The sequence below is a fragment of the Cryptomeria japonica genome, chromosome 10, assembly GCF_030272615.1.
Source record: "Cryptomeria japonica chromosome 10, Sugi_1.0, whole genome shotgun sequence".
NCBI classification, from domain to species: Eukaryota; Viridiplantae; Streptophyta; class Pinopsida; order Cupressales; family Cupressaceae; genus Cryptomeria; species Cryptomeria japonica.
The window spans coordinates 820,466,957-820,590,082 of record NC_081414.1 but is presented as its reverse complement, the minus strand read 5'-3'; the positions used below and the strand labels follow the sequence as shown (position 1 = coordinate 820,590,082).

At 38.3% G+C, this 123,126-nt stretch overlaps 1 protein-coding gene across 1 annotated transcript; it reads left to right on the top strand.

The window, feature by feature from the left end:
* The first annotated feature begins 1,923 nt into the window (after nucleotides 1-1,923).
* LOC131036177 (uncharacterized) lies at nucleotides 1,924-121,865 on the top strand. Its single transcript, XM_057968004.2, has 5 exons — nucleotides 1,924-2,346; nucleotides 4,441-5,787; nucleotides 82,638-82,784; nucleotides 83,053-83,227; nucleotides 121,067-121,865. Exons 1-5 carry the CDS (start codon nucleotides 2,101-2,103, stop codon nucleotides 121,228-121,230), a joined length of 2,079 nt encoding a protein of 692 aa, XP_057823987.2. The 5' UTR covers nucleotides 1,924-2,100; the 3' UTR covers nucleotides 121,231-121,865.
* Nucleotides 121,866-123,126: the final 1,261 nt, after the last annotated feature.

The window sequence follows — 123,126 nt, the reverse complement described above, 5'->3', positions numbered from 1 at the left end:
TTTGATTATACACTCAAAATTGGCTATGAATAATTAATTAAATATTTACTATTTATTTAATGTATATTTTTCTATTAATTAATTAAATTGAAACATTTTTTATTAATTAATTCATTACCCCTTTCTTCTAAGCCAATTCAATTAAATATCTAATATTTAATCATCCCCTATCCAATTCTTCTATAGTCTCATCAATTATATAATTTCTTAATTATTTAATCTCCAAATCCAACTCATCTCATCTCTACATCACTTCCTCTTTTGCCTCTACATCACTTCCTCTTTTGCCAATTCATCAATTATGTGGCTAAAGATATTAATATTTTTTAACATTAATTGATCACTTATCTTCAACTTCCAATTCATAAATAAAATAATGTGTACGAACACACATTTTCAATTCTTCTATATTCTCTCCAACCTTCCTACATCTTTGGAGGAAGTTGAGGACACTTGTCCTAATATCCCTAAATCTTCTCCAACCATCCTATATTCCCTCAAGTCTTCAACTCCAGTTAAGGTGAGCCTTCTGACACTTAGCTTCTCCTTCCACCTTTTCCTCCATCCTATAGGTGTAGGAGGAACATCTTCCTCCTTTTTCTCTCACATTCCAACCAATCTCTTCATAGCCATCAATCTTGCAAGATTTAATCTCAACCATTGATCTTTGCCACATGGGATTTTTGCTCATGAAAATCTATAAAAAGGCATTTCATAAGCATTTTTAGAGCTAATAGTCATCTAGAAGTTATCTTGTTAGCAATCAAGCATTTTAGCAAATTATAGCGTGCCTTTGGCATTTTAGCTTTGTCATTTTCATATAGTTGCATATTTAGCTTTTATCATATCAACATCTAGTTATCAGTCTATTCATCATTGTCATCTTGGAAGCAACCACAGTGCATGTCTGAGAGCAAAACATATGCAACCAAGTTTTCTTATAGCTTTTATCTTTATTGTTGTTGAAAACTAATAAGCTGTAGGTATATCCTGAAGTGAAATTCCAAGTTGAAACAATATTTATATAAATTCATTAGTGGGGAATCTTGTTAGATTGAAAAATGTTAGAATAAACACTTGGTGAATCCCACATGATTGTAAAACATTCTACATAAATGTTGAATGATTTAGATTGTGATCTAAAACATATATTATGATTTCAAGTTGATTATTGCCTTACAATTAGTATGACATTATAATAGTATTCGTGAAATTGATCCTCATAAATGGTGAAATTCTAATGTTGTTGGCAAATATGTGATTAAATTTAAACATGCCTTTGACATTCTAGGTGATTCCCCATTATAAATGCGTAGTTTATAGTGGCAAAAATATTATTTATTAATTACTCGTAAATAATTTAGTAGCAATTTAACATGCATGTGATTGACAAATTAGAAAATCTAGGTAATTTAGGTCCTTGATAGTTGCCATTATATTTCCTGAAATCAAATTGACTAATATGAACTATTTACTAATTGATAAAGATTTGCTACTAAAAAGTCACTGTGGGCAATGCCAACTTCCCTTAAAACTGACATAGACCCTAGTATTTTATAATCTAATAGTCCATATTGATAATATTGATTACCAAAAAATCACATTCATAATTATATCAATGATATTTTATCTTGTAATCTAGATATATATCCTATCTTCACATACCAAATACATATATAAAAAATAATCTATTTATTACACTATGAAAACAAAAAAAAAATCAATTACAAACATTAGTAATTAATAATAATAATTGAATAACCTAATTAAATTATGAATAAAATTATTCACCTCATTCATTTTTTAAAATTGTAATTGTATTCTATCAAATATTGCTGATCCATTAATCAATCATTTCGAAAAGACAATAAAATCCATCATTCTACACTGCAACAAAATAAATCACAATGAAATACACCTCGCTATGGGCATACTTAATTACACATAAAAGTGAGCCTGCTAGTTTTATCACCAATTAAACATTAAAACCGTTTGAGAATGCAGATCTTCACTAGGCTCAAATGAGCAAAAGAAACAAATTTACGTGCCTTCCATGAATAAATTTCAAATGTGATCAGGCCCTCTTCATTAGCAGAAGCAATGGGGATCGAAACAACTACTGTGAATATTTTATTACTTCTTCTGTTATCAGCAGCACCCGCTTTTCAACAAGCTTCGGCACACAGGCATCGGGAGCTGCCGGAAGAGGAATATATTGAAGAATTGATATTAAGGCCACTGCCAGATCGAAAAGTTTTGGCTCACTTTGATTTTACTAACAGTTTGCCTCCTACAAACATCTATGGGCGCCACCACAAGATTTTTCCTAAAGCCATCTATCAGCTGGTAAGTTTTCTTCTTTATTTCTATTGTTTTATTTTACATCTTTAGTTTCAAGAACGCCAACTGAAACATACTTTAACAATATAATAAAATAAAACGTTGCAGTGTAGCAAATATGGGGAAGTTCTATTGCCCCGAGTTCAGAATTCTCGTTTTTAGTGAAGGATTTAACCGATGGTTTTTGAAAACTGCTAAATATCGGAATGGGTACTAAGCTTCCCCATATCTAGGGTTTGTATCAAGGATTTTGCCTCACATATGAAACCGTTGTGCTGAGAAGAGGCATCGCAATCAGAGCTGAATGTGAGGCGTCATTTAATTTAGAAAGTTGATGTCATTAAACAGGAACCTTGGAAAATTTGGGGGAGAACCGGTTGTGTTCCGATAATGAAGCCTGATATTCGACTGAAATTCCGATTAGCTTAAATCTGAGTTTTTTGGGTTTACTCTTTGTTTTTTGGTAATAATTTTTTAAAAAAGAGAGTTTTGGCACATAATTGTGTATGTCGAGAATGACATTTTTGTTTCTGTTTTAGGCAATGTGTCTCCTAGATTCTTAAACCTGATTTTGCTCATTGATATATTGTGCCCTGGATTGGGTCTGGTAATTTAATCAATTTTACACACAGCATTTCTGTCAAAGATTTAAATTTAGGTATCTGCTACAAAAGTTTGTTCATTTACCACCCGAGTCTATCTCACTTGGTATCTGAGCCGGACAATCCTGATGATGTGTGGATTACACACAATCTCAAGAGGAATTACTTCAGCCCTGCAAATGGCGAAAGCCAATAGTCTTTACTCTAAATATTCAACATGATAGGCTGCCCCCACTCAAATGGGCATTGGCTTCAAGTTATTAAGGAATTCTGAGAAGGTAGATATCCAGGAATAGAAAAAAGCTTTGAAATCAGTAATTGGCTTTATATTAGAAGTCTTGGAAGTTTGTTAAAGTTACTTTTCCTCAAACTTTTTATTTCGTCACCAGATGTATTATATTTTCTTTTTTGGTTAAAAAAATGTGTCCGTTAACTTTAGTTATCATACGTTCAAAACAATACAAGCTTTGAATTTTAGACTGGTCCTCAGCTGAGAAATACATGGCATTCATGATAAACTACTCGTAGCAGCCCTAGTAAGAATATGCATAAGTTGCGACTCCCAGAGGTGTGAAAAAATTAAAGCAAGGATATTTAGTGAAGCTCCACTTTGCCATACACAGCACTGATATTATATAGAGGATTTCAAGGATAGCATGTAACAACTCACAGGACAGCCGCTTACTGTAGATTCAATTTGAATAGAAAAAAATTATCACACTTAACAGGACTTGAAGTGCTACTGGATATATAAATAAACTATGGGAATAAGCAGAGCAACTGGGACATCCCCTGCCTTAAGCCAGATACACAGGGGCATCAATGTCATCTTTGTAATTATAGAACATCTGAAGTTCTGCAGGAACATCAGTGCTAGTATTTTCAGCCAATGATCTGATAAGTCCTTTAGAAAAGTTCATCCTAATCTGTAACCTCCTCACTACATTGAACAAGGTATCTGGAATAATCTACTCCGAGCCATTACAATTGCCATAACTTTTTCACATGTTTTTCTGTTAAGTGAAATATTTAAATTTTTATAAGTATCTTGTCCTGAGAGATTCTTAGTTTTAACATATCTTAAAATATGATACATACTGCCACTAAGGGGACATTGAAATATGGAGCAAATTTGAAAGCAATAACTTTGGATGAGTTAGAGAAAAACATAAAACATTGAATGCCTAGGTTAATATATGCAGGAAACTTAAATGGATGCTCAGTCATGGTAGAAAGATGTTTTTTCAAGTGCTGTATGTTGTGCAAAATGATTCAGGATAGAATTGCTCAAGCTTTTGGATGCATTTTGCAGTGATACAAAACACAATAAAAATTTGCCTCAATAAATCATTGATTGTTGGGAAGAACATTTTCACAAACAGAAATTTGAATTTTTGATTAAAATCTGACTTATCTCTAGTTTTTTGAAAGATGACTTTATGGAAGTTTTTAATTGGCTCAAAATGGTTGTTTTTAATTTGAATTTTCTGGTAAGCAGGTTCAGAAATTCAGGATTCAGGAAATGGAATTGTCTTTTACTCAGGGGAGATGGAATTATGAACGGTGGGGAGGATATGATTCATTGTCCAGTAGTAATGCCAAGCCTCCTGGTGTTGAATTATGGGCCATTTTTGATGTTCCGCTTGATCAGGTTGATGAAACATGGAAGAAATTGACTCATGCTCTTTCTGGTTTGTTTTGTGCTTCTGTGAACTTTTTGGAGTCATCAGCAGCGTATGCTTCCCCAGAGTGGACGTTTCGTTCAGATTTGATTAACAACACTTCTGAAATGCAAGATGTAAAGCACACGACCTCTTCTGACAGCATAAAAGTATCGTCTAGCAGGTTAAGATATGGTGCATTACCACGAGAAGCAGTGTGTACTGAAAATCTTACTCCATGGTTAAAGCTTCTCCCCTGTCGGGATAAAGCTGGAATTGCTGCACTATTTGACAGACCTTCAATTTATCGAGGATTTTATCATTCACAGCGGTTGCGTGTTTTGTCTGGCGAGTTTAGTTCTGAGAAAACAAGTAAGCACCTTGAAGGGACCTTGTTGCAACAGACATTAACCCTTGTTCTTCAACCTGGAAATGCACATGATGTGGCTTATGCTAGTGGACAGCTAATTCAGCCTAGCTGGTCTATTCGTTCTTTGTTTGGACGTGAATTGGTTGGAAAATGCCTTATTGCAAAGTCAAGTAGTGTGTTTTTGGAGCTAGAGAGAACCCTAGTTCAAAATCTAGAAAGTTCAAGAGAAGATAATGGAAACCCATCTCTGCTGAGTGATACAAATTATCCAAGTTTTAACTTGAATGCCGTCCCAGACAGGGTTCTGAAAGAAACAGCTCCTTTAAAAAGCAGATCTGGAATAGGGGCCAGTTCAATTGTGTTTTTGTTCATGGTTGATAAGTATAACAAGTCCCATCCTCTGAATGTGGGACTAATTTGGAAGGTCCCAGTTAATTGGTCATCTCTCCAGGCCCCTTTCCATGCAAGCAGGTTTTTGATGGGAAGTGGGAATGCACGAGGCTCTATTGTGATTTCTTTGAAAGCTTCTGAGTCTCAGCAGGAGCTTTGGGAAGGAGATGATTCATCTGTTTCATCATCTCTACATGATTGTAGTAGAAGCCTTCTTGTTTTCCAGGTTGTACCTTGGTATGTGCGGTTATACTTTCATACACTTCAGGTTTTTATGGATGGACAACCGAAGCTAGTTTGGGATGTGGTTAAGAAGATACATATTTCTCCTGCAGAGGACAGAAAGTCACCTGGCATGATGGAGATTAAACTTGAAATTCCATGTAATACAAGCTCATCTGTTTTAATAGTAAATTTTGATAAGGTAAGCTTCTATATATGTTTTACTTTTGTTAAATGTGATTGTAACATCAGAAGTCTGGACTTTAAAGTGTGCCAGAACAGTCATGATGTCCTTCAAAAATAATTCCAACATGATTTTTACATTAAGAAGGAAGCAACATACAACAATATCACAGGTTCTAAACAAATATATCATAGGAATTGCCAAAAGGTGGCAGCTTTACTTTGTGGTGTGTGAAACTTTCATCTTGACATGAGAAGCAAAAAACTCTAAATGCATGTAAATTAGCCGTAAAAAGGATATACTGGTTTTAGGAAACAGAGCTAATGCTTCTTTCTTGTACGTGCATAAACATTCAACATGGGAGGAAACAGGCATATCCTGAGAGTTCTATGTCCAGCATGAGTTGATCTATGATCATTTTCAGAAGGACAAGAAATTGCTTGTTTAGGCTGGTCTCTGATTGCCCAATATCTTTTCTAGCTTTTGTTCCTGTTTTGCCACATCCATGAGAATTCCTAATTTCATTTTGTCTTGGAGGCTAAGATTCCAAACCTCAGATTCTCAAGCTGTTCTTCATTGGGCAACTTATTCACTGGAAATTATTGCGCATGAAACTTGTATCTTGACACAAGAAACAATGAACTCTAAAAGCATAAATCAGCCTAGAAAGTAAATGCTGTTTATAATTAACAGAGAAAATACTTCTTCCTTATATAGAATTAAAAGGTAATTCATAAACTAGCACGAACATTTTGTATGTTGGGAAGTGGTATTTCTCAAGAATTCTATGTCCAGCACAAGATGATCTATGATAACTATCAGGTGGATCAGGTTTTGTTCATTTAGGCTGGTCTCTGATTTCACAATCCCTTTGCCAGCTTTAGTTCCTGTTTTGACATGTCCATGGGAATTTGTAGTTTCATTTTGTCTCAGAGACCAAGCTTCTAAATCTCAAGCTTTTCATCATTGGGAACCTATTTTATAACTTTAGTTATCACTAGGGGAATGTCATGCATAAGTTTGTCTAATGTCTGTGATTGGCTTTCCTAAATGATGGCTTCACCTGTGAGTCATGTCTGTATATAAGCTATCTGGATTTTCAGAGTTTTGAGACATCTAGAATTTTCATTTAGTAAATTCTCACAAATGTTGTCATCAGCACTCTCTCATATGTGTACATTGTTGCTTGCTTTCATGCTATTTGTTTGCCACATTCTTCAGTCTTGTCATCAATCCTGGCTTCTAATTCTTATAGCAATTGGTTCAACAGACAATTATAAGTTTGGGTGAATCTTGGAATTTGTTCCCAGAAACTGTTTCCTGCATTAACTGCTTAGAATAGCTTCTTTTAAACCTATTAAACTCTTTCAGCTCAGTACTTGTCCAACAGGAAGAGATTATTCCCTCTTAAGCTTCCACTCTCTGGTGGATATATGCAGACCTTTTCTTGCCTCTCAATGTCTTCCTTTCATTAGAGTGAGTTTTATGTCTTTGATTCATTGGACTGCTTATTAAATTCGGAGAACATTTGTGTCTTTGTTTTTTGCTGTTTCTCAAATCATTTGACTAATTTGCTATACCTTTTTGCTTCTCTTTCCAGTATTAAAGTATTTTATGAAATTGGAATTTTTATTTTTTTAGCCATCACTGCTTTGCTTGGTAGTTACCTGATCCAAAACTTTGTTGACATTCCGTTGGATCTTCTAACTTCCATTGTGATGTATGATATAATTGATAATTTGTAAAGGGATTGTCACTTGAACCAAAACTTTGTTGACATTCTGTTGGATCTTCTAACTTCCAGTGTGATGTATGATATAATTGATAATTTGTAAAGGGATTGTCACTTGCTTGGATCCCATTAGATCCAACAGAATGTTAAGTTGCAGTTTCAAAGTCCAGAGCATTTTCTTGTGTTATTTCAGATCTGCTCAGAGTTAACAAGATGATGATCAGAATATCAAAACAATTTTTGAAGGTCTTGTCGTGACCTAATCACACATCACCCCATTCCAAATGGGGACCTGCTTTTTTTTAGGTCCTCTTGGTCTTTTGGCTTTTGGTTTGTTGGGTCTTTTCGTGGCAGTCTCTTTATTCCTCTCGGTTTGCAAGTGTTTGGAGGTCAATTTGATCAAGTTTGCAAGTCATTTGAGTAAATTTGGCCAAGTCTGGAATCTATTTTGTCCATTTTAGGGTTTTGCCCTTGAGACTCGGATTTGAGGCCTTTCCTTTAGGGTTTTGGAAAAACTGAACATTGCATTGGAATTAGGACCCTTAAAGGAACTTGCTAGTGAAATTTGAGTGAATTCTAAGCAACTCTCTATTTTTAGAAAGTTCCTATTTTTTAGGGATTTCACTACCTCTCAAATTGTCTCTATTTTGCCAAAAATCAAACTTACTATTTTTAGCAGTTTCTAGTTTTAGGAAGTGTTATCCTGTCCTGTATTGCCCTAATCTTAACATTTGAAGTACTTACTATTTATAGTAAGTCTTTTTTTGGCGGGTTCATCAACAGGCAAGGCTCCTGGCATTGAAGACTGCACATTCCTGAACATTTCTAAATTCAAAAAGTTTGAAAAAGTAGGTTGACTGATCGAAAAATGGTTGTGTGGACTCCTAGCCCAGAATTAGAAAGCATTGAAAATCCTCTAAGTCTAGTAGAGAAAATCACTTTGATCCAAAATGGCATCCTGATCCAGAAACGATTGAAAAATGGCTAAGTTAGGAAGGAAATTCGTAAGGCATAAAAAATGTATATCAAAAGGAAGTGGGTCCCAGATCATGGTCATTTGAGAAATTTCCTCCATGACACGTTTTCCTCCATCATGCCCCTTTAGCGCTCAAGTTGTTAAGGGAGCGCTAGAGTTATGGTGTGGAGGAATTTTCCTCCACACCAAATTTTCCTTCACTATGCCAAAACAACACCTAGTCTAGGGTTGGAGTGCTAGACAAGGGGGGTAAAGGAATTCTTCCCAAGAAGCAAAATTCCTCCAAGACACCAAATTGGCATCCAAGGTCAGGTATGAGTGCTAGAATGAAGGTGTCAAGGAAAAGCAAAGATTTCAAAATATTCCTCCTCATGGTGATTTTGGTGTCCAAGTGTGCATCAGGGCGCTAGATAGGGGGGTGTCAAGGAAAAAGTGAAACAAGTCAAAATTCCTCCTTATGATGATTTTCACGCCCAAGCATGAAATGGAGCACTAAAGTGATGTAGGGAAGGAATTTTCCTTCCAATGATGAATTCTTCCATAGCATCAAAATTCCATGCCCAAGGATGGATTGAAGATATTCCAAGGCAAGGAAGGAGTGGAGTCAAGGATGAAATTGAAAAGAAAATTCCCCTTGGGAAAAGAATTGAAAAATCCTTTTTCAGGGATGAAAATTCATCCGAATTTCAAGATAATGACAGATTTGGCTAAGTGAGATTTTTCTCTCTTGGACCTTGGAACTCAAATTTGAAAAAATTCCTAAAAAATAGGAATTGTGGAAAATTGATGAAAAAGCTTCCCTAGAACAAGATGAACTCAGAAGACAAAAATTTCTTCCTGGGTGAAATTTTCTCTCTCCACGAACTTTCTCTCTCCAGGGGTTTCTTGCCAAGTGGATAGATAGTTGAAATCTGAAGTAAATCTTTTGAATATCCCTTCAAAATTCAAAATGGAAAGATTGGCGAGTTAGCAACACAAAAAGATGGAATATTCCAAGTTATGACGCATGACTCAAAGGATTAATGAAAGTTTCCATTTTGAAACTCAACCATAATGGTGGGACTCGTTTGCATGGCAAGTTGAAAAGGAAAGTATGACGTATTATTAAGACAACTTGCTAAGATTAGTCTCTCGCCAAATTGGTAGCTTGGTGAAGGAATTCTATATAAACGATCAAACACAATTCATTTCTCACGTGCGGATTCGGAAAAAATTGAAGTTGGAGAGTAGCAAGGATTCAAAAGTGAAGAATTTTATTTCTTTTCAAGAAGCTCTTGATCTCGAAGGTTTTATTTTATTTTCGATAAGGAATTTTTCAGGCTGGAATTTCTTCTCTGCCATTGTATTTTTAATAATGATTGTAATGTTGATTTGTTTTTGGTTTTGCAGAAATGGTAGAATCAAGTAAGGTGGCGGCTACTTCTAGGCAAACATAGTTTAAGAGCGAGATGAAAGGATTCCTTCCGGAATCTAAAATCTTCTCCAAGTGGAGGGAAATCAGCGACACCGACTTGGGGACTTTCAACTTGGCTGCTTTCTAGATTAGAATGTTTGGAACAGCTGGACTCACCTACCACTGCCAAAATAGTTAAAAGCGGAATTGTCTCGGTAATTGATTTTCCTCCAGCCTTTCAATGTCCAGAATTGATTCTAGAATGCGCAAAGCACTACAATTCAAAAAGAAGGGCAATTCTGATGTCAGACGGAAAGCTTCTTGCCAACCTAACTCTAGAGGCTAACGGGGAGACCTTTGGAATTCCATTTTATCATTCCATGACTTACAGGACTAAGGATAGAGCGACGACAATATATACTGCGGGTCCTGATAGATGCGCTGAGAAGATCAACAAGACATGGATGAAGAAGCCAAGACCTCATATCTCCAAGATGCCTAAGCAAATGACTAGTCTCGACTTCAAGTAGGAGTACGTAGACCTAGTGATGATGCTGAATAGGATTATGGGGAGCCAACATGCTTTTACTTTTGAAACCTGGATGTTCTTCTCCGTTGGTGAAGTCATGAACGCCAATGGGATAGTGGATTGGGCGAGATTGATCTGTCATTATGTGCATGAGTAGTTAAAGGATTTGAAGGAGAGGCGTTCCCAATCTTTCTACATGAGTTCATATGTGATTTATGAGACTTATAAAGCACTGAGAGGGGGGGGGAGTGAATCAGTGATAGCAAAAACAATGACACTTTAAAACCAGACCGGTTAAATAATTAACTAGTTTACTTAAGACTTTGCATGCAATCCAAAGTGTTATAACAACATTCACCATAACACAAGTGTTTATACGTGGAAAACCCAACTGAGAAAAACCACGGTGAGATGGAACTCACAAGTTAACTATCTGTAGTAATAGGTAACTGACCGGTTAAGGTCTACAAAGTGCTCTGTTGGGAGCGAATCCTGTTAGAGATTCCAAAAGCCCTGTTAGAAGATATACCTGGTTAAAGGTAATACCCTGTTAGGAGTAACCTCGAATGAGGATTTCAAATCCAAACTAATGGATCACCTGGTTAGAGGATTTGTACAATGAAGCTTGTTAGAGCTTATCCAGTTAGGGGATTTAACTGCTGTAGTGATTAGAAAACAACAGGTGGTATGATCTAGAAATAGCACATCTTGCTTGTATAGATCCTTTTCTACTCACTCAATACTACATCACCGACATACTCTGCAACTCTTTCAATAAATCGTATCAACTCTAACTCATAACACAACTCGTATCTTGCATATGTAAATGACTCATCACAATGCCTTTTTAATAGACATTAGATTTCATGTTGGCTTCAAGAACCTCATCACAATTTCCTAGGTTCAATGTATCTGGACAATCTTTCATAACACATCACAAATCATCACCAAAAAAGTCGGTTAGAGATAACACATCATGACCGGTGATAACTCATCACACAATCAGTGAAATCGGTTTGAACACCGATACCGGTTTAGTGTTCACCGCTTCCAACTCATATACCGATTGTCTCCATGTGCCTCCTTGTCGCTCTCCGCTGCATCTCGAAATTGGTGTCAGTGGAATTGAGCAAAACCAATTATCTTACTTGTATATATCGGTTGTCAATATATACTGGTTTAGACACCTTCATATCGGTTGGACTTCTCTATACATATGATACCGGTTTGCAATATGAAGACTTAGGAGTAGTACCGGTTTGACTTAACTAAGATGACCATGACAATATGAACATATGTGCGTGTGTATATGTGTTTCATCAATGACAACACATAAAGTCATCCAATACAAAAATCATCATCAAGCCAACAATCTCCCCCTTTGGCATTGATGGCAACACTTAGAAAATTTTGAGACAACTAAGTGTGCTTACAAAAATGTACAGACTCCCCCTTAACAGTACATACAAAATTTTACATCACATACATATTTCTACTCCCCCTTTGACAACAATGCCAAATTGAAAAGTAAAATACATATATATTACATCAAAATTTGCATAAAAAACTGCATATATAAATATAAGAGTTTTTACAATGGAAGTCTTAAGAAAATGTCAATGAAATGAGACTTCATCTATGCAAAATCATTATCCTATGTTTCTAACAATGTTTCAGTGATCTCAACAGTTGTCAAAACTTGTGTAGAAAATTCTTCCATAGCATCCACTGTGCTCATCTCTGGTGTAGCCAAAATTGCTTCAGAATCCTTATATGCCCTCTGTAGAATTTCAAGTTATAGGATCAACTGGTTCTTCAGTTCTTTCAAGGATCTGACTCACTTAACCTGTTCAAAATCATAGATAGCTAACAGATGTTGCAAAGCATTAACCGATTTGCCAAAATCTAAAGCCGAATCCTATACAGGGTTATATGCAGCACTTATCCACTCTAGTTCTTTCTCTGTTTCTTCACGCTTTTGCTTTAAATCAGAATAGAAGAAAGAAACTTTAGATATATTAGCCAAAATTTTACCTCCTTTTTCTATAGGAGTTCTCAAAAGATCTTTATTCACAGATAAAGCAATCTTGCCTTTATCTATATCTGACATTAGTTGTTCTCCCCTTTTCTTCCTATAACCTTTTTCGGCTAAGGCATGTGCTACCTCTTCAAGTGATTTCATTTGGTCAGTAGCATCAGTAACTAGCTGTCCAAGCTTGGCAATAGGGGTAGACAAATTACCAGTGTCAGTCTTCGGTAGGAGACTTGACAAAATGTCAACAACAGTCTGAATTGTTTCTGCTTCTTTTCTCTGCTCTTTCAATCTTTTCTTTTAAGCCCTAGATTGCATAACAGAAGCAATCTCCATAAGTTCAGATGCGCTTAATTTGTCCACATCAATTGGACCTTGTATACTGATTGAGTCATCATCATCATCAGTTTGCTGCTTCACCTTTTCTTTTTCCTTTTCATCCTTTTTCTCTGCTATCTTCTCTTCTGTTTTCTCTTTCTCTTTCTTTAATTGATCCTCCAGAGTGGATTTAGTGACCGGTGACAGTTGTTTTTCAACAATGTGTCTCTCGATCGGTGGTGGTTGAATATCCACATTTGATTCTGTAGCCGGTGTTTAGTTTCTTTAACAGGTTCAATGTCATTGCCGGTTAGATCAACAGTATCAACAATCTCTTCAACTTCATCCACTGAGAATATGACCGGTGTGGAACTTGTGTCATCCTTATCTTTGACAGGATAGATAACATTTGGTGTAATAAACTCTTCAGCATCTAGCTCCGGTGGAGCTCCAGTGTTAGTTTGATCAGGTTTATTATCATATCCTTTCAATAGTGCATTCATCCTTTGAATATCTTGAGCTATAAGATGAGTATCATCTTCAACAGGTTGAAACTTTCCATCCAATAACCTTAGTCCCCTTGATTTAGAATGAAACTGCCCTTTGTACTTATCAAGCAATGCTAACAACTCATCTCGAGACAACTCAGGAAAATATTGAATAAAAACTCTATCAATAATTTCTTGATCCTTATCTAAGACCATTTGTCATTTATTTTCAAGTATTGAATATAAAGAATCAGAATTGTCTTTTTTAATATCTTGTGCTAATCGGTTGTATTGACATAGGTGATTGATTGCCTCTTTTACCACTTCTTGTTTCTAACCTTCATCAAATGAATCAAAAATTCTTTTACATTATCAAACCATTTCCTCCTTAATGTTTTTAAAGTCCTCTCAAAATCACTCATTGGTTTGAATGTTGAAACATTAATAGGAGTACTTTGTTTAGAAATGTCTACTATTGGTTTGGATTTCTTACCAGTCACTTTCATTTTCTGTCTCTTCTTTAGTATCAGTTTCCTTAGATTCATCTTGAAGAATGAGATGTCTTCCTCTCTTCCTTGTTGCAGTCATTTTCATTTTCTTTGTCTCTTCTTCAGTATCAGTTTCCTCAAATTCATCTTGAAGAATGAGATGTCTTCCTCTCTTCCTTGTTGCAGTCTGCTTCTTTGCATATACCTTGGGTACCGGTTCCTTTTTGGTCTGAATACTTCTGGTTACCCTTGTACCCGTGGTCACAGAAGCTGGTTGACCAACTTTCTTCTTTTTCTCCTTGGTACTATTGGGTTGAGCAGGTGCAATCCTTTCTTGATAAGTTCCCAGTCTTTTTTTCTTTGTATCCTTAGGAGAAGCCAAAAGGTTGTTGGCATAACCGATTAACAAGTCATAGTTGACTTCATAGCTCATTTCTTCCATTTCTTCTTCTTTGGTTTCAACTGGCTCCATAAGGCAAAAGTCAGTGGTTACAGTGAAACAAATGTCTTTTTGAAAGTGTTTCACCACTTCATCTGATCACCTTAATCTCATGCTCATCCTCTTTTGAAACTCATTAAAATATCTGTTCATGGCAACAGGAAATGTGTTCTTCACAGCCTTAATGCTATTCTTGATTTGGGCTGTAACCGATATGTCCTTAGACCATTGAATATCACCAATTCTTGGAATGAAATTCTGAAAGTAGAAAAATAGACCAATCAACAGTTGACCATATTTAAACTTTTGACTGTTGTCCTTCTTAATTGATTCTAAGTTCAGCATCAATTGACTTCTCATTGCCTTGCACAAGTCATAATCTGGATTTTCTATCATCATCCTGTAGGCGGCATGCACAACAACAGATGGTATACTGTTCATCCTGCTAGAATGGAATATTCGGTAGCCAATAACCATAGTTGCAAATTTGACTCCTTGATCTACAATGTTGTTGACCGATATAGCACGACTGTCAGTGGTGGTCTTTGTCAAAGCAATAACAGTCTCCTTTGAGATTGTTTTCAATTTTGGTACTTCACCGGTTTGGTAGAAACCGGTTACTGCATGAATAGCCTCCTTTGTGATTGTGTGAGACCTATCAAGATGCATATTTCCTCCATGTACACGGCTAAGGATAATCCTGACATGTTCCTCTTCAAAATCTTCTAGAAAATATACTGCGTTATGAAAACCTTTCTCATGAACCCTAATATATTTGGGTTTGATCTTCCCGTTCTTATCACACAAAGATTTAAGCTGAGAATAGATTGCTAATGACCCTAGATCCTCAATTTTGCAATCAATGTAACTAGACAAATCTTTGTTAATCAAAACACCATCAAGAACTTGAGACAATGCATTATATGATTCTATTTTATCCGATCCCATAGACTCCATAGCTTTTGCAGTGATAAAAAGACTTTCTGCCAGGGTAGATGACGATGCCATTTGAAATAATCTGACTTACGAGAGAAGATTGATCAAAATACCTTATTCCCTTCAAGCTGCTAGGGTTTTCGGTTGCTCTCTCGCTTTCACACCCGATTCGCCTTCCTTTCGCTTCAAATCCGATTCAACTTTTTAAATCATAGCACAAATCCATTCGCAATCAGCTAACAATGCTCTGTTTCGCTCTGCAAGTGCTCACAAATTCTTCTTCGAATGCAATTAGGGTAAAAATAACTTAGTCAAATTTCCTTTTATTAACTTACCCATTGCATTTATTACACTACCGATAGGGTAACAAACCCTAATTACCACTTAACAAACTCGCCTGTACCGGTAGGTATATAACCAGTTGGTAATCCTTAGAAAACCGATAGATAACAATATCAAAAATTCACATATTACAACTTGAAATGCAAAACTCTCTTACCATACACTCTTCAAGGGGTCCAGAAGTAGATTTACCGTTATGCTCCCCTTAGGCTTTTTGAAAAGCTCAGTTTACTAGTGTAGCATTCTCCACACTAGGTGAAGGGTTTGATTCTTTTGCTGGCTTGTCCTCACTTTTCTTCTTCCAAATTCTGTTCATCTCCACTCTGGTTTCTTCAACATCAACCTTCTGCTTTCCTTATTGATCTTTAGAGTAGTTTACCGGTTTATTCTTCTTGGCTCTACAGAACTTAGCCATGTGTCCCGGTTTGTGACAATGATAGCAGGCCATCCCAAATGCTCTCCAAGGTCTTGCATTACCTCTTCCAGTCCTTCTTCTGCAGTTCATAGCCACATGACCAAAGTTATTGCAAATTGTGCAAATTACATTGGTTACCTTCTCCATCTTATAGGGACTGAACCGGTTGACATAGGGTTTTTGCCAGTTCATGTTTCTCCGGTTGTCATAAGTCCTTTTCCAGTCACCGATAGGTCTTGGATTCATGTTAGGTGCCAGATTGTTCGCTCCATATCTGCAGTCAACTGATCTATGTCCATACATATTGCATGTGTAACAATGACCTTCAAATCTTCTAGACACATATCTAGTATTAGCATTATAGCTTGTGTTCTCATTAGATTTGCTTCTACACACATTAGCAGTATGTCCAGGTTTGTGACAGATAAAGCAAATAGGTTTGTAAGTTTTCTTACCAGTAGGCTTCTTAGCCTTAGGAGCAATTTTACCTTCATGCATGCTGCTCTTGGTACTAGAAGATTCTCCTTTCTCAGATGTATTGAATCCTAATCCAAATGTGTCACCTTTCATTCTCTGAGATTGGATCTGTTCATCCAACATAGAGGAGCTTTTGTTAAATTTGTCAAGCTTCCCATTAGCCTCAGTAAGCTCTTTGGTAAGATCTTTATTGTGCTTGTTTAGAGTCTCTCTAAGAGACATTGCCATTTCAAGATCTAACTGTAATGCTTATTTCTCTTCCTTCTCCTCTTGCCAATGCGCATGCAAAGCTGCATTCTCCTGCTTGATCTTAGAAATCTCATGATCTCTCTCTTTGATCAGGTCTCCAGCTGCCCTCCTTGCTTGAAGTTCTTGACTCATACTGATTGTTAGGGCTTCAAGTTCTCTCCTTAGGTTTAGCTTCTCACCATTCAGTTTCTCCACTTCTTCAGCCAGTGCATCAATATTGGCCTCATCTGAAGAACTGTTGTCAGAGATCTCCAATAATTGTTTAGTCAACTCTCTCCTCTTTACTTGTGAAGTTTTGAATCTACCTCTCAGGGTTTCAAGTTCTTCCCTGGTTGCATCAAGTATTCTAGCCATCTCTCTATAATTCATATCCCCCATAATGACTTTAGGGTTTCCTTCCAAGTGGTTAGGCCTTAAGGAAGTTAGGCTCTGATACCAATTGATAGACTTATAAAGCACTGAGAGGGGGGGGGGGGTGTTAATCGGTGATAGCAAAAACAAGAACACTTTAAAACCAGACCGGTAAAAACAATTAACCAGTTTACTTAAGACTTTGCATGCAATCCAAAGTGTTATAACAACATTCACAATAAGTAAAACATTCACCATAACACAAGTGTTTATACGTGGAAAACCCAACTGGGAAAAACCACGGTGAGATGGAACTCACAAGTTAACTATCTGCAGTAATAGGTAACTGACCGGTTAAGGTCTACAAAGTGCTTTGTTGGGAGCAAATCCTGTTAGAGATTCCAAAAGCCTTGTTAGAAGCTATACTTGGTAAAAGGTAATACCTTGTTAGGAGTAACCTCGATAGAGGATTTCAAATCCAAACTAGTGGATCACCTAGTTAGAGGATTTGTACAATGAAGCTTGTTAGAGCTTACCCAGTTAGGGGATTTAACTACTGTAGTGATTAGAAAACAACAGGTGGTATGATCGAGAAATAGCTCATCTTGCTTGTATAGATCCTTTTCTGCTAACTCAATACTGTATCACCGACATACTCTGCAACTCCTTCAATAAATCGTGTCAACTCTGACTCATAATGCAACTCGTGTCTTGCATATGTAAATGACTCATCACAATGCCTTTTTTATAGACATTAGATTTCATGTCGGCTTCAAGAACCTCATCACAATTTCCTAGGTTCAGTGTATCTGGACAATCTTTCATAACACATCACAAATCATCACCAAAAAAGTCGGTTAGAGATAACACATCACGACTGGTGATAACTCATCACACAATCAGTGAAATTGGTTTGAACACCGATACCGGTTTAGTGTTCACCGCTTCCAACTCATACCGATTGTGTCCATGTGCCTCTTTGTCGCTCTCTGCTGCATCTCGAAACTGGTGTCAGTGGAACTGACCAAAACCAATTATCTTACCTGTATATACCGGTTTAGACACCTTCATATCGGTTGGACTTCTCTATACATATGATACCGGTTTGCAATACGAAGACTTAGGAGTAGTATTGGTTTGACTTAACTAAGATGACCATGACAATATGAACATATGTGTGTGTGTGTATGTGTTCCACCAATGACAACACATAAAGTTATCCAATACAAAAATCATCATCAAGCCAACAATTTATTCAGGATAGGCAACTTTGATGGCTTACCAGGAAAAGGGGTCATGGGATGTGGGCCAGCATAGCTGAAGGTCCACAATTTTAAAATTAGAACTAGAAAGATAAAATTTCAGAATCTGAAAACACAAAACAAGAGACACAAGGACTTATCCTGAGAAAACCCTCCACCTGAGGGTGAAAAACCCAACCACACCAAAATTGAATTTTATTATCTCTATGAATCTAATACAATGCTTTTAAGCCTAACAAGCAATGATTGTTATCACTTTAACAATCAATAGTATAAGTCAAGAAGCTTCTGAAAATGATGACTTCTACCTTACATTCAGAATATGACCTTTCTACAACATGACAAGGTCACATATCAATTGAACACAAAAGGATTGTACTGGAAGATCGAAAAACTACAAGATAGCTGAAGACGATATCATTCCTTCAAATACGTCTGCAAAAGATTACTGAAAGCATATAATAAAATTGCCTTGCTTAAGAATTACTCTGCACTCCCATACAACCTGTTACAATACACGCGCAGAAGAAAGAACAGGCGCGCTTCTGAAAATGATGACTTCTACCTTACATTCAGAATATGACCTTTCTACAACATGACAAGGTCACATATCAATTGAACACAAAAGGATTATACTGGAAGATCGAAAAACTACAAGATAGCTGAAGACGATATCATTCCTTCAAATACGTCCGCAAAAGATTACTGAAAGCATATAATAAAATTGCCTTGCTTAAGAATTACTTTGCACTCCCATACAACCTATTACAATACACGTGCAGAAGAAAGAATAGGCGCACGAAACAATATATCTCGAGAGGACGGAAGATGGAAAGCTAAGACATCAAGAATTTGGCGACAGTTACAAAACAACTTGAAACTCCTCCCGCACTGACAAGAGACACCAAGGTGATGGCACACGTGAATCTTACACCAACGAAGCTTATACGGATGAAGACGAGAAATAATTTCTTCCCTTAAGAAATACAAGGAGAATACGATACGTGCAAAAATCAATGCAAGAATAGTGTTGATAAGTACAAAAAGAATTGAAACACTTCCAGTAAAGTCACAACGTATATAGAGCTCAAATTTTATGAAGTGAACAAAGATGCAACAAATTAAAGAGAATTCCACAACCACGGCAAGAAAAGATATCTACTGAAGTTACAAACATTAACACTCCCTCTTAACAAAGGAGATATCATTAACTGATTTTCAAGTCATGGAGTCTCTCAACATGACAAGCACAATATGAAAACAACAAAATTTAATCACGGATTCTCTCAACGTGATAGGCATCATGGATTCACTCAACATGATGTTTACCATGGCTACTGCCATGAGTGAAATAACACAAGCTCTCATCACAGGGTCACTCAACGTGATGTTGTCATGGAGTCTCTCAACATGATATCCACTATGGCTACTCCCATTAGTGAAAAGAGCTTGAAGGGCTTTCACCTCAAATTTCTCCGTCACAGAGAAAAATGCATTACAAGAGATTGCACCTCGAGCTTCTCCCTCACAGAGAAGAAGTCATTAACAACATGTAAAAGATTCATTAAAGTTGAGATTCTTTCTTAGCAAGAGCATCATTCTCCACAATGCCAAGCTTGTCTTGGAAATAACAAAACTTCACTCTAGGAAGTGGCTTGGTGAGAATGTCCGCTGTTTGCTCTTCAGTGCAAATGTACTTGAGCTCCACTGTTTTTCTTTGAACCATCTCTCTCAAGCAATGATATATTATTTCCACATGCTTGGTTCTATCATGGAAAACAGGATTAACCGAAAGCTTCACATAACTTTGGTTATCACAAAGAATCACTGTAGGTTCCAAAGGCTGCCCAAACAATCTTGTGAGCAATTTGCAAAGCCACATTGCTTCTCTTGCAGCCACACAATCTGCAACATATTCCGCTTCAGCTGTACTCTAAGCAACACATGATTGTTTTCTGCTGCACCGGGAAATCATAGCTGAACCTAGGCTGAAACAACATCCTGAAGTGCTCTTCATGTCAGGGACACATCCTGTCTAATTTGAATCAGAAAAACCTTGCAATTTCAGAACTTCACAAGAAGTATATTTCAGGTCATATCCCACTGTACCATGCACATATCTCAATATATGTTTAGCTGCAACAAAATGAATTTGTCTAGGCTCACACATGAACTGACTGAGAGTGCTAATAGCATAACAAATGTCAGGCCTTGTATTGATTAAATATATTAAAGATCCAATCAATTGCTTATACATAGTAGGATCAAGTAAGTCTGAACTAGCTGCAACCTCATGTAACTTTTTCAGATTTGCTTCCATGGGAGTTGCCATAGACTTGCAATCTAACATACCAAATCTTTTCAGAAGGTCAATGGCATATTTCCCTTGACTCAATATGGCTTCATTTGATGTTTGCCACACTTCTAAACCAAGAAAATAATGCATCAAACCAAGATCTTTCATCTCGAATTCAGAAGCTAACTCTTTCTTACATCTAGCTATGAGGTCATCCTCTCTAGTAAAAAATAAATCGTCAACATATAGAACTAAAATTAAGGCTTTATCATCAATTACCTTGAAGTAGATATTTGAATTTGCATCATTTTTGAGAAAACCCAAGCTCAACAAATAATGATCAATTTTTTCATGCCATGCTCGCGGAGCTTGCTTAAGGCCATACAAGGCCTTTTTCAATCTGCATACATGTGACTCTTTATCATGGATCACAAAACCATCTGACTGCTCAATAAAAACTTCTTCTTCAATTACACCATTTAAGAATGTTGTCTTTACATCCATCTGATGTAATGTTCACCCTTTAATAGTTGCAATAGCAATAATAGTTCTGATAGAAGTATATCGAGCTACAGGAGCAAAGGTCTCCTCATAGTCTATACCTTCCTTCTGAGAAAAACCTTTAGTTACAAATCTAGCTTTATACTTTTCAACACTTCCATCAGCTGCATGTTTAATTTTGAACAACTACTTAGAAAAAACAACAAATTTACTTTTGGGCCTAGGAACTATTTCCCACACATCATTCATGATTATGGTTTGGTACTCCTCCATCATGGCATCCTTCCATACTTGCTGCTTTGAAGCCTCCTCAAAACTTGAAGGCTCAGATGCTACAATATGACTCATCAAAGCAACATATCCTGCAAACTTATGAGGTCTTTTATTTTCCTTGAAAATACCACGTGGGGCTACATATTTTTCAGCCTCTTGCATAGTATGCCTTGCCCACAAAGGTCTCTTCTTATTAGCTGAAGCATTACATGGGCCAGCAGAAGTATTTGTAGGATCAACAGGATCAACAAAATCTTTTAACTCTGTAGTCTCCCTCTGAATCTCTGAAGGGGAATCCGGGACAGCCATATCCATATCTTGAGAAGGCACAAAATCTTCTCTATCAATTTCCATATTAGATTCTTTAGACCTTTTGCAAGCTACATCTTCTTCAAAAGAGACATCTTTGCTGATTTCAATTTGCTTTTGAACTAGAATGTAAATTCTATATGCTTTTGATGATTCACTATAACCAACAAAAATGCCTTTCTTTCTTGAAGGCTCTAACTTAGTTCTCTTATCTTTTGGAATATGAATATACGTTGGACATCCAAAAATTCTGAAATGACTAATATCTGGTTTAGAACCTGTGAAAGCTTCTTCAAGTGTCATATTATCTAGAATTTGATGTGGACTACGATTCTGAACAAAAACAGTTGTCTTGCAAGCTTCTGCTCAAATAAATATTTGAAGACCTTGATCGTGGATCATGGCCTTCGCTGCCTCAACAATAGACTTGTTCTTTCTTTCAACAATTCCATTTTGTTGAGGATTATAAGGGACACAAAACTCCCTCTTAATCCCAGCTTCAATACAATTTTTTTGAAATAAACCAAAAGTATATTCACCCCCATTGTCAGATCTTAAAACTTTGATCCTCTTATCAGACAAATTCTCTACTATAGCTTTGAACTCTTTAAATCTAGACAACACTTCATCAGATTCTTTAGATTTCAAAAAGTATATCCATGTCTTACAAGAGAAATCATCAATGAAAGTAACATAGTACCAAAAACCACTTAAAGGAGCAACAAACATAGGACCACACAATTCAAAATGAATCAGCTCTAGAATTTCTTTTGCTCTACTTGCACTAGAGTGAAAAGGACTTTTAATGTTCTTACTTAGAGCACATCCTTTGCAGACACCATCATGATCTTGATTGAACTTAGGAAGACCAATGACCATCTTCTCCATGGAGGAAAGAGTTATGAAATTTAGATGAGCAAATCTTTTATGTCACAACTCATTAGAAGTCATTGAATCATGAGCTAATGCATGAACAGAACGAGCTGAAAGTCTATATAGACTGTCATGATGAACACCAATCTCACAAGTTATTTTGATGCTAGAGTTCTTCTTCCATGCAAGAACTTTGCCTTAAGCAAATGCAACCTGATATTCTTTATCTTCCAAAGCTGAGATAGAAATCAGATTTCTCTTGATTCTAGGAACAAATAGCACATCACTCAGATGAAGAGGAATTCCAGAATCCAAATGAAAAGAAGTGGTACCAGCTCCTTTCACTGAATAACAAGCATCATCACCAATGATAACATGCAAGTGAGAATCCTTTTCAATCAGATTCGAGAGATGTTCACGATATCCAGTAATATGATGAGAAGCTCCACTGTCAATCAGCCAAGTATTACTATCAAAGGGAACATTACTTGAAAGGGCAGAAATAAATAAGAAACCCTTTGAATTTTCACTTGATTCTCTAAGAGGAGAAGCATGTTCAACATTTGTTGCAACAGCTTGATGCTTGGGCCTTGAAGGACATTCTCTAGCAAAGTGACCAAATTTGTCATAGCCGAAGTGTTAGGACTTCAAATATTTTGCCTAAATTTGAAGTCCTAGGCTCAAAATTTTGTAGATTGCATTCAGAATCGCCTTTCAGAGCAAGCTTGAGTAGCTCATTTTGTGAGCTTGCAGTTTTGAGCCAGAGAATTGTCAAAGGTCCAGAGGTATCTGTTGACGTGTATTTTGTACACAATCATACACAGAATAAAATACCTAAGGGTATCTTATCCTCTCTTGAGAAAATAGTCTCTAACTGCTGAAGATTCGCGTAAAGGATCAGTTAGGTAGACTCCAAGGTTCTTTTAGTGGGGTCTCCACGTGTGGACAAGCTCCAGTGGTATGATGTGATTTGCTGGAATCACAAGGGGACTTACATTGAACTTCCGATCTGCTTTGCTGGACACAGGCTCGGACTAACTTAGATTAAAAAAAATGGGAAAAGGATAAGGGCGAAGAGAGGATCTAATCTTAATACGAAGAATGTAGGAGCAATGACTTGATTTTTGGTGAAACTCTAACTAGATCTTGTTTTGACATCAATGGAACATCTACACAAGACTAGTGCGATCTTCTAAGGGAGCTTTATGATGTTCAAATCATCACCGCAGGCATAGATACCATCCAAGTTGATGCATATCAATGAAGAGGCGACAAATTGAAATTGAGCTTAAGCTGAACGATTCCAGTCGACTACACAAGGCAAATTTGCAATCAACAAACTGCTAGTAGTATGGATGTACGAATTCCACCATCAATCAATCACATTCCCTCCATTCATTTAATCATCTACCATCTAAGATTGAAGACTTCAACAAGAAACCATGCAAATTGCAAGAAAACGACATATTTCACCATTACTTCAATGAAAATGGAGTTTGTTTACAATCAATGGCAACAATTTCTTGCCTTGTCCTCCTATTCTACTCTCTAACTACTTTCAACTATTTACAACTCTCTCTAATTCTCTAAAATTCCACCTTTACAAAATGAAATGCCTGGGCTTATATAGTGCCCACAATACAATTTGATGGCTTAGATCAATTCAAGATCAATGGCCAAGATTTTACAATGAAAACCCTAATTAGGGTTTGTTACAACCATTACATAACATTTAATGCTTGACCAATGATAAAATTGTATTGCTTGGACACATGTCCCTTTTAGAAAAATCGACCAATGGATAGCCGGGGTAGGTACATCGGAGTTTGTGCCACCTTCCATGAGTTAAGTACATTGAATCTGGACATGCTGAGATGGACTTCACTGATTGGAGAAATGATGACTAGGACGCCACCTCATCTGACACTTGAAGCTTGCTAGATATTCAATTTGATGTCGTTGAGAGGCTATCTTTAATTAACTCTTGTTCTAACTCCTTTTGTCCTTGATGTGCAGGATGACGATGTACCTCGCCTTGGAATGCTGGATTGAAAGAGGTCGCCCATGTCTTGGCTTGATCGTCCTGGCGAAGACCGTCCTGGCGAAGACCGTCCTTGATCCGGCTTGATTTTCCTTGAAGAGACCTCCATTTGATGCCTACACAACATTTCAAAATTAGTACCATGATTTTGCAATACATAACATAAATTAGAGAGCAATTTTTTAGGAAACTTAATGATAAGTCCTTTATTAATCATTTCCTAAAAAAGACTGAGCTAAGGAAAAACAAAATAACAAAATTAAGGCAATGACAATCAAAATTCGAAATTAAAACAAGAGATCTTGCCATACCTTACTTGAGAGCTTAACTCTAAAATGCAAAATGAATAAAATTCGCCTAGGCGAAATTTGAAATAAGATGGTCTTGATGTGATCTTCAAAAGAACGTTCCTCTTATCAACTTCGCCACCCTTCAAGTCTTGGACATGATTTCCTCTTCAAGTTAGCAATTTCGCCATCTTTGATATGTCTTTGACGTCCTAGGCAACTTCGCTCAAATGGAAACTTCAAGTTCGCCTCTCCTTTGGATAGTAGTTTCGCACCACCTTTGATTGAATTCGCTCCTCTTCTTGAATGATAATTTCGCCCTTCCTTTGTATGAAATTCGCTCCTCTTTTGCCTTCTCCAAGTTGCATATGAGAGATGATAAATGATGATGTGAAAATGAAATAAACACCTTCCTTTATAGGCGCTCACCTTCATATTGACCTTAGGCCGACTTTTTGCAAAATATAGCAATTAAAACGATTTTTAAATAAATAATAAAGGCCGACCTTGACAAAATAAACCCAAGCGCTCCCTTTTGATTTTTATTAAATTAATAATTAATTATTAAATGCCTTTATTTTTAATTAATAAATTTCGATTTTTTACAAAGGCAAAAAATAATTAATAAATACATACCATGCGCTATTTAAATGCTTTTAATTAAATATCGATTTTTTTCTAGCATTTAAATAAATTTAAAAAATGTTTGTTTAGTGCCCAAAAATGAAAAAGTGGGAAGATACGTACCTCATCGCCCTGGTCCCTGACTGAGGGACAGGAGCGATTTTGCTCTTGTGGGCCTCATTTCACTTCATCACCTTCGAAAATTATATTCAACGGATTCGCAATGCCTCCTTTCATTCATTCATGCCTTGAGATCGGTTGAAATTTGGCGAGAAAATCATCTACAACAAAAATCGCTCTGGTCCCTTCCTGAGGGACAGGAGCGAACTTAAGCATTTTGGTCCTTTGTTGACGTTTGATAATCTTCAATTTGTCTTCAACGGGTTCGATTGACCTCCTTTCTTGCCTTCGAACATAAAATTTGCTTGATCTTTGCCCAGATCGTACCTTATGAAGAACTTCGCTCTGGTCCTTCAGTGAGGGACAGGAGCGAATTTGACCCTCTAGGCAAAACTTCATCATTTCATTGTTTTTTGATCAAGTCTGGATGTTCTATCATGCTCATTTCGTCCTTCACCATGCCTTTGATGTCTCGATTCGTCCAAACAAGGTCAGGAATGGCTCAACTAAGCATTTTCGCTCTGGTCCCTTGGTGAGGGACACGAGCGATTCGCCTTGGTCCCTTGGAGAGGGACACGAGCGCATTTCGCTCTGGACCCTTGGAGAAGGACACGAGCGAAATTTGACTTTTCGCACTCTCGATCAGGACAATTTTAATGGAATATAACATTTAAGTATAAGTGACATTTCCTTCTATGTTTCTTCTTTCTTATACTTTAAGTTATATTCCATATATACTTTCAGGATGTTTGAGAGTGGTTTCAGACCTCCAGGAGTTATATTGCAAAATCTAGTTTTTGGAGGTTTTTCAGTTTCCAGACTTAGTCAAATTTCAGGATCAGGACATTCCAGACTTAGCCAAATTTCAGGATCAGGACCTCACTCAAGCCGGACTTGCTACCCTGTTGATCTCCCCGACAGCACTTCAAGTTATATTCATTTGATAAAATGCACCTCTTTGGACCTTCTAACATCGTCAAGACGTTAAAATCTTGCAAGGACAAAGCAAAATTGGATTTGTAGCTCCGGTCCTTCACTGAGGGACAGGAGCGATTTAGGCAATTAGCACTGTTATGGACGTCCCAAAAATCTTCAATTTATATTCAACGCATTTATCTCATGTTTTTCCTTGTTTTTGAACGTAAACTTGCCTTGACCTTTGTCTGGATTTTGCATAATGAAGGAAATCGCTCTGGTCCCTGGGAGAGGGACGAGAGCTACAAGGTACCTCGCCCTGGTCCCTTGGAGAGGGACAGGAGCGATTTGGTCAATATAGGTCATTCTCCTTCGTTTTTGCATCTCAAATTATATTCATTTGGCAAAGCATCTTCCCTTGGACGTCCTCAAATCATTAAGTTGTCGAAATCTTGCAAGGACAAGACGAAATTTGAATTGTAGCTCCGGTCCTTCATTGAGGGACAGGAGCGATTTTCCTCCTTGAGGCATTTCTGTGCTCATGAAAATCTTCAATTTATATTCAATGGAAAGATCTCGCCGTTCTCCATCACTTCAAACGTAAAATTTGTCTGGACTCTGCAAGAATGATGAGATATTTGAGATTGAGCTCCTGTCCTTCACTGAGGGACAGGAGCGATTTTGCTCCTACAGGCCAAAATATCATGATTTTACACATTTTATCACTTCACAAGGCGAAAACAAATCAATTCCAATGCCCAGGATCAAACTTCAAAAAAGTCAAAATTTGGTCAAAATATTCAATCAGACAAAAATTCATATTGACGGTCAACACTTAGACAAGTTTAAGCTCTGCATGAACATTCCAATTGAAAATTAGACCATTCTGGCGAATTCATTTCATTCAAAATTTGCATTCTAGAAAAGGAAACTCAAAAGCCCTCAAAAACGACTGGATTTTGGTCCGAAAAGACGGTAATTAGAACCCTAAGGCTTGACCCTAAATCCAGACAACTAACAAACTAACAAAACCCTAGAAAAAGCAAAGCGAAAACGAACAAAACGAGCAAAAAAAACATGGGTCCCCATTTGCAATGGGGCGATGTGTGAAAACGTCACAACATCTAGCGCCACCTTGAATAAATGTTGAAAAACATTTCAGAGATAAAGACTCAATCGACACCTAGAACCTCTGGAAAATTCAACCGAGCTCATCAAGAGATTAGAAAATGCACTCAAAGTAGAAGGAGAATCTTTAACCAAATCTAGACACTTAGTCTTTGATTACCCAGGTGTGTGCAAGTGTATTTATTCCTCTCGACAAGACAACTATAACCTTCAGGTTCCCCTGTGATTAGCTACGTAGTTTATCTAAACTTCAAAAGCATCCTGGATAGAGCCTCGCTGCCAGTCAGACGTCCATAGTCCCGACGAGGTTATCGCCGCAAGCTCATGAATATTGCTCCATTGCCAGTCAGGCGTCTATAGCCCCGATGGAGTTACTCGCATATTCCCTTTAGCCAATTTTGATATTTCATTTCATCATTTTTCTCTTCATTTTTCTCTTTCATTTTCTCTTTCTTCTCATTTTTTTTTGATATTGCTTTTTCTCTTCGTCAATTCCTTTGGCTCGTAAGCAGTGAAGCTTACTAGGGTTTGAGAATTGCGGTGGCGCTGAAGCCAGATTTTAGATTTTTCACCAATCACAGCTTTGCCTGAAAACCATAATGACTCGGAGTCTTTTAATGTGTGAAGATATAGTAATCAACAGATGTCGGCATCAAGACACAGAAAATGATTCCCTTCCAAGTCAAATACAGGTCCTGATCAGATGATAAAGCTAAAGAGGAACAACCTCGGATTCCGAGCACTTCATGAATAGATATCTAAGAAATGAGTCTAACATAAGATCCAGGATGTTGCCAGTGTGTGAGCAACAACACAAACGCCTTTCTCACAAAATGGAGGCTCCCACTCAAGACACCTAAACAAAAGCAAACCGACCGACAGACCGACCCAAAGCAAACTAAACTAAAACACACACCAAAAGCAAACTAAAGAAAGCAAACAACTAAACTACCTGAGCCACACTAGATCATGAGTCAAATGACTCAAGGCAAATCAAGAACAAGGCTCAAAAGACCTCTAATCTAAAACACGAAAAGAAAACCTACTCTAAACCTATATACAAGAGTCCTAGACTCGACACGACTCAAAGAAGCAAAATATGTACATGACTTTACATGATTTCTCAGGTTGTGCAACAGGAGCATGGCAAACGTGATGGTTCTCAATCGGGCAAATTCATCCTTAAATACAGAAAGGCAAACTCTCACCATGCATCTCTCATACTCAAGCAAGTTTTCACTCAAAATGATCAACTGAGGTAATTCGTTAGGACCATGATCAATCCAAATGCAAGTTGTTTTCCCAAAATCCCCATAATCAAAATCATAATAACTTTCAAGGCTAGGATTAAGGAAAGAAACAACCTGGCATATTTCAGGCTCAGACGGAACTGTATTGTTGAAAGCGAGGTCACCAGCCGCTTCAGGAGGTCGCCATTGATGACGAATCATTCCACGAGTATCCACAACATATTGATCTTGATTAGGAAGTTCCTCTTGAAACAAGCTCAGCGCCCCCTCGAATAGCTCAAGATTCTTTGTTTTTACTGAGATATCTTGCATAAACCAAGCATCTTCATGAAACTTTGTCAGCATATCTTCAAAAATGAGAGTCTCCTTGATGGATTGAGCTTCAAACATCTCCTCTAGTGGATCAAAGATAATCTCAGGTGACCTTTCTTCTTCAAGTATAGTCTCGGGAGGTCGAAGTTGATGATGGATCATATCACTCCCAGTAACTTGCTTATCTAGAAAAAATTTTGGCAGTGATTCCATTTGTGTTTCCTCTGCAAAATCTTTCAATGCTTCCTCAAATAGCATAATGGTGATAAAATCTTCAAGCGCCCCTTTGAATTGTTCTTCATACCTGGGCTCACTTATGATAATTTGTAGCTCTTCACTCAATATCTCAACTTGATTGTCTTCTTCAATGAGGCCATTTGAAACCTCCTCCAATTCAATCTCAAGGATTTCCTTTTGTAGCATAAGTGAGAATTCTTCAAGGAATGAGTCGTCCTCTTCTTTGATTGTTTGTTCAACTCCTGGATCTTCCTTTATTACTGCTGGGGTATCTTCAACTGATTCTTCAACTTTTGTTTCATGGTATTCTTTTTCAGGTGCAAGGCATGGCGAGCTATCCATTGTAATACATTGATCATCAGGTGCATTGGTATCGTCAACGTACACTTGATCCTTCTCACATTCAGATGCTGAAGCAATGTCTTGTTCATAGGTTCTCCTAAATTCGGCTGCGAGATGTGCACCCCAAGATCCATTCATGATACATTCTTCCTCGGACAAAATTGGCATTCCAAACTGGTTTCTGACTTGATTGATAGCCATTTCACATACTGAGCAAGTAAATTCCGAGTGAGGTGAGTTGTGAATTCTACACCACAATGGTAGCAATATGTTTTCCAAACGCATTTCACCATTCAAAATGAGTTGACTCTCAATCATCCACATGAAGCTTAGAAGAGGATCCTTAGTCTCTGGGACACTGAAGTTGCCTTCTTCCGTTTCTGGCCTTGGGACATCCCAAAAGAAGATTTTTCCTTGCGCTGCCGATTCCATCCTTGATAAGTACTTCAAGCAATGCATCTCATCATGTTCCTCTGTCTCATGAACTCGACACTGCCCTTGTCTTGCAAACTCGGACAATCTGCGTGGATAAAGTTGTGTATCTAACCTCCACCAAAGTTCAGGAAAATCAACTTGTTGCTCCTCGTGAAACTGTTGTTGCTCCATTGAGAAATCTTTCTTTTTTGATTTTTTGATTTTTTGATTTTTTTTTTTTGGATTTTCTATTTTTCACTTTTTTTTTTATTTTCTATTTTTCACTTTTTTTTTTGATTTTCTATTTTTCACTTTTTTTGGATTTTCTGGAATAAGAGAGATCTTGAATATCTCAGATTCAACTTGAACGTTCAACTGGTTCCAGCTTGGTTCCTTCTTGCGTAAGTCCAACTGACGATCCAGCGATCACCTTCCTTCTTTGTTTGAGAAAAAACTTTCCACTGATCTTCCTTGGATTCAAGAGTTCGTGTTCACTGTCAGGCGCTCCTCAGGATCTGACGTTCAAATGCTCGCCCTCCTTCTAGCGCCAATTCTGTTGACGCGGGAGGAGGGACAAAAGCTCTTGAGATAACCTCCGTAAATTTGAAGTGATAGAATTTGGAGTTCACGTACAAGCCCTCCTTCTAGCGCCAATTCTGTTGACGCGGGAGGAGGGACAAAAGCTCTTGAGATAACCTCCGTAAATTTGAAGTGATAGAATTTGGAGTTCACGTACAAGCCCTCCTTCTAGCGCCAATTCTGTTGACGTGTATTTTGTACACAATCATACACAGAATAAAATACCTAAGGGTATCTTATCCTCTCTTGAGAAAATAGTCTCTAACTGCTGAAGATTCGCGTAAAGGATCAGTTAGGTAGACTCCAAGGTTCTTTTAGTGGGGTCTCCACGTGTGGACAAGCTCCAGTGGTATGATGTGATTTGCTGGAATCACAAGGGGACTTACATTGAACTTCCGATCTGCTTTGCTGGACACAGGCTCGGACTAACTTAGATTAAAAAAAATGGGAAAAGGATAAGGGCGAAGAGAGGATCTAATCTTAATACGAAGAATGTAGGAGCAATGACTTGATTTTTGGTGAAACTCTAACTAGATCTTGTTTTGACATCAATGGAACATCTACACAAGACTAGTGCGATCTTCTAAGGGAGCTTTATGATGTTCAAATCATCACCGCAGGCATAGATACCATCCAAGTTGATGCATATCAATGAAGAGGCGACAAATTGAAATTGAGCTTAAGCTGAACGATTCCAGTCGACTACACAAGGCAAATTTGCAATCAACAAACTGCTAGTAGTATGGATGTACGAATTCCACCATCAATCAATCACATTCCCTCCATTCATTTAATCATCTACCATCTAAGATTGAAGACTTCAACAAGAAACCATGCAAATTGCAAGAAAACGACATATTTCACCATTACTTCAATGAAAATGGAGTTTGTTTACAATCAATGGCAACAATTTCTTGCCTTGTCCTCCTATTCTACTCTCTAACTACTTTCAACTATTTACAACTCTCTCTAATTCTCTAAAATTCCACCTTTACAAAATGAAATGCCTGGGCTTATATAGTGCCCACAATACAATTTGATGGCTTAGATCAATTCAAGATCAATGGCCAAGATTTTACAATGAAAACCCTAATTAGGGTTTGTTACAACCATTACATAACATTTAATGCTTGACCAATGATAAAATTGTATTGCTTGGACACATGTCCCTTTTAGAAAAATCGACCAATGGATAGCCGGGGTAGGTACATCGGAGTTTGTGCCACCTTCCATGAGTTAAGTACATTGAATCTGGACATGCTGAGATGGACTTCACTGATTGGAGAAATGATGACTAGGACGCCACCTCATCTGACACTTGAAGCTTGCTAGATATTCAATTTGATGTCGTTGAGAGGCTATCTTTAATTAACTCTTGTTCTAACTCCTTTTGTCCTTGATGTGCAGGATGACGATGTACCTCGCCTTGGAATGCTGGATTGAAAGAGGTCGCCCATGTCTTGGCTTGATCGTCCTGGCGAAGACCGTCCTGGCGAAGACCGTCCTTGATCCGGCTTGATTTTCCTTGAAGAGACCTCCATTTGATGCCTACACAACATTTCAAAATTAGTACCATGATTTTGCAATACATAACATAAATTAGAGAGCAATTTTTTAGGAAACTTAATGATAAGTCCTTTATTAATCATTTCCTAAAAAAGACTGAGCTAAGGAAAAACAAAATAACAAAATTAAGGCAATGACAATCAAAATTCGAAATTAAAACAAGAGATCTTGCCATACCTTACTTGAGAGCTTAACTCTAAAATGCAAAATGAATAAAATTCGCCTAGGCGAAATTTGAAATAAGATGGTCTTGATGTGATCTTCAAAAGAACGTTCCTCTTATCAACTTCGCCACCCTTCAAGTCTTGGACATGATTTCCTCTTCAAGTTAGCAATTTCGCCATCTTTGATATGTCTTTGACGTCCTAGGCAACTTCGCTCAAATGGAAACTTCAAGTTCGCCTCTCCTTTGGATAGTAGTTTCGCACCACCTTTGATTGAATTCGCTCCTCTTCTTGAATGATAATTTCGCCCTTCCTTTGTATGAAATTCGCTCCTCTTTTGCCTTCTCCAAGTTGCATATGAGAGATGATAAATGATGATGTGAAAATGAAATAAACACCTTCCTTTATAGGCGCTCACCTTCATATTGACCTTAGGCCGACTTTTTGCAAAATATAGCAATTAAAACGATTTTTAAATAAATAATAAAGGCCGACCTTGACAAAATAAACCCAAGCGCTCCCTTTTGATTTTTATTAAATTAATAATTAATTATTAAATGCCTTTATTTTTAATTAATAAATTTCGATTTTTTACAAAGGCAAAAAATAATTAATAAATACATACCATGCGCTATTTAAATGCTTTTAATTAAATATCGATTTTTTTCTAGCATTTAAATAAATTTAAAAAATGTTTGTTTAGTGCCCAAAAATGAAAAAGTGGGAAGATACGTACCTCATCGCCCTGGTCCCTGACTGAGGGACAGGAGCGATTTTGCTCTTGTGGGCCTCATTTCACTTCATCACCTTCGAAAATTATATTCAACGGATTCGCAATGCCTCCTTTCATTCATTCATGCCTTGAGATCGGTTGAAATTTGGCGAGAAAATCATCTACAACAAAAATCGCTCTGGTCCCTTCCTGAGGGACAGGAGCGAACTTAAGCATTTTGGTCCTTTGTTGACGTTTGATAATCTTCAATTTGTCTTCAACGGGTTCGATTGACCTCCTTTCTTGCCTTCGAACATAAAATTTGCTTGATCTTTGCCCAGATCGTACCTTATGAAGAACTTCGCTCTGGTCCTTCAGTGAGGGACAGGAGCGAATTTGACCCTCTAGGCAAAACTTCATCATTTCATTGTTTTTTGATCAAGTCTGGATGTTCTATCATGCTCATTTCGTCCTTCACCATGCCTTTGATGTCTCGATTCGTCCAAACAAGGTCAGGAATGGCTCAACTAAGCATTTTCGCTCTGGTCCCTTGGTGAGGGACACGAGCGATTCGCCTTGGTCCCTTGGAGAGGGACACGAGCGCATTTCGCTCTGGACCCTTGGAGAAGGACACGAGCGAAATTTGACTTTTCGCACTCTCGATCAGGACAATTTTAATGGAATATAACATTTAAGTATAAGTGACATTTCCTTCTATGTTTCTTCTTTCTTATACTTTAAGTTATATTCCATATATACTTTCAGGATGTTTGAGAGTGGTTTCAGACCTCCAGGAGTTATATTGCAAAATCTAGTTTTTGGAGGTTTTTCAGTTTCCAGACTTAGTCAAATTTCAGGATCAGGACATTCCAGACTTAGCCAAATTTCAGGATCAGGACCTCACTCAAGCCGGACTTGCTACCCTGTTGATCTCCCCGACAGCACTTCAAGTTATATTCATTTGATAAAATGCACCTCTTTGGACCTTCTAACATCGTCAAGACGTTAAAATCTTGCAAGGACAAAGCAAAATTGGATTTGTAGCTCCGGTCCTTCACTGAGGGACAGGAGCGATTTAGGCAATTAGCACTGTTATGGACGTCCCAAAAATCTTCAATTTATATTCAACGCATTTATCTCATGTTTTTCCTTGTTTTTGAACGTAAACTTGCCTTGACCTTTGTCTGGATTTTGCATAATGAAGGAAATCGCTCTGGTCCCTGGGAGAGGGACGAGAGCTACAAGGTACCTCGCCCTGGTCCCTTGGAGAGGGACAGGAGCGATTTGGTCAATATAGGTCATTCTCCTTCGTTTTTGCATCTCAAATTATATTCATTTGGCAAAGCATCTTCCCTTGGACGTCCTCAAATCATTAAGTTGTCGAAATCTTGCAAGGACAAGACGAAATTTGAATTGTAGCTCCGGTCCTTCATTGAGGGACAGGAGCGATTTTCCTCCTTGAGGCATTTCTGTGCTCATGAAAATCTTCAATTTATATTCAATGGAAAGATCTCGCCGTTCTCCATCACTTCAAACGTAAAATTTGTCTGGACTCTGCAAGAATGATGAGATATTTGAGATTGAGCTCCTGTCCTTCACTGAGGGACAGGAGCGATTTTGCTCCTACAGGCCAAAATATCATGATTTTACACATTTTATCACTTCACAAGGCGAAAACAAATCAATTCCAATGCCCAGGATCAAACTTCAAAAAAGTCAAAATTTGGTCAAAATATTCAATCAGACAAAAATTCATATTGACGGTCAACACTTAGACAAGTTTAAGCTCTGCATGAACATTCCAATTGAAAATTAGACCATTCTGGCGAATTCATTTCATTCAAAATTTGCATTCTAGAAAAGGAAACTCAAAAGCCCTCAAAAACGACTGGATTTTGGTCCGAAAAGACGGTAATTAGAACCCTAAGGCTTGACCCTAAATCCAGACAACTAACAAACTAACAAAACCCTAGAAAAAGCAAAGCGAAAACGAACAAAACGAGCAAAAAAAACATGGGTCCCCATTTGCAATGGGGCGATGTGTGAAAACGTCACAACAGTATCATATAACATGCAGGTTATAGTAATGCAGCATGCAACAATGGGCAACATGAGGGTATTATGATGTGTCAATAACATGATATTTTATTGACCCTGTGCCTAACATCGACATCTCATGTGTGTTATTGACCGCCTTGAGTATTTGTGCTGTGTGTTATTGACCGTCGAGGCAGCAATAGGTGGCTATGTATTTTGTAACGTAGGAGGGAGTCTTTTCGAGCTCCAAAATTCTATTTTGCAGTTGGCCGGCTACTGGCAGTTCTCGGTTTTTTTTTTAAGTTGTTATGTTGGGAGGGTTCTCTGTCGTAGGTGTACCGATCCCGTGTGATATGTCTCTCTACCAGGCCGGTTACCTATAATGTATGTCACTCAAGGGTTATATTTGTCGGCCGATGACTAAAGCTTAGTCACAATTTTCCCTAGGATGGCCTCGTGCCATGGTCTTAAACCCTCAAGGTTTCCCCACGTGCTTGTTTTGGATCTTAAGTGAAATGGCTTTGCCGGTCTGTGCTTTGGGATAAAACTTCAAAGAGGCTAGACACAGAAAATTGCCCCGCAACATCATCAAGGTCATTAAAGAATCGCCTGGGATAATAAAAGCAGCGGAAACAAAGGAGAAAAGTTATCCCGGGGAGCAAATGTCAGCATTCAAAGACCGCTCGGGATAACTCCTAATGAAGAGTTGCGAAGGGATAGAGTTTTATCCTGGGATAGCTTCCGAAGAGTAAAATTAGTATAGAAAGGTTGCCCCGGGGAGGTTTTCAGTTAGCTTTGAGAGGCCTCGGGATAATTTCACAAAGAAACAGAGAAGTTTTTCTTTGCCCCGGGCGATTTATCAAGAACAAAGGTTATGTCCTGGGATAAAAATATAAGGCTATGGAAAGGGAAAATATTATCTCACGGTGGTTTGCAAAGCTTTTCTTATGGTCCCGGGATAAGAAGCAGGATGAAACAAAGACAAAGTTATCTCGGAGGAATAAAGAGCATATGTAGAGTGATACTTTGCGTTTCAATAGGAATATGCACATGGATACTTGGGCTCCGGGACAAGGAAATTAGTAAAGGAGCAATGAAATCCTTATCCCGGAGGGTCGCGAAGGTCAAAGAAAAGAGGCCCGGGATAAGAAGAGAAAAGGGAATACAATGGAAGGCTTATCCCCAGGGGCCGGGAAGTGCATCCTTCGATGCTTCGGAATAAGAAATAACAATGGAGACCAATGAAAGTTTATCCCGCCAACGTTCTTATCAATTCAAACGGGATCGCGGGATAAGAAGATGAAGTGGAGAAAGAAGGTTTTCCTTATCTCGCGTGTTCCCACGGGGATAAGGAAAATGTTGTGGGATAAGCAAGACAAAGAGAGAACGATGCAACTCGTTATCTCGCGACACTGAAGACCAAGTGATGGGACTACAGGGGCACACAACACGCGTGTTATGCGATTTGCAGAACACAGCCCGATGGTCAAATTGTCCACGTGGAGGGTTGACGAAGGTTGACCAAAGGACGGAGGAGTATTTTGAGGACGTGGCACGTGCAGATTGGCCAGATTCCACCTGTTGAAGGGGACGTTGCTGATGAATAGGATTGTGCCGACACAATGCAAGTGATGGTTTGTAGGTGGATTTTTTGCGACTAGATTAGATCGGATCACAGCGACAAAGCCCAAGTGGGGGCTCGCATTGAATGAGGATCGGACAGAAGATGGTTGAGCGGCTCTATGAAATTAGAAGATTTGTTAGAGGGATTTTGCTGCCTTCAACGCGTTAGAGGGTCACCAACCGAGAAGATGTGAGGACACAAAGCAGGTAGATTACTAAATGTGGTAATTCGGATTCAGAGATTGATCAGGTGCAGCAGGGGACGAACTTAAGGCAAATTTGGTGTGGTTTGAGACACCTCCCCTTGCTGTTGTCCTCAGGCTCGTGGTCCCACATCCCAGAGGCTATTCTCATTGCTGCTTGCATTGATTGCCTCCGGATGGATTGCGTGCAGAGTAGGAAGAGGGACACCTCATTGTGTAGTTTTTCTCATGCAATCAAATTTTGACAAGTGTGTCTCACGTGGCTTGTAGCTTGTTCTGCTCCCTTGTTCTTATAAAAGGGAATTCAGGGCCAGTGAGAGGGGGGATTCTGATTGAAATTTTTTTGGAAGCAGGGCTTCCATACATGTATAGTGCAAGTTTTTCATGACAACTTAGTTTTCTTTCAGTCTATAGTTTCTTAGTGTTTCAAATAGTTTGTAACCTGAAGACAACTAGTTTCAGAGGTTTTATTTGCAGCTGTCTCTCTTATGTATGCTCTATTTTATGAAATGAAATGATCAAGGATCTTTTGTTTTGTCCGTGCAAGTCAGGTGTATATCTTGTTGTTTGCTTTTCTTCAAGGAAGAGATTAATTTGCTTTTTCAAGGTATAGAAATAGTATTGTGTATGTCTGAGATTCTTTAGTATGGTTGTTGGTGAAACCAAAAGGGAGAATGTTGATGTAATGCATTAACATTTAAAGCTCAAAGGTTGCATGTTTCCCTATTTGAATGTTAAATCTGCATGTTGTGAGGTTAACTTTGCTGCCCATACAAGGCACTGGTCATGGTTGTTGCTTCCAGTTTTCAGAATCTTTCCTTTTATCAAAATCTCTTTATTTTCTGCATTTCCTTGGCATTAGGAGTAGGTTTAGTATAGAAAACCCCCCTTCCTCAATGAAGTGCATAGATGCTTAGAAACTAAGGTTAAAGCCATAACCAGGAGTTAATCCATCTTTCCTTGGTATATTTTCATTGAGATGATCCGTTGTAGCATGTAATGTCAAGAGTAGTTGAAGCTGAAAGTTATTAGGACATTGCATAGGTTCAGCCACCTTGGTCTTGCGGAGCCGAAAGTGTAGGAGATCTCAGTCATTGTGATTGAGTTTTGTTCATTGGTTAGATTCAATCCCAAAGTTTGTTGATGAGTTAGTGGCTATTTCTCTAGGATTGAGGATCTGTTTGGAGATAAGTTTTTAAAGCTTGTCATGTGCCCCTGAGTTTTTGGTTAAAGTCAAAGGTTTTGTAGAAGCCTTTGTGAAGAAAGACTCAAATGATTCTGCTGGTGAAGAAAGGACCTAGAATGTTAAAAGACTTTGAATAGCTCCCTGCTGTTCAAAGAATATTCCTCAGCAAGGAGGTGGTGACTCTGTATAAAAAGAACCTCACACAAAGTTGAAGACTCTACTGGAAGAACTCAGAAAAGGTGTGTGTATCTCAGAAATTTTTTCTTCATTCAAAGTTGTATCAGCTGGAGGAGAAAAGGTACACAAGTTTCTTCTTGTTCTTGTTTGTTGGTCCTAATATGTCAGTTGTAACTGCTGCTGCACTTAGGTGTGTTTGTCTATTGCTCTAGGATGATGGCTGAATGTAATGACTTTGTTCATCCCATGGGTGTTCCTTCTATTGTTTATGATTCAGACCCTAGGTATTGCCATAATAATATGTATCCTAGTAATGCTTTATTCGATTATGGTTATGCTTCTGCACCTGTTGTAAACTTAGATATGCAAATGAATGTGCATAACCATAATAGAGTGGCCAAAATGTTAGAAGCCTTGGCCAAAATGGATAACAAGATTGAGGAGCTAACTAAGCTTCAGACTTGTTGTGACCTTTTCACACATCACCCCATTGCTAATGAGGACCCCCTCTTTGCCAGCTTTCTGCGTTGTTAGGTTAGGGTTTTGGCTGCTTAGTGGGCAATTTTGTATTTCCCGTGCTCGAGTCTCGGAATTTTGATCATGCCTAGTGCCGTCTAGGGTTTTTGAAGTTATAGGATCAAGTTGCAAAAGTTGATATTTTAATGATCCTAAGGTTTTTCTAAGTGTAGACCTTTTGAGCGCTAACGTGTTTTTAAACACGCGCATCAAGTGATTTTAAAGTGCCAAGATATTCACAGACCTTTTGGAGTTGTTTTCTCGCTCCTAAGGTATTATTTAAGTTGGTTTCGCACTTTATTCCAATATTTTCCTAGCGTTTCGTTCATATTTTTTGGAAAATTAGCCTAAGTCCAGTTTAAATTTAATGTTTCTAAGTGATTTTGAGTGGTTCAAATGATAAAATCATAAGGGAAATCCTTATTCCAAGGGTTAAAGGGTCAAATTCCATGCTAGAGGTGATTTTCCCCTCACATTCTAGACTACCCAACCCATTCCCCCACTCAAAATCGATACTACACATGGGTTTCCCCTAAAATCCATACTGGCTACTAATTTCCCCCACTGTTTATCCATACCTAGGTAGAATTTCCCCTGGAAGTGCTAAAATTTGGCTAATGTCAGGATTTATCCAGATTGCCATCGAATTTCCCCTGGGAGTGCGGACTGGAGTGCGAGGATGATTCCATGCCTGGGTCGATTTTCCACCAGGATTTTTGTGACAACTAAGTGAGGATTTTTGTCTGGATTTTAATCCAGACAGGGATCGAATTTCCCCTGAGAGCATTTTGTAAGGATTTTTGTGCGGATTTTCATCCAGGCAGGGATCAATTTTCCACTAGGAATATTTATGAAGAGTTTTGAGTCCGGATTTTCATCCAGACTGAGGTCAATTTTCCACCAGGGAGGTATTTTTCCAAGTTAAGAGAGTTTTGAGTGTGGATTTTCATCCAAACTAATATCGAATTTCCCCTGGGGGGTGATTTTTGCAAATTGAGTGCATTTTTGTCTGAATTTTTGTCCAAACTCACATCAAATTTCCCTTGGGAGGTTTTTTGTGTGCATTTTGATGAATTTGAGCATGGATTTTTATCCAAGCATGGGTCGAATTTCCCTTATGGGGTAAATTTTGACACTTAAGTGATTTTTGAAGGGATTTTTCAATCCCAACCTATATCGATTTTCCCCTGGAGGCTTTATTTTGGATTTAAATTGCAATATTTTAATAAGCCCCATTTTAATTGCTTTTAAATAATTATTAATGATTATTTAAAATTTAAAAGCAAATTTAATAACTTACAATAATTATTAAATGTTTGAACCTTCTAGAAGCAAGTTAGGGTTTCACCAATCAAGTATTTATACAAGTGTTTTATCCCACATTGCTTGTGTGGTGAAAGAGAGGTGAAAACAAGTATATGAGAGGAACTTCAGCATTATTTTATTATTATTTCTGCCAGGTGTCTCCATGAAAGCGATTTTTCTTCAAGTTGGGTGAATTTTTAGCAAGGTGTTTTTGTGAAGTGTGGGATTGAGGATTTATTTTCCTCCATTTTTTCCAATTTGCTGATCTATTCCTCTTGGCTGCCATTATAGACCAGTTTCAGAATTTCGATTTTGCTAAGTTTGGCGATTTTTTCAAACTTTAGCATTTTTTGGTGAAAGTTGGCAATTTCATGTTTGGAGACTTGGGCGATTTTCCTCCACCATTTTTGCTTGCTGTTCAGACCTTCATTGCTGCAGATCAAGGCTGCCATTGACATCAATTTTCAGATTTTAAGTTAAGCACTAGACTTGGGAAAAATTCGATTTTTGCTGAGGTGATTTGGTGCCACTTTTGATGATTTTCGTGCATGCTTGTTGGCTGCCATCATTTCCAGCCTGCTGATTTGCTTCAGATCTGAGGTTTGCTTCAGATTTTGACCTCCATTAATGGCTGCCATTAATTTTCAGACTTAAGTTTTTATTGCCCAGCCAATTCCAACTTAAACGTTTAGCATTTGGAGGCATTTTATGGAGTTTTCTGTGCATTTTTCAGACCATTTTATCGCTGTTGCAGGTCTGAAACTCCATTGTTAGGCGGTTGTCCTCAGAAATTTTCATTTCCGGCCACCTAACCAATTTTGGCGAATTTGCTTGGGGCTGTTTCCTTAGCAATTTTTCATCATTTTCAGGGATTTAAACCACTTTGCAAGGTGCTGGTAAGTTTGAAGTATCCAATTTTTCAGACTTGTCCTTAGAAAACTAAATTTTATCAGCCATACTTACATTCCAAAAAATGATTGTTTTGATCATTAGAACTGATTTTTATCAAGATTATGCACATTTTGAAGATTACAACATGTTTTTAGAAGTTTGATTTTCAGGTTGTCTTCAGAAATTTTGACCTCCATTGTTGACTGCGGAAGGTGTCTTCTGACATTCATTGTGTGAAAACACAACCTTTCACACCTTTCCTTAGTCATCATCAATCCTTTATACTCCTTTGCATTCTAGCTCGCATATTTTCTAAGCATAAGGAGGTATAAATGAATTTTATGGAAGGCTTCCATGCCTTAGTGTTGTCACACTTTGAACTTAATTGCTAAAATTTACCAAGTGTATGGATTATTTTCTTGACTCCATGCTCTAAATTAGCTAAATCTTTAGAAAGTCAGGAATTTTATTACGAATATTTTCCTAAGTCTAACTTCGAGCTTCGTACAGGTGCGATGTCAAAGTCAGGATATAAGGAAAGGAAAGAACTGCTGAAGACTGGATTTTATCCAGAGTTTAAGATTTCATCCAGATGGAAGGGGATCACTGATACAAACATGCATTTCCTGGACTTCGACTAGATGCAGCGTTGGATGTTCGGAGTCAGAGATCAAGTTCCTTCCCCAGCATATGCAAATATTATGAAGAGTGGCATTTTCCATGCCGCTGGATTTCCACAGTCCATACAATGCAGTGAACTTATCCTGGAATGTGCTCGATGTTACAATCCGCTCACAAGAATGATCAAGAGTCCTAAGGGCATAGTCATCGCCTACCTTGCTGAGGATGCCATTGCTGAGGTGTTCGGAATTCCATGTGGAACAGACATGAAGAATGTGACCAAGGAGGATTATGCAGATAGATACACGAAGATGGGTGTATGTAAGAATTTAATTAACAAAGAGTGGATTATTGAGCCTAGGTCTCATCATTCCAAGGCTCCCAAGACACTTATGTGCATAGATTTTAATAAGGAGGAATATAGTGATTTGATATTCCTACTCAACAGAGTGATGGGGATGCAACAGGGAGCAATATTTCATGGATGGATGTTCTACCTCATCCAGGATTGTCTTAGAGGAACACTAGTGAATTGGTCCAAGATTATAAGTGACAATCTGGATTTTCAGCTGAGGAATGTAGAGCGGTCCAAGTCATTCGCCATGACTTCTTACCTGGTGTACCTGCTTGCATGATTTGTTTCATACAGAGGATTAATATGCAAAGGTGAAGTCAGGAATGGGCAAGGACAATTTAAGAGTTATGAATGCTACCCCCAGCTGAGCATGCATAGAATTGAAGACTATAAGAGAGTGAATGATGCATTTACTATGTACATCACACGAATGTTGCAAGGCGGAATCCACAGAAGATTGTCCAAGGAGGTGTTGATGTGTTTTTTATGCACATGCGAACACAGAATAAAATACCTAAAGGTACCTTATCCTTTCTTGAGCAAAGTTCCCCGACTGCTGAAGATCTCGCCGAAGGATCAGTCGAGGCAACTGCAAGGTTCTTGTATGTAGGTTCTCTACTCGTGGATAAGCTCTCTGTGGTATGATGTGATTTTGTTGGAATCATAAGGGGACTTACACTTGATGACTGAACGTCTGATTCGCTTCGAATATTACTGGAACACAGGATTTCACTAGTCTAGATTTTGAAAAAAAAAAGAAAAAGGATGAGGGAGAGGAAAGGATCTAACCCTGACACTAAGAATGTAGGAGCAATGAATAACCTTTGATGAAATTCTAACAAAGTCTTGTTTTGACATCCCAGGACCATCTCCACAAGGTTAGTGCGATCTTCGGAGGAAAACTTTATGATGTTCAGATCATCGCTACATGCATAGACACCATCAGGCTGATGCATATCAGTGAAGAAGCGACAATTGAAGTTAAGCTTAAACTGAATGATTCCAGTTGACTACACAAGGCAAGTCTGCAATCAACAAACTGCTAGTAGTATGGATATACGAATTTCACCATCAATCAAACACATTTCTTCCACTCATCTAATAACATGAAATCAAATCTGAGAAGTATAGAGACCATGCAAATTGTTGAATCGACCCATAGATTTCACCATTTCTTCAATGAAGTTTTACAAGTCTTTTACAACAACATCTTGGCAACAATCTTTGCCTTCTCTTTCTATTCTACTCTAATTGCTATTCTATCAACTGACTATTCACTATTTCTAACTATTCACCTTCTAACTACTGACTAACTATTAGCCTTTACTAATGAGGAGCCAGGGCTTATATAGTGCCCTCAATACAATTCGATGGCTCAAATCAACTTGAGATCAATGGCCGAGATTTTACAATGAAAACCCTAATTAGGGTTTGTTACAACAAACTCAATTCTGGCCAATGAAATAATTGCATTATTTGGACACATGTCTTTTCTAGAATATTCGACAATTGGATAAGCGGGGTAGTGTTGACGTGTATTTTGTACACAGCCAAACACAGAATAAAATACCCAAAGGGTACCTTATCCTCTCTTGAATAAAGTCTCTGAATGCTGAAGATATCGCGAAAAGGATCAATCAGGATGACTTCAAGGTTCTTCGTTGTAGGATCTCTACGTGTGGATAAGCTCTCTGTGGTATGATGTGATTTGCTGGAATCACAAGGGGACTTACACTTGATGACTAAACGTCTGATTTGCTGGAATCACAAGTCCTACTAACTAACTGGAAGACAAACAAATGGCAAAAGATACAAGGTTCAGGAAGTCTACTCTACTACCTAGAATGCGAGAAGATGGATGAATGACTAGGTGGAGTCCTACTGGGCTGGGTCTCACCATCAGGCTGAACAATTCAACACCAACTCAGTGCGATCTTCTAAGGGATGCTTCTAATATGTTTAAATCGTACACCATCTGACAATGATCACCATTCAAGAAAATGCATGAAACAATAGACGTGTAACGACTTATGATTAAGCTCATTTGTTCCAGTTGACCACGCAAGGCGCACTTACCATCAACAAGAGGCTAGTGGTTTGGATTAGACGGATTTCACACAGGTGCATTCAACAATTTCCTTCATTCGATCTAATCATCTACCATCTAGAATTGAAGATTCAATAAGAAACCATGCATATTGCAAGAAACGACACACTTAACCATTACTTCAATGAAAATGGAGTTTGTTTACAATCAATGGCAACAATTTCTTGCCTTGTCCTCCTATTCTACTCTAATTGCTATTCTATCAACTGACTAACTATTCACTAACTACCTTCTATTCACTAACTCTCCTCTATTAGCCTTTACAAATGAAGAGCCGGGGCTTATATAGTGCCCTTAATACAATTCAATGGCTAAGATCAATTTAAGATCAGTGGCCAAGATTCTACAATGAAAACCCTAATTAGGGTTTGTTACAACAAACTCAATTCTGACCAATGAAATAATTGTATTAATTGGACACATGTCTTCTTTGGAAAATTTGACCAATGGATAGCTGGGGTAGGTACATCGAAGTTTGTGCCACCTCCCATGAGTTAGGTACATTGAATCTGGACATGCTGAGGTGGACCACACCGACTGGAGAAGTGATGACTGGGATGCCACCTCGTTTGACACTTGGTTGATGCCAATTTGATGTTGCTGAGAAGCTAGCTTTAATTAACTCTTTTGAAACTATCTGCTTCTTCAACGAACCCTTGCTCTGACTTATTTTGTCTTTGATGTGCAGGATGATAATGTATCTCGTCTTGGAATGCTGGATTGGAAAAGGTCATTCCTAATGATGCTTGACCAAAGAAGGTCGTCCTTGTCGATGCTAGACTGGAGGAGGTCGTGCTTATCCTTGCTTGATCTTCTTTGATGATACTGAGCTGGAGGAGATCATCTTTGTCCTGGACCGGATCTTCTTTGATGAGAGCCTGCCGACTTGTAGATACTCCAGCCTTAGGAGTTGCCATCTTGATACCTACACAACATTTCAAAATTAGTCCCTGAGCATTAAAGGGTAGAAAATAAGACTCAAAAGGAAGATTTAAGATATTAATTAGGAAACTTCATGATAAATCTAGAGTTGTCATTTCCTAATTAATTAATCAACACTTAGACTTTTCTAAAAAAAGTGCCCAAAAATCAAGTCTTGAACAAGGATATTAGGATAATTTTGCCATACCTCCTCTTGAGTACTTAACTCTAAGACCTTCTGAAAATGATGCAAAAAAAATGGATTTTGCTAGGCAAAGTTTAAATCATAGCCCTCTCTTGGATGAATTGCGCCTCCATTAGTCTTCAAAAGAATTTCACCCTCCTTAGTCTCCACACTTAGCAAAATTTTGCCTTCAATCTTCTGGATTTCGCTCCTCAAAATGCTCCTCAATTTCGCACTTTAGAAGGGATGAATGAATGATTTGAACTTGAAACAATGCCCCCCTATTATATAGAGCGCTCACCTTCTTTCCATGAGGCCGACCTAGTTTTTTTTTAATAATAAAATAAGATAATAATTCATTAAAAAGGATGCCGACTTGCTTGCAAAAGCCAATAAATGTGCTTGAGCGCTCAATTTGTATTTTTAATTTTAAAAATTAATTTTAGTGCCTCCAAGGTGGATTTTTTAATTATTTCAAGGCCTAAAAATTAATTTATTAAAAAAAATTAATGCAAATTTATTTTAATCCTCCCAAATGTTTGGAATTTAGCAAATTTGGTGATTTTGAGGGATATCAAAGTTTGATTAAGGCCACAATGAAGATTGACAATAATTTTGCCCTGCACCCTCAGCAAGGGTCAGGAGCGATTTTTCTTCCCTGGCTCAAAATTGACATCTTTCAAAGCTCAAAATTTCTGCAAGGCATCTCAAATAGGTCCTCTTATTGAATTCCAGTCTTAGTTCTATCCATCTTAGGAGAAAAAGTGTGATTTTGGTGTTTTTCGCCCTGGACCCTCAGCAAGGGTCAGGAGCGATTTTTGCAATTTTGAATAAAAATCCTCACTTCCTCATCTAAGAACTTCTCCACCAAGCAAGATCATGTTTATGCCTCCAAACTAAGCAAGAAAATCCTCTTTCCAAGTTTTTCGCCCTGGACCCTCAGCAAGGGTCAGGAGCGATTTTGCAAATCTAGGCTCAATCCATCATCATTTTTCGTTGAAACTTCATTCATCACTAGGCAAAGGTCTTCTTCTTTCACTCCATCCAAGCTTGGTTCGTTCCTGTAAGGCAAAATAGGGAATTTTCAAATTTTCGCCTTGGACCCTCTCCAAGGTTCAGGAGCGACTTTTTGGTTTTAGACATATCCCTTCATTCTTTAGGCTTCAAATCAACTCTAAGGCATAACACATCACGTCCTTCACTTATCCAAGCAAGATTTTGTCTTAATTCCACAAAAAAAGGAGAGAACCTTGGAAATTCGCTCTGGACCCTCAACAAGGGTCAGGAGCGATTTTTAGGTTTTAGGCCAATTTTCAAATCCTTTCATCTTCAAATCACTTCCATGGCATAAAACATCACGTCCTTCTCCCATCCAAGTCATAAAAACCAAAATCCAATCTTGAAATGCAAGGAAAATAGGAGGATTTGAATTTTTCGCCCTGGACCCTCAGCAAGGGTCAAGAGCGAATTTGCCTTTGGGCATCAAAATTTGCATCTTTAGCCATCCAACCCAACTTCAAGGCAATTCAAATGTCATTTCACACCCATGTCTAAACTTGGCCTTGCTCAAATTTTGGAGGAAAAGATAGGTTTTAGGATTTTCGCCCTGGACCTTCAGCAAGGGTCAGGAGCGAATTTCCTTTTCTAGGCTTGGTTCTTCCTTTTTCAAACTCAAAATCACCTCTATTTGACCAAACAAGGCAAGAAATGCCCTCTACTAAGATTTTCACCCTGGACCCTCAGCAAGGGTCAGGAGCGAAATTTTGGTTTTAGGCAAAATTCCTTTATTCTTTTAAGTTAAAACTTCTCCGGAGGGTAAAGGGAGTTGTCCTTGTTTCATTCATGCCCAAGACTTGACTTTTTTCATTGCAAGATGAGAGCTATTGGGAATTTCGCTCTGGACCCTCTGGAAGGGTCAGGAGCGAAATTGCCTTCCTTGTCCAGAATTCATCATTTTGCATGCTTCCAAACCTTTAAATGATGTTCAACCCTCACTCCGAGAGACCCTGCACAAAACAAGTTAGCCAAAATTAGTGAAAAAATAAGCTCATATAAAATTTTCGCCCTGGACCCTCAGTAAGGGTCAGGAGCGAAATCTTCATCCCAGGCTAAACTATTCAATTTCTTAGTTTCAAACCACTTCACAGGGCGAGGTAAGATCATTTTCAAGGCCAGGAACAAGGTTTCAAGCTCAAACAAGGTGGCAAATGAAGTTTATAATGAATTTCGCTCTGGACCCTCAGCAAGGGTCAGGAGCGAAATTCCTAATCTTGGCCAAAATCCATCATTTTTTTCAAGGTTTTCAAACATTTCCAACTTTCCCTTCAAAATGCCTTGCAAGTCAAAATTTGGTCAAATAAGGCAAGAAATGAGTCCTAGATTGCTTTTCGCCCTGGACCCTCTGGAAGGGTCAGGGGCGAGATTCGCCTTGGACCTCTTGAGAGGGTCAGGAGTGAAATTCGCCTTGGACCCTCAGCAAGGGTCAAGAGCAAAATTTGACTTTTTGAACTCTCCGTCAGGATAATTTTATGGAATATAACATTTAAGTATAAGAAAGATTTCTTATACTTTAAGTTATATTCCATATATACTTTCAGGATGTTTGAGAGTGGTTTCAGACCTCCAGGAGCCATATTGCAAAATCTAGTTTTTGGAGGTTTTTTCAGTTTCCAGACTTAGTCAAATTTCAGGATCAGGACATTCCAGACTTAGCCAAATTTCAGGATCAGGACTTTCAAACTTCATCACTTACCAACTTGACCTAACTCAAGCAGAACCTGCTATCCAGGTGATCCCCTTGGCGACACTCAAAATGCAAAGGCTGACAGACAAAACCCTAAACACCTAGAAAACAAACCCTAGAAAGCAAAAAGCAGGGGTCCCCATTTGCAATGGGGCGATGTGTGAAATGGTCACAACAGGTAGGTACATCGAAGTTTGTGCCATCTCCAATGAGTCAGGGACATTGAATCTGGACACGCTGGGGTGGACCAATCCGACTGGAGGAGTGATGACTGGGATGCCACCTTGTCTGACACTTGTAACTTGGTAGATGCTCAATTTGATGATGCTGAGAAGCTAACTTTAATTAACTCTTCTGAAACTGTCTGCTTCTTCAACGAACCCTTGCTTTAACCTCCTTTGTCTTTGATGTGCAAGATGGATGGTGTATCTTTCCTTGAAATGCTGGACTGGAAGAGGTCATCCCTAATGATGCTGGACCGGAGAAGGCCGTCCTTGATGATGCTAGACTGGAGAAGGTCGTCCTTGTCTTGGCGTGGTCTTCTTTTAACTGCAAGACAAACCAAAAGATGATTAAGGACACATAATAAATTCATTTCAACATAGTATTTCACACCTTAAATCATCAACAAAAGATATTAAAATGAAGTTAGTTCAAGACTCTTTCCAGGGACAGGCCCTATCTAGGATTTCGCTCTGGACCCTCTGGAAGGGTCAGGAGCGGATTTTGCATTCCTGGCTCATTTAGACCTCCTTCAACATTACCTCACAATTAGCTCCTCGTCTGGCCCCAACAAGGTGAAAAAATAGCAGTTTTAAAGGATTTTGCCCTAGATCCTCTGGAAGGGTCAGGAGCGAATTTTGCATTTTTGGACAAATTCCATCATGTCTCTACTCCAAAATGCCTTTCAAGGGAAGCATACGCTATCCTTCTCCTCACCAAAGGCTAGGAATCAACAACCTGACCTTCCTCATGGGCAAACTAGGTGATATTGGGAATTTCGCTCTGGACCCTTTGGAAGGGTCAGGAGCGAAATCCACTCTTTAGCTCAAAATCCTTACCTCTTGGACTCAAAACCTATTGAAACACATGCCTATGGCCATCTTTAAGTCCAATTTGCCTTTATCATCGTCTTGGCTTAGCTCAATCTTGAAGGAAAAAGGACATTTTGTGAATTTCGCCCTGGACCCTTTGGAAGGGTCAGGAGCGAAATTCAAGTTTTAAGCTTGATCTTTCATCTTCTTCACTCCAATCTATCTTGCAAGGCTAAATAACATCCTTCCATCCTCAACCACGCCCTGAGAATCAAAGTCTTGGCCACATACAAAGGAAAAATAGTTGATTTGAAGAATTTCGCTCTGGACCCTTTGGAAGGGTCAGGAGTGAAATTCATTCCTAGCTTGTCTTCCCTCACTCAATTCCTTTCTTTTCACTTTGTATCCCCTTGACACCCTCAATTGGATCTATCTCTCAACTTGACAACATTTGCTTGATCCCCGGAAGGCCTAAAAGGAAAAATTCGCTCAAAATCATGGCCAAGGACAGGACCTCTCTAGGATTTCGCTCTGGACCCTTTGGAAGGGTTAGGAGCGAAATCCTTGTCTTAGCTCAAAATATACATTTTTGGTGGCCAAAACCCATTCAAGGGCAATCTTAAAGGCTTATCTTACCTAGGTCTAGGCTTAGCTTGGCACAATTTTTGGAGAAAATTATGGGTTTTAGGATTTTCGCTCTGAACCCTTTGGAAGGGTCAGGAGCGAAAATCTTGTTTTAGGCTCACTCCTCCATCATTTCAACTTGAATTCACCTCCAAGACTAAGGACACATTGCCTCACTCCTATCTAGGCCATAAAAATCAAAATTTTAACTTGTCTTGTAAAGAAAGTAGGTGATCCTAGGTTTTTCGCTCTGGACCCTTTGGAAGGGTCAGGAGCGAAATCCTTGGTTTGAGCTTACTCCTCCATCATTCGACCTCAATCAACTTCAACAGGGCAAGAACACCTCTCCTCATACTCATCCAAACTATAAAGAGTCAAAGTTGACTTGATTTTGTAAGGAAAACAAGGTGATTTTAAGATTTTCGCTCTAGACCCTATGGAAGGGTCAAGAGCGAAAATTTTGATTTGGTTCAATTCCTTTAGTTTCAATGATTTCTAGCAACTTGAAGTCACTCTTAGGGACATCTCCTTCTTGATTTTACCTTAGCCCACACTTGATCTAGCACAAAGTTGATAGCAAAGAGAGGTTTTGAGAAAATTCGCTCTGGACCCTTTGGAAGGGTCAGGAGCGAAAATCTCATCTTTGACCAAAAATCATCATTCCCTCAACTTGAAACTTCATTGCAAGGTAAAATCTCATCTCTCTTCGCCCTAGGAACAAGGTTTTAAGCTCAAGCAAGGTTAAAAATATAGGCTTGTAAGGAATTTCGCTCTGGACCCTTTGGAAGGGTCAGGAGTGAAATTTCCTTCCTTGGCTAAAACACTCATTCCTCAACTCTTTCAAACGTCCTTAAGGATTTCAATATGCCCATTCTCCCTTTCAACATGCCTTTGACATCAAAATTTGGCCAAATAAGGAAAGAAATGAGGTCTAGGAGGATTTTCGTTCTGGACCCTTTGGAAGGGTCAGGAAAGAAAATCTCATTCTTGGCTTGATCCTTCATCTTTTCCACCCCAATCTTCTCTGGAAGGGAACAAAACATCATTCTTCACCCAAGAGACAAGGTTTGTGGTCTAAGCAAGGTCAAAAAATAGGCTTGCAAGGAATTTCGCTATGGACCCTTTGGAAGGGTCAGGAGCGAAATTCACCTTCTTGGCTAGAATCCTTCATTTCTTCAAAGCTTTCAAACATTTCCAAAGTCCAAACATGTCCACTCTTCCCTTCAAAATGCCTTGCAAATCAAAATTTGGTCAAATAAGGCAAGAAATGAGTCTTAGGTTGATTTTCGCTCTGGACCCTTTGGAAGGGTCAGGAGCAAAAATCACAATTTGGGCTTGATTGTTCATTTTTCAAACTTCAATTTTCTCCTGGAGGCAAATATAGATCGTTTTCCACTTGGGGAACCAGGTTTTAAGCCCATTCGAGGTAGCACATGAGGTTTATAGTGAATTTCGCTCTGGACTCTTTGGAAGGGTCAGGAGTGAAAATCATCCTTGGGCTCAAATCCTGACTTCATTTTCACATTTCCTCATTCAAACAAGCGTTTTTACCTTCATTCAAGCCTAGGAATGCTTTAGTTCTAGGTTTTGGTCAAAGTAGAATGTCTTATGGAGAATTTTGCTCTGGACCCTTTCAAAGGGTCCAAGAAATTCGCTTTGGACCCTTTGAAAGGGTCAGGAGCGAAATTTGACATTTTGGTCTCTCCGTTAAGATCATTTAATGGAATATAACATATAAGTATAAGTGACATTTCCTTATATCTTTCTTCTTTCTTATACTTTAAGTTATATTCCATATATACTGTCAGGATGTTTGAGAGTGGTTTCGGACCTCCAGGAGTTATATTGCAAAATCTAGTTTTTGGAGGATTCTTCAGTTTTCCAGACAGTCAAATTTCAGGATCAGGACATTCCAAACTTAGCCAAATTTCAGGGCATTTGAAGATCAGGATGACATTCCAGACTTCATTACTCACCAACTTGACCTAACTCGGACCTTCAAAGAGGATATTCACTCACCAAGCTTCATTGACCTCCTCGAACTCAAACAAGACACAATTAGCAACGAGAGCAAAACCAAGCCCTAAGGAAGACTATCAAAGAAACCCTAATTATGGGGCCCCAAAGACTCAACCTAGCTCAAGCAGAGCCTGCTATCCAAGTGATCCTCCTGGCGACACTCGAAAAGCAAAGGCTAATAGACAAAACTCTAAAACCTAGAAAGCAAACCCTAGAAAGCAAAAAAAGCAGGGGTCCCCATTTGCAATGGGGCGATGTGTGAATACGTCACAACAGGAGGCAACAGAGTTAATAGAAAAATATGGATCGTGGTATATACAGTTTCCTACTTTCACATACCTCAGGATTCATGGGTTTCAATCTGAACCCTACAAACTTCCTAGGTATCCAACCGACATAATGATATTGTTGGAAGTGGTAAGACAGCTTCTAGAGTTCGATGTTATCCAGAGAGAGAAGCACAGGATATGAATGACATTCCCTATTTCAGTTGGGAAGACATCAGAGGTTTGCCAATCCACCATAGCCGCCAGCTCTGTAGGTGAGGAGATTGCATTCTATAGATTTGCTACCTATAAGAAGAGAGAAAGATTCGATCTAGACAAGGTGGTCGGAAGGATCAGAGGAGAAAAGTTCACTCATAAGATTGACATAGAAGATTATTGGGCTAACCTGATGGACGAGCAAGCAGTGAAGAGAAGAATATGGTCCAGGATGTCAGTGGATTTCATGAGGAAGTGTGGACTTTTCCTCATCCTTGATTAGGTATTAGATGATAGAGAGCATACATCCACAATATGAGAGTGAAATGAAGAAGGCAATCCTATTGCCTAATTGGTCAGAGTCAGAAGAGATTGACCTGAATATATTGATGAGAGAGGTCTTGAATTTCTCCCGCCTATGGGTGGATATACAAATGAATAAGTTAGTTGACATGGGTGTTCCCTTCACTTATGAAAGGATGAAGCCGGAAGAGTCTACTTCCGAGGATGATCAGAGGACTGTCAGTGATGTCAGGATTCATGCAGACGAAGAGAGTCAAGCTCCCAAGAGAAGGAAAAACACGTCTGGAGAAGTCAAGGCCAGAGGGAAGAAGATTGAGGATGTGAAGAAGAAACAAAAGACTATCATTCCTCCACTTATCCTACCTTCACCCCCTCCCAGTGTCTCATCAATCGAAGTGATTGAACTAACAAAACAGAATAAGGAGACTCAGCAGTGTTCCAACACAGTGATACTGCTAGAGAATAGTCAAGAATTTCATGCCACAGCGACATCTGCACCTCCTGAGGAGAACGATGACCAGCCGGGATCCCCTACTGTCCTTTTGGAAGTTAGTTTGGGAAATGATGTATATGATTGGACTAGGAATAATCCTGATGATAATGATGAAGTTATCTCGACATTGAAAGGACTTGATCACGAAATATGTCTCGATGATGGTATGGAGATGGCTGCTATTCTTGAATGGTTGAAGAAGAGTATGGAGAAAAGTAAACAGATGATAGAGGTACAACCTATTCATGATATTGATGACTACCTAGCTAGGAGTGCTAAGGAGAAGGAGCCCAAGAGAGCGGAGATTTTATCGCACATAGCTAGAGATGAGACAGGAATGCGGATTGCGCAGATTGTTGTTCCTATTGCAGGCGTGACAACGAACATTGCTATTCCTATGGATTTCCAGATCACTTCAGTCACCCTTGGTCATACATCCACAGAGCAGGAATTTCAGGAGATTGGTGACAACCTCCAAGCAATCAATGCAAGGTTAGACAGAGCGGTTGCGGAGAATGAAAGGTACAGAGAAGAAAATATTAGACTCAGAGAGTATATTGCAAGGACAAGGCGTGGAGATCCCACCCTTATTTCCCCTATTGCAGCTGACCATGGAATACATTCACACTGCAAGGTAGCAATAGGTACACACTCAGAGGTGGAAAAGTGGATTGAAAGCACAAGAGAGCAGGCAGATGATTTCCTTACTCAGTTTGTTCATGCATATGATAAGACAACATCACTCGTATTCGGAATTCAGTATTTGGAGGGAGTTTGGGAAGAAGTCTGACCTATTCAAGACAAGACTATTCCACACCTCCTGGCATTGAAGAAGGTTCCTAATTCCACCTTGGTCAGCGAGAACATTGTGCACAGTGGAGACTGATACGATTTCCATGGCTGGTATTGTGCATTAGCCTTGAAGAAATCAGCTTATGAGAACGCCCAATCAAGTTGTATGGAGATGGAAGGATTAATTCAGGACATTCAGATGAAGATCCTTGCCTCGATTGAGGAATTATTGGGTGTTGATGTTAGTGATGCTAGTGGTTTATACTTAGCCGAATTAAGAGACAAGATGAAATTTATGTATTTTTGCCAGTTGGACTCTTTGAAGAAGAGTCAGATAGATGACTTAGTCTCTTTGTTAATTCATGTTCATAGTTCGCAGAAGCTCATGCCAGAATGGGAGAACACTTTGAATGCTTGCTCGGATTCATTGGATGTGATTGATTTACAGTAGGATACCTTGCCTAGCATTTCCATGGAGGAGTTAATTCAATATTGGCTAGATCCTTGGAGTATGCTAGGAGAGAGAGAGATGCAGGAGTATATGATGACTAGGTATTTTTTCATTGGGCCATATGTTGGTGGCGCCATTTTTGATGTAACCCTAATTAGGGCAATTCTAGGGTTTTGTTGGCATGATCTCGACCATTGATCTTAGATCAATCTGGGCCATCCATTTTTGTAAGAGGCTCTATATATGCCCCCTTGTCTCTCATTTGTAAAAGAAAGTTTTTGTAGAATTGTTGGTATATGCTATAGCTATTTGAATCCTAATCATTGTTCAATTGTTGGTGATTTTGCTCTTCAAATTTTGTATTTGCATTCATGGTTCTCAATTCCTCCAAGTCAGATTAGAATTTAGATTAGAATTTATTTTCATGTATGTTAGATTGAGTGGAAGATTTGTTGAATTCATTTGTGTGGAATCCTTAATCCATACCACTAGCCTCTTGCTGCTGGTAAGTGCGCCTTGTGTGGTCAACTGGAATTCGAGTACGCATAACTTCAATTATTACGCATCCGTTGACAAACATCAACTTGGATGGTGTCTACGTTTGATGGTGATAGCCTGAAAATCTTTAAGTATACCTTAGATGATTGCACTAAGCTTGTGTCAATACCTGATTGTGAGACCTTGCCTAGTTTGATTCCACTAAATCCATTCATCATTTCCTACATTCCTAGTTTTAGAATAGATTTCCTAAACCCTATTCTTTTTCCCCCTTTTTTAGTAAGAAGTAAATCCAGAGCCATATTGATAAATCTTAAGTTGTCAGCACACCTATTTCGCATCATTCATGATAATCCAAACATTTGCGTAAGTCCCCAAGTGAAACACAACAATTCACATCAACCACTGAACTTTCCCACTCGTCAAGACCTGACATGTAGAAACCTTGGAATCATTTTAGTTGATCTCAATCTTAGCATCTGAGGTGATTTTGTTCAAGAGAGGGTAAATTACTTTGGTAATTTATTCTGTATTGTTATGTGCATAAAAAACACATCAACAAGACCTTGGGATCCCCAAATGTTATGCATCATAATGAGAGGTTGATGTCTTCACAAGCTCAGTTGAGTTTTAATCATGACATGCCTCCCATTCAAGCAGCTGCCCCCCCTATTCATTCTCTTGATCCGTTGTATGATTAGTTGGACCTATCATGGGTAGAGCATGAGTTCCAAAGCATGCCAGCTCAGATTTATAGTTAGATGCCCAGATTTGATGGTTTCAGCATATGTGAGGGGAATGCACATGTACAAAGGTTTCATAGTTTCATGAAGAAACATTTGTTTGGAGAAGAGGACATGTGCATGAGATTTTTTGTTAGATCTCTTGATGCAAGGGCTAAGGCTTTGTACTCAGGTTTCCCTCAGAGATCCTTTGCTTGTTGGGGTGAGCTAGTGGGTGCATACATGGGAAAATTTGCAAGGGAACCCACTGATCTTGTCAAAGAATTATCTCAGATTAGGAGGCAGGATGAAGAAACCAGTGTTGCTTTCAGTCACAGGTTTGCAAGTGCATTGTCACAAATTCCTGAAGGTTTTAGGCCCGATACCCCAGCTTGCATTAGTATGTATTTTGAGGCCTTTGAAGAGGGTTCTAGTGCATTGCTGGAGGATCTTAAAATAGTTGATATGCAGATGGCCTATGATTCTGTGGACATCATGGATAGAGTGAGACATGAATACATGAGAAACATGTTATTGACACGTCTCAATGATGGTGACAAGTGTGCTGAAGGTGCAAACAGCAGCATGGATGCATGTGATCGAGAACTTTCAGCCCCAAAAGATGAACAATGCATGGTTGACATGGTAGGGATCAAAGAAGAAGAAAAGTGCAACCTTGAGATTAATGGCAATGAAGTTGTTTGTGCCCAGTCTCAAGAAGAAAACCTATCAGCAGATAACATAAGTGAGTTGCAGCTTGATAACACCAACAACATCAGTGGAGAGTAAGAAGAGGAGGTAGAAGATATAGATCAAAGCAGTGATCTATTAAACAGTGATCAAATTTCAGATTTGTTGTCAGTTGAATATCAAAGACACATGGGCAAAAGTGGTTTTAAATCCTTGTGTTTTTCTCATGACAAGGATTACACTTTTGGTGAAGCCATATATGACACAAGCATCTCTGATTTTTCTTCTACCAGTGAGTGGGTCAGCATGCATAATGATGATGCACATGATGGGGACATGGTGTTTGAGTGCCATGATCAAAGTTACGATAGGCCTTGAGTGTGATGATGAATCCAATTTATCAAGTACATGCTAGACCTCAGCCCCGTGCATTGAGTGCCATGGTGATGAGTTTTCTTATGATTTGAAGCATTGTTCAGAAAATCTTCACATTAATGTGGGAGCTAATCTTAAGTTTGAACCAAAACTTTCTAGTAAGCCAAAATTATGCTCTTGTGAGTGTAAATGGGATTCGGACAGCGCTTCCACAACATGCTTGGATGATGAAGAAATGTATGAACCTATGGGTATGCTGGAGCTTCCAAGTGATCCTTTTTTCTAGAGTAGTGAGTTGCTGTCCCAGAGTAAACCAATATGTGATTCTTTGCCAGTTCATGTATTGGAGGAGTGTTTGAAGGAGCCACAAAGTTGCAAGAGTGTCCTCTTGAGTCTTTTCAGTTTGACATGCAAACTTGTGATGGAATTTTTTTAAATGATACCAGCTGCATGCTTGTGCAAGATTTTATTCATTTTCAGCTAGGTGATATTTCAATGGTGTGTGACCGAAATCATTCATGTGCCAGACCAAGTAAAGGAAGATCATGACATGATTCACCCTAAATTTGAGAAATTAAAAGATAAACCTATCCAGGTCATTGATGACTTGGATATTCTAGCCAGGCTAGTTTTGAAATTCACTAGGCACTAGGTGGAACAACAAATTAGGGCACTGAAGGATGCAAATGTTCACCTAACTTACCAATTAATGGGAAATCTGGATTCCCATAGTGAGGCCACACAAGGATCATCACAGGCCCAAGCTGAGGAAGGAGAAATCCAGTAAGGAGTTGAACTTAGTAAAAGGAGAAATGTTCCAAAGAGGCCAAGGACAATGGAAAGAAAAGAGGCTCAACCAGATGTTCAATAGGAAGCTTAGCTGGATATTTAGCAGGAAGCCTAGCCAGATGTTCAGCAAGAATTCCACTAGGAAGAACCACAACAGAAAAGAGGAAGGGTGGAAGAAGCTCAATCTCCATCCAGTTCTTCTAGTGTGCAAGAGGTGGAAATGTTTGCACTGGAAAATCGAATGAATCCACCATAGGGCAATTTCCTTGACAGTGTGCTTGCGCAAGATGTACTTAGTGTCAACGCTTCACACATGCCCATTCAGCCGAGAGTTCAAAGGCAAGAACTTTCCTCCCATCCAGAAGAGCCACGCCAGGATAGTTTCATAGAAACAATCCTTGGAGAAATGGAGGAAGTTTCACAGGAGCATATGTACATATGGAGTTTCAGGAAGAATCGACTGCTGCTCCAGAATGGTTGAAAGACAGATTGAGAAAAGAACCAGAAAAGGAAGTGGATCTAGCACAAGAGTTGGAAGAACTTCTGAGAAGAATGCATAAACTAGCGGAAAAGAAGGCTGCTCATAAGTTTTCTAGAATCACAAGGAATGAGTTTGGATCCAGAACTTTACATCTAGCCGAGCTTGCAGTGGACAAGGATAGAAATGAGATCACGACAGATGATTATGTAATCAGAGAAGTTGATTTGGGGTTTGCTTTCATGATAGAAGTGGTGGAAGAATTTGAGGGATCTTCCTTGGCCGTGAAGGAAAAGATGCAAAAGATGAAGGAAAAGTGCAAAAGGCTGAAAAGTGAAAACATAGCCTTATGCGAATATGTTAAGAGTTTCAAACATCCACTCAGGGAGGAGTATCCGTCCTTTGTTCTTCCCACCTCTCTTCCTAAGGAATCCATTCATATTGCTGAAGAAGTCAGAAAGAGGGCTCAATATTCTAAGGAGTGGGTGGAAGATATTTACATTGTAGTTGGAAAATTTATTGAGGACTTGGCTCGCCTTCATTCAAGACTCCTTGCCCTCTTGAACAGGCTAGAAGTGGCGGATAGTTCATGGGAGGATGTACACATTTATGAGGACCTGACTATTCCGCGACTCAGAGCATTGATGAAAGTTCCTAAGTAGACATTGATAGACGGGAAGGTGATTCAGGAGAGCGAAATTTATGACTTCCTGTGGTGGTTTTGTGCCGTTTGCATTGAAAGGGAAGCCTTTGAAAGATTCAACATGGAGTCTTTGACTTTGAAAGAGTCAATCGGAGGGGTACAAGAGGAAATCCTCAACGCAGTTGAGACATTATTCGTGAGAAGGCTGGATGAAGGTGGAGTGACAGTGAATTACCTGAGGGACCGGTTGCATGAATTCTTCTTTGTGGAATCATTTTCCAAAGCACATTTGGAAAATGTTTCTTTATTTTCGGGCACTATGTGGAGGACACAGGAAATGGTAGCAAATGGGAGAAATTTTTCTCCAAGAGTGAAGAAGAGATTTCCTTGATGGAATTTAGGATGTAGTGTGCCAAGTGTCTCTGTAGAAAAATTAGAGGCCGTCCCCAAATTCATTGCTTATGCCATTAATGAGTGAGATAATGGTCGTCCATTTTTTGGACGAGGATCTTTTGACCGAATGACATAGTGGCATATTTATTTCAGGAATATTTGACTGGGTGGCAGCCAGGTCAACGCATGCTAAGGTAGTGGAGCATGTTCTTGCATGTAGCCATCGCATTTATGGCATTATGGCTGATTCTTGCATGCAACTGTTGCATTTAGAAGATGATGGGCATTTATGGCAGCATGGCAATTTTGCATGGGGAACATTCATTGCATGTTGGACGAATTTGATGAAAATGGTGCATTTAATGCACAAGTGGACGCCATTTTGGGCATGTAGGAATTAATTTTATGTGGGCATAATGAGAATTTAATGAATATTCCCACCTTGTTGCATCATGTGTGGGAATCTTTTAGGGTAAACCCTAATTAAGTTTTTGTATGTAGCCAAGGCTTGAGCCTATATAAAGGGGTGACCCCCCTCATTTGTAAAGGAGGAGAGATTGTTGCGATAAGTTGTTGAAGCAGTTAACTTATTACATTGTCCAATTTGATGGTGTATACTTGTTCAGCTTTGCGAGTTGCATAGTCTCGCTCTCTTCACTTAGAGTAGATTTGTTTTCTAGTTTTTAGATGAATGAGATTGATGAGATTGTTTGTAGTGAAATCGTTGCTCATACCTTTTGTTAGTAGCTGATTGTTATTAACTTTGTAAGGTTACTCTAAGCCTTTTTACGTGGAGACTTAACTTCGATCATCAGGTGGACATTGTTCGTTGAAAGTGTTCATTGGTGTTTTGAAAATATTTTGCACAACCTTTGAAGATTGCATCGCCTTTGTGTAGTTGTACGGAGTTGGCAAAGCAAAGTGTGGTTGATTTCACTCAAGCAATCGTTGTCTCTTTGTTCTTAGATTTAGCATAGATTTTCTAAACCCTCTCCTATTTACTTTTAGCATATTTAAATCCAAAAATCCTAAAAAATAGTTTCTCATCGATAAATCATTTGTGACCGAATTCCTTGAAAGTTACAAAATTTTTTAAAACTTCTTCAAGTGTGCGTAAGTCCCCTTGGATTACTAGCATATCACATCGAGCCTACTAAGTCACATCCATTGCATATTGGAACCTTGGAGTCGATTGTTTGAACTTACTCCAATCTTAGCATACAATTGTACTTTGATCAAGAGGGAGTAAAGTGACCGTTGGGCAACTTTATTCTGTGTCAGGTGCTGTCATAAAAGAACATGTCAACAGGTCTGCAACAATGTTTGACATTAGTATGAATATCATGTTCTAAACAAATAATATATAACTATGAAAATTCCAAAAAAGTATACAACCACTGTCTGTAGCCTCCAAATCCAAAATAATTATTTTTACTCATTAAATGTAGAGACCTTGAACTATGCGTGTAAATGGTCTTTACTATTCAAACCTAATAGTAGTGTGGATCTCATGTGAAGAGCACATGATTATACAACATATGCTGTAAAGGTGAAATCTTCACTTCTTGGCTACCACAACCCAAAATCCATAGTAAGCTTTAGATATTTGAATATTCTTTTGATGATGTGCACATGAGTTTCCTTTGGAGCTGCTTGAAAGCGTGCCACCAATCCTATTGCTTGCAGAATGTCAAGTCTTGTAGCTGTCACATATAATAAACTTTCATTCATGGACTTGTATAGAGTTTGGTTAGCCTTTGAAGACTCATCTTCCTTACTTAATTTTCATCCTGTAACCATGGAAGTTCTCACTGGGTTGTAGTCTTCCATATCAAATTTCTTCAAGATCTCTTTAATATACTTGGTTTGTGAAATAAATATTCCCTTATCTGATTGGCTATTTGCATCCCAAGGAAGAAAAATAACTCACCAAGCATTGACATTTCAAATTCCTTTTGCATATTTGTGGCATATTCTTGGCACATCTTGTTATTGCTACCTCCAAAAATGAGGCACCATCTACCCAGCCCCTATGATGCACCTGCATGCAGTTATATGTCTATGTAAAATGCATTATATGCATAGGATGTGTAACATGTATTGTATGCATAGGATTCTACGATGCACCGGCATGTAGTTATATGTATATGCAACATGTATTGTATGCATAAGATGTGTAGCATGTATTGTATGCCTAGGATGTCGGTGCATCGTAGGGGCTGGGTAGACGTTGCCCAAAAATGATATCATTCACATAGATCACAACAATCAATAAATTATCTCCTTCATTCATGATATAAAGATTGCTATCCGCAATTCCCCTTTTGAAGCCTTGCTCTTGAAGGTAATTGTCTAGCCTTGTAGTAAATAACTTTGACTCATTTAACATAGCTCTAGCCATTTCTCAAACTGTTCTATTCTTTTTTTCCACAACTCCATTTTGTTGTGGAGTTTTTGCAGTAGATCATTGTCTCCCATGTTTTTCACAAAAATCTTCAAATTCATTGGAAGTGAGTTCTCCTCCTTTATTGGATCTAAAACATTTGATCTTCAAACCTGATTCATTCTCCACTAATGTTTTGAATGCCTTAAACTTGTCAAGAGCTTCAAATTTTTCCTTTTAAAAAGTAACCCAAGTCACTTGAGAGTATATGTGATGTCCCCAAACAAGACTATATCTAGTATTGTTAATATTGTTGGAAATGTTGTCATTGATGTCAAAGGAATCATTGTTAAGAGATTGTTTGAAGAAGATATTTTTGATATTGGGCTAAAGCGAAAGATCATCAATCGTATGTCTCAAGCCATTACAAAGAGTGACACATGATTAAGAATAAATTAATAAGCAAGGAGATAAACAATGTTGTTGACTACAAAAGAACCATTGACAAGGCAGCAACTTCAGGAAGAAATACAGAGTCTTAAACCAACAATCGAAGGATAAACCTTTGACAAATGACATGTGTGACTGTGATTGGAATATTCTATAGAAGTCAAAGCAATTATTGTATTATGAAGACCAGCAAATAAAAGACAATATTATCACAGAAACAGCATTTCTCAATAATCAGAATATCCACGTAAATATGAGAGAAGCATAATGACCAAGAAGAAAACTATGATTTCATATGCCCAGGACAGTGAATTTGGTACTCGACTCCAAGCACTCCAAGTATATAAATATGGACAGCGATATATATTAATGCACAATAATATGGTTTCTATGTTAGTGCACATCGATTACCATTAAATAAGTGGTGATTATACTTTATCAGGTCATGTTGAGAATGATGGCTTTTGACTAAAGATTACAATCAGACAGCACGTATTTGTTAAGAAGTCAAATACTAGTTTTAGAGTGACTTCATTAAGGAATAACAATAAATTAAAATAAATGATAGTAATTTGATAAAGAAAGTGATTTATATTAACTAAAGATAAATCAAAGAAGGCTGCGATTTGTTTAGGGAAGGTTAAATAGAGTTTAATTTGTTTTTAATGTAGATGATTCTTTGGAAAGAGTCCACACCCCTTACGAAGGGATATGATATTTAGAAGATATATATATGTAGAAAGAATTTGGAATTAAAGTGAGGTGTGTAGGTGATTAATACTGAAAGGAGAATAACATGAACGTGGGAAAAAGAAAAATATAACAGAATATTATTCAGATAGAAGAAAATATTAAGGTAACAATAGATTAATGGAAGAGGTACATATTAATGAAAACAGTACGTAAGGAATACTAGCAGAGATCTATAGAGGGATGTGTTGAACATTAGAGATTCAATATACAGACCTAAAAGAGGCATATGCATGAAGATTTACGAGCAGGGTGAATAGAGATTTATGAGTAGCATGCTGTGTATATATGATTTGTGTGTGAAGACAAACACGGATGGAGTGTGGAGGAGAATATGATGTGAGTAAAATAAAAGAGTATATATTTAGAGAGTGGAAAAGTATGTGTTGGGTGTGGAGAAATATGAGAGGGAAATTATTCAAGGATACTAAACATGAATAAAGAAAGTAAATATAATGAAATATGTGTAATATATTAATCAAATAAAGAAGCTATCAAAAGGCATGTCTAAAGGTACACAAGTAAGAAGTGAAGAGTATGAGGTAGAAAATAAATAAAATATATATACTACAACAAGAGAAAAGAATAAGTAAATGCTCGGTAAGAAATAATATTTAATCAGATCTACATGTAAGACAAGAAGTTTTAAAAAGAATATTGAGCATAGGCACCAAGGACATGGATGAAAAGTAAGATTACAGATCCAATGAAGAGAGGTGTACAAAAGACTATTTCAGATCTATGGAAGATTGTACGAACAGATCATTTAAGGAGATAGTGAAGAATTTAATGACAGGCTTATGAGGAGGTTGTAAGAAGTTCTATTGCAGATTGTAAGGAGATGGTAAACAGTTTTTGGGAGGTTTATCATCAGCATAAATCAGATAAAATTATCAAGATAAGTTCCATCTTCCAAAATTATTCTAAGCATTATGATTTAAATTTTATAGTAAAAATGTCTTTAGAATCAATGAAATTATATTTATAAATGCATTACAATTCTCACTTTAAGTTAGAATTGTTGTCTTAGGACTAAATCAAGGTGAATCCCTAATGGGGACATTACAGTAATCATCAATTAGTAACATAAAAACATAAAATACTTTTCTCCTTGCATGCTTCTTGTTTTGGTTGGACCACAAAGATCTGTATGTATGAGATCCAATGGTTTTGATGCCAAGTGTTCCTTTGATTTAAAACTCACTCTAGTCTGCTTCCCAAGTTGACATTTCTTACATGTGATATTTGTGGGCTTACATATTTGCCGGCTTTGAAATCTTTGGCATGTCTCTCACAGCTTCCTTACAACTGATCTTGACAAGATTATCAAAAGTTAAGTGCCCCAATCTTCTATGCCATAACCAACTCTCGTCTTCTTGCCCCATGTAACATCTTTGGTTGTTGATTTCATTGAGGATTCGAAGATTTTCAGATGTTCTGTATGCTTTTTCTATCAATTTTCCATCTTTCTTGATTTTGCATCCTCTAGAAAGAAATGTAACAGTGTGCCTTTGATTGCACAATTGACTTACTCTTAAGAGATTCCATTTCAACCCTTTGACATATAGGACATTTTCTGTTTTTGTTTTTTCATTGTCCAGACACAGAGTCCCTTTTCTTTTTGTATTTCTTTTTGTGTTGTCTCCAAATTTCACCATCTTTTCATCCGTTCGTTCAAGAGTAAGAAATTAACTTTTGTCACCTGTCATTGGCCTAGAGCAAATGCTATCAAGATACCATCTATCTCTTTTGTTTTGTGCATGTAGAGCTATTTGAACAAACATGGACTCTTCTTTCTCTTATTTTTCCCGCTTCTTCTTAACATTAGCTGACTCATTCATACATTTTTTAGGTACATTATCCTTCTTGTTTTGTCTCAGAGGCTCAGCAAAAATAGTTCTGCAAAAACGTGCCATGTCCAAAGTTGTTGCACTTGTAGCATATAAGGTTAAATCCATCGGAGGAGCAAATGAATTATAATTTCTTTTGGTGAAACTAGGATTATCTCTTGCACGAATACTAGAATCTACTGCTTTGTGACAAAAATGATTGTATGAAAAACACTAGTGTAATGTCCCCTTTTGGGATAACCCTGATTTCTTTACCTGTAAAACTCTTGAAATAGATGTTAGAATCATTAATGATTAACAAATCATGAGAATATTCAAAACATAGTACTATTCATATTAATTTCATACATTATAATAACATTAATAATGAGATCATCATAGCATGGACAATACTTGGTTCAATCTGTAATAACTTCATCTCCCAAGTCAATCACAATGTGAGCCTCTAGGTTAGATTGTAGGTAACAATATTGAGATCAATCCTCCCAAATATTGCCCCAGAGCTGGGAAGGGGACCTAACTTCGCCTTGCTGCCCTTGGATTGCATCATGAAGGTTTTGTTAGGAGCCGGGAAGGGGGCCTAACCCCACCTTTTCTGCTCATAAAGGCCATTTAGGGCCGGGAAGGGGGCCTAACCCCACCTTGTTGCCCATGAATCCTAGCCCCTCATGTGGACCTACCTACATCATGCCCATGACCTTGCAATGCAATTGCCAAGGAGTGATAAGATGATTAAAAATGTACCTCTTTGATATCAACAAGTAATGGGCAATCCTTATTAGGATTGAATCTCCAGATTCATTTTTTGTATTCACCTTGAATGAATTCTATATCTTAGTTCTCCTCTTATTGGGGGAGTTATCCCAATAGATAAATTGTTCCTTTGCTGAATAATATATATATATATATATATATATATATATATATATATATATATATATATATATGATATTATTCCTTGATTGATTCCTGGGTGATTTCTCCCTATTTCTGAGTGGGAGTCCTCCATAAGTATCCTTCACCTATGGTGGAAAGTTATGTCCCTTCCTTTGGTCACAGCCCTTCCAAGCGAGGTGTCTTCTCATAATACTCCTTGCCCTTTGACAAACTGTTGTAGTTAACTAATGATAGTGCTGCCTTGATTATTATCGAGAATCACATGCTTCAATAAGGTGGAGATTGCAGCCTTATAAAAGTTGGGATCGCTGGTTAATAAGATAACGAGATTGCTGTTAGTGAATCTGCTCCTTAACATGATTACTGTCTATGTTGTGTGTATACCAGCCTTGGGTCGATCACCTTCTTTTGCTGTTTGGGTTGATTTGAGTTTAAATAAAATTGTGAGGTCTTGAATCAAGACAATTTTCTTTTATAGAAGGTAGTGCAATTATGGGTATTATGGTAGGGCATGACAAATAGCTATTAAAGGAATGATGGAACCTATTTATATGCGAGTAATGAAAGGGAATTCTGATGTTGTCCTTGTTTGCCATTGGAGGTGGATTGTTCTTTTGTGGGGCTTTATTCTCCTCCTTGATTTCCTCCTTTTTGTTATCATCCTTGGTGGAATTCTTGAGGGCCTTGATGTAACTTTTTGGCTTCTCTTCATTTTCCTTCTGTGGTGGATCAACAGCCTAAGGACTTGAGGCCTCTTTTGACTTCTTTTGATCATCAGCAAAACTAAGGCCAGTCCTAATAAACGGCGACCTTTGCGAATTGATGATATCATCCATTATTTTGGTGCTTTTGTCAAACTTCAAGCATCGATTCAATTGTTTAACAAAGTTCTCCAATTCCCTCCTTAAGGAGACAATTTCAAGCTCCAGTTTTTCACAATTGGATTCCTTTGCCTCAAGATGATCTTTTATAATCCTCAATCCATTTTGCCTCTTCTAATTGAACTTTCAGATCTTCATTGTTCAATCATTTTATTTGACTTTTCTTGAGCTTCACTAACTTATTGAATTCATACCGTTTGCTTTGAAATTCTTTTCTTGAACTTCTCATTTTCTCTGTAAGCATAGTAGAGTTCTTCCTCAAGATTTTTCTCCTCTTCATCTTCATGGCATGCTTCGTTTTTTCCTTCCTCTTTGTCTTTATCATTCTCTACTTCCATTTCCATGAAAAGCATTTCTTCTCCCACAGCTTGAACTTTCTTCGTTGCTTCCTTCTGACAAGCTATCATCCCTTTTTGAATAAAGACTCTTCTTGTACCTGTGAGAGTTCTTTTTGTGGCTCTTCTTTTGATGATGCTTTCTTCCTTTCTTTATGTAATGGTCCTCTTCATCCTCATGACTTTTATTTTTATCCCGTGGACATTTAAAAGCAAAATGTCGTACTTCACCACAATTAAAACATTTGAATGGTAACTTACCTTGATATTTCTTGGGTCCTTTCTTTAGCTTTCTCATGAAATGAACTTCTTCTACATCCGTTCATTGCTCAAAGTCTTGCTTGGTTCACATACTTTGCTCTTTCCCTTTCTTGATGCTTTAAAGGCCGCCTCTCCTTTTGATGGCTTGTCTTCAATCCGCATTTCATAGTAGCAATATTTTAAAAAACTTGATCAACCACAAATGCAAGATCGAGCAAGAGGAACACAAATGAACACACAATTTACGTGGAAACCCTTGTGGGAAAAAACCATGGAAAAATATTGCTTTTGTATTAGAAACTTTGTACAAATTTTGTAGGCACCAACCCACAAGAGACACCAATACCCTCTAGATGATTTCGTAGGCACCAACCCATTGGAGACACCAATTTCCACAACTGAGCACCAACTCAGCAAGAGACTTCAATCTCTTTGAAAGCAAGGCACCAACCTCCACAAGGAATTGATAAATTTTAGATCTCCTTCTTGTATCAGATCTGAAACACCTTCAGAAATCTGCTCAACAAGCTCCTTAAATCTGCTTATGGTTTTCAAGAATCTTTGCTCATAGGTCTGCAAATATTTGCCCTTAAGTTCTGCAATAAATCACCTTCAAAGTCTGCTTATACTCTTCAAAATTTCTGCTTAAAAAGGTCTGAAATGAATTGTTCGCAAGTCTTCTCGAGTTTGTACATAAGTCTGAAAATTATCTGCTCATAAAGTCTGAAACTAATTGCTCATGAAGTCTGAAATAATCTGATCATAGTCTTCACCAATTTCTTCTCATAGATGTTCTTTTGATCTGCTCTAAGGTCTTCTAAATTCTGCCTTGAATAGATATGATATTCAATGGAATGCTTGATTGTAAAAACTCCAAACGCGCTCTTATTCATATCAACTAATGTGCACCCTTCACCAAGAAATGAACCTCTTCATGCTTGTCGGCCAAGGAAGAGTTAAGAATTTTTATTTAATTTAAATTTCCCCCGCAAATTGGGGCACAAATTTCTATAGGGTTGGCCCCCCCAAAAAGTTTTTTATTTAATTTAAATGCAGCCAACTTGGGCGCACCACATCAAGGGGTCATCCCTCATGGGTATCCAAACAAACACCCTGAAAAAAATAATTTAAATATCCTTAATAAAGGGTGGCTCCTTTGAGAGGGTCGTCCAAAATAAAATATTACTTTTGTCTTAAATAATTCTCCTTTAACATTGACACCTTAATTAAATACTTTTGCCTCTGAAAAATTAAATTGCCTCTTTCTTTGATCAACAAGATCTCAATCATCGTGATCATTGTGCCAGAAGTTTTTGGCACACGCTAAATCCCCACCCATTACACCACTGATTTGCACTTTGACATTAATGACAATAATCCAACATCATGTTGGGTTTGTCCAGCAAATATCTCATACAAATCCATCACCATAGTCACAATTGGATATGAAGCTTTCGAAGCCTATTAGAATAGCAAATACCTTTTGCTACAATATTTCAGGTCTGCTTGGTGTTAATTATGAAGCACTCAGATTGTCAAAACGATTGCTGAAGGTCTGCAACAATGTTTGACATCAATTAATCAATATCATGTCATAAACAAATAACATACAGCAACAAAAATTCTAAAAAGAATGCAATCACCATCTGCAGTTTTCAAATCCAAAATAATTGATTTAAACTTTAAAACTTTTATCTCATTAATGTAGAGGCCATGAACTGCAGTTGCGAATGGCCTTTGCTAGTTGACTCCAATGGTACTGTTAATTTCATATTTATTGATATTCCATTATGTTGGGATTGTTCATTAAATATCTTATACAAAGCCATCATAATAATTACAATTATATATGAAGCTCTCTTAAGCCTTTTAGAGGAGCAAATATCCTTTGGTATAAAACTAAAACCTTAGTGAAAATATAAATAGTGATGATAGCATTTTAAGCTACATACATATACTTCTTGATGATGGTTTTTGGTTTCAATATTTTGCCATTGGTGTGGAGATAAGTTTTTCAAAACTTATTGAATTTTATTATGTTTGTCACAGGGTTTCTTGGTATCATCTAATTCATAGGTTAAATCATCATGTAGAATAGCTCGGTAAGGCTATGTGCAGGCATGATGGTTTGATTATCATAGAAATTTGTTAGTTTCCTGATTTTGGAATAGGGCTCATATGTGAAATATGTATGACATAAGATACCTCTGCAAGGTTAGCTTATTGAAGAGACATGATGGTTTGATGGCGACAGAAATTTTTTAGACTTCTGATTCTGAATTACAGTATATGTAAAATTTCTATGATGAAGGATACCTTTTCAAGGTTAGTATACTGAAGAAATCAACAGTGTGGTTTGATTGAGGAATCAGACAAAGCTCGAGGAAGTCAACTTTCAAGCTTTCAATCTGAGTTATTGATGAATAAGAGGACATATAATTAGATAAGACATAAAAGCCAAGTACATAAAGCCAAACAACTAGGAAATTGCCAAGTGGACAGCAGGACCTAGAAGGGAATCATAACTCCTAACATTACGTATTGGACATACAGATGCAGGAAGAACCACACAGAACAACTAGATAAGAGACCTAGCTAGATCTCTTTGATTTGATTAATTGGATCACCATTTCAGTCACAAGGATTGTTCTCATTGATGAGGTGGTCCTTTGACCAACTAAACTATGCATTGGTGTTGCAGATCCCTGACATCATTGCAGATGTACAGCAGATGGTGGAGAAAAGGTTTCAGATCGTTTCCCACTTGCTGCAAATCCTTCATTACAGCAGTATGTTCATACATCTGTCTTTCACACGTTTCAATCTGTTGACAAGTATGGTATTAACTCATTGAGGATCAGTTGTTGGGCTTGGACTGTTTGCTGATCTTGTGCAGTTCGGTACTGATCTCCTGATTATTATAGTCAAGGATTACACACAATCCAATTTTATCAGTTAAGAGCAAGCTAATTTGCAGGCCTACTATCAATCAAGATTGGGTCTTGTTTGGAGACATTAGATTAAGTAGAAGAATAGTATAGATTCTTTGGGTGTCGGGGATTAAACAAACAGGATTTTTCAGAAAACAGTTCTGTTAATAGGATTTGGCTTTGAATCCAAGCATGTACAAAAGGTCTTATTTATTTATTTTTGATTGGTAAATAGGTTTTAATGGTTCCTTAGTCCATGTGACACAAACAGGGGTCCAGTTCCTGGACATGCACAACATGCACTTTTTGCTGGATGAACGTAATAGCAGCTTGCCCAATGGTTCCCAGGGGGGATTGAACTTGGGTCTTGATTGTGGTAAAGATGGACTACGTTTTATGTCTTTTTGAATATGTATTGATCTCTTCTTTTGGTGAAACAAACAATATAATCTTTTTGGGCTACTTTTTTTTGAAGAGCGTGGTGTGTTAGGTGTGATAAATCTATTAATTGATTTACAGTTGAAGTTAAAACAACAAATATTGGTCGAATTTGTTGGTAATGCATGATGGATAATTAAGCATGCCATGGGAATGTTATTGAAGAATTCAAACAATTGCATAAAAAAATAATTTCTTTCTCAAATGGGTATTTTACCTTGGAAATATTAGGAGAGATTTGGTTAGGGTTGTGTGGTGTTGTGACGTTTTCACACATCGCCCCATTGCAAATGGGGACCCATGTTTTTTGCTTTTTAGGGTTTGTTTTCTAGGTCTTTTGGGGTTTTGTTAGTTAGCCTTTGCATTTTGAGTGCTGTCGGGGAGATCAATAGGGTAGGCAAGTCCTACTTAAGTGATGGCCTGGTCCTGAAATTTGGCTAAGTCTGGAATGTCTTGAAATTTGGCTAAGTCTGAAGTCCTGATCCTGAAATTTGGCTAAGTCTGGAATGTCCTGATCCTGAATTTGACTAAGTCTGGAAACTGGAAAACCTCCAAAAACTAGATTTTGTAATATAACTCCTGGAGGCCTGAAACCACTCTCAAACATCCTGAAAGTATATATGGAATATAACTTAAAGTATAAGAAAGAAGGAAATGTCTCTTATACTTAAATGTTATATTCCATAAAAGTTATCCTGATAGAGAGTTCGAAAGTCAAATTTCGCTCCTGTCCTTCACTGAGGATCCAGAGCGAATTTCGCTCCTGTCCCTCTCAGGAGGACCAAGGCGAAGCGCTCCTGTCCCTCACCAAGGGTCCAGAGCGATAATACTTATTTGAGCCATTCCTGACCGTGTTTGGACGAATTGAGACATCAAAGGCATGGTGAAGGACGAAATGAGCATGACAGAGCATCCAGACTTGATCAAAAACAATGAAATGATGAAGTTTTTGCCTAGAAGGTCAAATTCGCTCCTGTCCCTCACTGAAGGACCAGAGCGATTTTATTCATATGCACATTTTTAGACTTTGTTTGGACATTAACTTTTATTCATAGCATTAAGTAAGATGATATCTTCCTTAGCCAAGACCTTTTTTGATGAAAATTGTAACAATTTGGCCTAGAGAGCAAATTTCGCTCCTGTCCCTCAGTGAAGGACCGGAGCTTAAAGTCAAATATTGCTTTGTCCTTGCAGGATTTTGACAACTTGACGATTTGAAGAGGTCCAAGGAGATGCATTTTATCAAATGAATATAACTTGAAGTACCGTCGTGAAGGAGAATGACCCAAGATGTAAAAATCGCTCCTGTCCCTCAGCCAGGGACCAGGGCGAAGTTCTTTGTAGCTCCCGTCCCTCTCTCAGGGACCAGAGCGAAATCCTTCATAGGGCATGTTCTGGACGAAGATCAAGCAAGTTTTTGGTTTGAAGGCAAGAAATGATGTGACTTGAGCCCGTTGAAGATAAATTGAAGATTATGAAACGTCAACAAGGGACCTAAATGCCCAAGTTCGCTCCTGTCCCTCAGGCAGGGACTAGAGCGATTTTTGTCTTAGACAAATTTTTTTGCCAAGTTTGAAAGATTTCCAAGGCATGGATGAGTGAAAAGGTACATTACGAATCCGTTGAAGATAAGCTTTGAAGGTGATAAATTGAAATGATGCCTACAGGACCAAGATCGCTCCTGTCCCTCTCCAAGGGACCAGGGCGATATAATGATAATATTGCCTCTTCTTCAAATTCAAGATACTCTAAGACGGAGAACAAGGTGGCAAGGACGTTTCGAGGTGTTTCAATCAAGCATAAAGCATCAAAGGTCGCCAACATTGAAAGATTTGCACTAAAATATCCCAGTTCGCTCCTGTCCCTCAGGAAGGGACTAGAGCGAAATTTGCATAAAGGCATAAATTTTGAAAGTTTATCACGCATCAAGCGACTAAGAAGGATCAAGGGACTTTATTTTGCACGATGAAAGTAATTGCAAGTTGGCCGAAACAAGGACAAGCTCAAAATGTTGAAGTTCGCTCCTGTCCCTCAGGAAGGGACCAGAGCGATATTGAATATATTGGCCAATTCATGCAAAAATCACGTTAAGTCAATGTTTTGCAAGGTCATACAAGGTCTAAGGTGTCTTTTGAAGATGATATGCAAGAGTTTTGAACGTCAAAATGTTATCAATTGAGCTAAGGGACTTATATCGCTCCTGTCCTTTGGACAAGGACCAAAGCGATTTTCATTAAAGTACCCATGTTCCTTCAAAATCATGACAAGGCAAGGATAGGCAAGATCAGGGACGTTATTTGGAAGGTGATGAACAAGAGGCAAAGATTAAAAGTTAGCAAATTTGAGCCAGGACACCAGGATCGCTCCTGTCCCTCTCCAAGGGACCAGGGCGATATTCCTCCTAACATCAAATATGCCTTGTAAAAATCAAGTGGAACAAGCGTGGAGTAAAGAAACAATGTTATTTTTCGCCTATGATAGAGATTGGAGGTCAAAGAATGCAAGATCAAGGAGAAAACACTAGGATCGCTCCTGTCCCTCTCCAAAGGACCAGGGCGATATTTGCCAAAGCACTTATTTTCCTTCGAAGATCATGACAAAACAAACTTGCAAAGGGTTCAAAGCGTTGTTTGAAAGAAAATAAAGGAGAAGTTGATATCAAGAACGGAGAATTTCAAGGAGAAAGCATGAAGATCGCTCCTGTCCCTCTCCAAGGGACTAGGGCGATATCATATCTAAAGGACATTCATTTGCAAGGATAAATTAATCAAGCTCGAAGGGCCCAGCAAAAATGGCAATCACAACGTAAGGATGGAGACTTTGGACGTAAAATTGCAAGAATCATGACCAAGGTGATGGATCGCTCCTGTCCCTCAGTCAGGGACCAGGGTGATGAGGTTTGTACTCTTCTCAATTCTCCAATTTTGGCGTTCAAACAAGTTTTTGAATTTATTTTAAATGTTAAATTCGATGGGTTTTCAAAATTTAATTAAATGGCATTTAAAAATAACGCATAACATTTATTAATTAATTTTGCCTATTAAAAATCGAAAAAATTAATTATAAAGGCATAAAGTTAATTAATTATAAAAACAAATTGAGCGCTTGGGTTTATTTTACAAAAGTCGGCCTTGGTTTTTATTAAAGATTGCTTTTAATTGTCTCATATTCACCAAGTCGGCCTAAGGTAATGCATGAGGAAAGTGCTTATAAAAGGAGGTGTTTATTTCATTTTTAAATCATTATTCAAGCATCCTCTTTCATATGCGATTTGGAGTATTCAAGAGGAGGAGCGAATTTCAAAGGGAAGGTGCAAGCATTATCAAAGGAGTTCGAGTTTCAAGTTAGGCGAACTTGCCAAGGACATTACAAACTACGTCAAGGATATCCCAAAAGGTGGCGAAGGTGATAACTTGAGGAAAGATCACGTTGAAGGCCATCTAATTTCAATTTTGCCTAGGCAATTCCTTGTTTTGCATTCTAGAGTTAGCTCTCAAGAGAGGTATGGCGATATGGATTTATTGTTTTGATTTTAAACGTTGATCGTCATAGCCTTCAAATTTTGAATTTTGAATTTTGAATTGTAATAGCCCAATTGTTTTTTAGGAAATAATAACTCAAGGATTTATTATGAAGTTTCCTAAATTTAATCCCTGATCTAGTTTTTCATTGCAAAATCATGTTGCTAATTTTGAAATGTTGTGTAGGCATCAAATGGAGATCTCATCAAGGAAAATCAAGCCGAATCAAGGACGATCTTCGCCGGGACGATCAAGCCAGGACAGGGGCGACCTCTTCCAATCCAGTGTTCCAAGGCGAGGTACATCATCATCCTGCACATCAAGGACACAAGGAGTTAGAACAAGGGCTCGTTGAAGAAGCAAATAATTTTAGAAGAGTTAATCAAAGATAACTTCTCAACGCTACCAAATTGAGTATCAACCAAGTGTCAGACGAGGTGGCATCCTAGTCATCACGTCTCCAATCAGTGAGGTCCACCTCAGCATGTCCAGATTCAATGTACTTAACTCATGGAAGGTGGCACAAACTCCGATGTACCTACCCCGGCTATGCATTGGTCGATTTTTCTAGAAGGGACATGTGTCCAAGCAATACAATTTTATCATTGGTCAAGCATTAAATGTTATGTAATGGTTGTAACAAACCCTAATTAGGGTTTTCATTGTAAAATCTTGGCCATTGATCTTGAATTGATCTAAGCCATCAAATTGTATTGTGGGCACTATATAAGCCCAGGCATTTCATTTGTAAAGGCTAATTAGAAATAATTAGAGAGAGAGTTAGAATATAGTTGATAGAGTAGCAATTAGAGTAGAATAGGAGGACAAGGCAAGAAATTGTTGCCATTGATTGTAAACAAACTCCATTTTCATTGAAGTAATGGTGAAGTGTGTCGTTTCTTGCAATTTGCATGGTTTCTTGTTGAGTCTTCAATCCTAGATGGTAGATGATTAGATGAATGGAGGAAATGTGATTGATTGATGATGGAATTCGTATATCCATACTACTAGCAGTTTGTTGATTGCAGACTTGCCTTGCGTAGTCAACTGGAATCATTCAGCCTAAGCTCAATTTCAATTTGTTGCTTCTTCATTGATATGCATCAACTTGATGGTGTCTATGCCTGTGGTGATGATTTGAACATCATAAAGCTTCCCTTAGAAGATCGCACTAGCCTTGTGTAGATGTTCCATTGATGTCAAAACAAGACCTAGTTAGAGTTTCATCAAAAATCAAATCATTGCTCCTACATTCTTAGTATTAGGATTAGATCTTCTCTTCACCCTCATCCTTTTTCCCATTTTTTCAAGTCTAAGCCAGTAAGAGCCTGTGTTCCAGCAAAGCAGATCGGAAGTTCAATCATCAGATGTAAGTCCCCTTGTGATTCCAGCAAATCACATCATACCACGGCGAGCTTATCCACATGTAGAGACCCTACTAAAAGGAACCTTGGAGTCATCCTAACTGATCCTTTATGCGAATCTTCAGCAGTTAGAGACTTTTTCTCAAGAGAGGATAAGATACCCTTAGGTATTTTATTCTGTGTTAGGCTGTGTACAAAATACACGTCAACATGTGGAAGCAGCATCATGCTCATGATCAAAGTGGATACGGGTCATACAAGCAAGATTTATGAGGAATAGTGTGAAGTTGCAGGTTAGATATGACGTTAGAAATGGTGGATTCATAGTCCCAAAGAGTGTCATTGAGGCCATTTTGAAATAACAAAGAAGAGATTGGTTTTGAACACAATTAAATACACTAGCTCCTCTATCCCAGGGAAAGTAGTTACAACATTTCAAACTTGGAAAACATGAGAAACTTTAAGTAAAATCAAATGATGAAGCTCACACAATTGAGTGAAAGGCATGATAATTCCTTTTATTTTTTGAAGACAAATAGTGGAAAATAGCACATTGCATTTATTCTTATTTATCTATTGGCTGAAGGCAAGTTGATAGGTGCAAAGTAACTTTTTTAGCTGCCTTATTTCTCTCAAATTGGAAGTGGACAACAAAAGAAAAGGAATAGTGGAAAATAGCACATTGCATTTATTCTTATTAATGCGGAGAGACATTCTACAATGGCAGCAAGTGGTGGAGTGAAATGGCGTGAGTGTGTTAATGTTAACTTTTACTTTTAGCTTAAAATTGACAACCAATATTAATTATAAATTTAATATTTTTAAAATAAATACCGTATAAAACAAAATTTACCCTCATCAAAATTATAAGTTTTAGATAGATATATAAATATAAAATTAAAACAAAGATATTTAAAAATTATCCACCATTTCATAATTGCAATACTTTTTTAAAAATATATACATTATAAATTTTTATTTTTAATGATTTTTATGAACAATGATAAAAATTTTAAAATTTAAATATAAAAAGCATGTCAATTATCCAATAAAAACTTTGTAAATTTAAATATAAAAAGTAGATGTCATTTATCTAATAAAAACTTTGTATAGAGAAAAAATAAATAATGTAGATACAATATAATTTAAATATTTCTGTATGTAGTAAATATTATTTAAAATGAGGATTGTTAATAGGCTTGGCCGAACTTATCCAAAAGATGGAGCAACACAAAAAATCACATGGATGGCACCACAGGAAGGATGGTTTAAAATATATTTTGATGGCGACTCCAAGGGTAATCTTGGGCCATTTGGTGCTGGGGTTGTTGTTAGAGATTGGAAGGGAAATATTTTAATGATGGGAGCAAAAAGGCTCTCAAACGGGACAAACAATGTTGCTGAGGCGCAAGCCGCATTATTAGCAGTTAATCTTAGTGTGAAGATGGGGCTTTTGAAAATTCATTTGGAAGGTGACTCTTCTATCATAGTTTATGCAATCAAAATGGGAGCGATCCATGCTTGGCACTTGAATAAATACATAATGGCAATTAAACAAATGCTAATGGAAGTGAATGATTTCCTTGTGTCACATGTGCAACACGAGGGGAATGAGGTTGCTGATGCCTTGTCTAAATGGGCAGTGTCCTTCAATGATGATGAGGAGCTACAATTTGAAGATTTTCAAAATGATTGCGATGAGACTTGGCATGTCGAAGTTGGTGCTCATTAATTATTATCCTTTAATGTTTGATGACAGATATGGCAGGGGCTTATAAGGTGGCAGAGGACACTAATTGTGGGTAGAAAGGTGTCTGGTGGTGTTTGCAGAGAGAATGGAGGCGACATTCACTCTCCAAATGACAAGGCAGCAGGTCGCTTTTTGGGGGAAGATTTCCTCAAAGAGAATTAAAGGATTGTTCAAATTTGGTGATGAGGGTTTTTTGCAGGCAATCACTATCCTATTTGGTGTGGAGTTTATGGCTTCCACCCATAGATATCGTGTGGTTGCTAATATTGTGGTGATGGTTGCCATCTGGGGTCTGGACTTGGGTGAAAGGGAGGAGGTGGTGGAGTGGGTTTTGCGTTCCTTCTTTGAGGGTGATTGGCTTTTGGGGTTTCATTTAGTTTTAGAATGGGTAGTGTCGGCGGCGGGTTTTGACTTGCAAGAAGGGGTTGAAAATGGGGATGTAGACGAATTTTGGGAGCTCTTTCCTTTTCTCCGTCGGCCAATTGGTGTGAACAAGGATGTGAGGAGGGTGGAAGCGGTGGTAGGATGGAATGCACTGTAGTCTTTTCTCCAAGGAAAAGTGGAGGAGAGCAATGCAGGGAGGGTGGAGCGGATGCAAGGGTTGGTAGAGCCGAAGCAATGGAGGCCAAAAGAGATGGCATTTGCTCCCATGGTGGCTGGTGGTGGCGAAAGTTGTGAGGGCAAAGGGTGAGATGTTCCCTAATGCGGTGGGATGGTTTTTTGTCTTTTTGAATTCCATAATGGATTTGTTGTTGTGGAAATGTCACTAGTTTATTCTTTGGTTCCTTTTTGTTGAATTGGTGACTTGGGTTTGGTGAGTCACAGACTCTTTTTGGCTTGGGTGGTTGAGAGTTGGGTAGGTGGTTAATGTCATATCCATGATATAGGCTGGGGAAGGCGAGGGTTCCATTTTTGTCAAAGGGGCTGCGTATATGCAGAATCAAATTATTATTTTGTATGGAAAGACTGTTGATAGTGAATGTATTTCTCTGGTTTGAGGCTATGATGGTTTCTAGCAGGTTGTTGGTGTTTCGTATTTAGTCTTTGGGTGTCGATAGTTGGATGGTCAGTATGAATTTTGTGGTAAGGGTGTAGAGTCTAGACACAGGTTTACTACTAAGAGGGGTGGTGAATCAATAGTAAATGAATCTTAAAACTTTTTATCCAATTAAATCCTTTTGTAAAACTGCTTTTAAACTGAAACTGCCACAATAATGCAAAACAATCACATATGGAACAACTGCACAAGATTTGATGTGGAACCCCAAGATGGGAAAAACCACGGTGAGTAACACTGCTAGGATCTACTGTCCTAATCCAGCGTCAAAGTTAAAATCAATTACAATCTTTAAGGGCACCAACCCTAAGGAGTCACCAAACCCCTTTCTTAAGAGCACCAATCCAATCAAGAGTACAATTCAATGATCTGAGCACCAAGTCAGATTTCTCAGAGCACCAACTCTAAGGCTTAATACAACTGATTACAAATGGTTACAAAATCTGTGACCAAATATTTACATTCTGTTTTATCAAATTCAATGTCTCTGCAAACTGAATGTAATCTGAAAATAATCTGCAAGTATCTTCTCTGTTATGTAAATTACTTGACTGAAATGTCAGAATATGATCACTTGATAAAATAGCATCAGACTCTTTTTATTAACATAGATATCCAAAATTAGATCACTGTTTAAACAAATCTGAGAGAAAAATATCTACGAAACCCGGGGACGCGTCCCCTACCTGAAAACCCCTGTTCCAGTCCCGGGGATGTTTCGGGGACTTGGGGACGGCCAAGGGATGTCCCCCCCCCCCCCCCCCGTCCCCAAATTGTCAGAATTTTGAGGGGACGTCCCCGAAACGGGGGGATGGCTTCCCTAGCTGTGGGGGACGTCCGTACGTCCCGGGGACGGCTGGGGACGGATTGGGGACGTCCCAGCCGTCTCGGAGATGGCTAGACATCCCCCACATCTAGGGCTAGGGAAAAATATTAAAATAAAAAAAGTCGTATTTTCAATTTTTTTTAATGATGCTTTTTGCGTAATTGAGGGAGTGAAATATCTCATGAAGGGTTTTTTGCGATGCCCCTTGACCCCAACTTGGGGGCGCTGCCCCCAAACCCCCGTTGAAAAATATAGGGGGAAACTGCGCTGATGGAAGTAGTGAAAATTTAACTTCCGAGTCTGATTAGGCTCCATTATGTATGTTATTTCTTTAATATCTATTATGATATGCATATTGACAATGTGAATGAATTGAAATTCTGAATTATGAGTGCATATTGAGTATTGAGTCTATTGATACTGTTGTATGTTTGATGTTTGCATTCTAAAATGTTTTCATAGTATCATACACATGCTATATCCATATTTTCATATGAATATAATGTATAGATGCATGCTTTATCCATGTTTTCATATGAACATTTAGAATTTTCCTATATATTTTAAATTTTCCCTATATTTTATATAGCCGTCCCGCCCCGTCCCCAAATTTGGCAAAAAAATTTGCCGTCCCGGAAACTCGTCCCCCTGTCCCGGAAACTTGGGGTAATGTAGAAAAATATCACTGTTATGCCTGCCAATCATGAGACTTTTCTTATTAACATAGATATCCAAAATTAGATCACTGTTTAAACAAATCTGAGAGAAAAATATCACTGTTATGCCTGCCAATCACCCGTAAAAATCACCTTCTCTCCTCTTAGAAGTATGTCAATCTTCAATCTTCATAGAACTGTTCTGAACACTTTATTTTGTGTACACAGTACTGATTTCTTTTCCAAGGTCATGAAAGAACGTTCGATCATCACATATGTCATACATTCACTCTAAAATATTTTCTTTGGAATCCTTTTCTATCACTGTTTTTATCTACATAACCCTCCCACATCATCAAATGAAAGTTTTGATATAGAAGATGCAACAAACTGCATATAGTTAGGAAGTTTTAAGTGGTTAGAACTAACAACTCTAACTACCAACTACTTCCAACTTCCTTTTCATCGTGGCTTTTCATTTTCCCATTGTGGTGGCTTTTTATAATTGTCTTATGTTGGTAGAAGTAATGAATGATATCCATTATCAATTCATTGATCACAAATATAATATCAGAGATTGTCTAAGTTTCGATTAAAGTCTGATTACAACATGATAAAGACAATGATATTCTTCTGTATATTGTTGACAAGAAAAAAAACAATCAAGGAATCACGCCATCTTCGTGGCCATCTGCTGTATGTGGTAATGTTTTACACAAACATATCGACCATTTGCTGTGATTATTTGAAACATTAATTATATTCTGATCTAACACTTTCTGTTTATGCAATCTGAACCTATTCACATATTTTAATCAAAGGCAAATATCTGATCACATACCACAAACGAAGTTGTGATCTTCTGTACAGCCCAATACAAGTTATTCCAAAGATTTGAATATTCAGATCATATCTCGTCAAAATTTGCAAACTCAACACTATGGTTTGAAAATCGACTATGCTATTAGCATATATCCAATCAACAAGATCAGGTTTTGCTAGCATATGTTTTCTATGACTATTCATAAACTGATTAATACATTAAACTGAATGTTCATTTGACATCAATGACAAACTTGGGTAACAAAGGGGTCCTGGGTTGACAGAGGAATGTAATCAGTTATATCTAACTTTCTATGTACTTGATTTTTCAATATTTATAAAATACATATTATCGATTAAAAAAATAAATATAATTTAAAATAAAATAGAATATTTTAAGGTAAATAAAATATTTCCAATTGATATCTCTCGGCATTTCTTTATATAGATGTATTTAAGATATCTATACTAGTTTATCTATTGGCAGAAGGCAAGTTGATAGGTGCAGAGTAACTTTTTTAGCTGCCTTATTTCTCTCAAATTGGAAGTGGACAACGATACTGTCATCTGTAAATTTGAAGCTTGAGTATATTTATCTCCTCTTGGTAATTGAGAGACCATTATCTTCCCAACTGATTTACTTTTGCAATAATCATGCTAAGGGTTTCCCCCATAATTATAAACAAATACTGACTCAACACGTCCTAATGCAGTCACTGGGTCTCCCAAACACATTCCACTTTTGATTCCAATGGTTCTCTTGTGTTATTATTCAATGAAATCACATAAGTGGATGTGGTAACAGTGCAATGCAACTGTTTACCCATTCAACCCCCTTTCTTTCTTGGTAGTGATGAGTTGCAATGCTATGCTCTTTATCAACTTAGGGATTGGGAAGGTTTTCATGTAGAAGGTAATTGTCAAAACCTATCTTCACTACATCCTTAGTGCTGTTTTTCTGGATTAGGTCATCTGTGTCCACTGTCAATATTTTTGGGAAGGGAAGTATTGACCATTAATTGAGAAAAACTACTCAAAACACTAGACAATGTAGTTTTCATATATCTTAGCATTGTCTTGAATCATGATATCCACTTCCATTGCTTTCCATAGAGTATGTTATATTTTTATTTATGGGTATCACTGTCAATATTTTTGGGAAGGGAAGTATTGACCATTAATTGAGAAAAACTACTCAAAACACTAGACAATGTAGTTTTCATATATCTTAGCATTGTCTTGATTCATGATATCCACTTCCATTGCTTTCCATAGAGTATGTTATATTTTTATTTATGGGTATCTCTTTTTCTGGAAATGTATGTTTGATTTTTTCCCTTTAAGAACGCACATAAGTCTGTTGTTTAATTTTGTATTTCCATGTTGTGAATCACTTGTTTCCATGCCTTAAAAAGTATTATAAATTTGTTTTACATACTGGTTGAGCTTGCAGGGTTTTCAATTCTTTTATATTTTGTTGCCGAATGCACTTCTCATTTTAGGATTGGAAATCCTTATCATAATGAGGATAGCTCTTAGAAATGTAGTTCTCTACATCATTAAGACTTTGTTTCCATAAAGGTACATTCTGATTTGGGTCAATATAATTGTTAACTTGGGAAGTAAAGTATTAACTAGCAGTCAAGCAAAACCACTCAAATAGAAAGAAAAAAAATAATGAAATTATAGAAATGCCCACAAATAACCAAAATAGTTCAGTGGGACTTGGAAAGTACAAAGAGACTAGATGCTGAGAATTCCAAAGTGGTTGATTACATTCATTGTTCCTCACCATTATCAAATGTTTAGAGCTTCTTGTGTGCTAAGTGGGTTCCCTTGCCTTGTAACTATTACCCATATGTATGAGAAAAAATATCATTAGTTTAAATGATTGCTCCTAAGGTCATCTTAAGATGACTTAAAAACCTGTTGGTCAAATCCTTCCAACAAAAAAATTCTAATTGAACATGCCCATGAAATATTTCAATGCTTAACATAAATACTTGATTGGGTTGTAATTGGATTAATTCCATGTTGGTTAGAATTGTGAGACAAGGGTGACCTATAAGGCATTAAGCACACCTAAAGATTTGGCAACAGGGAAAGAGGCTAGATGGTTAGCATTGGGAAACAAGGGTGACTTATCATTAGGAATGGTTTACATTCACCATTACCTACCCTACTAACAAATGCTTAGAGGTGTTAATGTGCTAAGTGGGCGTGCTTGTCTTGCAATTATTACCCACATGCATGAGGAAAAATGACATTAATGTGAATGACTAATCTTGGAGGTCGTGTTGAGATGACTTAGAAACATGGGCCAAATCCCACAAAAAATAATATTCTAATAAAAAATGTCTGAAAGATTTCAATACTTAACACAGCTACAATCAGTTTTAAAAGAGAACTACCAGCAGAAAAAAACACTAAGTTATGAAACATGAGATAGACTTTAGTCTTCATTTATCTTAGTTTTGCTACATGCTCCCTTTTCTTTTGATAAAAGATGTGTAAATTTTATGTTGGAAATTCAATGTTTTGAAAATTTGCTATGGTAATTAAAATTTGTGCTTGTGTTTTTATCACATACTTCAATTGACACAAGTACCTGGTTTCATCTTTTTGAAAAGCTTTTCTTAGAAATTTATTCTATGTACTGGTTGAGTATGCAGGGCTTTCTGCGAATTGATGAATACCCACCAGATGCTAATCAGGGTTTTGACTTGCCATCCACTCATATTAGCTTTCCAGATTTCCAAACAAATAGATGGTATTCAAAAGAAAAAGCATCTAAATCAAGCTCGTTGCTAGAATTTCTGGTAAGAATTTTATTTGCGTTGAGCTCTAGTGTCTATGTTTGTGGGAAAGTTCCAGGCCTTGGATTACAGGGCAAATGGACATTTTTGGTGTAGCAGATGCTTGAGTTTTTGAAGTTTTATCAGTGGGCTGTAATGCAAAATGGAAAATAATGCAATAATGGTTGCCTGAGAAAATTCATATTGTCCTTTTTGCATTTTAGAATGGAGAATTTAGTCTTGTCTGGATTTCTTTTCTTTCCTTTTTGATGTCACATTATGCTTTGTGCAGTATAAAAGTTCAGTTCAGCTTTATACAGAGGTGCTACTTGTCCCATTGGCAACACCTGATTTCAGCATGCCATATAATGTAATCACATTGACATGCACTGTATTGGCCTTGTATTTTGGGTCATTGCTCAATGTTCTTCGTAGACGCATTGGTGAGGAAGAAAGATATCAGAAAGGTATGTTGTTTTCCATTGCTTCTCATCTGTATTTCTCACCAAGAACATATTTTGTAGCTGCTTTCAAATCTTTGATGTGCCTTTCCTGTTACTTAGATGTAATTGGCATGAAAATATTGGTTCATGTATTTTTCTTATTTTATTATTTATACATTCGTCTGGTTTCATGTGTTGATGTAAAAAGATGAGATTTCAAAAGGATCAGAAATGAAAGGCATTTCAAAGTTGTAGCATATCTAGCTTGGGCATTATGGTCCTGAATAATCTTACTAAGTCCTGAGCTATGCAGAATTTATATACATGTAAAACTACCTCAGAAATCACAGTTGATTGTTAGAAGAGGCAATATTGGTCTTGTTGATGTGTTTTTTAATTATAGTCTAGCACAAAATAAAATACCCAAAATTATCTTATCATCTCTTGAACAAAGTTACTCAAATGCCGAAGATTAGCTTAAGGATCACTTGAGATAACTCCAAGGTTCATAAATGTCGGGTCATGACGTGTGGATAAGCTCAATGGTTTGATGTGATTATGCTAGAATCACAAGGGGACTTACGTTGATTGAATACTTGAATTGCTGTAACTTAGATTCTATCTACCCGCTTGGAGAATAAAGAAAGAGCAAAAGACATAGGGTTTAGGGAGTCTATTCTAATCCTAAGAATGCAAGAGAAGAGTGAATGATTCGAACAATTTGACACAAGCTCAGTGCAATCTTCTAAGGCGCAATTCAAAAATGTTCAAATCATTATCATCAAACATTGATTACCATTCAAGTTAATGCATAAACAATGGATATATAACAATTTGAAGTTAAGCTCATATCATTCCAGCTGACCACACAAGGCACACTTACAATCAACAAGAGGCCAGTGGTATGGACTTAATGGATTCCACACAAATGCATTCAACAAATTCTTCCATTCAATCTAATCAACATGAAAGCAAATAAGAAGCAAAAACCATGGGACTTGTTGAAATAACACATTTCACCACAACTTCATTGAAAAGAGTATATCATTTACAAGTCTTAACAACAATTCCTCCTCCTAATCTAACTTCTATTCTATCTTTTAATATATCTATCCTTGGACTACACACTATTCTATTAATCTTTACAAATGAAGAGCTTGAGCTTTATATAGAGAGCTCATTACAATGAATGGCCTGGATTGAACCCAATCAATGGCCAATATTTTACAATGAAAACCCTAATTAGGGTTTGTTACAACAAACTTTATTTTGTTAAATGAAATATTTACATTCAGGTTCAATACTAAATTTGAACCAATAGGAAACAAGGGTAGGTGCCTCGAAGTTTGTGTCTCCATATGATAAGCTTGGTTCATTGAATCCGGACGTGCTAATGTGGAACTCCTTTGATTGGTAAGTGATGACTAGGATGCCACCTCAACTTGCACTTGTAGACTTGGCAGATCATCATGAATGAATATTGAGCAATATCTCTTGATACTCAAAATTATCTAGCTTTAACAGTGATGATGATGATCTTCTAACTTTGATTAACTCTTTTGAAACTATCGTCTTGAATGTCTCGATCATGGAGGTGTAAGGTATAGACGTTGACTTCTTAGTTTTGGATCTTGTGACTACCTTGGAATGAACCCTTGATGTCACAACTGCTTTGAGATGATTGTATGACTTCTCCTTTTTACGAAATCTCTTGAATATCTTGAAGTCCTCCCTTCTTGCTGTTGGTGTTGTGGATCATGTCCTTGTATAAGTAAATGCTTCTTGTGTAATCACCTTCTGTAATGTCCCCATCATTTTGACAGGCAAATGGCAGTCAAACTCTAGCTTCTTAATTCCCTTGGCTAGAGTTAATAAATAATTAAAAGGGAATAATTATAATTGTTCATTAAGTCATTAAAAGGGGGCCATTTAAGACTTAACATTTAATGACTAGGCGATGTCTTCATGGGGTGATTTTTTATAATTAATGTAAACTTTATATTAATCGCCTAAGTATGGAAGTGTGTAGATGCAATGTATCCAAGGCTGACAAACAATTATAAAAGGAGGATTGATGCAACAAGGAGGGCATTCATGACAAACTTTTTATAATTCTCTCTACAGATTTTGTTCTCAAACCCTAGGACGGAAACCCTAGTGGTTTCGGCTGTTAGGACGAAAACCTAGATCAGCCAACCTAGATCAGCCCACTTGGTGAATTCATCTCAGAATTCACAATTGCGCTTCATTGTTCAGTTTGGATAGATTCGTAGAGTTTCAGAGTTATATCTTCGCAGGGTGTAATATCGCCAAAAGGGTTTTAAGCATCATTCTATGTCATTTTGGTATGTAGAAACCTATTGATAGGTTTGATGTGTAATGGCAGATTTCTGAGTTGTATTTGGACATGTTTGGCCTATCTATTTGATTGTAATTGCAGGTTCAAAATTTCTGATTTGTAGCAGCAGACTGAATAATCTTGATTAAGATTTGTTCCATATATATGTTTGCATTTAACTAGGGCAGAATTCAGGAAATTATTTTTAGAATTATAGTACATATCCTATTTGGGATATTACAGTGGTATCAGAGCTAGTTATCTTGCCAACCTGTTGGAGTTTCAGCGTTGCATGTCAATTTAGTGAATACCCAGATTAGTGCATGTTAGTTTAGTGAACTTGCATGTCAGTTTTGGTGACTACCCAGATCTTGCATGTCAGTTTGGCAACTACCCAGATAGTTGCATGTTAAATCTGAGCAATTCTAGTTAGAAAATTTGTGTTGCTTGTTGCTTTTAATCAGCTGCATGTCAAAATTTAAGGTTGGTTGTTACCCATAATCCGTTGCATGTCATTTTGAATTGGTTCTATACACTCTAGGGAGTCAGGATTGCATAGATATAACCTATGTTACCCGGGGACACGTCCCCGATATTTTTTTCAGCCGTCCCCATCCCGGGGACGTCTTGGGGACAGGGGACTCCTAGGGGACGTCCCCATAAATTCTGCATATAGACAATGAATTTTGACAATGAATTCTATAAACAATTTGACTTTGACTCTCAATTTAACACAAATTTGCCATAAGAACTCTACTAGTTCTTATATGTTAAGGTTCTATAATGGATATGTGCATGTTTTATCCATGTTTTCATATGAATATTTTAAATTTCCCTATTTATTTTAATTTTCCCTACTTTTATATAGCCGTCCCCAAAATTGGCAAAAAAAATCACCGTCCCGGAAACGCGTACCCCCGTCCCCTGCCGTCCCCGTCCCGGAAACTTGGGGTAACATAGGATATAACACAAGGAGTAGGTCAGGACAACAACAAGAGGCTGAAATTACCCCAGCTGAAGTAGAGATGGGTGAAAGAAGAAATGAAAGCCCACCAAGGGACTTGAATAATCAATTGAAAAACTTTTTGACAGCTCTTGCACAACAGCTCAACAAATGATGCAATAGTTCCAGGATTGTATGATCACAGCTATGGGACAAATGAGAATGGATCATTCATGATCAAGAAGATCTAGTTGTGTACCTAGGAGAGGCAATGTTGGACATGAAAATCAAGACAACAAACACACGGTCTGACAGACCTCTTTGCCCTACTTTTCTACCTAGACAAATTGAAGAAGAGGCGATTCCTGAGGAAGTAGCTGAGGAAACTCTTATCACGGATGACATGATGGCTGCATATGATGACTACATGGCACTTCCGGAACAGGTTAGAGCGTTAATGAACTTGAATCAGTTCATGGATCAGCGAAAGGAAAAAGGCTAGATATCGCATGAATAGGCAAGATGGAAGGACTAGAGGATAGGGTAGAATTGGTGCTTAGCCAGCTGAATATAAGGATGCACCGAATAAAATCCCTTTACCCACCTTTGATTGTAGTGGACAAATGAGTGCCAGATCTTGGATACACAAACTTGACATCTTCTTGTCTCTCAAATCGATGGAAGAAGATAAGGCTATTCAATTTGCCACATTGCATTTAGAAGGAGTAGCATATGACTGGTGGCATCATGGGCTAGTTTCTCAGGATCATGCACTAATTCATTCTTATGAAGAATTCATTAACAAATTGATTGCCCGGTTTGACATAAAAGATGTGGAAGTCTATTATAGGGAGCTGGCACAACTTAAGCAGTTTGGTCATGTTGAGGCACACATCAATGAATTTTAGAAAATTGCAGTTATGCTTCCTGACATGACAAAAAGGCATGTTACAATGCTATTTGTTGAGGTCCCAAGTGACAAATTGCGTGGGTTGGTGAAGGTTCACAAGCCTAACACATTACATGATGCCATAGGTCTAGCATTGGATCTAGAGACCACACCTCCCTTCCAACTGCAAAAGAAGATATTTAGTGGTTCTCAATCAAAGCAAAATAATTTTAAACCACAAAAGAACTTCCCAACAAAATCAGATTAGGAGTCCAGAAATGAACTTCGCAGGAAGAAGTTATGTTTTAATTGCAAAGAACCATGGGAAACTGGCCATCGTTGCCTTGGTAAAGGCAAGGTGCATCTGATTGAGGTGATTTCCAAGGATGAAGAACAAGAAGAATAGGATCATAGTATTGATGAGGGTTCTAATCAGGGAGATCAGCCACAAATTGAATTGGAGGACTCAACAACTAAGGAAACTCCACTCATTGTTACTCTATCTGGAGTTCCATGTAGCAGACCTTTCAGGTTGAAGGGTGTTCTTAAGGGACAAAGGATGGTGTATTTGGTTGATAGCGAAGCCACAAATAACTTCATTGACAAAGGATTAGTAATGAGGTGAGGGCTTCAGGTTGAGGAGTTTCCGAGATTCAGGATCATAGTGGCTGATGGTTTTCCGTTGACGTGCACTAAGGTAATTCCTCAACTCAGCATATAGTTTGGTGGCTACACTTTGACAAGGGACTTCTATGTGATTAATCTTAGCAACATAGATGCTATGTTGGTTTTGGAGTGGTTGGAGTCACTTGAACGTTATATTCAAGACTTCAAACAGATGCAGTTGTAGTTCATGGTAAATGGGAAAAAGACAATACTTAAGGCAATGGCAGATGGTGGACTTATGGTGGTGTTAGCTAGAAGGATGGAGGCCCTTATCAGACATGGTGATGTAGATTGGGCAGCACAATGCTTTGTTTCTTCTAAACCGGCCTCCAGTGGGAAACCAGAATACCATGTGGACATACAGACAGTGTTAGATAAGCATAGTGCAGTTTTTGGGGATATACCTCTTGGTCAGCCACCAGACAGAGGATTTGAACATGTGATCGAGTTGGAAGAGGGCTCAAAGCCCGTGATCACCACACCTTTTTGGCACCCACATCACTTTAAGGAGGAGATTGAGAAGACAATCAAAGAGCTTCTCAGTATGGGACATATTAGGCCCAGTTCGAGCCCATTTGCCTCATCGGTAGTTTTGGTTAAGAAGAAAGATGGGATGATGCGCATGTGTATAGACTATAGGGCATTAAATAAGAATATAAAAAACAAGTATCCCATACCCAGGATCGATGAACTACATGGGGCCATGTACTTTTCCAAAATAGATCTGCGCTCTGGTTATCATCAGATACGTGTCAGAGAAGATGACATTCACAAAACTGCCTTCTGTTGTCATTACGGGTATTTTGAGTTCTTGGTCATGCCATTTGGACTCAAATATGCTTCGACAACTTTCCAATCTTGTATGAATCATGTGTTTCAGGAGTAGTTGAGAAAATTTGTTTTGGTCTTCTTTGATGACACCCTAATTTACAACAGAACTTGGAGTGACCATTTGCATCACTTGGACGTGGCATTGGGTATTATGGAGGTACAATCACTTTATGCAAAGGCCTCTAAGTGTGAATTCAGTATGACAAAGATCTTATATCTGGGACATATCATTGGCGCTAATGGTGTGAAAGTGCATCAAGAGAAGATTCAAGCAATCTTAGACTGGCCACCACCCACAAACATATCTTAATTGAGAGGTTTCTTGGGGCGGTGTTCATATTACAAAACGTTTGTGCGTGGGTTCTCTCAGTTAGCTTCTCCACTAACAAACTTGACTAAGAAGGGTGCGTTCTCATGGTCAGAAAGTGCACAGATAACCTTTGACAAGCTTAAGGATGTGTTGACGTGTATTTTATACACAATCATACACAGAATAAAATACCTAAAGGCATCTTATCCTCTCTTGAGAAAATAGTCTCTAACTGCTGAAGATTCGCGTAAAGGATCAGTTAGGTAGACTCCAAGGTTCTTTGATGTAGGGTCTCTACGTGTGGACAAGCTCCAGTGGTATGATGTGATTTGCTGGAATCACAAGGGGACTTACATGTGATGATTGAACTTCCGATCTGCTTTGCTGGACACAGGCTCTGACTAACTTAGATTAAAAAAAAGGGAAAAAGGAAGGGGGTGAAGAGAGGATCTATTCCTAATACTAAGAATGTAGGAGCAATGATTTGATTTTTGATGAAACTCTAACTAGATCTTGTTTTGACATCAATGGAACATCTACACAAGACTAGTGCGATCTTCTAAGGGAGCTTTATGATGTTCAAATCATCACCGCAGGCATAGATACCATCCAAGTTGATGCATATCAATGAAGAGGCGACAAATTGAAATTGAGCTTAAGCTGAACGATTCCAGTCGACTACACAAGGCAAGTTTGCAATCAACAAACTGCTAGTAGTATGGATGTACGAATTCCACCATCAATCAATCACATTCCCTCCATTCATTTAATCATCTACCATCTAGAATTGAAGACTCAACAAGAAACCATGCAAATTGCAAGAAAACGACATATTTCACCATTACTTCAATGAAAATGGAATTTGTTTACAATCAATGGCAACAATTTCTTGCCTTGTCCTCCTATTCTACTCTAATTGCTTCCAACTATTCTCTAACTATTCTAACTATTTACAATTCTCTCTAATTGCTAATTATTAGTCTTTACAAATGAAATGCCTGGGCTTATATAGTGCCCACAATACAATTTGATGGCTTAGATCAATTCAAGATCAATGGCCAAGATTTTACAATGAAAACCCTAATTAGGGTTTGTTACAACCATTACATAACATTTAATGCTTTGACCAATGATAAAATTGTATTGCTTGGACACATGTCCCTTCTAGAAAAATCGACCAATGGATAGCCGGGGTAGGTACATCGGAGTTTGTGCCATCTTCCATGAGTTAAGTACATTGAATCTGGACATGCTGAGATGGACTTCATTGATTGGAGAAATGATGACTAGGACGCCACCTCATTTGACACTTGGAACTTGGTAGATATTCAACTTGATGTTGTTGAGAAGCTTGCTTTAATTAATTCATCTGGAACTATTTTGCTTCTTCAACGAGCCCTTGTTCTAACTCCTTGCGTCCTTGATGTGTAGGAAGATGATGTACCTCGCCTTGGAACATTGGATTGAAAGAGTTCGCCCTTGTCCTGGCTTGATCGTCCTGGCGAAGACCGTCCTTGATCCGGCTTGATTTTCCTTGAAGAGATCTCCATTTGATGCCTACACAACATTTCAAAGTTAGTAACATGATTTTGCAATACATAACATAAATTAGAGAGCAAATTTTAGGAAACTTAATGATAAGTCCTTTATTAATCATTTCCTAAAAACGACTGAGCTAAGGAAAAACAAAATTTCAAAATTCAAAAAAATTAAGGCAATGATGATCAACGTTCAAAATCAAAACAATAAATCCATATCGCCATACCTCTTTGAGAGCTTAACTCTAAAATGCAAAATAAAGGAATTCGCCTAGGCAAAATTTGAAATTCGATAGTCTTGATGTGATCTTCAAAAGAACGTTCCTCTTATCAACTTCGCCACCCTTCAAGTCTTGGACGTGATCTCCTCTTCAAGTTAGCAATTTCGCCATCTTTGATATGTCCTTGACGTCCTAGGCAACTTCACTCAAATGGAAACTTCAAGTTCGCACCACCTTGCTTTGTAAACTCCAAATCGCACTTTGAACACACTCGCACTTCTCCCTTTGATCGCATTTGAATGATAAAATGGTGATGTGAAAATGAAGATTCTCACCCTCCCTTTATAGCGCTCACCTCATACTTACCTTAAGGCCGACTTTGTGAAAATAAAGCAAATTAAACGATTTTTTAATAAATAACAAGGCCGACTTCTAAAATACCAAGCGCTCCCTTTTGATTTTTATTAAATTAATAATTAATTATTAAATGCCTTTATTTTTAATTAATAAATTTCGATTTTTTACAAAGGCAAAAATAATTAATAAATACATACCATGCGCTATTTAAATGCTTTTAATTAAATATCGATTTTTTCTAGCATTTAAATAAATTCAAAAAATGTGTTTGAGCGCCAAATTTTGAAGATGAAAGATACGTACCTCATCGCCCTGGTCCCTGACTGAGGGACAGGAGCGATCCATTACCTTGGTCATGATCCTTGCAATTTTTACGTCCAAGGTCCTCATCTCCACGTTGATTTTGCGATGTTTGTTGGGTCCTTCAAGCTTGAATTTCTTTCTTGTGCGAACAAGTGCATCTCATGACCATTATCGCCCTGGTCCCTTGGAGAGGGATAGGAGCGATCCTAAGGTTTTCGCTTGAAATTCTCCATTTTGATACGATCCTTTCCTTGTATCATCTTCCAAATGCCATTTAAAACCTTGTGCGTCCTTGTCTTAACGTGATTTTCAAAGAATATCATGTGTTTTGCCTAACATCGCCCTTGTCCCTTGGAGAGGGACAGGAGCGATCTCCATGTCTTCACGTTCATCTTGTATCTTTGACCTTCGAACTTGCATTGTAAGGCGAATAATATCATTGCTTGTCCATTCCACGCACGTCCCACTTGCTTTCATGAGGTGTTTGGATGTTATAAGGATCATCGCCCTTGTCCCTTGGAGAGGGACAGGAGCGATCCATGTCTTTTCTCCGTTTTGAGCTCAAGTTGGTAACATTTGACCATGGTTCATCGTTTATCGTCTTCGAAATAATGTCTTTTTACCTCGTCCATCCTCGCCTTGACTTGCCTTTGAAGGAGTATGAGTGTTTTTGCAATAATCGCCTTGGTCCTTGTCCAAAGGACAGGAGCGATATAGACTCCTTAGCTTGATTAATAACATTTGGACGTTAAAAACCCTTGAATATCACTTTAAAAAGATGTCTTGAACCTCGTGTGACCTTGAAAAAACTTTGACTCAACGTAATTTTGCATGAATTGATCAATACACTCAATATCGCTCTGGTCCCTTCCTGAGGGACAGGAGCGAAGTTCAACATTGTGAGCTTGTTCTTGTTTTTATCAACTTGCAATTATCTTCAATGCGTGTAATGACGTCCTTTCGATCCTCTTGGTAGCTTAACACTTGCTTGTCTTTTGAAATCGATGCCTTAATGGAAATATCGCTCTGGTCCCTTCCTGAGGGACAGGAGCGATCCTGGGTCTTAGAGTGCAAATCCCTTCAATGCAACGACCTTGATGCTTGCGTTCGATTGAAAATGCCTTGAAACGTCCTTTGCCTCCTTGTTCATTGTCTTGGAAGGTCCTGAACTTGGAGGAACGGCATCATACTTATCATATCGCCCTGGTCCCTTGGAGAGGGAGAGGAGCGATCTTGCTCTTGTAGGCTCCATCTCACTTTGTCATCTTCGAAAATTATATTCAACGGATTCGCAATGCCTCCTTTCATTCCTTCGAACATAAAATTTGCTTGATCTTTGCCCAGATCGTACCTTATGAAGAATTTCGCTCTGGTCCCTTGGTGAGGGACAGGAGCGCATCGCCTTGGTCCTCCAGTGAGGGACAGGAGCGAAATTCGCTCTGGATCCTTAGTGAAGGACGGGGGCGAAATTTGACTTTTCGCACTCTCTATCAGGATAACTTTTATGGAATATAACATTTAAGTATAAGTGTTCTTATACTTTAAGTTATATTCCATATATACTTTCAGGATGTTTGAGAGTGGTTTCAGACCTCCAGGAGTTATATTGCAAAATCTAGTTTTTGGAGGTTTTTTCAGTTTCCAGACTTAGTCAAATTTCAGGGTCAGGACATTCCAGACTTAGCCAAATTTCAGGATCAGGACCTCACTCAAGCCGGACTTGCCACCCTATTGATCTCCCCGACAGCGCTTCGAGTTATATTCATTTGATAAAATGCACCTCTTTGGACCTTTTCACATCGTCAAGACGTTAAAATCTTGCAAGGACAAAGCAAAATTGGATTTGTAGCTCCGGTCCTTCACTGAGGGACAGGAGCGATTTTTCCCCTGGAGGCATTTCTGTGCTCATGAAAATCTTCAATTTATATTCAATGGAAAGATCTCGCCTTTCTCCATCACTTCCAATTCGTAATTCATCTTGACCCTGCAGGAATAGTAAAATATTTGAAAACGAGCTCCCGTCCTTCACTGAGAGACAGGAGCGATTTTGCTCCTACAGGCCAAAATAACATGATTTTACACATTCTAACACTTCACAAGGCGAAAACAAATCATTAGAGATGCCTAGGATCAAAAATCAAAAAAGTCAAAATTTGGTCAAAATATTCAATTGGCCAAAAATTCGCATTTCATCTTCAACACTTAGACAAATTTAAGCTCTGCATCAACATTCCAATTGAAAATTAGACCATTCTGGCGAATTCATTGCATTCAAAATTTGCATCCTATGAAAGGAAGCTCAAAAAGCTCTCAAAATTGACTGGATTCTGGCCTGAAAAGACGGTAATTAAAACCCTAGGGCTTGACCCTAAATCCAGACAACTAACAAACTAACAAAATCCTAAAAAAGCAAAGCGAAAACGAACAAAACGAGCAAAAAACATGGGTCCCCATTTGCAATGGGGCGATGTGTGAAAACGTCACAACAGGATGCTATGAGTTCGTGTCTAGTGTTGGCATTACCGGACTTCATGCAACCATTTGTATTGGAGTGTGATGCATTGGGACCGGGAATTGGTGCAGTGTTAATGCAGAATCATCATCCGATCGCTTATGAGAGTAGAAAATAGAGGGACTATGAGAGACTTTATTCCACATATGATAAGGATGCTAGCAATCATGCATGTGCTAGCTAAGTTTAGGCAGTACTTGGTTGGGACTCGTTTCATAGTGTGTACAGATCATAACAGTCTCAAGTATTTGGAGCAAAAGGATTTGAATGAGCGGCAACAAAAATGGGTAAGCAAGATTCAAGCCTATGATTTTGATGTGGAGTATGTAAAAGCAAAGAAAAATGTTGTTGCAGATGCTCTCTCTACGAAACCTACCCTTTGTTCCCTCACAAAGATTGCAGTCGACTGGAAGACACAGTTATTGGTTGAGTATTCAAAGGATTCTTTTGCTTGTTATCTTATTGATGGTAAGGTGCAGGATGATAGATATGCAGTGATAGATGACATTATCTATTTTAAAAACATAATCTATCTTGTACCTGGTTCCAAATTGAAGAAGAAAATATTGGTGGCACTACATGATTCACCTTCGACAAGGCATATAGGTTTCTTCAAAACCTATCGTCAAATTCACGAGAGGTTTACCTGGAAAGGATTGAAGGATGTTGTGCTCCAACATGTTAGAGAATGTCTGACTTGCCAGCAGAACAAGTTAGAACACACATTTCCTGCAAGTCTTCTGCAACCTTTGCCGATTCCTGAGCAAAAATGGGAAGGGATATCAATGGATTTTATCACAGGGCTACCACGTGTGCAGGGGAGAGATTGTATTTTTGTATTAGTTGATCGGCTCACTAAGTATGCACACTTCTTTGCTGTTCCTACAGATTCCACAACATTGCAGATTGTAAAATTATTCTTCAAGGAGATCTTCAGATTGCACGGGTTGCCCAAAACCATTGTAAGTAATAGAGATAGTAAATTTATGAGTATGTTTTGGAAAGAATTGTTTAGATTGGTAGGAATTGATTTGATACCCAACACCAGCTACCATCATCAAACGGAAATAGTTAACAAGTGGATTGAAGGCTATTTGTGAAACTATGTTTCAGGGCAGCAACATGCTTGGGTGAGGTGGCTCTATCTTGGTGAGTATTGCTACAATACCACCTATCACATGTCCATTGGCATGTCACCCTGCAGAACTTTGTATGGCTATGAAGCTTTATCATTTATGGATTTAGCATTCGATTGTTAATGTATAGATAGCTTCGGTAAGATAAATGATTGAATGAGAGATAAATGAAGTCTCTCATTCAAATCATTTATCATATCGATTATTAAAATAAATAAACTCAAGCATTCAATTGATAAACATTCCTTTTATATTAATTGTTCATTATCATAGATTCCAAATTTGATAATCCATTCGTATTCACCGATTGACAAGTCGAATTAACCTTTGCAAATACGACTTAATGATTATCGGTTAGACTATCGATTGACATTGATATTAGTCTATGTTTGCACCGATTAAATATCGGGTGATATATTAAACTCACACTGATTATATCGGGTGTTAAGGATAGCGATAATATAACCATGCATCGTTTGACATACATTGATTATATCGGGTGTTAAGATAGTGTTAATATAACCATGTACCGTTTGGCATGCACCGATAATTATCGGGTGTTTGAATATGCACCGGTTGGTAAAATAAAACGCCATTATAGTGAGGGGGCATGATCAAGTGATGTCTTGATCGGCTATGTCCAAAAGACATGGTCGGTCAAGGCATTGCTTGACTGTACCCAGCCCACTATATATGTCAAATGAAATATGTGAGAATGGACATTGAAATTTATAAATGCTCCTACTCTCCTGCCACATAAAAGAAGACAATCAGATTTATATAATAATTCAGTAATAGAGAAAACAAAATAATAAAGTAGAATATAACTTGCATATTGAATGTAAATCGAACATCATTTACATCGATGACAACAAGGTTCCATGGGCTAAGGAGACTATGCAGAGTTACCAAGACATTCTCAAAGCACTTAGAGAAAACATACAACATGCTCAGAATCAACAAAAGATATATGCTGATAGGCATCGAGTTGAGCGGTCTTTTGAAGTGGGAGACTTAGTGTTTCTAGGTTTTTAATCATATAGACAGACCACGGTGAAGATGAGTGGGGCAGAAAAGCTGAAACCACGTTTTTATGGGCCCTACAAGATTTTGAAGAGAATAGGAGAGGTTGCATATGAATTGGAGTTACCTGAGGGCAGCAAAATACACAATGTGTTTCATGTCTCCTGTCTTAAATAGGTTTTGGGTCAGCATATAGTTGCTTCTCCTGAATTGCCACCTCTAGATGAAGAAGGAAAATTGGTCTTGGTTCCAGAAGGCATTGTAGATTGGTGAGAGAGGAAGTTGAGAAACAAAGTGGTGCTTGAATACTTGATCAAATGGAAGAATTTGCCCTTGGAGGATGCTACATGGGAAGGAGAAGAGATTTACAACATCCTAACTTGCAATTGCTGGAGGACCAGCAATTCCGGGAAGGGAGGACTGCAATGTCCCATCATTTTGACAGGGAATTGGCAGTCAAACTCTAGCTTCTTAATTCCCTTGGCTAGAGTTAATAAATAATTAAAAGGGAATAATTATAATTGTTCATTAAGTCATTAAAAGGGGGCCATTTAAGACTTAACATTTAATGACTAGGCGATGTCTTCATGGGGTGATATTTAATAATTAATGTAAACTTTATTATAATCGCCTAAGTATGGAAGTGTCTAGATGCAATGTATCTAAGGCTGGCAAACAATTATAAAAGGAGGATCGATGCAAAAAGGAGGGCATTCATGACAAACTTTTTATAATTTTCTCTCTGCAGATTTTGTTCTCAAACCCTAGGACAGAAACCTTGGTGGTTTTGGCTGTTAGGATGAAAACCTAGATCAGCCCACTTGGTGAATTCATCTCAGAATTCACAGTTGCGCTTCATTGTTCAGTTTGGATAGATTCATAGAGTTTCAGAGTTATATCTTCGCAGGTTGTAATATCGCCAAAAGGGTTTTAAGCATCATTCTATGTCATTCTGGTATGTAGAAACCTATTGATAGGTTTGATGTGTAATGGCAGATTTCTGAGTTGTATTTGGACATGTTTGGCCTATCTATTTGATTGTAATTGCAGGTTCAGAATTTCTGATTTGTAGCAGCAGACTGAATGATCTTGATTCAGATTTGTTCCATATATATGTTTGCATTTAATTAGGGCAGAATTCAGGAAATTATTTTTAGAATTATAGTGCATATCCTATTTGGGATATTACACCTTCCTTGATACCATTGTGTTTGCCTACGAAGTCCTCTTGAAGACATCTTCCTTGTATCTTGACCTTGATGTTGAAATTTTCTCGCTGAGATACTTGTTCCAATCTTCCTCCAACCTGGTTCTTTTGATTTCTTTCTTCACCTCCCGCAAAACAAAGAAATTAGCATCAAACACACATGATATATACCTTCTATATAACCTCCTAATTTGATATAATCTCTGATTTTATGTGATTTGCAGGTTTGATAAGAGGAGGTCGCTCCTAAGGGTAGGCAATGGAAGTAGGAGCAATTCCATCACCTCTTCATCAATTGATCTCTTGTACCTCATTCATTCCTTAAATTTTTTAGTCTCCTTGTGCAAAAACCATCAAATTACCCTCAATTAGTGCCTTGGAAATGAATTCGCTCTCATGAAGGAGCAATGGCAGGTGATTTCACTCCTCTCAGGGAGCAAAGGAAATTTTCCAACACTTAGCAAATTTTGGCATATGCATCTTTTTCAATGAGCAAAAGGGAAATTCCCTCCTCCAAAGTGGCAAAGGAAGTGATTACTTAGTCAAAAACTTCATTCATTATCTCCATTTCAATGACTCAAACTCAAGGTTTTAATCACCCATAGGTGAAAATAGGTCAAAATAACCTCAAGAGGAACCTTGGGATGAGCTTCACTCCTATTCATGAGCAAAGGAAGAGCATTTTTCTCTCAATGAGGAGCAAAGGAACAAGAATTCTCTCCTAGAAAGGAGCAAAGGAAATTTTATGATACTTAGCCAAATTGTTTTACCCTCCATTCATCAACTCATCTCTCCATATGCAAGCTTTGTCAAATTTCTTCCACCAAATGTCTTGAAGATGATGTCGCTCTGGGATTGGAGCAATAGAAGTGAAATTCACTCCCAATGAGGAGCAATGTAAGTGAATTTCGCTCCAATCAAGGAGCAAAGGAAGTCATTGCAATTTAGATTCTTAGCTTAATCTCATTCACTTACCTTCATTCCATTGATTCAAACCTTTAGTCTTTAGCCACCCACACATGAAAACATATCAAATTGACCTCAAAGAAGGCTTTAGGAGGAATTTCGCTCCTAAACCATGGCAATGGAAGTGAAATTCTCTCCCACTTAAATTTCGCGCTTGTCAGGGAGCAAAGGGAGTCCTCTCTCACTTAATCCAATTTCGCCCTTCATCACTTCAAGTGCATCAAATCAACCTTAAGGAAGGCTTTGAGATCAGTTTCGCTCTCAAACTTAAGCAAAGGAATACAATTTCGCTCCCAATGAGGAGCAATGGAACAAAATTTCGATCCCAATTAGGAGCAATGGAACAAAATTTCGCTCCCAATGAGGAGCAAAGGAAATAGACTTCTATTTGTAGCTTAGCTCCTTTTTACCCATTTACTCTCATTCCATCAACTTAAATACATCGAATCATGCTTAAGTGAGGCTCTAGAAGTGAATTCGCTCTCATGGGAAAGCAAAGGAAGCAAATTTCACTCTTAAATGGGAGCAATGGAAGTGAAAATCGCTCCAAAATAGGAGCAAAGGAAGTGACTTCAAAAATGCATCCTTTAGCCTAGTCTTATTAGCTCACACCTTAAGTTTAATTTTCATTCATCAAAAGACCTCAATACTTGTTTTGGATAGGATTTCGCTCTCACCCCAAGGCAATGGAAGGGAAATTCGCTCTCAAAGGAGAGCAATGGAAGTGTTCTTCGCTCCTAGAGAGGAGCAAATGAAATGATCTTCAAATTCATCCTCTAACTTGGTCTTATCACTTCATGCCTTGGGTTTCAGTCTCTATGCACCAAAGAACCTCAATGCCTACCTTGAATGTGATTTCGCTCCAAGATGAGGGCAAATGAAGTGGTTTTCGCTTCTAATGAGGAGCAATGGAAATGACCTCCACACTTAACCTTATTCAAAGTTCCTTATCAAGGATTGAATCCTTTGCTCAAACTAAGGTGTCACATGATGATTAGAGGTAGCTTTAGGTGATTTGGAAAGCCTAGAGAGTGATTTCGTTCCTAAAGGGGAGCAATGGAAGCAAAATTCGCTCCTAGACTGGAGCAAAGGAAATTTTAGCATACTTAGTCGAATTTTGTTCCCAGGTCTCACCTCTTATTGAAGTACACTCAAATCATCTGGATGATGAAGGAAACACTGTAATGTTGACTAGGCTTGATATAAAGGGCTCCTCCATTCATTCACCACTTCATTTTACCCCTCACAAAAGGGCTATTCACCTGACTACTGGCTTCTTGACCAACTATACCTCTCCAATGCAAAGGTTAATAGCAAAAGGAGTCTAACACTATCCTAGAAAGCGGAAAAAAGTGGGGTCCCCATTTGCAATGGGGCGATGTGTGAATACCTCACAACAGGTCTCCCATGCCCTAACAGTATAATTCAATTTGATTATGTTTAGAGGCACAGGTATGGCTGGGAACATATAGATTATATTCCTTAATGACCATGCTTCTTCCCTGGATATGTCTGTACTCGAGCTGCTCCAGAATCGGGCCTTCAACCAGTATGAATGTCCAGGTCTAAAAGATATATGGCTCCCTCCTTGAGTGCTGTAACTGAGCTTTTCTCTGTCGAAGACAGAAGCAAAGTGATTGTTTATCCTTCAGCTATGATCTGCACCTGAACTTTTCAACTCTCTTGGGCTGCTCCTAGCAGATTATTGCAAGATAATTGAATTATACAATGGAAACGGAATATGAAATCTGGTAAGGGCTACGTCCTACCAGCTCTTCAATACTCAGGTTGGTGGCTAAGCATTGTTTGCATTTGATTAATGCAATTCGCCATAAACTCTTCCCTCCCTCCAACACCTACAATAAACAATATATATATACAAAAGCAATGGGTCAGTTAAGAGTAAACTGCCATCAGCTTTAGAGCTGACTTATTACTGAAATTATTTATTTATTAATTAAGCAAACTCATAAACTTGTCGTAGCTCAGCCCAAAATGACATTAAAATATTCAATAATTTCATTTATTAAAATTTTAATAAGTATTAGGGCTTACTACTAAAATTCGGGGTCATAACAAGAAGCAGATTGGAAATTGTCCCATGTACCTTTCCAAAGAAAACTTCTCATTTTCAGTTGATTTTGGCTATAATGCTTTGGGGTCCAGCAACAAAGAAAAAAATAGATTGGGAGGGCTTGGAAAATAAATTTTAAGAGAAGCAACCTCCTAACTAAGGACAACCAATGGCCTCTCCAACCTTCTAGAGCCCTACTGGATCTATCTGATCTATCCACATTGGAATTCTATAAATATTACTTGTTCTTTGCTCAAGAAAGACGAAAATCGAGCTAGGAGTTTGGGGTTTTTCTTTTTTTAAAGGAGAGAAATCTACATAGGAAGTCTTGCTCCAACCTCCTAATATTGAAGTTGAAGATCCTAGATTTCTCTCTATGCACACTTGGACTTGAGGCATGTAAATAATCTGTTAAGACTTGGTTATTCTTACTTCTCAAACCAACGGTGTAGAGAAAAGCATGTTGACATGCACATATTGTTGGTGCATCATGGTTATCCTATAGAGGAAGCTCTCAACCCCTTTAAAGTGCCTCAATGCTTACACAAGACAATATATGTATCCAAATTCTCAACCATAGTAAATAATAGATAGGGTATCCCCTTGGTGGAGACCTTTAGAGGGTAAAAAGTAAAAACAAACATTCTACAAAGCCATGGACATGATAGGATCTTGGTGTTAATTTTGTGCCCTAGATCAGTAATCAGATTTATGTCTTTTAATTATGCCCTAGTTTGTTAATCAGATTTGTAATATTTTAGTAAGCCATAATTCAATAAACTCAGAAATGAAACAAGTAAACAAGAGACAAACACAAATACCTTGGGAAAACCTCCAAGGAGGAAAAACCCAGCATTAAAGACCCACAGGTCAGATTATGTATTCACTCTTATTGCACAAATACAATACTTAGCTTGCTTTTCTGAATCTGATCTTTATATATCAGATCTGCCCTTTTGCATGTTTCAAGACTGCACCAAAATGCCCTATATCCTCTTGAATAAGTTCACCCAATCCTTGGACAAGTTCGCACAGTCCTTGGATAAGTTCGCACAGCCTTACAGTCCTTCGATAAGTTCACACAACCTGCTTTAGTGATTTCACACTTCTTGTTGCAGAGCTAATTTGCTGATTTCATGGATGTTAAATTGTGTTTGCACTTTAACTTTATTTATATGGATCTTTTGACCAAGGTCGGCCTCAATCCTTTTTGGTGCCAATTTATATTTTGTGGCGTGAGGCCTTTTTGGTGTAGCGTGGAGGATGGCGCTGGACTTGTCTTGGGGCCACGCTACCCCTTAAAGATAGGACACAGTCCTGTATGGGGTTCGGATGTTGCCTTAAGGCAATCCGAACCCATCTTACCTGGTTACAAACAACACTTGGAACAAACTTAGCATCTCCCTCCTCTCTCTCTCTCTCTCTCTCTCTCTCTCTCAACATGTGAGTCCAAAAGGAAACTAGAGAAGTCTTGATTACATCCGAGTGTTTTTGTAGTGTGGCTCTCCTCAATTCCAGGTTCGGAGATATAGTTCCTTTGCCTTCTCATTTTGCAAGTTAAATGAAAAAGCTTAATGTTAGGGTTGCGATGTACCTCTTTAATCCATTTGATTGTATATTTTAGCTTCTAGAAAAGGTCCTGCTGACATGTTTTTTATGACTACGTCTAACACAAAATAAAGCTGACCATCTGTCACTTTACTCTCTCTTGATCAAAGTTCAATTGTATGCTAAGATTGCAATAAGTTCAAACAACTGACTCCAAGGTTCCGATTATGCAATGGATGTGACTCAATTGGCTTGATGTGATATGCTGGTAATCCAAGGGGATTTACGTTTGAATCATTCTTTCACTTCTTTGCTATGGTTGGAACTTCATCATGATGCTTCTACTTTGAATCAATTGAAATTAAAGGGGAAAGGGTTAGAAGGATCTAAATCTACTCCTAAGGACAGTGATATCAACAGATAGTGCTCTAATGGATGAATTTCAAATAAACCAAATCCTGCTTCGCCAAGATTAACTACAACTTTACAAGAGCTGGTGCAATCTTCCAAGGATGTTGAAGGATTTTCACATCGAGAAAGTGCATTTGAATACCCAAAACAGTGCAATCCAAACAACTATCCACAATTGAACTTAGCACAAATTTAGTGGCTTAGGCTAACTTTACACTGCAACTTATAATCAACAAGATGCAAAAAGTATGAGCCGTGGAAATTCATTGAACACCATTACATTCTCCTTTGAAATCAAAGCACTACTCTACTTCTACTTGTTGTGACGTATTCACACATTGCCCCATTGCAAATGGGGACCCCTGCTTTTTTGCTTTCTAGGGTTAGTCTTTCTGGCTTAGTCTTTTAGGTTTTTGGCTATTAATCTTTGCATTGAAGGGTCGCCAGAGGGCTCGTTAGGATAGGATGGTTTGCTTAGGCTCAAATTGGTCAGTTTGTGGTTCCAGGTCAGGGTCTCTGTTAAAAGCTTCCTCTTGGTTAGGCCTGGGTCTTGCTTCGAGGGTCGAGTCTTGATTGAGTTTAAGGAAGTCTTTGTGTCATGTTAGGAGTCTTGCCTTTTGAGACCTTTGTCTTTGAGTTAAGGAAGTGAATGAAGGTTTGTGAGTGAGTATCATCAAGGATTTTCCCTTTGAAGGTTTGAGTTGGTCAAGTCAATGGATGATAAATGCAAAAGATCACCCATTGTATAATAAATGCAACATCACCTTCAAATTCGCCCATTGTGCAATGAATGCACCATCACTTTCAGGAATATGGTAGCCGCCATGCATTAAGTATGCCACTACTCAGTCAAGATGCCCACTAGCAATAAATGCACCATCATGCTGCCATGTACTCAATAGATTCTCGTCATGCAAATGGACCCCGCCATTATAGGAACTTTTATAAGTTTCTGAGTTGTGCTTCTTTAATATAGAATATTCTCTTTGCATGTCACCAACTCATCCTTTATAAGAATCTTTCCATTTCGGGCTCACAAAAGACATTTTAGAAGATTTTCCTGCCTTGGAAGAATTTTATCAATCTTTTCCACTTCCGAAGGATTCCTGTATACCTAGATTTTGGAGACAGAAAATTCCTGGAGAGAGAAAATTTATTCGGGAAGAATTTTTGTGGCCTTTGAGTTCATCTTGTTCCAAGGAAGCTTTTTCATCAATTTGTTGCATTTCCTATTTTTTAGGATTTGAGTTCCGACATTCAGGATAGATAAAATTCTTTATTTTGACCAATTCTATCTATCTCGAAATTTCTTCAACTTTTGGCCGAATTTTCTTCCTGAGAAGGATATTTTGAACTTCTTTCCTAGTGGGATTTTCGTTTCTTCTCTATTCTGGACTTGATCTCCATGCCCTTCTTTCAATGTCATTTCATGCTGTGGAGGAATTTACCTTGGAAGGAAATTTCTAACTTACTCTCGCCTAGCGCCGTCCACCTTAGTTGGGCATTGATTTGACCTCATGGAGGAATTCCTTGCCTTTGAAATATTCCTCCATACCCCTTGTCTAGCACTCTATTCCTGGTTTGGGCGCTGAAAACCCATGCAACAGGGTTTTTGGTCATGGAGGAAAATTCCTCCAAACCCTCAGTTTGGTGCCCATTCCTTGACCAGAGCACCAAAAGCATGTGGTGAAAGAATTTTGGGTTGGGAGGAAAATTCCTCCACAACCCCAATCTAGCGCCCATATGCATGCTTGGGCTCCGTTTCCATGGTGTGAAGGATTTGACCTTTTTGTTGACTTTCCATGATGCCTTGGGTTTAGCGCTCCTCATCTTGACTTGGGCATTGGAATCACCTTGTGAAGGAATGTTGCCCGGCGAGGAAAAATCCTCCATAGCCTTGTTTTGGCACTCCACCTCCATACCTGCGTGCTAAATTGACATAATGAAGGAATTTGGGTGTGGAGGAAAATTCCTCCACAACCCCATTTTGGTGCCCAACTCCCAAACATGAGTGCCATTAAGACCATCTGTAGGAATTTGGTCTTGGAAGGAAAATTCCCCCAAGACCCTATTTTGGCGCCCACCTTTCTTTAGATGCATTTCTTTGGTGAAGGGTTCTTGCTTGGCTTTCCTCCAAACTTAAAGCCATTTTTGCACTTTCCAGATCATGATATAATCTTGGATTGGAGTGGATTTTCGTGCCTTAAGAGATTTTTTAATGCCTTTCCACTTCTAGAATGAATTCACATTTAGCCATTCTTGATCAACTGTCTTCTTTTTCAAACTTTCCGGATTTAGACAAATATTCAGGAATGTTCAGTCTTCAGTGTCGGGACCCCTGCCTGTGAAGAACCTGCCAAAAATAGACTTACTGAAAATAGTAAGTACTTCAAAATGTCAAAATTACAACAAACCGAGGCAAGATGACCCTAAAAATAGAAACTGCTGATAATAGTAAGTTCGATTTTCGACAAAATAAAGACAATCCGGGAGATAGTGAAATCCCTAAAAAATAGGGACTTTCTAAAAATAGAAAGTTGCTCAGGATACGCTCAAATTTCATTGGTAGTTTCCTTGAAGGGTCTTGATTCCAATGCAATGTTCAATTTTTCCAAAACCCTAAGGAAAAGTCCTCAAATCTAAGTCTGAAGGGCAAAACCCTAAAATGGACCAAACGAGTTCCAAACTTTAGCCAAATTTGCTCAAACGACTTGCAAACTTGATCAAATTCACCCCAAAACACCTAAAAACTGAGGGGATTGAAGAGACTGCCACAAAAAGACCCAATGAACCAAAACCAAAAGACCAAGAGGACTTAAAAAGTAGGGGGTCCCCATTTGCAACGAGGCAATGTGTGAAAACGTTACAACAGGTCCTCACATCTATAAATATCATCTATTTAATTAAACCACCTCTTCCATCTTATCCTTTAGAGAATTTGGGATTACATTGGGTTGGAGATACTTTTGAATTTCCGCCATCCTGTTCTCAAGGTCATTTGATCTTTGAAATAGGGTTTTGAAATCACAATGGTCTCACTCCTTTAGATGACATTTGAATATTTTAGCTTTCTACTAGAAACATACATATTTGTCTCAAAAAAAGTGTTGGCCTTTCTAGAAGTTAGAAGCAACTGTATCCAAGTTCTTATGTTCTAACCACATCTTTTTCAAACCAAAAGGGCACTCTTTTGGGGAACGCATCTTGAAATAGGCCAGTAATCAGAACCTGCTTATATGAGGAATTTCAAGTAGAAGGTATCTATATAAAGCAATAGGGAAGATGCCAAGAATCTATCGATCCTTGCAAGAATGTTGACCTTTTTTCTTCATTTTGACCAAGTGAACCAACCACTCTGAGGTTTGATGTTCCACAAATCTGAATCTTGAAGGAAAGAGATAAAACTAATTGATTATCACTTGTGTTCAGACCTCGCTCTCTTCTTAGAGGAGTCAATTTCGGCATAAAAATCCCTTGTCACAATCCAATGGGAACAAACATCTTCATCAACTCTCATGATCATCTTGATTTGAGACCAACAAGTCTCCTTTTCTTGTTTTGAGGTCCATAGACATTAATAAGAGAAAACAAATAGCTTAGTAGAGAAACCACTTATGTAACAAGCCTATCGAGAATATGAAGAGAGAATCTCTTGAATTGAGACCTCTTTAAGGCTGTAAACATTAACTAGCCCTCTTGAAGATCCCCTAGCTGCTTTAGTAATAATTTCTCATTTTATTAAGAAAGCAAGGGAAGTCATAGTCCTCATGCTTACTAACCAACTTGTTTTCTTGTAATAAGACTATCATTGGATTTTATTTCTCTAAGATTCTTTGAAGCATGTCTCTTGGAGGGGGAGTTTAATCCTCTATTGTTCCATGTTAATATCTTCATTGACTAACCTTAGATATCTTGGTGCCCACCAAGGCATTCTAGTTGGGATTGGTGCCTCGCGGCCAAATCTGCTAGGGTATTTGTTTGTAAAGATGTGTACCTATTTGGCCTTCTTGCCTTATTACTTGCAAAATCTCCCCTTCTTTTCTCTAAGTGTTTGCGGTAGATAGGTTTCCCGTTGACTTCTCAAAACTTGATCTGTTGAGGATCTCTTGTTGCTTCTTGTTTTTATCATGTTCCATCTCCATAGAAATTGACAAATGGGGGGTGATTCTACCCTTACCTCATTTCCTTGCGTTTTGGGTTGTTTGAGATTCCATTGGCTCCTCAATGGGTTTTTCCAGATCTCCTTTGAAGTTGTAGTCCTCCAGAATTCCTTTATTCTTCTCCCCTTTAATTGAGACTGGGTTTCTTTAGCTCTATGCTCACTTTCTTGGGTTGTATTCACTCTCTCCATGCTCTTGTCGCCTGTTACTTTTGGGTTCTTGTTCCTTATTGTGTACTTCTTAGGCTAATGAAACCATCTACATCTTTTCTCATCCTTTGTTCCTTTTTGTCCTTCTAGACCTTTTGAAAGTTGGACATTTTTGGATAAGTGACCATATTTGTGGCAACCTCTACATCTGAAGGGTAGACTTTCAAGTTTAGAGCTTGGGTCCATACTTAATCTCCTACTATTAGGGTAATACGTTTTTTGGTTAGATCTGGTTCTATGCAGATCCTGGCATATATAGATAGGCCTCTTCAATGATATATCAATTGCCAATGCCAAAGATTAAGAAGTCATCTCAAAGACATAAGGGGGCAAAACCATTGGGGGAGGGCATACTTGTGGATCCAAATAGGTACTTGTGGGGTTTTCTTTTGAGGAGTTGAAGTCTACATGCTAATGTTTCCTGAAAAGACCTGTATTTTGAATCATGAAAATGGTTGATCCAGATCCAACCACTGAATAATATAATAATTAATAATAAATAGCCATATATAAACAAAAAATAATTTATATATTAAGTAATAATTAATTTATAATTATATAAGCAATATATTATACTGATATCTCTTAGTGTCTTTTGGATAGATATATTATAGTCTCAACTCAAAAAGGGGACATCACAATCTTCAAAATAGAGACTTCTTTTACACAATCATTATAATTATATTTAGTAGAAGTGATGCAGCTAATGTATTTAAACAAAGTTACTGGTATGGTGATTTGGAATTTTGAGCCCAGCCCATATCAGTGGAGGCCACAAGGAGGACTTCCTACCTTAACACAATGTCCACTCTTTTCAACATATCAAACTTTTAATTGACTTAAAAGCCGCAATAGAAGTCCAAGAGTTGTCACTTGGAATTCCACCTTTAGTTGTCACCATGAGGATTTGAACAATCTTGAGTAGAACATAGGTGTCACTATGGCATGGCCATTCAAGCATGATATAAATAAAAACCTAAAAACAATAATTAAGTTTAGATAACCACACAACATGCATAAAATGAACAAAAGTCATAAATATTAAAATACTACTCAATTGATGTCAATATATAAAACTCAAATGTCATGATAGATATTTATTATTCAATTTTAAAATAATAAAATCATAACTCATCCTCATATTACTCTTCATAAAGAGCATCGTCATCATCTTTGACAATGGATGATTGAAGTACGTTAGAAAAACCACGACGAGTGCCGCCATTGGCATTGGCAATAAAACTATGCTTGCTATTTGGCTCCTCTAAAAAAAATTATTGTGTAGTGGCAGCATCAAAGTTAGGTTGCTTTGGCTCTACATCCCACAACTTCATTGCCCTTTACTTGTAGTTAGTATGCTTGTACAAAAGGTCCAAATTGGAATACACATACACTAATAAAAATGGAGCGTGAACTCTAGTTCCCTCAGATGAAAATAAACTAGTAACCTAATAAACAATGAAAACAAAACAATAGCGTTTGTTCATAGAAGAAATAAAAAATAAAACAAAACAAAAGAAACTTCCAATCCAAAAATCTTCATTCACTATCTGTGTGACAAAAAATGGGTTCATACATGTGTAGGAATAGCAATCCAACCTGATTGGAGGCGTCAATGATAAACCTTGAGCTATGTATGTGCAATGACAAGCAAGAATGAGAGTTAGGCAAAGTTATTTGGTTTTTGTGTTTTGTTTTTCGAAAGAGATAAATGTGTTTGTTTTGTGTTTTAAGTTGTTTTGATTCAATTTAGGATTTAGGGTTAGGTTTTTGTTGTCACAAAAGCTTGTACCTGTTGTGACCATTTCACACATCGCCCCATCGCAAATGGGGACCCCCTCTTTTTGCTCGTTTTTCGTTCGTTTTCGCCTTCGTTTTTTAGGATTTTGTTAGTCAGTTAGTCGTCTGGATTTAGGGTCAAGCCTTAGGGTTTTTATTTTTGTCTTTTCAGGCCAAAATCCAGTCGTTTTTGAGAGCTTTTGAGCTTCCTTTTCTAGGATGCAAATTTTGAATGCAATGAATTCGCCAGAATGGTTTAATGTTCAATTGGAATGTTGATGCAGAGCTTAAATTTGTCTAAGTGTTGAGAGAGAAATGTGAATTTTTGTCCGATTGAATATTTTGACTAAATTTTGACTTTTTTGATCTTTGATCCTGGGCGTTGGAAATGATTTGTTTTTGCCTTGTGAAGTGTTAAAATGTGAAAAATCATGTTATTTTGGCCTGTAGGAGCAAAATCGCTCCTGTCCCTCAGTGAAGGACGGGAGCTCTTTTCCAAATATCTCATTATTCCTGCAGAGTCCAGACAAATTTCGAATTGTAAGTGATGAAGAACGGCGAGATCTTTCCATTGAATATAAATTGAAGATTTTCATGAGCACCGAAACGCCTCCAGGAGGAAAATCGCTCCTGTCCCTCAGTGAAGGACCAGAGCTACAAATCAAATTTTGCCTTGTCCTTGCGAGATTTCGTTGACTTGATGATTTGAAGAGGTCCAAAGGAAGATGCTTTACCAAATGAATATAATTTGAAGTGCTAACACAAAGGAAAATGGTCCAGAATGCAAAGTTCGCTCCTGTCCCTCTCCAAGGGACCAGGGCGAAGTACCTTATAGCTCCCGTCCCTTTCCCAGGGACCAGAGCGATGTCCTTCATTGGGCAAAATCCAGGCAAAAATCAAGACAAGTTTACGTCCAAAGGCAAGGAAGAGCGTGAGATGAACTCATTGAATACAAATTGAAGATTTTTAAACGTCCACAAGGGTCCCAAAAGGCCTAGTTCGCTCCTGTCCCTCTCCAAGGGACCAGAGCGATTTTTGTTATAATTGATTTTCTTGCCAAGTTGCAGACGATATTAAGGCATGGATGAATGGAGTAGAGCATGACGAGTCCGTTGAATATAAATTTGGAACCTGACAAAATGAAATGAAGGCTACAAGAGATGGATCGCTCCTGTCCCTCTCCAAGGGACCAGGGCGATACAATGGTTATATTGCCTTTTACTTAAGTTTGAAACCGATCTAAGTCAAGACAAAGGGTGGCAAGGACATTTCAAGACATCTTCATCGAGCACAAGCACTCAAAGGTCATCACAATGGAGAGATTTACACTCTAAGACCCAGATCGCTCCTGTCCCTTGGGAAGGGACCAGAGCGATATCTACATAATGACATAAATTTCAAAAGACAATCAAGTTTCGAGCAACCAAGAGGGTCGAAAGGACATCATTTCACGTAATGAAGATGATTGCAAGTTGGTAAAAACAAGAACAAGCACTTAATGATGAACTTCGCTCCTGTCCCTCAGGAAGGGACCAGAGCGATGTTGGATATATTGGCCACTTCATGCAAGATTTACGTAAAGTCAAAGTTTTGCAAGGTCTTAGAGGGTCCATGGTATGATAGGAAGGTGATACACGAAGATTTCAAACGTAAAATAATCACCAAAATGAACATAGGGACCATATCGCTCCTGTCCCTCTCCAAGGGACCAGGGCGATTTGCCTTGGACTCTCCATTTTGTTTCAGATGCGTGCTAAGTCAAGACTTCATAAGGTCATACAAGGTTCGAGACATCGTTTGAAGATCACATGCAAGTGTTTTGAACGTCCAAACATTGTTAAATATGCTAAAGAGCTCATATCGCTCCTGTCCTTTGGACAAGGACCAAGGCGATCCCATCAAAAACACTCATATTCCTTCAAAGTCGAGGCAAAGCAAGGATGGGCATGGTAAAGGACGGCGTTTGGAAGACATCACAACGAAGATTGAAGTTCAAAGTTGCTAAGATTATGGAGAAAGACATGGATCGCTCCTGTCCCTCTCCAAGGGACAAGGGCGATGATCCCTCTAAATGTCCAAACACCACATGCAAACAAATGGAACAAGCGTAGAAGAAACGAGCAAAGATGATATTCGCTTCACAATGAAAGATCGAAGATCAAAGATACATATTGAACGTGAAAACATGGAGATCGCTCCTGTCCTTTGGACAAGGACCAGGGCGATGAACACCCAAAGGCACTTATGCGCACATGCAAGGCAATCAAATTCGAAGGATCCATCAAAATGATCGATATTGAACATGGAAAGGGAAGGAGATGAACGTTAAAATTGCAAGAAACATGACAAAATCATGGATCGCTCCTGTCCCTCTCCAAGGGACCAGAGCGATGAGGTACGTCCCTTTCATTTTCATGATTTTGGCGCCAAATAAACATTTTAAATTTTCCTTAAATGCTAAGTTCGATAAAATTGAAAATCCTATTTAAATTAGCATTTAATATGGCGTTGATCATTTATTAATTATTTTGCCTTTATTTAAAAATCGAAATTGATAATTTAAAAACGAAAGGCATTTAATTAATTATTAAAATCGAATGGAGCGCTATAACTGGAAGTCGGCTTTGTTATTTTATTGAAAATCATTTAAAAATGGTTTTATTTTTCCAAGTCGGCCTTGAGGGATGAATGCAATGCAAGCGCTATATATGGAGGGTGAAAATAATCACTTTCACATAATCATTTTTAGCCTTCTACATGCGATCTTGAGGAGAAAGAAGGAAGTGCGAGGCATATTTCAAGTGTGGAGTGCGAATTTCTATTCAAATCCAAAGGTGCGAACTATTATCCAAGGGGGCGCTAGTACATCCAAGGTGGTGCGATATTGCAAGACCTTCATTTGAGCGAATTTGCCAAGGGTTGAAGACTACGTCAAAGGTGCAATTGGAGATCACGTTCAAGACAAAGGTGGCGAAGTTGATTTCTTGAGGAGATAACGTTGACGATCATTCGTCCTCAATTTTGCCTAGGCGATATTTTGTCTTTTTTGCATTCTAGAGTTAGCTCTCTATTGAGGTATGGCGATTTGATTTTTTATTGTTTTATTTATTGATCGTCATATTTTAAATTTTGAAATTTTGAATCTCTTAGCTCAATCATCGTTGTTTTTTAGGAAATGATAACTCTAGAGACTTATCATGATGTTTCCTAAAAACTTTATCTCTCTAATCTATGTCATTTATTGCAAAATCTAGTTCTTATAATGAAATGTTGTGTAGGTATGGCGACCCCGAAGGCGGGAGCATCCACCAGTCGCTCAGCTCTCATGAAAGAAGATCAGAAGACCGAAGAAGTGGAGACCAAGATCGTGTCGAAGTGGAGCAACATTGGAGATACAAACTTGGGGAACTTTAGCACGAAGAAGTTTCGAGAGGTCCCTTACATTGGCAAGCCATCACCTATCGCCCGGAGAATAATAGAGAGTGGCATCATCAAGGCGGCCGGTTTTTCTCCAGCTATTCAATGCCACGAGTTGATGATCGAGTGTGCCCGTCACTACAATCCACAGTCCAGGACAATTGTGTCCAATGAGGGAAACACTTTGGCGTACCTTTCAGAGGAAGCTATAAGTGAAGCTTTCCATCTTCCAGAGCACAGGGACATGATATATAAGAGCATTGAAGGAGCCAGATCAGTGTACGATGATGATCCAGATGCTTGCCTAAGCATAATCAACAAGAACTGGCTACTCAAGAGTCGTCCCCGTCTAAGCAAGGTACCGAACACACCGCACCGGATTGATTTCCAGGAGGAATACAGAGATTTGATTACTATGCTCAACCGAGTTACAGGAGCACCTCATGCCTTCTATTTTGAGAAGTGGATGTTTTATTTCATCCAGGTGATTGTTCAAGGAAAGGGTACGATACATTGGGCTAGGATAATTAGTCATTGCTTAGACGTACAGTTGAGGAGACTCAGGGCTACTAAGTCCTTCCACATGAGTTCATACGTCATCTATGCTTTGATCAGGAGTGTTGAGTACGCAGGACTACCTCACAGAGGAGTGATTGGAAGAGGACCCGGCGAGGTCAGAGCTTGTGAATCCTATGCCTACTTGCATCATCCGCCAGGGAAAAACTACAAGTTAGTTAATGATACTTTCACGATGAACATCACAAGGACGTTGCAAGGTGGGATTCACAATAGATTATCTCAGGATGCCCAGGAATTCATCAAGAGGTACGGTGCTTGGTTCATTCAGTTTTCCAAGTTCACTTACATTAGAGTGCATGGATGTCCTTTACCTCCATACATGTTGCCGAGGTATCCGACAGACAGAATTGTGTTACTTGAGGTAACAAGGCAGTTGGCAGCATATGTGAAGGCATTCAGACACAGACATCAGAATGGAGTTCAGGTACCTATTATTTTGGGTAATTCAGTTGAGGTATGTCCTAATGTCTTAGCCATGGATGACGCAGAGAAGGAGTTAGCCTTGTATTCTTTTTCATCTTTTGCTTGGAGAAATAGTTTTGATCCACATTGACATTTAGAGGAGACGGTCGGTAGAAGATTTAAACATGAGCACCAAATTGAAGATTTTATGATGAACCTCCTAGATGATCTTGAAGTGAAACGAAAGATACATTCTAGATTGCCTTTGGATTTCATCAGGAAATGCAGGATTTACAGAGTGGCCGACCAAGCTCAGGACAATGGCAGGCACATCCAGTCTTCCTATGATAGAGAAAGCAAAACAATAAGGTTGGATTGGAATGAGCCCGAGGTCGTGGATTTAGATGATTTGATGGCACCAGTCTTGTCTTGTACTCGCAGATGGGTAGACGTTCAGCATCAGAAGTTGAGAGAACAAGGCATAGCTATGTCTTTTACTTTGGAAGAGAAACCAGCCGAAGGTGGAGCAAGGGTGAGTGAAGGCAATCCTAATCCTAGGAATTCAGGTGAAGGTAACCTTCGATGTGCCAGTGAGGGCAATCTCCATCCGAGAGGTTCGAAGAGAAAGGAAAGATCAGAAAAGAAAGAGCCTTCCAAGAAAAAGCAAGGTGCCAACAAAGATCAAACACCAGGTACTTCTTCCAGACCAGAGGATAGAACAATTCGAGTGGAAGAGTCCATGGAGTCGATGGTACAGAATGACAGACAGGAGGAAGGACAGGCACAGCATGTTTCGTCAGATGGATCTCTCCAAGTCTATGAGTTAGAAGAAGACAATGAAATGACATCTCCTCCCAGACAAGAAGAAATAGTGCATAAAGAGATTCAAGTTCAAGAGACAAGATCGAATATCCCAGATTGGTTGAAGGAAAGATTGATTAAGGTGATCGTAGTAGAGGACGAGGACAATGCAATTGATTTAGAGAGCCTTGTTGGACGCTCACATGAAGTAATAGAGAAGAAGAAGGCTACAAGGATGTCCAAGATGATTCGAGATGAGATCGGATCCAGAAAACTGCAGATAGCTACACCGGCAGCAGACAAATATGAGGGTGAGATCCTAGCAGAGGAATATGATATACAGACTTTTGAGTTAGGACCATCCACAGCAGAGCAGACTTTAGATGATGCCACCGATACATTTGAGGCATTGAAGGACAAGCTTAGAGAAGAAGTGGAAAAGAATAGAAAGCTTGAGAGAGAGGTCGGTGCATGGAGGACATATTTCAGTCACATCAATGAACCTTTGGGACGTTAGGATCCAGTTAGATCACCAGTGCAGGCATTGCCCCTTCAATCGATCAATGAAGCAGAAAGATTCAGGAACCTGGTCCAGCGTACATGTAGTTGGATGGATAGATCTCATACAGTGGCCATAGAGTTTGTTACAAGGATGACGAAGATTATTCATCAGGCTATCCAAGTTCTTGAGATAATCCACAGATTGATGGTAACAGTAGCTGCATTTGCCCATACCAAGGACGTTATCATCCCTGTCTTGAAAGTAATAAGACATACATCCAGAAGAATTTTAGCGCAGGAGAGGATCTTGGAAGGTGATTCTCACAGTTTATTTCAGTGGTCAACCTTACTCCATATAAAGAGTGTTCTCTTCGAGGACATCAGTGTTAGATGTGGTCAAGTTGAGGAGGTGATCAATCCGATCCAGGACAGAGTATTTGAGGTACTTCGTACCATTCTTGACAGAAGGATCGAGGTCGAGACAGATGTGGATATGCAAGAATTTGAGGATAGAATCAAGATCATCTTTCGCAAAGACGCAGATGTTACAGATGAACAGTATGATCAGATGTATGCCACCATGCTCCTGATTGATAGAACGAAGGAACTTGAACCTACTTGGGACGCGGCTCTTCTAGATGCATTCGATCAGATCATCCACTTAGAAGAGAGTATCAAGAATCTTCCCGAGATTCCAATCACAGAAATCGAAGGAATCGTGACAAAATTCATTGCATATGCTAAGAAAGAGAATTGGAAAGGGAATAGGATTCTAGATGAAAGGTTGTTACAGATGACATGACATCTTATTTCTCATTGGTTGATACCTCCTAGGTTTTTGTGCCAAATTTAATATTTGGCTATGTATTTAATATTGTTCAGTAAAAAGGAAGTCATTTGTAACAAACCCTAATTAGGGTTTAGGTGTCATGATCTTGTCCGTTGATTTACTTTCAATCTGGACCTTTCATTGTAACTGGGGATGCTATTTATACCCCCATTTTTCATTTCATTTGATAATAGTTAATAGAGTAATAGAGAGTCAATAGAGTATGAGTCAATAGTTGATGTAAGAGAGATTAGAGTTAGAAGCAATTTTATTTTGTAGCAAGATTGAGTCTTGAAGAGAGAAATTCAAGCAATTGTTGTACATGATGATTTGGAAATCAATAAAATATTGAAGTTATGGTGTTTTGTTGCAAATTTCTTGAGTTATCTTCATGGTTGTTTGATACACTTGAATCGTGCTCAATCGAAGTAGTTTGTTAATTTGAAAGACTAAGTGTGAGATTTGATATTTGGTAGGATTCGTAATCCAAACCACTAGCTTCTTGCTGATTGTAGGAACGCCTTGTGTGGTCGACTGGAGAACACTTTGAGTCCTTAATCTTCAATTATCATTGTGTCTTGGATATGTACCTTCGTAGTAGTGTCCTTGATCTTTTGATGCATTGAATACCATTATATTACCTTAGAAGATCGCACTAATTTCAATTGAGTTGTTATCTTATGGCAAAATTGAAGTTGGTTGAGTCTTGCCAAATCTCGTCCATACTAAGTCATTCATAGGGTTAGGCTAGATTAGACCTCTTTAAACCCTATCTTTTGCTTTTTTTTGAAAGTTCCTTTTAGTTTAGTAAAATCTTCGAGCTTTAGAATGCGTAAGACCCCTTGGAGGAAACAGCAAATCACATCATACCACTAAAAAAGCTTGTCCACACGTAGAGACCCTACTAAAAGAACCTTGGAGTCTGCCTAACTGATCCATTACGCGAATCTTCAGCAGTTAGAGACTATTTTCTCAAGAGAGGATAAGATGCCTATTGGTATTTTATTCTGTGTATGATTGTGTACAAAATACACGTCAACAGAATTGGCGCTAGAAGGAGGGCTCTTAGTTTCCGAAAGTTCGAAGTCCGAAGATTTTGAAAAGAGAAATACATTGCAAGCATGATCATGAAGTACAATGGTGTTGCCAAATGAAGGATTGAATCAAGTAGTGCAACCCAATTTGCAAGTAGGCAATACCCAAGAGGACATCATTTCCGAATTGAATCAAGTAGCTTGGAACGTAAGGAGAAGTCAAGTCGAATATAACAGAGTCAGGATCATCTTAGAGCAAGAGGAAGATAGAGCCGAAGAACATCAAAGGGTCATAGCTAGAAATCTTCGCAATCAAAGGAACCTACAATAATCCTTGCAAGACTTCACGCTGGATCGCATTGGTTCATTCTCGCCCGAGAAACATCAAAGGTTGTTGAGGTCCACACCAGGCATCAAGGATCTAAGTGAACTTCAGTTTACTTCCAAAGCAAAGCGAGTTAAAAGAGAAGACACTCCCAAAGAATTCGAACTAAGATTGGAAGGATCTCCTGAGTCATCACAAGTTCTTCAAGAGCAAGTACAAGCGGCGATCCAATCCAATATCCAGGCAATTTCACAAACAAAAGGCCAAGCTAGTTCATCAAGTTCAGCTTCAAAAGGTACGATGGCTCAACGTGCTCCACCTCCACCTCCTCCTCCTCATATACTCAATGGTGCGACTTGGCTAGTCAACAATCCATCACCGTTGGAATTCGCGATTTATCATGATATGCCGAAGAATCCAGAGCACTTTTGTTCCAAATTCAATGTCAGTGATTTCCATCGCACGGCAGAAGATCACATCAAGATGTTCGAGGACCTTCTTCGTAACAGACAAATTGAATATGGAGATGTGGCATGTAGGCTTTTTCCTTACTCATTGGGAGAAGAGGCATACTTTTGGTTTATTCATTTGCCTACAGGGTCCATCAGGACTTGGGACGCGATGAAAGATGCATTCATTGCTAAATTTGGTATCCCAACTACACCAGCTGAGTTATACAGACAATTTGTTGAAGTTCGAAGGAGAGAACATGAACCTATTACTTCCTTCAACAACAGATTTCACCGCGCATACACAATGTTACGTCCCCCTTATCTCATTGCAGATCCAAGAGAAATTTACTATGGAGCCTTAGATCATCTCACAGCTATGTTCGTAAGGACGCATCCGACTCCGAATGATCTAAATGCGGCCTATGCAAAGGCTATTGAAGTAAGTAAGCACATGGGACAAAATATCACCGGGCCACTTCTTCACATGGGACCTGTCGCAGCACCGAACCAGATGCAGGCGGTTGGTACGGCCTTGGCCAACCAAACTCCAGTCATGAATCCAATTCCGCAGGCAACTTATCCGAGCGTACAACCGGCAAATCAGTTGGTCCTTCACCCTGGAGCCCCAATTTCTCAAGCTCCACCCGCACAACCTGTGTACCTGCAAAATGCCACAAGCTCGTCAAGGACACAAGAAGAAAAGGACGAAATGAAAGAATTGATTGAACAAGTCAAGAGGCTATCGACCGAGGTAACCCACCTGAGGAACCAGAATAATCAGCTCCAAAGCATGCAAAGGATTAATCACAACCAAAATTTCCAGGGAAATAATAATCAAGGATTTAGAAACAATTACCAAGGAAATAACAACCAAGGCTTCCAGAGGAGACCTTGGAATACAGCTCCGAACAATGGAAATGTGGTGACACCCTTAGACAACCCACCAAATTCGCAAAGTCAAGAGAACCCCTCTTCAAGCAAAGTGTGTTTAGCCGAAGCAGCCTTGTCCAGTTGGTGCAGACTCCACAACACGAACCAACATTCCGAGTTACAGTGTCCTGAATTCAAGATTGCAGCCGACATTTTCCAACAAGAGATGCGTACCTCTAATCCACCTGAAAATCCTCCCACCACAGGGTACGAAATTGTTCCAACCACGCAATATGGTCAAGCCATGATCGTTGAAACCTGCAGATATTCACAAGAAGAAATTAGTCAAGTGCAAAATGGGAAATTTCCTCCAGAGTCGGCCAATGGACCGATGGTACCACCAGGATCCCAGTTTCCGCCAGCATCTGCAAATGGACCTGTTGAGGATTCAGAATACTACTTCCCACCATTGAACGACAGTGTCCTAGTAGAAGGAATAAAGGAAGTGTTTCATCAATCATCAGGAGGAGTGAACCAAAGAGTTTATCACAGGAATCAGAGGAATCCTGAACCTTTAACAACGTCGATCCCTCCAAACAATTTCTCAACTCCGCCAGACCCCCAAGCCAGCAACGTTCCAGAGTACCCGCAGAACGCGCAAGAATACAGACAAAGGAATATTTCACCTCCCGCGGGTAATGAAATGAAAAGATTGGCCGCCTTGGTATTGGATGAACTCAAGAAAGTCAAGGTAAGTCTACCACTCTATGAGTTGCTAAAGGTGTCAGAAATTAAAGATGCAAAGAGTAGCTCAAGCTAGCAGGGAGAGAACCCTTTGCAATGAGGCTTAACAACCTATATATAGCAAACTGGTCGCAGAGGAGAGACCAATGGTCAAGGAGGGGAACCCTTGACCTTAGTTTGCATAGAGGAATGTTAGTCAGGGAAGGCAAGGAGGTGCACAAACCTGACATGGTGTGCATGCAAGCAACCTTGCCATACCTTGACAAGGCAATCTCAAGAAGAAAAGTACTTCTAAAGGCGGATTGTCTAACATTCCAAAGTCAGAGCATGTAGGCCTGACATGAAGGCCATCAAGTAACCATAAATGAGTATGGCCCTAAACTACACTTGATGGCAATTTGGCAAAAAACATTAAATGCGCCCCTGTAGCTCCATGAATGAACGTAGACAAGTCGCAAGGGTTGGTGGAGCATTAAGAGCCTTGAGTGTTGATCACGCCATTTGGAAGTGTAGATGTCACTAGAGGTCAGACATCCGAGCTTGTCATAAGGGGAGAGGAGTCAAGAACTTGGGAATTTCAGGATTCCAGGTTTCAAAAGGCTTAGGAACTTAGAATTTCGGGATTCTGGGGTTTCGGGTTTCAAAAGGCTTGGGAACTTGAATTCTGGAATTTCGGGGTTCCGGGTTTGAAAAGGCTTGGGAACTTGGAATTTTGGGATTCTGGGATTCAAAAGGCTTGGGAACTTGGAATTTCGGGATTCCGAGGTTCAAAAGGCTTGGGAACTTGGAATTTCGAGATTTCGAGGTTCTGGATTTCAAAAGGCTTGGTAACTTGGAATTTCGAGATTCTGGGGTTTCGGGTTTTAAAAGGCTTGGGAACTTGGAATTTCGGAATTTTGGGGCTTCGGGCTTTAAAAGGCTTGGGAACTTGGAATTTTGGGATTTCGGGGTTCCGAGCTTCAAAAGGCTTGGGAACTTGGAATTTTGGGATTCCGGGGTTCTAGGTTTCAAAAAGCCTGGGAACTTGGAATTTCGGGATTCTGGGGTTTCGACAAGACAACACTTAACACTTCATAACCATTGGCCTTGTCCTTGATCAATTGGGGCTGTGCTAGTCCATGGAACATATTTCTGATCGGTTCTCATTGATGGACCAAGGATGTCATAAAAATGACTATAGTTTTCAAGCTAACAAGTCCAACATGAGGGCCAAAACACACAAAAAAAGTTGAATTGTTAGGATACCCAATGAAATTGCTCAAGGTATTGCTTTTCTGTTTTAGAATTGCTTGCATATGTCAGCTGATGTACCTAGGTGATTCCAGGACTGAAACATAGTACCTTTCCACAGGACATCTGATTCCAATTCCGATTCTGAAACATTTCAATTCCAATTTCAGGCAGTTTCCAAGATGATTCAGTAAAAGTTGCACATGTTTTTGCATCTTCTAAATTTTGTGATATTTTCTCTTCTTTTTTTCTTGATTCTCTGTTTTGAATTTGACAATGGCAGTCCTCAGCTTGTTTATCTGCTTTTTGCCCCTTCATCTTTTCACCACTATAGATTAAAGATTTGATTATGATAGTTTAAAGCTTGTTTATCTGCCTTATCTTGCTATTTTGATTTGAAAATTCTTTTCCTTGTTGGTGCCATTTTTGGATGAACATGCCTATTCAATTAGGTTTTATGCACTAGTGTTGCCTCAATTTTCACCGTGTAAGAAGATTTTCCAGTCCATTAGGGAATATATTAGGAACACTGCATTTCACAGGCCTTCTTAATGAATTGTCCAAGTTCAGTTTGGATCTGACTGGGCATAACTTGTTTCTGGTTGCTTGAAAGCCTATTTCCTGAAGGTTATCTGCAATTGGTTGATTCCGACTTCCCTAATGCATGTGATGGCCAGCTAATCCTTCCAAAAACCTGGTTCTGTTCTGATTATGGTCTACATTAGTTTTTCACTTTCTGCCTCAAATATTTTGCTAGTCTCTGCAATATTGTCATCTTCTTTGAAATGTTTCAATGTAAAGAGAAAGGATGATTGAAGCAAAGCATTATGTAAACAATAAATAGGTTGATGATTAATGATCTGGTATAAATTGAAATAGATCTTAAAGAAGGCAAGCAAATTGTAAAATTTGGTGATCATTTGAAATGTATCAATGTTAGAGAGAGGAAATTTGAAGGAAGAGGAGCTGTTTAAATAGGATAATGAATCAATGATTTATGATTGGGTTGTGTAAATAGAAATTGGATTGTAAAGGTGGATAAATTCTGACAAAATTTGGTCTTTTGGTCTGTCTAATTAAGTTAATTTTGTCACTTCTTGCTGTGAGTTCAAAATTTTGGTGCTTAATATGATACTTGAAAAAAGATGAAGCACATCCATTAAGTTTACAGATTTGGTACTTAATTTTATACTTGAAAAAAGGTGAAGACCATCCATTATTCGTGATTCTCATAGTTGTCAATTTATTTTGACTGCAGAAGTAGCAGCAAAGGGAGGACGGCTAAAGCAATTTCTGTCTAAACTTTCCTCCAGGTTTAAAGGAAAGTCACAAGACTCAGCTTCATCAGGCTTAAAGCTCCATAAAGTTTTCTTGGTGGTTTTAGTTGCAGTTTTATTGCATTTTTATTTAAGTTCCAAATAAAACATTGCTCCAGTTGTTGATCCTGGATTCTACAAAAGAGTTAGAAAGAGCAGAAAAAACTGCATTTGTTTTCTTGATGGTTGATTAGACTATTGGTCTAAACTAAAGCAGTTTTTCTACTGGTTTGATGCGGTTGGATTAAATTTCATCTATATACAGTACATGGACATTCCATGCAATGTTGGGAATATCAGCTGGTGAGAAGAAAAGTATGAGTCTCTACAATCGGCCATGTACGATATGCTCTGTGTGCAGTTTAATTTTATTTATCTTTTCCAGGTTGGCAGATAGAGACAAGAGGAACGTAAATAAGATGACATCCATACTGTGTACTTGAAGAGAATGACAAAGAAGTCGACTCTTAGTTATGACCTGGAACAAGGGTTGTCTTGAAAATATTTGTGCTTTGTTTGAATTACCTATGAGAAAGAATTGACCCATAAACGTTTAACAGGATGAAAAAGAATCAGTATGCACAAACATTTAAGAGGGATGGTGATTCAATGTGTGATTTAAGCAAAGAAATGGCAAGAAGACATGAGAAAATCAGCATTTCAATGCCATATCTAATGTCAAGGACATTCTGTTGAAATAAATAACACTTTTTAATGAAGCTCATATTATTGTATGTGTTATATTAGAGCCACTAGATATTACAAGAAAATTAATTATCGTTAGCATTTCATTAGTTATGATATTGTGTAAATACTGATGCACAACTTGACAGTCTGTAATTGTATGTGAAATTTGGTCTATCAGCATTTGTTACTGATATTGTTTCGGGGCTAGTGTTCTCCAGTACCATGCCTACATATTCGAGTAATAACATCTAAGATCTGTGTGCTAATGTCAGGATAAACCAAGCATGGACACTGTTTATGTAGAATAATGGATGAGACTCCTGCCAACAAGGAAACTCTTTGATGCAGCACTTTTCAAAGCTGCCCCTATACTGCTTGGGTCGGTTTTAGGTGTGCCCACAAACACTGTAAATATGGAAGATGCTATGATCAATAACAAAAAGAAAATCTCCAGGGCACCCTGGATTCTCAGGATGATACTGCTCAGGACTATTTGGGTTAAGTGTAAAAGAAGCATCTCTCACTCTTCTTCACATTTCATCTAGGGTTTGATGTTCATGTGTCTCGCATTTTTGCCTAACGGGATATGGGGGTTAATAGCTATTTCAGTTTTTGTCTTTTATCAGTGACATACTTATTTTAGGTCTTTTCTTCAGTTTCAAGTTTCAACAGTTCTATGTAGCTTTAGTTTTTTGATTTCAGATGGATTTGCATAGCTTTTGGATGATAAACTGTAACATAAATTTATGTACGGAAGGACTCTTTAGCTTCAGTCACTCTGCTTTTTGTAACTTTTGCAATTTCTATATTTATATATAGCACTAAGGACAAGTTTCATTTTCCTGTGGTTGGATTAAAAAATTAGAAAAACAATGAGGTAAAAGATTAGTGAGGTCTGCTATAAAGCCACCAAGCTGCCTAATTGTTGGCATCGAAAGTTTGGAGTCTGATTTAGAGTTCGAGTCTTAGGCTTTTACAGACCTATGCTCTTATTCTGTGCTTAGTGTGATCTGATTAATCGGATATTTGTAAAATTTAATGTGTGAAACTCTATGCTGTGAGCTGTATTTAGTATCAGTCACTTAGTTGTCTGCTTTTTGTAACTTTTGCAATTTCTATATTAATATATAGTACTTTATTTATTGAGAAAAGAACACTGCTTATGATACAAGAAAAATATGGAGAATAATGTGGACAAGTACCATGAGAAAAATAATTTGGATAGAGAGTATTCAAACAATAAAATAACTATGTTGCATCCAGTTTCCTGGACGGGGATGGCAGGCACGGGGGTGGGGGGTGTGTTTACCAGATG

Bases quoted from the DNA above. Each gene is read 5' to 3' on its own strand.
- LOC131036177 (XM_057968004.2), top strand. From the start codon at position 2,101: ATGGGGATCGAAACAACTACTGTGAATATTTTATTACTTCTTCTGTTA. The intron at 5,788-82,637 runs GTAAGCTTCTAT...TTGAGTATGCAG, and splicing joins TAATAGTAAATTTTGATAAG to GGCTTTCTGCGAATTGATGA. The intron at 82,785-83,052 runs GTAAGAATTTTA...TGCTTTGTGCAG, and splicing joins GCTCGTTGCTAGAATTTCTG to TATAAAAGTTCAGTTCAGCT.